Genomic DNA, 124,270 nt, shown 5'->3' on the forward strand with positions numbered 1-124,270 from the left:
AACAATTTTGAGCTCAACTCAAAGTTCAATATCTCCTGGATACACAATTAAATGAAATAAAAATACTCTCGCTGGAGTCGGGTTGACTTTTTCGCCGTTGCCCTTCCCCGCTCATATATGATAGAACGCGTTTTCAGTGCCGTGACCAGGTTTCTGACTCGTAGCAGAGACCGACTTGACAGTACGGGACGTGGAGGCTGAGGACGGGAGCGCTAGCACTTCATTCGTTGTCCAGGAGGGCGGTAGCTCAAAAAAGTTTGGGAAACACCGCATTATACAATGTTCTTTTTATACTAGTTGCTTACGATTAACCCGACGAGTGTCAGCCGAAAATATCAGGATTTCTTTCAATTTGAATATACTATGCAATTGTATATTGAAGTTCTGTACCTCCAAGAAGCTCTTGAAGTTCTGTACCGCCACTACCGCGGAGAAGCTTTTCAGTCTTCATATTATTAGCAGAGATGAGCATGGAAGTGGTACTTGTCATACATGAACTTAAATCTAACAAGGCAGTTGAATATGTTCTAATTCCAGCCTGGTTTTTAAAACTGATTAGCCTACACATCGGTCATCTCATCGCCCATTTTTTCAATTTCATGATAGAAAATGGTGTCTACCCGAATTATCTGAAAACTGCCAGAATTGTCCCGGTTTACAAAGCCGGAGATAGAACTAATGTCACCAACTACCGACCTATATCTGTCCTACCGTGTATTGGAATTGTTTTCGAAAAATTGCTCCTCTCCCGCCTGTCTTCGTTCCTCGCCAAGATGTCTATCATTTCTCCACAACAATTCGGCTTCCGCAGAAAACATCAAACCTCGCATGCCCTGCTAACAGTGGCTTAACAGTACTATGACATCTTGGAGAAACGAAGTGTTGGATGTAGCATTTTTCTTGATTTAAAAAAAGCATTTGACTGCGTCGATCACAGTATTCTTCTCTCAAAATTGGCGCGCTACGGGTTCCGGGGTCCACAACTAGAGCTCATGAAAAGCTACCTTACTGGGAGATATCAAATGGTTTCGATATCCAACACTTTGTCCTCCCCCCACCTTGTTACCTGTGGTGTTCCGCAAGGCCCTGTTCTTGGACCTGTCCTTTTTACTTTATATGTCAATGATCTTTGAAACCTCATCATTGAATACCACACTCTTCGCTGACGATACTCACCTCCTATCTCACGCACCTACTACCGCAAGCTTGAATGCCGTCACCAGTGATCAAATGCCCAAAGTGCATGACTGGACGTCCCATAATAGCCTTCGGGTTAATGCTGCGAAATCCCAATTATTGGTCGTGAACTCCTGCGATAACCTAACCGTTGACATCGCTGGCCAACCAATTTCCAACACTAAAAACGCCAAATACCTTGGTGTTTTACTGGATTCGGACATGTCCTGGAATAGTCACATACAATCACTTAAACCACGACTATCGAAGGTATGTGGTCTATTTCGCCGCCTTAGCTACATTCTGCCAGTCAGCGTGCTGTTGCTACTCTTCAACTCTCTATTCCTATCAAAGTTACAATACGGAATTCTTTGTTGGGGTGCTGCCTGCAAGAATACAATTGACCCACTGCAAAAACTTCAACATCGGATCATCCGTATCATTGCCAAAGCCCCACGGGGGCCTGGATGTGCAACTGATAAATCGCTTCTCAAAAGATTTGGTGTTCTAAACTTAGAAGATATGAGGAAGCTAGAAATTGCCAAGTTTATGTATCAGTTCCATTGCGGTCAATGTCCCTCAAATTTCAAGGACTACTTCATCTCGGAGACAAAAGCGAACAAGTACAGCACACGCGCGTCAACGAAGAACAACTACCATATGATCAGGACTGAATACAAGAAAACGCATTGCTCTATCAAGTATGCCGGACCCCAATTGTGGAACAGCATATCGCCGGCTATCCGTCAGTCGTCGAGCATGTCCGCATTCAAGTCGAAATACAAGCAATTTCTTCTAAATCAACACTAGCCAGTCTTCAGGATTACCGGACCACGACCTAACATCGACCTCGCCCTCCGCCACATGCCACCCCATTTTGTCGCTTGCGTCTTATATTTCTCTGCATTACTTTTCATTCAGTGTGCATGCCTCTTATTTACTTCGCCTAGGCTAAGGTGGGTGTCTGATCTTAATGGCTACTCCAAGTTGTTTCGACACCCTCCTATCTTTTCATTGTATCGCAGTCTTGTGATGTTTTGAAACGATGAAAATATTAATAAACCTGACTGACTGACTGACTGGATTAGGCTTAGGTTTTGAAAAAACAGGATTTGTGAAATTTTGTCGGATTTGGATTAGTGATTTTTTTCGGAACGGATTTGGATTGGATTTACCTATTTTCTGGCAGATTGAAATGTCGTGTGGCGAATGGCGACAAACTTTATTCAGATCAGTTGTTAATGTACCTATGGTTACTAAGTGATCTTGAATCAAGTGAATCGTTGGTTGTGAAAGAAAAGTTTCGAATCCCTCCATTGCATAAATTACTATTTTTTCTGAATTTCCAGTTGGAATCGGATTAGGATTGGACATGGACTTGAATATGAGAAAGTAATGGCTTAGGATTTGGATTTGGATTTGAAGGTTCGGATTTGGATTGGATTAGGACATAGAAATTTCAAATCCGCTCATCTCTGATTATTAGATCAAATTATTCCGCGTGGAAAGTTGGAGTAGTTTTCGGTCACGAAAACAGAAGATTTTGAAAGTCGCCGTGTGAACAGCAGATGCGAAGATAAAATTGCAATTGACATTACGATAATATCACCATTGCTGTGTCTTTGGGTTGAAGATATTTTGCAGTTTTGTACTGCGAGCATTTAATTCATGATTGCTTCTGACTGTGGAGCCACAAATAGATCTTCGATCATCACGCCACCTTATGAAATTGCAGTTCGTTTTTTAGACGTAGCAAACAAGTGTAAGATGAGGTTTGCGTCAATTCTCCGCAAGACTAGGAACTTGTTGAATGTCGCCGGCGATAAGCGTTCTTTTCACGTGTCATGCGTTTCGTCTCAATTGCTGGTCGAAGACCCGAAATACTCATGGCTGAAGGAACTCGGACTGGAATCAGACAACAAAGGAGTGTTTGATGGGACGTGGAAGGACGGGAATGGGACGGTCAGTCGTGGAGATGGTTAACAATTAATTTCTTCTATTTGCTGTGAATATAAACCTGCACAATCTCAAACTCGAACTCTTATCAAGCATTTATATTCTATTAATGATTGAGTTGAGTAGTGAGATGTTATGTTACCGTACTTTTTCGAGTAGGGTAGGTACTAAAATTATATGTGCCCCCGGGGCCTACGATATTCACGGCCTTATCTGGTACATTACACTTGCAAGAGCTAACAGGCCGACGCTCACAAAACAGATATTCGCGATTACTCTTTACGTAACAATCGGCAATTGTTTTGATTGGACGATTACCCTCGACGTGACAATCGGCGATTGTTTTGATTTCGCTTCTGATACCAGACTCATAGCATTTTGAAGCGAGTTCTCGAGTGTAAGGTTGGCAGAGATGTTTTAAGATGTCGTCTTTACCGTCTTGTACTATTATGCAGGCTACAGTAATGTGATTGAACTACTCTGTAGCAGACCCATCACATTTGAGATGAAGTTTTTGAGCTGGTCGCCGCGTTTGAAATGTTATAGAATGATGCCGTGGTTAGCTAATGCTAGCTGCTAGGGAGGGACTATGTTTTGACTGTCGTGTTGTTGCTGTTTGACTGTCGTTTTGACCGGCTTATAGCATGAGATAGCATACCGGTATGCAGTGGTTAAATAATTCTTTGTGATGCGTATTATGCAACCATAGCACTATCGGTTAATCATTCGTGGTGGTATTTCATGTGGCCCATGTTACAGTGAATTTTGACTGATTGTATGTATATATACTTGTTACTTGGTGACTCAGGTTTGGCTTAAGGGGAAATAGTCGTTAATGGTCAATAAATGCTCCGTTTATGGTTGTTAGTCTGGATATTTGACAACTAAACAAAAAGTTTCCTCGTGTCAATTTCTATTGGATGGTTTGGAGCTACAAAAATGGGTATATTTTGTGAATAGACGTGATTGGAAGCCAACGAAGAATTCTGTCCTGCTTCAAATCAAAGTACATCAAAGACTGTGGCTTGCGGGAAAAAACTGCCTTTAGGATAGAAAAGCAGTTACTTCCATATGATCCGAGCGGGAGCTGCAGCAGCCTTCATTGATCCCGACTGTGAGTCCTTGCAGAAAACCACCGAAGAGAAGAATATTTCAGAAAGATCTTCACAAAATCAGGGAATGTGATGATAAGCTGTATTCGAATTTACGTGAAGCGCCAAAATTGACATATACCTTATTGCTCAATAAGAAGCAAAATGTCAATTTTGCTCTGGCTCCAACCATAAGTCAACTATTGCAAGTTGCTAAAATTACTTGCCTCGCAAGGATGATATGGACCCTTCATTCTTGAGCCTTACCAATGCTTGGTGGACAATTGTCAATTGCTGACACAGATTTTCAACAACCCCTTGTCCAAAGCAGTGGTTCCACAAGATAGCAAAATCAATTTTCTTCGCTATTTCGCTAGTTGGCTTATAAAATGGAACGGATGTAACCCCCAGAATTATTCCCTGTCATTCTCTTGTTTGCAGAGGGGTGTATGTTATTCTAAGAAAATTCCAAAGTGACCCGATTGAACGAAAGTTCTCACGGTATAAGCAAATGAGTGGGGGGAGGTTTCTGGTGGTTTAACAGAAATTGCCAATTGTGAAAAAATAAAACTGTTCCGCTCCAGCCTAAAAATTGACATAAATTTCTGGGAGCATGATATTTGTGTTTCAAGTACAACTCATTTTTACCATTTCAAAGAAGTCATTGATGATGGGGCCATTTATATTACCGGATCAGTTCTATCTCCTGACAGTGAGGAGGTGTTGTATGTTGTTTCTGGGTACATTGGTAAGAAGGTCCTCAAAAATTGGCTTAGCAGATATGTTCAAAGTTATTTTTTGATCAGTCCGGTGTTGCAAGTTCATACTATTTCAACTCGCTCGTGGAGGACTGCTTGCTCCTTCAGAACCACTCACCAATTTTGGCATCCAGTTTTTCAATCCTAGATGGTTCTGATAAAATCATCTGATCTCACCCCCACGTTGCAGTGAGGGAAGCTGGTGAATATGTTTTGCATCATTTCGGTGGGCCTTTGCGTGTTATGATCATTGAGATCGAGCTTTGAAATTGGCGATCAAAATTATTGTGAATATATGTTACAATAAGAAGCAGATGCTGGTAAATGCTTCTGTGTGAAAAGGTGCTGTGAAGGACTTTGAAAAACAACAGTTGAGCAAGACGTAGCTTGCATACTTGAGTGATGCATTTAATTTGCAATACTTGTGGTCGAAGCTTGTATACTGCATGTTTGTTTTAGCAAGTAGTTTCTAATATGACATGTGTACCAATTCTTTTTCATATGCTTGAATTGATTTCAGCATGCAATAAAAGAGTTTCATGAGCAAGTCAGTGTTTTCTCAATACTTGGCCTACTTCTGCGATCGGTGGATAACTGCATCTGCGACGACGTCTCTTGTCACTTTCTCGCGGTAAGGTAATGATTTGGCTAGTTATACAATACAATCAGCTTATCTGAGGCGAGGCGTCTGGTAGCGAGAAGCAAAATCGTGCATAAATGTGAATTTCAGTTAGGCGGCCATCGGCCTGTTAGCTCTTGCAAGCGCAATGTACCAGATAAGGCCGTGAATATCGTAGGCCCCGGTGCCCCTTTCCAATAAGTGTTAATTTATCAACAAAAATTATAGTTTCCTTACTATTTTACCACCTGTGGAAGCCTGGAAACCTTGATTGGCCGTATCACATCCTACAAAACACGAATACTAAAGTACGTGTGTTAATGGAAATACCATGCCTGTGAAGTTACAGTGGCGCTTCTTCGTTTTACGATCGGAGAGAGCCAGTGTTCCCCCATGACACCAATTAATGTTTCACATGAACACGAACAAAAATTTTTAAACGTCAAAATAAATTGTTTTATTTGTGTCTTTGGAGAGACGGATATTAGGGTGGGGGGTATTAGGGTTGGGGAAAGTGGGATATTAGGGTTGGGAGAGAGGGGGATTGGAGGTGGGTTAGGGTCAAAGTTGGGGTTAGGGTATCCCAAGATTAGGGTTGGGGGATGTTACTATTAGGGTTAGGGGGGATATTAGGGTTGAGGAAAGGGGGATTGGAGGTGGGTTAGGGTCAAAGTTGGGGTTAGGGGAAAGGGGGATATTAGGGTTAGGGAAAAATTGAGGTTGTGGGAGGGGGGATATTAGGGTTGGGGTTAGCATATCCCAATATTCGGGTTGGGGTGAGGGACACGATATACAACTCTAATAGCCCCCTACCCTAACCCTAATCTTGAGATACCCAACCTTGACCCTAACCCGCATCCAATCCCCCTTTCCCCAACCCTAACCCATAACCCTAATATCCCCCCAACCCTAATCCTGGGATACCCTAATATCCCACTTTCCCAACCCTAATATCCGCCCTCCCACAACCCTAATATCCCCCAACCCTAATCTTGGGATACCCAACCTTGACCCTAACCCGCATCCAATCCCCCTTTCCCCAACCCTAACCTATAACCCTAATATCCCCCCAACCCTAATCTTGGGATACCCTAAGCCCAACACCCCCACCACACACAGAAAAAAAAACAATTTATTTTGACGTTTATAAATTTTTGTTTGTGTTCATGTGAAACATTTGTTGGTGTCATGGGGGAACACTGACTCTCTCCGATCGTAAAACGAAGAAGCGCCGTTACAGTCGACCCACAGCATTTTCACAAAGTGTAACAAAATAGGTATGGTCGAAAAAATACCAAATTAAATACCGTATGTACCTTATCTTTAATTACCATGTAGAACTGGGACTACTAATATCTTTGTGGTCGCGTGAAAGATATCTTTCATCTTTGCATATCATTCAAACTCTTATGATATCATAATGCGTGATAGCCAGGGCTTTGGAGCAGCCGTAAATTTAAACTGCTCCAGCTCCGGCTCCGGAGCTTTCTTCTATCATACATTAGCTCCGGCTCCAGCTCCGGAGCCGCATTATTACCACTGCTCCGGCTCCAGCTCCGGCTCCGGCTCTGAAATTATCGAATGGGCCTGTCTATATCAGGGGTGGCCAACCTGCGGGCCAAATGTGGCCCGCGAGATGGTTTTGCGTGGCCAGCGAGGTAATTTCCTATTATATTATCGAAAATGAATTGCTCAAATTGTGAACTTGCAATGCCAACCAAAAATTACAAGTCTGGCTGCGACACTTGGGATGTTGATGACTAAAATATCAGTTCCGAGGCATTGGCAGATCCAGGGTCCAGTCTCATTTTCAGTAAATCGTTGTACATTACAATAAACTAAAATAGTAGTGAAATTTTTCTTCACGCTTCGCGTTTATAATTGTCACACGATTTCTTGCTTGGTAGCCTACCCCAACTGAAAATGGAAAAAACGCCTAATTTACCCGATTGAGTTTAACTTATTTCGCAATTACGGGAGAAAGTCTTTTCGCGTTTGCGCTCGCATAAAGATCGTCGACGGTGAAATATAGGCACAAAATGATTGTCGCATATGATCGGAGACCTTCGATATCGATGTGACCAAACGCCGAATAGTCGTGTCCTTGCAAACTGAGCCTAGCGGGCGGTATACAGTAGACCCGCAATATACTCAAGTAATAAAATTATTGACCTAGTTTATTTATAAACTTTGAATATTTTCACCCGTTTGGCGCGGCTAGTGGACTGCGCACTCGTTCGTGAATCGCATGTGCCCCTTTAGCCGAAAAGGTTCGCCATTCTTAGTCCATATAGATTACTAATCTACCCCTAGGTTAGTTATCTATAGTAATCTAGAGTCTGTCAGCCGTCAGTAACATCCGATGTAGCAACAAAGACATAGGTGCCGCCGTGCTGGCTTGTGACGTCATACTTGTCAGTTGTCGATAACATCATAGTTGCACTAGAACGCACTTTAATCTATATGTCATTGCTGTGCACAGCATTAAAATTCAGGCCTGCTGTTCAATTACGATAAATCAGCAGATGTGGTTGTTCCATATATAATAGCATCTTATGAAATACGTCGGAGCCGGAGCTACTCCTCAAATAACTGGCTCCAGCTCCGGCTCCCGCTCCGGCTGAATTTTATTTAGAGCTCCGGCTCCGGCTCCAGCTCCGGCGAAAATGCTCTGCTCCGGGGCTCCGGCTCCGGCTCCAAAGCCCTGGTGATAGCCTACCTGAAAATTTGACTCAACTCAAAGTCTAAGACATGATTCAGAACAGAATCAATCAGGTCCTCTAAAGATACCATTATGCCCAGATATTTACCTTGTAATGCTGAGAGTAGTCAGCAACATACCAAACTTTTCTTGAAATTTTCTTGCATTTTTTCCACATTAGTCATAGTCATTATTAAAGCGATTTTTTTGACACGTAAAAAAAGTCAAAATTAGGTCAAAATTGTAGTGTTAGGTCAGAAAATGTCAAAATTGTTTACAAAGTTGAAACTTTTTTGCAGCCTGCATTTCATTTGTATCGTCGATTTTGTGCTGGCGGTGAACTTATCATTTGACATTTTACAGCTTGTAGCCTACTTATAGGCCTACCGTTGTAGACGGCCCATTATCTGCTCATTGTGAATCATAAACATTCAAATAGGTTGACATACCTCAATATCCCAACTGAAGCAAGTTTGTGTTGGCATTGCATGGTTCTTATATCAAGAAGCGCATGATGAAAAATTGTGATGTAGACGCCATTGCCAGAATGAAACAACACGATTTGTCACCAGCAGTGTTGCAGTGTTTTCAGCCAACAACTGCTGCTGTCAAACGTTCTTTCTCCATTTTTGGCAAGCTACTTGGTAAGGACAGACACTTTCTACCCGAGAATGTAGGAAAGTATCTTTCGTTGTACTTCCAAAATTTTTAATTGGTTCTACCATAATTCGTAATGTCATTACCGAATTCTTCATAGGGCCAGATTTCGTTGAAATAAAGTTTTTTTATGTTAAAATTTGTCAGGTTTTGAGGCAAAAAATTTCTTTTCGGGCCAAACTACTTTGTAAGGACATACAGTTCCAACCAGGTAGGTAGGTAAAAAAAATCACCCTAGTCATTATATTGGCAATATTGCCATAGCCTAAACCGCGCTTAAAGTAGATCCTAATATCACTCTACCGTATAATGACATTGACATAATATATATATCCATCCTTGTGCAGCTAGCTGTAGTAGGCTATTGATTGGTTCTTGCCTATAATACAATCATTTTCTGTTTCAGATCGTAGAGTCAGTTTGCCCTGCCAACAATGATCCAATTGCACGAATCTCTATGGTGAGTAGCCCTCTTGTCTTTTCCGTAATCATATGATTAGAATTCCATGTCATTAACTCTTGGATATCTTTATTAGCCAAACCATGCCTAGAATCTAACATAATTCAAACCCTACCATAGAGTGCCCTGAAAATCCCCATTAAATTTTATGAACTGCGTTATGGCTTGTGCTGACTATCAAGTAAGTGAAAAGTAAATATTGTAAGCCTAATTTTGGATAAGAAAGTGAAAACTGTGAAGTGGAAGTAATCTGAAATCGTTACCACATAAGGAATTAGTGCAAGTGGGCAAAAACTACAATTTGAGTGGACCTACTTTGAAAAGTAGATGTACATTGTTACTGTTGAATTTTACTTTGACTCGAGACTGAACAGTAGGGGTGTTCAAATATGGCTTTTTTTCTCAAATTGTACTGGCTACTTGATAAAATTGGTAGGTTACGGTACCTAATTTAAGCCTACACACCAAATTTGGTTCAATTCCAACCAGTGGAAGCGGAGTTGTTGCCATCGAAAAATTTGGATTTGAATCAAATAGTATTTACAGTGACCGCACCACACCTATGGTAAATAAATTAAAGAATTGGTCACCGTAAATACTAGTTTATTGATAATCCAAGTTTTTCGACGGCAATTACTCCGCTTCCACTGGTTGGAATTGAGTCAAATTTGGTGAAGATCGTTTCTATAGACACTTTCATGGGGTGAACAGAAAATTTTGAAATTTTTGTTTATTTATTTTTTTATAATAAAGAGAAACTTTCTACTCCTGCAGCAATGCGGCTACGGGTTGGAATTGAACCAAATTTGGTGTGTAGGCTTAAATTAGGTAACCTAACAATTTTATCAAGGAGCCAGTACCTATTGAGAAAAAATTCATTTTTGAACACCCCTACTGAACAGCCATAAACAGTATGATGTGGACTCGGCTCGAGTCTCAACACTATGATGTGGACTTGACTCGGTGGTGAATTGAAAATGACTCGACTCGACTTGAGTCAAAACTAGATGAATGTGCTTTTGATGTGATGCAGAATTATCTAGTCGTCTGATTAGACTAATTCGAGCGAAATGCTGGTAATGTAATTATAATTAACTTTCAAAATGTTTCTATGCTCGCATTTTAATTCAAATCTAATTTCTGGTCTTCCTGCTACAGAAGAAATGTGCAGTGCGAAACAAACCAACTTGCTGCACATGCATTTGCCATTATCATGCCCATGAGAACGAGCTCTGGTTTCATATGAACGGAATTTGATGCAATGTCAATGTCAAAAGTTTTCGCAAATTCAGTCATTGTAATGCTAATCTTATTTGGAAAACAACTAGCTATAACTCTAATTTTGATCTAATTTAAAAAAAAACTGTGTAGCTATCATTCTAATTCTATTCTAATTTGCAAAAGCTGAAAATTTTCTAGTCGCAAAGTCTGGTTTAGCACTCATTTCGATGCTTTGGTGAATATCAACTCTAACCCAAGCTTCGAATTTAGTCCTTTTCCATCATTATATATATATATTCTGGGCAACAAACATCAAGTGTGACTTCCAATGCTAATTCCATTTGTCCAGGGTAACGTTTCAGACTACAACACCGCGGTCCAGAATGCTAAGGAAGCTTGGAAGTTTTGGTGTGAAGTACCCGCACCGAATCGCGGAGAAATTGTACGGCAGATCGGTCACGCGCTGAGAGAAAAGAAGACATTACTTGGTAACCTGGAAGCTCTCGAGGTTTGTTTTTCAACGCGAGGTAGAAGCAGTGGGGAAATACATGGCTCCATTCCAACTTGTAGACGCGTAGCTATTACAATTACAGCAATCTAAATTGATTTAAAAAAATATCAAGATATCTTTTTAAAATTCTTCTGTCAACCCCATGAAGTTGCTAACTTGTTTAAAAATACGATGTAGGCCTACAACAAATTTGGCTCGATTCCAACCAGTAGAAGCGAAGTTATTGGCGTTGAAAATTTCGGATTTTGAAACACCCTATTTATGATGGGTAGTTCTAAAATTAATATTCAAAGAATTCCCCACTGTATATACAATTTTTTAAAAGTTTTGTACTCCAATGGAACCAAATTTGGTGTGCAGCAATTTTTTAGCCTATTTTGTCGAGTATCCAGTAACATTTGAAGAAAAAAGACATTTTTGAACATCCCTACTGTTTCCAGGTGGGCAAAATAGCAGTAGAGGGAGCTGGTGAAGTCCAGGAGTTTATCGACATTTGCGATTATGCAGTTGGTTTGTCAAGAATGCTGCCGGGACACGTTTTCCCTTCTGAAAGTAATCTTCTGTGCGATTCTGTGTAATATTCTGAGACTTTTGGTATGACTTGGACAACAGCATTATTTGATTAGAACAAAATGCCGATAATCTATTTCTAATCTTGTGAAATGTTTCTATTCTCTCATTTTAATTCTAGTCTAATTTCTGGATTTCCTGAAAATGCTACAGGAAAACTGTGTAGTGCAAAACGAGACTAGTTCTGTGCATAGACATTTGCTATTATGCTTGTGAGATTCGGCTATGATTTGATACCAACTGAACTTGATTTTTATTGTGTGTCTTTCTCGTTAGGATTTGAACTCAATTTCCAAGTTTTTGCAAAGTCAGTATTTCTGATCTAATTTGGAGAAAAACTATGGCTATCATTCTAATTCTAACGTAATTAGAAAAATAACTCTGTAGCTACAACTCTAATCTAATTTGAAAAAAAAAACTGGAACTCTAATTCTAAACTGATTCGGAAAAACTGTAGCTATCATTGTAATTCTAATCAAATTTGGAAAAATCTGTAGCTATCATTTTATTTCTAGTCTAAATTTGAAAAAAAAAACTGTTTAGCTGTCATTCTAATCTACTTTGATAAAGACAGCTTAACCATTATAGTAATTCTAATCTAATTTATAAAAAAAAAAACCGTTTAGCTATCATTTTAATCTACTTTGATAAAACAGCTTAGCTATCATTGTAATTCTAATCTAATTAGAAAAGAAAAACTGTTTAGCTATCATTTTAATCTACTTTGATAAAGACAGCTTAACCATTATAGTAATTCTAATCTAATTTATAAAAAAAAAAAAACCGTTTAGCTATCATTCTAATCTACTTTGATAAAAACAGCTTAACCATTATAGTAATTCTAATCTAATTTATAAAAAAAAACTGTTTAGCTATCATTTTAATCTACTTTGATAAAACAGCTTAGCTATCATTGTAATTCTAATCTAATTAGAAAAAAAAAACTGTTTAGCTATCATTCTAATCTATTTTGATAAAAACAGCTTAGCTATCATTGTAATTATAATCTAATTAGAAAAGAAAAACTGTTTAGCTATCATTCTAATCTACTTTGATAAAAACAGCTTAGCTATCATTGTAATTATAATCTAATTAGAAAAGAAAAACTGTTTAGCTATCATTCTAATCTATTTTGATAAAAACAGCTTAGCTATCATTGTAATTCTAATCTAATTAGAAAAGAAAAACTGTTAAGCTATCATTCTAATCTACTTTGATAAAAACAGCTTAATCATTATAGTAATTCTAATCTAATTTGTAAAAGAAAAACTGTTTAGCTATCATTTTAATCTACTTTGATAAAAACAGCTTAGCTATCATTGTAATTCTAATCTAATTAGAAAAAAAAACTGTAGCTATCATTTTATTTCTAGTCTAAATTTGAAAAAAAAACTGTTTAGCTATCATTTTAATCTACTTTGATAAAACAACTTAGCTATCATTGTAATTCTAATCTAATTAGAAAAAAAAAACGGTTTAGCTATCATTCTAATCTACTTTGATAAAAACAGCTTAGCTATCATTGTAATTATAATCTAATTAGAAAAAAAAAACGGTTTAGCTATCATTCTAATCTACTTTGATAAAAACAGCTTAGCTATCATTGTAATTATAATCTAATTAGAAAAGAAAAACTGTTTAGCTATCATTCTAATCTACTTTGATAAAAACAGCTTAGCTATCATTGTAATTATAATCTAATTAGAAAAAAAAAACTGTTTAGCTATCATTCTAATCTATTTTGATAAAAACAGCTTAGCTATCATTGTAATTATAATCTAATTAGAAAAGAAAAACTGTTAAGCTATCATTCTAATCTACTTTGATAAAAACAGCTTAGCTATCATTGTAATTATAATCTAATTAGAAAAGAAAAACTGTTTAGCTATCATTCTAATCTATTTTGATAAAAACAGCTTAGCTATCATTGTAATTCTAATCTAATTAGAAAAGAAAAACTGTTAAGCTATCATTCTAATCTACTTTGATAAAAACAGCTTAATCATTATAGTAATTCTAATCTAATTTGTAAAAGAAAAACTGTTTAGCTATCATTTTAATCTACTTTGATAAAAACAGCTTAGCTATCATTGTAATTCTAATCTAATTAGAAAAAAAAACTGTAGCTATCATTTTATTTCTAGTCTAAATTTGAAAAAAAAACTGTTTAGCTATCATTTTAATCTACTTTGATAAAACAACTTAGCTATCATTGTAATTCTAATCTAATTAGAAAAAAAAAACGGTTTAGCTATCATTCTAATCTACTTTGATAAAAACAGCTTAGCTATCATTGTAATTCTAATCTAATTAGAAAAAAAACTGTAGCTATCATTTTATTTCTAGTCTAAATTTGAAAAAAAACTGTTTAGCCATCATTCTAATCTACTTTGATAAAAACAGCTTAACCATTATCGTAATTCTAATCTAATTTGTAAAAAAAACTGTAGCTATCATTCATTTCTAATCTAATTTTGAAAATCTGCAAATTTCCTAATTATCCAACTTTCTAGGAGCCGGGCACGCTTTGCTGGAGACTTGGAACCCGGTAGGTTTGGTCGGAATCATTACGGCCTTCAACTTCCCAGTCGCGGTCTACGGTTGGAATGCTGCTATTGCTCTCGTGTGCGGGAACTCATTGCTATGGAAACCGGCTCCTACTGTGAATTTGAGCACGATCGCCGTTAATAAGTGAGTCGGCTTACTGTTGGAATTGCTCGAGTCGCAATTTTCTGTTGACTCGACTTAGACGAGTCGTTTTATTAAAAATGGAAAATGACTCAACACAAGTGAATTTGTGTATCGACTCGACTTGTAGTCAAGTCAATGCACATGACTCGACCAAGTTACATGATTTGATGCATTCTATATGACGTTGTCAAATGTCGTATTTCAGGACAGATATTTGAAAAATAGGCCCAGAAACAGTCTTTTTTCTGTTTGAAGAAGCATGTTTAGAGTGAGAAGAATGAGTATATTCTGAATAAGAGACCTTCGATTCCATCCAATAGTTACGAAAAGTAGATTTGAATAGGATTTTAGAAGCACACAACTCTAATATCGTGACAATGAATGTGTTCATATTTTTGAAATTGGAATATCATCTCATGAATCATATCTTAAAATTTCACTGGCTGTTCGATAAAATTGTTAGTTTGCTGAAAAAACGCTGCACACAAGATTTTGCTCAATTCCAACCTACGGAACGGAAGCTATTAGAGTTTAAAAAACTTCCATGTTATAAAAAATGAAGAATTTTTTGTTCAAATTTTACTGCCTAATTCCGTGGAATTGTTAATTTGTCTCAAAATATGAGTTATAACGAATTTGACTCAATTCCAACCCGTAGAAGCAAAGATATTGAAGCACCATTTTCGGATTTCTGGAATTGGAATTCTTTAACTACATTATCAATAAACTACATTATCCAATAACTTTGTTTTTGCTGGTTGACATTAAGCCAAATTTGCTATGCTCCCTTTTTTTAGACATCGTAACAATCCCACATCCTTGCCAGTAAAATTTGGAACAAAAATATTTTTTCTCAGTAAATTTAACTTTTTTAACTTCAATAGCTTCACTTCTACAGGTAGATGTGGCACGATTCTGGAAACACATCACTGGAGTAAGTTGTAGAAGTATGTCAAACCTATTTGAGGACTCTAAAAAATCAGGAGTTATTAGTTACTGTGTACTGCTATATATTGAATCGCGTTTTAGTTCTTGTTCAGTCTGATTGCTTTATATTTCATATTATTTTTATTTTATCTCAGAATCATGGTGGACGTGATGCAGGCGAACAACATTCCTCCAGAAGTCTGCTCCCTGGTCTGCGGGGGTTCTGATGTGGGCGAGGCGCTGGCAAACGATACCCGCATGGACCTTGTCTCTTTCACTGGCAGCACCCCGGTAGGGAGAAAAGTGGGGGCCACCGTTCAGAATCGATTCGGGAAACATATCTTGGAACTCGGGGGCAACAATGCTGTGATCGGTGGGTCGCAATTAGAGTCAGACTGATCATCCGATAGTAGGTATAGGCATGATAATTAGAGTACTCAAATCTATATTGAGTAATAATTCTAATAAATCGAGTCAATTAGTGAGAGATAATTTTTCCGAGTTCTGAAATTACACTCTCCTTGCCACCAAGCATTAATTTATTAACAAGAATTTTAGTTTCGATCCCATTGCGGCGTTGAGTAGCCGTCTCGCAACACCCGAAACATGTAGTACAGAGGTCTTAAACTCAAATGTGCTCGCTGGCCAATCTCCTAATTTTTGATGACGCCGCGGGCCGCAGCATCAATAATAGGGGTATTCAATGTATAATATCCAAGTAGGCCTTATCTGACGGCACCTTGGAGACAGGCATCGTGACAATGTAATTTACTATTGTACTATTCACGTTTGGCACGAAAAAATCAGTCTCAAATATTTTAAAATAAAATAGTTTTTGTGCCGGGCATAATTTGTTAAAATAATGAGTTATAGACATCATGTGAGAGGACGCCAGGGCTGTGGAGTCGGTAAATTTTACCACCGACTCCGACTCCACACATTTTCAATATACCGACTCCGACTCCCGACTCCGACTCCAGCATTATTACCAATTTACTTCGAAAATTATGTGCCACATTGTCGGTTGAATGACTATCATGCAACCATTAAACATATGCAAACATATGATTAACGGTGGCATGCTAAATTGTTTCATTGTGGCACAGCTCGAATCATCCTCTATGCAATTAACATGAAAGAAAGATTTGCTAATTTTCCCCACGACTCCGACTCCGACTCCAGCTATTATAGTTTTCACGACTCCGACTCCATCAAGCAAAAATTACCCACACTCCGACTCCGACTCCACCGACTCCGACTCCACAGCCCTGGAGGACGCATCATGACGACACGAAGGGACTACGGACCCCTGGTTAAGAGCCCCTGGAATAGAAATGACCAATCGCCGAAGAATCCATTGGTGTTACAGCTGTGGAGCGTACAGCTACCTTACCCGCCACCGATAATAACATGGATAAATAGAACAAAAACGGCCAGGTTGTAACCAAATATACGTCACGGGTGCCGCAGAATGCCAATAGTTTACATACAGACCTGATTAGATATCTATATACGGAAGCTACGGGCTTTTGATAAATTACTATTCCCCACTACAGTTTCATAGATTGTTGCTTCCGTAGGATTACCGAGTCACTATTCCGAGACGCAAGTCCTTCTCTGATTTTAACGTTTGACCCCACTCAACTCGAGTCATTTTTAATTTGTGACCCAGTCAACCCTAAATCGATTAATTTGACGACAATTTTCAGTCACGAATCATCAACGGGTCATGTTTTATCATCATGAACCTGAAATGTGACGTAATAGCCATCTTCCACCGCATGGTAGATTTTAGAAGTGATGTGATACTGAAGTTTTTTTTAGATTTCTGGTTTTTGTAGTAGTTTTAGAGTGAACTTTAAGTTGTTAAATCTAAAAAAGACATACCACACTTGAATTGTCGAATACTTGAAATTCCAAGGTGCGTTCGTGGGCCGCACAAAATGTTCTCGCGGCCCGCATGCGACCTTCGTCTTTGAGACCTCTGATGTAGTACATAGCTACGCACGTCACTGAAAATAACATATCTGTAATGTCGTGATCAACCCACAGCATTGTCACAAAGTGTGATGCCCAAAATAACCTTTGCATAAACACCTTGAAATCCCAATTGCTGACGGTAAATTAAAAAAATAACCTGACCGTTAAAATCGCTGGTCAGCCCGTTTCCAACACAGATAATGCCAAATATCTAGAAGTTTTATTGGACTCGGACATGTCTTGGAAGAGTCATATTTAGTCCCTAGACACTAAATTATCACCGAAGTGCGGCCTGTTCTACAGCCTTAGACGCTTCATGCCAGCCTGGCTTCTTCTGATACTCTTTACATCCCTAATCCAATCGAAGTTACAATATGGCATCCTCTGTTGGGGGGCTGCCAGTAAAACTGCAATGCAAAAACTACAACATAAGGTACTCCGTATCATAGCTAAGGCCCGACAGGGGCCTGGTTGTCCATCCAACAAGTCGCTGCTGAAGAGATACGGCGTCCTAAGCATAGAAGATATGCGGAAACTAGAAATCGTCAAGTTTATGTATCAGTTCCACTGCGGTCGTTGCCCCGAATATTTCAATGACTTTTTTACCTCGGAATCAAAAGCGCACAAGTACAAAACACGCGCGCCCACGTCGTGCAAATATCATATGATCGACCGAAAAGATCATCGCTCCATCAAATATGCCGGACCCGATGTGTGGAACAGTATCCCGCCGGCCATCCGACAGTCGACGAGCATGTCCACTTTAAAGTCGAAATACAAGCAATTACTACTAAAGGAATACTAGTCCATCCACAAGATTACCGGACCACGACTGACCTATCGATCTCGCCTTCCATGACATGCCACCCTATTTCTTGTCGCTTGCTTTTTTTCTATTCTATCTTCTTCTACTTTTCATTCAGTGTGCATGCCTCCTGTTTACATTGCCTAGGCCAAGGTGGGTGTCTGATTCCATAGACTACTCCAAGTCGCTTCGACACCTTCTTATCTTTTCATTGTATCGCATTTTGTGGTGTATTGAACTGATAAAATTGCTAATACACCAATGATAAAATAGACACGGTCCAAAAAATACAAAATCATCTCCACTGTGATGTGGAAATGGCATTATTTTCTTTGAGTCATGTAAAAGATACACATTTTAAATTGCCAGTCATTCATACTCTTATGAACGAGGGATACCTGACTCGACTCGAAGCCTAATACTCGATTATGGTGCCGTACCAGATTTTGCCCAACCCTACACTCTATATGCAGCCGATGTTCAAAAGAGCTTTAGCTAAAGGCGCATTTCCGAAACTTCAGAGCATTGATTTGAACAGCTTTACAGCCATTGCTAAGATTAGACTAGAGAGGCTGCATCTGGACGCCTGTAAGCTATAAAAAAAACAGATCAATATCCCTTCTCCGTTTCCCCTACTACTGTGCTGTGTCTCACAAAAATGTCCGATATTTTCTTACCTCACATGGCCGGTGCCAATATATCTTTCAAAGTTTGATATTATCGGTGAACCAATAATCGGTCGAGCTCCAGTCACTATAATCTGTTGTTGATTGTATGACTGATTTTCCATCTCTTTTTAGTGATGGACGACGCCAACCTTGACCTGGTTGTCATAGGAACTCTGTTTGGTAGCGCGGGTACACAGGGGCAACGTTGCACAACTTCCAGGCGACTTATCGTTCATGAGAAAGTGTACGATGAGGTTTTGGACAGGCTGAAAACGGCGTATGGACAAATTAGAATCGGTGATCCTCTTGATGGTGAGTATCTATGTCCCCCCTCCTGTCTAGAAAATTTTCAGGATTTCAAAATGAGATGGGAATGAATGAGAATGGGCGAGTTCATAAAAACTTTGAAATTGAATTTGATCCCGAATTAGAATGAGATGCAACAAATATCAATTTCTGTTGATGATTCTCATAAGCACGAGCATGGAAAATTTGTGTACAACGAGCTTGACTTGTTTCGCACTGTGATGACCTTTTTACACTGAGTAACCGAGCCTTTTATTTACTGGAACATGAACTATACACAATACAACTAGTCCTGCAACTAAGGTATTGAGAAACGACAAATTAGGAGCGACAGAATATATAGGGAAGATTGTTGATCAACTAATTGGTCAACTAGATATAAAGGACGAGACAATCGTTCACACCACCGCACCGTGCAGTTCTCCATTTGCATTTAAGAAAAATCGTAAATTAAATCAGAATTAAAATGAGAGCATTGAAACATTTAACAAATTTGATTAGAATTAGATCACCCCCATCTTCTTTTGATTAGTTCAATCAGGCGACTGAAATGATCTACTTGTCCAGGTATGCTCGAGTCAGGGATTCAATTTACCAACGATTCGATACATTTTCAATATAGCGTCTGCTGGCTCTCCAAGACTCCAACACTTTATTCAGAAAAAGATAGGGTTATTACATTTTAGTTATTATTTAAACCAAGTGAATATTTATTACTAGCACCAAATGAACCAACCTATTTTTTGGGTCACGCTTATGCGAATGGTCTCTGAATTGAAATGAACTGAACTTGATTTTTTTCTAATCAAGAATTGAATTCAATTTCCAAGCTTTTGCGAATTCAATCATTCTAATTGTAATCTAATTTGGAAAAAATACAGTGTAGCTTTCATTCTATTTCTAATATTATTTTACAGCTTGAAATTTTATAGCAATAGACAATAGCAACAGCAATATAGACAGCATCTGCATGTCCTGTCCACCCCTACTTTACAGAGACTACTTTATACGGCCCGATGCACTCCAAGGCCGGGGTTCACCTGTTCATGAAGACCATTGAAGAAGCCCGCGCGCTAGGCGGCACGATCGAAACCGGAGGTCAAGTATTGGAGAGCCCCGGCAATTACGTCGAGCCCACCATCGTGTCCGGACTGGCCCACGACTGCCCTCTTGTTTTGAGAGAGTCTTTCGTCCCTATTTTGTATGTTATCAAGTTGGAAGGGGGTCTGGATGAGGCGATTGCCATAAACAACGAAGTGGAACAAGGACTGTCTAGTTCGTTGTTTACGAGAGATTTGGGAAACGTGTTCAAATGGATGGGGTATGTTTCACTTTGTTATTTTTACGATTACTATTATTAGTAATAATTAGGGCGGTTTTTTTTTGACATGTCAAAATTTGTCAAAATTTTGTCAAAATTGTAGCGTTAGGTCAAAATTTGTCAAAATTTTTCATTAAATCAATAAATTTTTGACGGCTGCATTTTGTTTGTATCGTAGATTTAGCACTGTCGGTGAACATATAATTTGATATTTTACCACTTTTAGCCTATTTTATAGGCCTACCGTTGTAAACGACTGATCGTCTGCTCATTGTGAATCATAAACAGTAAAAAAAATAATAATAGGTAGACATGGTGTTATGGTCAACGTACCGCAATATCCTAACTGAAGAAAGACTTCTTGTGCATTGCATCATTGTTATATTAAGAAGCGCATGATGAAAAATTGTGATGTAGACAACATTGTCAGAATGAAGCAACCCGGTGTGTCACCAGCACCAGCATTGTACGCACAATTTGAGTGTTGTCGGCCAACAACTGCTGCTGTTGAAGGTCCTTGACAAGCTTCTTAGTAAGGACGCGCGCTTTCTACCCAAGAATGCAGGAAAGCATCTCTCGTTGTAATACAAAACATTTTAATTATTTCTACCATAATACATATTGTAACCACTGGAATTCTTCATAGGGCCAGATTTCGTTAAAATATTTTTTTATGTAAAAAGTTGCCTGTTGCAAAGCCAAAAACGTTTTTTCAGGCCAAACTACTTCGTTAGGACAGTCAGTTCAAACCAGAAATGAAGATAAGTGGTGCAATTTTAACATTATGTGGGAAAACACCTCATTTGCATACGCTAGGTCAAAATTTGGTCAAAATTCAGTTTTTTTAGGTCAAAAAAAGTCAAAATTTGGATTTTTTAGGTCAAAATTTTCTTTTTTTTAGGTAAAAAAAAAACCGCCCTAGTAATAATATATCGTGGAATCAAAGTAACTTGAGTCCTATTTTTAAATTTTGAGATCCATTTTTCAAATTGATATAAAATCACGTTTTTGTAACATTTTCATATTTTTTCACCATATCTTGGCCGCGGTTGAGTTCGTCGCATCGATTCAAATTTGAATTACATTTTTTGAAATCACGTTTTGGTGAATTTTTCATACTTTCAAGCAAGGTTGTAACCAAGTCACAAGGCTCCGAGTCGCGAGTCAATCTCAATTTTATAGTTTTGACTCGAGTCATTTTCAATTCACAACCGAGTCCAATTCAGCGAGCAGAGGGTCGAGTCCGAGTCGCGGTATTGTGACTCGAGTCCAAGTCATTGTGATGACTGCTCCGTTTCCAGTTAAAGTCTTGCTAAACCCCCTAATAATACTCTGTTTGGTGGTATCGAATGGTTCGCATTCATAATATACTAATTTTCCTCACTTTTAGCAGTTTCTGGCCGCATTTTCAAGTACCAGTACCAATAGACTAAATTCCAATAATTTGGTTACTTTACTATTCTTCGAAATTACAATGAAATGTCGGTCTTGGTCGCGAGTCATATGACTTGGTTCGAGTCATGCGCAATGACTCGAGTTCAAGTTGTGTCAATCCAAGTCATTTCCATATTTTCGAGGAAATGACTCGAGTCAAGTCGAGTCATCAGAATATCGTGACTTGAGACGAGTCATGAATCGAGTTGTTACAACCCTGCTTTCAAGCCATTAGGGTGTAGTGAAAAATGGAAAATTTTGAATTTCAAAACGGACACTTGATATGTGATGCCAAATTTCAAAAAAATAATTTCTATAATAATTTTGGGCTCTTGCACCCTCTAGTGGTCGTGCAATTTCACCGAACGTGCTAAAAATAGCCAATTTCGCTATATATGGATGACCGCTTACGCTAGAAAGCTGATTTTGGGCTTAAAAGATGCGGAAACAACAAGTTTCTATTCACCTCCATAGAACTTCGTCTTAAAAATGAACAGAAAAAAAGTTACAAGCAAATTATTGATTTTTAGACTGTTTTTCGGGAAAATTAGACACTGAAGCAGTGGATACGAGGTCAAAAGCGTGTAGTGATTGATCTTATGACCGTCAACTCCATATTGAAAGCACATAAATTGCTAATCCATATTGAAAACTTGAAAACATTAATTCTATATTGAATAAAAATAGATTTCGAAGATGGTTTCACTACCAGAGTATAGTCTGCACAAACTTTGAAATCTTGTTTCGAGTTAAAGGATTTCATCTGCCTTCGAGACTTCAGTTTTTGTCTGATTAAGCCATCTCTAGCTACGTTTAGGCCTATATCCCTACACATGAGCATATGCCTCGGTCAACGCTTTAATGGTGATGGCCTTAGATTTTCCAGCTTGAGATATGACAAGTATTTTATTGCTGGTGGCTGTTCCACATCTATTAGATTCAAGTTTGACAATTTGGTGGTATGATTTGGCCTTGATGTTTATGATTGGGATTTTAAACAATCTGATCCTAGTGTCAACGTTGTTTTTAGGTTTTGTTTGATTAACATATCCTCTTTCAATGTAGCCAATTGGAGTCTGGTATTCTGTTTGATCTGCTCATAGTTGTAATCTTGTTAACTGCAAGTCTTCTTAGGCCTTCATCATCATCAGCGAGCATTCCCAGAAAAAAAACATTTTCTGGATGTGCAAAATATGCCTTTCGTTGTACCAAAGATAGTGCAAGGTTACGAAATCATGTATCAGAAAGCTTTGTAACATGGGAAACTATGTTGTAGAAGTGTATAGCACCATCAACAATGGAAATGTGCATTTTTATTTCAAACCCTGACCGAAAATAAACCTCCATGCAGAATTTTGAGGTTCTATGTGCGACAGAGTCATCTATCAAGCAATCTGAAATATCTTGTTCAATTCTGCATGGAGGTTTATTTTCTGTCGTGGTTTGAAATGAAAATGCACAATTACGGATAACTTGGTCCCACATAGCACATGTCAAATTTTGAGGTTCTATGTGCGACAGAGTCATCCATGAAAAAAATATCTTGCTCAATTCTGCATGGTGGTTTATTTTTGGTCATGGCTTGAAATCAAAATGCACAATTCCATTGTTGATGGTTAAAGGCCTCAGAAGACTTGCAGTTAACAAGATTACAACTATGAGCAGATCAAACAGAATACCAGACTCTTATTGGCGACTTTGAAGGAGGATATGATAATAACCGAAACCTAAAAACAACGTTGGCACTAGAATCAGATTGTTTAAAGTCCCAATTATAAACATCAAGGCTGAATCATGCTACTAAATTGTCAACTTGAATCTAAAAGATGTGGAACAGCCACCAGCAATCCAAAACTTGAACTGGAAAATCTAAGGTGATCATTATTAAGGCTCAATCATCCTTGGCACAACCAGGCAGTGGAAAGAGACGTTAAAATGGTGACCAAAGCATCTGCCCATATGTCGGGATTTAAACGTAGAGATGACCTCATCAGACAAAAACTGAACTCTCGAAAGCAGATGAGATTCTTTAATATGATACAAGATTTTAAAGATTGTGCAGACTGATACTCTGGTAGTGAAACGATCTTCGAGATCTATCTTTTTTCAATATAGAATTGATGTTCTTGAGTTAGCAATATGGATTTGCAATTTATGTGCTTTCATTATGGAGTTGTCAGTCATAGGATCAATCACTACACACTTTTGGCATCGTATCCACTGCTTTAGTCCCTAATTTTACCAAAAAACAGCCAAAAATCAATAATTTGCTTAAAACTTTTTTTCTGTTCATTTTTAAGACAAAGTTCTGTGGAAGTGAGATAGAAACTTGTTGCTTCCGCATCTTTTAAGCCCAAAACCAGCTTTCTAGCATAAGCGATCATCCATATATAGCGAAATTAGCTATTTTTGGCTCGTTCGGTGAAATTGCACGACCACTAGAGGGTGCATGAGCCCAAAATTATTATAGAAATTATTTTTTTATATTTGGCACCACATATCAAGTGTCTGTTTTGAAATTCAAAATTTTCCATTTTTCACTCCACCCTATCAAGCCATATGTTGGCATGTTCATGTTTATCACATTGTTTCAAAGTTACCCAGGCCAAAATACGATTGGAAGAAAATGAAAACTTTACATGAAGTTGACTTTATCAAAATGTGTAACATGGACGTAATCTACTTAGATTGCACAGCGAGGATATTGCTATTATTACGATTATCTTTATCAATTAGTACTTATTACTTAGGCTGGGCGCTAGAGACAATTTTTTTCGAGTGCCGAAATCATACACCGAGTTCGTCAGTAAGGTAGCACGGCTATTTTTTGAAATACTTGAAGTAGGATTTTACTATTGGGATTACTTTCTCAAGTGGTTATGATGTTAAACTACTAGTACTTGACAGTTTTCATTTTTTTTTGGCAAAACCAGGCCTAGAATAGGCTACTTTTTTACTTAGAAATGGCTATTTATTCTTGTGCTTGTACTTGCACTAGTATGGTGATTTAATAAATGATACTCGAATCCTTGGACTCAGTTTTGAATCTAATCGCTCATTCAGCCTTTCCACAGCTGCAATGCGGCTGCTCATACTAACATTCTGTGTTCCAGGCCTAAAGGGTCTGACTGCGGGCTGGTCAACGTGAACATCGGAACAAGTGGCGCCGAGATTGGCGGAGCTTTCGGAGGAGAAAAAGCAACTGGCGGGGGCCGTGAATCCGGCTCCGAGGCCTGGAAGCAGTACATGCGTCGCTCTACTTGGTGAGTTGCGATTTGTATATAATATCGAGTCAATACCACCCTTTGAATCGGTCATTAAAGGAAAAATAATATTGGTCATTTCCGTGGTCATGGTAGTAGGGAGTCAGAGAACTAGAATATGCGAGTGCTACACTGGGAATATTCATCTGTTTCTTATAGATTACAGGGTCCAGATTAGGTCCAGGCATGACTTTTTTGTTCAATTCAAATAGGAATTTTTTTAAATATAAGTTATAGAACTATCCACCATGAATACTATTATTTGAAATACAACATTTTGAACCCGGGAAGTCTGCTTCTGCTGGTTTGAATTTAACAAAATTTGTAATTCATGTTTTTTTTTAGATAACTTGACAGTTTCATGTGATTGCCAGCGAAGTTTGAAAAAAATATAAATTTGTCAAATTACCAATTGGGTAACTTGAATATTATATTCGCTTCTACAATTTGGTGTCGAATAGCCAGTAAAACTTGAAGAAAAATGTTGTTTTTGAACAATCCTGGTCTAGATGCAGCCTTTCTAGCTTATTTCATGTCCAATCTGAGCAATGGCTGTAATGTTCAAATAAGTGCTCTGAAGTTTTGGAAATGGCGCATTAAGCTAGATGCCATATATTTTGATTATCGACTAAATATTTCGGTATCTGCTCATTCGGACTCTACTATTTTCTGTTTCAGTACGATCAACTACAGTACGAACCTTCCTCTTGCCCAAGGAATCAAGTTTGAGTAGATATCCCGGTTTTCCAATGCAAAGAAATGGGTAAACATGTTCCTACGTCAAAAAAGCCATCACAGGAACAAATTTCCAAATTTTTTTATACCAAGAGTGTCAAAGATATTGCTTTCTTCTTATTGCACTATAATGTTGATTAGCTGTGTGTTACCTTTCTTTTTCCATATCGTGTGAATGTTTTCAAATTAGCCGACGCTCATGCCGTGTTGCAGTGTGTGCCTTGTTATGGATACATTCCGGTCTATGTCACAAAATTGCCACTGCTTTGGAGTAAAGCTTGTTTCTGCCGTAGCACAGGAAAGAGAATGGCTTGAGCAAGTTCTTGTGGACTAGGCTTACCAGAAATTTGAGACTTGTAAACCGAAGTAGAATTCTCAAAAACCGGTGAATTTTTCCCACTTTGTGACCGGTTGACTAAAAAAAGGTCATATCTGGGCGCTCCGAGCCCAAAATACTGTTTTTTGCATTGCTAGGTGGATGACTAAAAAAAAAAGGGGCATCTTTCTGCTCGGAGCTCAATACCCTCTGGAGCGTCAGTTCTGCACTAATTTACGGCATATCGCTCGCGATTTGCGCTACATCTGACCAACATTTTCAAAAAAGAGGACCAAAGGCCGTCCTCCGAGGACACTTTCAAAAAAGTCAAAAAAGAGGACAAATCCTCTTAAAAGAGGACGTATGGTAAGCCTATTGTAGACTAGGGTTGCCATACGTCCGGAATTTCCCGGACATGTCCGGAATTTCACTGAAAAATTTGCGTCCGGGAGGAATTTCTAAAATCTGCCTAAATGTCCGGAATTTTGAAGGCTTGAAGCAGGCTCAAAAGTTTTTCGTAAATCAACATAAACAATATTATTTTCAAGCAGATTAATGCTATTCAAAATTGTTCTTCACGCCGCGCGCGAGTTTGCAACGTATAAGGATATTATTATGGGCTTCAGGCACCACCCTCGCAAAAAAATGCAATCAAAATAAATATAAATAACCATCATTTACTGAAATAAGTCTGATTGTAATCGCAATTATAAGCTAACGGTATATTCCTAGAGTTGGTTAAGGCTGATTGGATGCTTCAATCACATACAGTGGCTCCAAATCTTGGAGTCGTCCGCCTTTATCTGGAGATCGCGATGATGTTGAACGTAATCAGCTTCCTATGCCGTGTGCAAGTTCGGGCAAGCTGAATTTTTTTAGTAATCTGCTTATCAAGTTTTGAGCTTTGCCATGGAACATTTTCTAGTGGGAAATGAGGTCGCGAGCATAAAAGGTTGGAAATCACCGGATTTGCGACCTGCTAGTGCAGTGGTTCTCTACCTTTTTTTGACGCGCCCCCCTTTTTAATAGTGAAAAATTTCGCGCCCCCCTTATCGTCATAGCACAAAATCCAACTGGGATGCTAGCAACCCCAACAGATTGTTTGGTGGTATGGTCGGTTATGAATGTTGATGAGAGAATAAAAATATGAAATTGCGTCTATATAGAGAAAAACTTTTTCAGGTGACCGCTTCTTCGCGCCCCCAGGTTGAGAACCCCTGTGCTAGTGCATTTTATAGTAGGCTAAGATATCGAATAATCAATATTATTGACAGAATTCATACATAAAATATAACAGTCAAATGCATATAGTAAGTGCTCACCAAGGTACATCGACTACCCTATGGTGGGCCAAAGATCAGTGCTTTTTGGGCGGAAGGGGGGGGGGGGTGTCGAGAAAAAAATGTTGTTTCGGACCTGATTAAAACACATACACAGATAGCCGCACCGACCTAACTGTATAGCAGGGCTGTCAAACACAATCCTGACAGCCCAGACACGGCCCACCAGATGATTTCATCCGGCCCGTGGAGTCATCTATTGCTAACCCTAGTAAGTAGCAATCACCAGAGCTCACATTACATATGGCCCAATTCATGACCTATGTTCCACTTCATTCCTGTATAGTGTATACAGTCGATGGGCAATGCTTTGCTAGTGTGACGTCATATTAACGGCCAATGTGTTACACCTCATTTTAAAATCCGCTAGGGGGCGCTAAAAAGTGTCCGGAATTTGCTTCACAAAAATATGGCAACCCTATTGTAGACGCCAAGGTCATTAAGCTCGTGGCAACTGGATTTTGCCTAGATACGTTTTTTTAAGCAACAAAATAACGTTGGAAAAGACATGCACGCTGAATTACTCTTAGCCTGCACCGTAATCAAAATCCGGGCAGGTGATGAAGGCATGGTACGGGCAGGAAATCACGATACACACGCGAAGTACCAATTCAGCTAAGTTGCTTGTGTTCAGATGTGTAGGTGCTTCAACTCTAGTAAGCTCAGATATCAAGCGGAATACAGTTCAACTTCTACTTTAATTTGCCCTTGCTGTTTGCAATTTGGTGTCGAGAACTTGTGCCCGTTGGGTTCCGAAGTGAAGCGCTACAATCAGGGATGGTGGAAGGTTCTGTGCGAACGCGAACCTCATGACGTCATATTGCTGATTCCATCCCTACATTCCAGGGAAGTGATAATTAATGTGCACGACCTAGCAACGACTCGGGCCACATAGTGTCACAATGCTGAAGTACATTCTGACTTTTGAAGCGTCGCCAAATGTATCAACAGGAGCAATCAAATGATATAATAATCCTATAAAATCAATATCTTCCGTCGCTTTGCCAACAATTTCGACGAGGACTTTTAAGGAAATATGAACTTACGCCTTGTAACGGTCGAGGCCTGACCGGACAATGTATCTGGCGTCTGAGTGTTGCTATACTTTGATATTGAGCAGAGTGTAAAACGGGTTTTACCTGTTTTAACAAGTTATACAGCAGTAGCCAACATCCTATGGGTCAGTCGCACGGATTTGATTTTTATGATACAATTAACATATAAAATCGAGATGGACCCCGTGCGCTTGCTAAATTTTTTACGTCAGACAACGATATCAATTTCATTAATTGGTTGAATAAACATCATTCGCTGACTACCTATACATGTAGCGTATTTCGCTCTTGATGTTGTGTGATTGCGGGCCAAGCTCACAGCAGAGTGTCACTAAATATCAACCAACAGAAAGTTGGATATTTCGAGCAAACTTTTGTAACAAAGCAGGTAAAATTTTAGAGATTGTCAAGGTTCATGCTCGTTTAGTGTTGATTTTGTATGCTGCCAGCGCTATGCACAGAGTGCAATAAATTTGAACCAAAGACGTTAAATGTTATAATGACTTGAAAATTGTAATATATGAAAAACGTTCACAGTGCAGAACGACTGAGCTATATAAACAGAAACTACCAAGCAGAGTTGGATCAATTGTAATTTGTAATTGTAATTGAATGTAATTAATTACATTTTTCAATGTAATTGTAATGTAATTGTAATTGAAGCATTTTTATTTTGTGTAATTGTAATTTGAAAAAAATTTTGCTCAATTACAATTTCAATTACATTAAATTGCTATTGAGACCTGACAAGCACAACATAAAATAATTGACTTATAATGCATTCTCTTTAAATGTCGACAAGGAATTTGCTGGATCCATTTGCGGCAGTGATGAGCATCGGAGCGGAGTCGGAGTGGATTCGGAGCGGAGTTTTGCCGATTTTGTGACAGTCGGAGCGGAGTCGGAGTTTACTAAAGATCTATTTTCGGAGAATTTCGGAGTATTGTAACTTTTGTCTCCGAAATCTTTGGATGGCTCTGACCAGAATACACTATCGATTACGATTACAAACCAAAACACAGACAGTTGACAACTTGTGAAGTTGTAATATGTATTGCCAAGTGCATAAAAATCAGCCATCTGCACTGCAATTGGGGACTGGAGAGTAAACAATACTATGAGGCCAACCATAGTATCACATGTATCATGTTGTACCATGCGTACCATGTACCAATGTACCATGCTTGCCACTGTTTCGGATACTTGACGAGATTCATCGGAGTATCTCGGAGTCTGGGATTGAGCTCTTCGGAGTCGGAGGGAGTTTTCCTCAGACACTTAAGTTGTCGGAGGGATTCGGAGTCTCGAAAAGCACTATCCGCTCATCACTGATTTGCGGAAGCCCTTGACTGCGCCCTTGCGGGCGAAGTTTTTTTAAATTTTTACCGCTATGCTGGCCTCGGCTGCCATTGTATAGAATTATTAGCTTACTAACCAACGGATGGATTCTCAACACGTGACTCACGATTGAATACGCCGAGAAGCGAACTGCTGAGCCGGCTAAAAGCAGCAGAATTGATAGTCCCATAGCTGGCGATCCAAGCGTCGAAATTTGATATGTTTTTGTCCCAATCGGAAGCTAGTGTCGCACTGATTCCGCAATAAAAGTATATTTCCAGGCAATGGTACCATCCCAAAATAGTCGTGAAAGTCTGGGAATCGGCATTGTTCTGAACAATCGCTGGGCGTAATTGGTCATTGTTGTGGTCATGCTGCTGCGGCGCTCTCACTTTTCAGAACAGTCGTCCTTAAACGGCTATTTTGGAGCAGTTACATTGCCCTGACGAGATTTTAATTTGTATTTTCGGAATTAGTGCATAGATAGCGTACGACAAAGACCAGATGCATCAAATTTTGACGCTTGGATCGCCAGCTCTAGGACTACAAGGTTTGCTGCTTTTAGCCGGCTCTGCAGTACGTTTGTCGGTGCATTCATCCGTGACTCACATCTTGCGCATCTATCCGTGGGTTGGCAATCTACAATACGATTTCAGATCACCATGCTGCATCGTTACTTCGTCTGGCTAACTAACCAGATCACTGGATATTATATAACGTCTCATCTACCTGGGCCTGGCTGCCTGGGCCTGGCTGCCCATCCAATAAGTCGCTGCTGAAGAGATTCGGCGTCCTAAACATAGAAGATATGCGGAAACTAGAAATCGCCAAGTTTATGTATCAGTTTCACTGCGGTCGTTGCCCCGAATATTTCAATGACTTCTTTACCTCTGAATCAAAAGCGCACAAGTACAACACACGCGCGTCCACGTCGTCCAAATATCATATGATCGACCGAAAAGATCATCGCTCCATCAAATATGCCGGACCTGATGTGTGGAACAGTATCCCGCCGGCCATCCGACAGTCGACGAGCATGTCCACATTCAAGTCGAAATACAAGCAATTACTACTAAATAAATACAGTCCATCCTCAAGATTACCGGACCACGACTGACCTATCAATCTCGCTTCCCATGACATGCCGCGCGCCCTATTTCTTGTCGCATTCCTTTTCTACACTATCTTCTTTACCTTCATTCAGTGTGCATGCCTCCTCTTTACATCGCCTAGGCCAAGGTGGGTGTCAGATTCCATAGACTACTCCTTGTCGCTTCGACATCTTCCTGTCTTTTCATTGTATCGCATTTTTGTGGTGTATTGAACTGATAAAATTGCTAATAAACCAATGATGAATGATGATGAATGATTCTGGTCGCATTACTAAGTACCAGTACCAATAGACGAAATCCCAATAGGGTGGTTACTTCACTGTTCTTCGAAATTACAATGAAATGTCGGTGTTGGCCGTCTGAGTCCCGAGTCATATGACTTGGTTCGAGTCATGCGCAATATGACTCGAGTCCAAGTCGAGTCAATACACAGATTGACTCGAGTCGAGTCGAGTCATTTCCGTATTTTGAGAAAATGACTCGAGTCAAGTCGAGTCATCAGAAAATCGTGACTCGAGTCATTACAACCCTGACGTGAACCTCTAAATTTCCAAGGTTTACACACAGAACGCGAACGTGAACCTCACGTTCACACCATCTCTAGCTACAATGCTGCAGGACTTTGGTCAGGCCACATGGTTACCGGCCCTCGATCTGACGTATCAACCTCTTGTTGCATCGCCTGGGCCCAGGCAGGTGATTTCAAAGACTACAAGTCGTTTTAAAACTTTCCTGTCTTTTCATTTGATCACGGTGTTTCGAAATGATTGAAAACTGATTCTGATGCAATTGAACTTAAGCTTCCTTCTCTCTTTTATGTTCCAAACATCAAATCATTCTAGAAGCGAATGGTTGGTCACTTAACCTGTCCCTTGAGAAGCGTGAGCAACAATGCAGAATGACTATTCGGAGTTTGCTGCCAACCACATGTGAAACAGTCTCTATGATATGTGTTGTTTGAAAGCCAGCTCGTCAGCTGTCAATCAAGTATCGTACGATTATGGAGCAAGGTGCAGCGCGTTGTGTTATGTAATGTGTATGTCTAATTGCCAGGGTTGTAATGACTCGAGTCATGACTCGACTCGAGTCAGACTCGAGTCACGATTTTTTTACGACTCGACTTGACTCGAGTCATTTTCTTGAAATGGGAAAATGACTCGACTCGACTCGAGTCAATATTTGGATTGACTCGACTTGTACTCGAGTCATTACGCATGACTCGACCCAAGTCATTGACTCGGCTTATTATATATGACTTGAAGATGAAGAAATTTGCGAATCATAACGGCTAGATCAACGCATCCGACGAATTCTGCCGACATCGCTATTTGTCACCACTGCTTTCGTTGCACTTGTCGGATATCAGATATGCCGCCGTAAAAACAACAGAAAATGATACATAGTAGCAATGCATTGTACAAAATCGTCCAGTGATGAAGAGGTAATAGATCCTCCGCGAATAACGTACTCAAGACTTTTCAATTATACAAGCAAACAATTGAATCAAAGTTCAATTAGAGCCAATGAAATGACTCAGATGGTGAAGAGACTGATAAGCTCATGTGTAGATTTGAAAGCGATGATTCTTTGCATTTTGGGCGACTAGAAAGAATGAGTATTCAATGCTCTTCAGTGTGGTTCAAAAATGCTTGTCAATTCCTGCATCTAGTGCACTAGTGGAACGTGTATTCAGTAGATGTGGATTCATTCTACGGCCATGCCGCTTTAACATATTTGAGGATCTCCTTTCCACATTAGTATTTTTGAGGTGTAACTCATTGATTTGATCTGCTGTCTGTGAAAACACACAATGCCCCTCGTCCATTTGACGTTTTGTTAGGTATGTGCATTGTGCACGTGAGTAATAATGAATGGCTAATGTTGTTTGATGTTTGTACAATATGGCTGTTCTAAAATAACTTATTTTTTATTTTACTGGGTGGTTACTTGATAAAATTGTTATGTTGCATAAAAGGAACACTGAATCTGGCTTAATTTGAAAAAAGTGGAATCAATGATGTGAGAGGAGAATATTTTGGATTTGAAAATAAATGGTGTATTTTAGTGAGAAATTCTTTCATATAATATAATTACATAGTAGTAAGCCGACTATTTTTTCATATCCAAACCATTCTACTCTAATAACTTCACGTTTTCTAGTTGGAATTGAGTCAAATTTGCTATGAATCATATTTTACACAATGTAACAATATCATGAGATAGCCGGTAAAATTCGAAAATCTCTATTTGTAATTAGCCTAAAATTTTCTTTCATAGCATTGCTTTCTACTGGTTGGAATTGAGCCAAATTTGATTTTTTAGGCAATCTAGCAATTTTAAGAAGTAGCCGGAAAATTTGAAAAAATGTTTTTGAACAGCCCCATTGTACAATTATTTCTCCAATGCTGTAATTGCGATGTAGTCTGTGATGCAATTGGGAAAACCTTTCGTATAATCAAAAGGTATCTGTTCTGTTATCACTGCACTATGCACATAGTTGCATGCACGCTTTTACAGCATGCTGGCCTGTTGTAAATACCTCTACATAAACATGCATCTATTGATTCTCTATCAACTAATATCTTGACGTGAATTTGTTGGTTCTCTGTATGTAGACGTGAATTCGTTGGTTCTCTATCAGCTATTCGTGAGCTATCGTCGATGTGTTCATAATAAAAACTGAATGCTTGTATTGGTGATGTAGCAGACTGACAAGAGAGATATTTGCTTTTAAATTCTAAGATTAGTAAAGTTATCTTTAGCATCGGTAAATGAGGTCAGGACCTGTCCGTTATCTGCCTAAATAAACACGTGGCCAAGACTCTGATAGGGACAAAATGAGCATGTTTCGCAAACAGGGAATTCGATATCACCCAAGCAGGATTGAAAACATGAGTTGAACATGACTTCAATACTGTGACTTGGACTCGACTCGAGTCATAACACCATGACTCGGACTTGACCCTTTAAACGGTGACTTGGACTCGGACTCGAGTCTGTGATAAATTGAAAATGACTCGACTCGACTCGAGTCAAAACCACAAAAGTATGATTGACTCGTGACTCGGAACCATGTGACTTGGTTACAACCCTGCTAATTGCATTGTATAATTATATTGTATAGATAGCATTTTAAACTTAAATATTGCTATAAACAGCATGTCAATATAATAAATAAGTATCAATAATAAATAATAAATATAAACTATGTTAAAGTGCAGTGCAGAGTGAAGATCTTGCAAGCGTCTCGGCTCGGCAATTGGAGGGTACTACGGTGTGTAATTGGCCTTTGGCCAATACGTGTACCCTGTACGCAGGTTATGTCATAATGTGCCATGTGGCACATTTGGAGCCAAATTTTCGCTTTTTCGTGCAGGCTGGAACTGGAATCTTACCTTCGACACATTGGAATCACTTTTTCACTTTTGGCTTCCTTCAATAAATATATTAAAACTTATATTCTCATATTAACAGACTAAATGTGCAGCAAGTGTCGCAGTTCTGTTGTCGCATCTTGCCATCTGAGTTTAACTAATTGATAGTTTTCAGCTTTTACAAATTCGAAGTATATACCTACAAAGTTATTTCCACATGAAATTATAATTACAATAATTAGCCTGACTGAGCTCGCGAAAACTTTAAAATTAAGTTTAGTTCACATAAAATCATACGGTAGTTTATATTCTCGTACCATAAGTACGAGAATGGAAAATGTCTGTGCAGCAGGCTTGGCTCGTTTCGCATGATACAGTTATCATCCTGTCGCATTAACAAGAAAAATATAAATTAGGTTCTAAGAATTGAAATTAGAGCAGAGAAAGTTTTCACAAATTAGATTAGAATTAGAATACCGGCATTTCACTGTATTTAGTCTAATTAGACTACAATTAGGCTACCTAGTTGTCCAAGTCTGGTTTCCATCATATATTTTCACAGATATTAAAGAAATTCTGTATACACCTCCATGTGTGGCATGATATTCTTCATAAAAATTTTACTTCTCACGTCATTATTCGTGAGCGTTTTTTCCGTTCCTCTGCGGGTTATTTCCAAGCAAGCCGCTCTTCGACATGATGATTTCAGTCAGGATGATGAGACGATGGAGTATTCAAAAATCATGAGCAAAATTGCAGTAGTTGGATCTCATTCAGACGAGGCTCTATTCAAGGAGAATTCACTCCGCGGCATTGGTTTGAAATGCTCCGCTTGCAAAGTAGCGTTGGATTACGCCCTTTGGAAATTCCGGCAGCCCAACGGCAGTTATAACGGACTGCCAGAGTTCATAGACAGTCTTTGTAAACGTCTGGAGATTGAGAGCAATGTTGTCTGTGACGGGATCGTTTCAGCATACAAGCCCGTGGTAAGTTTCGTGGAAAAAGGAATACTTTTGCACGACGGACTTGTACAAACTATACCATTCTGGTTAGTTGAGGGTCAACTAACTAGTCTTTCTTGAGTAGTTCTAGTTACGGATTTTAAAAGTGAATAGTTCTAGTTCTAGTAATAGTTTTTAGTTCTAGTTCTAGTAATAGTTTTTTTAAAGTGACTAGTTCTAGTTCTAATTCTAGTTCTAGTTGCACAATTTGAAAAGTAAGTAGTTGTAGTTCTAGTTGCTATAGTTTCGAAATGTGACTTGTTCTATTTAAGCATTTTGAAAAGTGACTAGTTTAAGTTCTAGTTGCATATTTTGAAAAGTTAGTAGGTCTTGACTAGTACAGTTTGAAAATTTGTAGGCTATAGTTGTAGTTCAAGTTGCTAGTTTTGAGAGATGGCTAGTTTTGACAAGAGACTAGTTCTGGTTCTTGTTGCGGGTTTTGAAAATATGACTAGTTCTTGTTGTAGTTGTTTCTATTGAAAAGTGAGTAGTTCCTAGTTTTGAAACTGTGAATTGAATTCTAGTTCTAGTTGCGCATTTTGAAAACCCAGTTGTTAGTAGAAGGCTGCTGAGCAACCACTATTTGTTTTCTCAGGTGCTGACCCTTCTGCGAGATCTGCAACTCACCGGCGCTGAAGTTTGCGGCTTGATTCTTCCAACAACGTGTTATTCGCCCGATCTCTCTTGGAACAAAATGAAATGGAATGTGACCCTACCCCCAAAAATACAGACTAATTCATCAGTCCAAGTCCGCAGTAACCACGGGGTGACATCAACCTTGAAAGTGTTGCAGCTATCAGATATACATGTAGATGCAAAATATACTCCTGGTTCTACGATAGACTGTTCTGAACCACTGTGTTGTCGTGATAATAAAGCCACAACTACAAATCCGAATTCTGCAGGGTATTGGGGTAGTTTGGGAAGCTGCGACACTCCATACTGGACTCTTGAATTACTTTTGAAACACTTGTCCAAAAAGACATACGATTATATCATCTGGACTGGAGATTTACCGGCCCATAATGACTGGGGTCAGAGTAGGCAGGACCAGGTCACGGATCTGTACAACTTGACAACGTTACTTTTGCAATATTTCCCGGGAACTCAAATATTTCCATCACTGGGCAATCATGAAAGTTTTCCAGTCAATAACTTCCCGCCGCAGTACATCAACGGCAGTAATTCAGTGTCTTGGCTTTACGACGCTTTACAAAAAGCGTGGTCGCCATGGTTACCTAAGGATGCCCTCGAAACAGTGTCAAAATCCGGTTTCTACACGGTACTCGTCCGGCCCAAATTTCGGATTGTTTCCCTCAATATGAATTACTGCAACCAGCAGAACTGGTGGATGCTTATCAACCCCGTGGACCCCAATCGGGAATTGGAATGGCTTGTTGCGGTTCTGACGCAAGCGGAAAAGATGGGCGAAAAGGTTCATATCTTGGGACATATCCCACCAGGTTGGTGATTGTAACGGAGTAATTCTACTGAACTAAATATTGATATTTTGATTAGTTCTTACCTTGTTAGTTCATTTCCTCTTCATCGTCAGCAATTTCAGCGTGTAAAGTATTTTATTTGTGAATGATATCACCATTAGGGTGGAGTGAAAAAAAAGAAAAATTTGAATTTCAAAAAGTGCCTTTGATATTTGGTCCCAAATCTCGCATGGATTACTTCTATCATCAATTCAGGTTCCTGCACCCTCTAGTGGCCGTGCAATTTCACCGAACGAGCCGGAAATAGCTAATTTTGTCATATCTTGATAACCGCTCATGCTAGAAAGCTAGTTTTGGGCTTAAAAGCAGCGCAAGCAACATGTTTCTATTTCACTTCCATAGACCTTTGTCTTGAAAATGTGCAGAAAAAAAGTTACAAGCAAGTTATGGATTTTTAGACCTCCATTAAAATGTCGGTTGGTTTTACCAAGTTTGCGATGCCAATTTGCATGTTACCATTCATTGCATTGCTGCTGTAACAACAAAATCTTGTTTGGCGGACCTATGAGTTGATTTTTATATCAACCTAACATGATTTTGATTGGTAGAGAGAATGATTGAACTTCGTCATACTACATCATCACAAACCTTTATGATATGAAATTGGTGATAAGGATATCTTCCTGTTCAACTCTGCAACAAACGATAAGCTTAGATTGTTCAAAAAGTCTACTTCAATGGAGCTGGTTATTATTTAGCTAATCAGTGTCATCATTATCTTTTATTAATTAGTGATTTCTATCAAATTTGATGGGTAGCATGATATTAGGCAAGCTAATAATCTCATCATTGAAGACCAGTAATCAGGAATAAAAAGTAATACTTGAACAACCCTACTCATCACTGATCAGTGACAACCTCTGATTAAGATGACTCTGTGGAACAGTATCCCGCCGGCCATCCGACAGTCGACGAGCATGTCCACATTCAAGTCGAAATACAAGCAATTACTACTAAATAAATACAGTCCATCCTCAAGATTACCGGACCACGACTGACCTATCGATCTCGCTTCCCATGACATGCCGCCCTATTTTCTTGTCGCATTCTTTTTCTATACTATCTTCTTTACCTTCATTTAGTGTGCATGCCTCCTCTTTACATCGCCTAGGCCAAGGTGGGTGTCAGATTCCATAGACTACTCCTTGTCGCTTCGACATCTTCCTGTCATTTCATTGTATCGCATTTTTGTGGTGTATTGAACTGATAAAATTGCTAATAAACCCAATGATGAGCTAAAAAAAAAAAAAGTTGAGTAGCTAGCCAATGAAACAATGACATGGTTTTATTTGTCAGGTTCCAGTGACTGTCTTCCGGTGTGGAGCGGAAATTATTACAAAATCGTCAACCGATTCAAAGACACGATTACGGCCCAATTTTTCGGACACACGCATTTTGACGAAATGGAAATCTTTTATGACGAGAATGGAGTCGCCACCAACGTAGCTTATATCGCACCGAGCGTCACCACCTATGCTGACTTGCATCCCGGCTACAGGTTTGTTTTAGTAACTGAAGCTGTTGTTCTCGGGCATACGTGGTCAAAGTAGTCAATTGTTGGTACTGAAGTAGAAGTTACACCGTAAATTTCTACTCAATTACAAGTACAATTAGCGATGCGATGACACTACGAATAGGTGTAACAGGCAATTTCGGCCATTTGCTATGGTAATTTCACTGGAAAAAAGTGATGCAGCTTATCCCAACAACGACATTCTACTTTTAAAATTCTGAGTGGAAAAAGCAAGTAATTTTCCTTAAAAATGACTTCATTCATAAAAGTGTAACAACGTATCACAAAACAACTTTCTACTTTTAATATTTAAATTGTAAAAATCAAGTAATTTTTCTTACACTATTGAGTAGAAGTGGAAATATTCAAAGAATATAGGTCCTTAAGCAATGCTAGTAGGCAAATATACTTCAGTAAAAGTACTACTTTGTTGCTGACTGCCGTTGCTCTCTTGGCAAGTTTTTTGGCCAGTGGTTCCCAAACTCTTTAAGCATATGGCACACTTTGAAAATTATAAACACTTGCGACACACTTGCAAGAAAGTTACTTTTTGAAATTCATACCGACATATATACGACCGAATAAGACTACAAACTTTATCAGCATTTCGTTGTCCATTCCGAGCAGTCTCTCTCATGTACAGCTTTAAATTTGAGTCAGTACTAGGCACATCGTCATGGAGATGCACATGGCAATAAAATTATGATTGCTTTTGCACCCATGATGAAGGATTTGGAAGAAGACAGCCACAACATTTCCATTTTTTGGAAACAGCGTTTTTGTAAATTAATGAGTTGTTCTACAGAAATATTGCTTGATTCACCGCTTCGAAATGGAGTAACTGCCCAGCTAAATTTGTGGACAAAAAATTCTGAGAAGTAATATTGAATCGAGTAATAATTTTACTGATTCGACTCGAACAGTAAAAGACGAGTTTTTCGAGTACTGAAATTTTACGCTCCCGGCAACTGAAAGTTAATTTACCAACTAGGATTATAGTTTTGATACTGAGGAAGCCTTGAAACCTTGATTGGCCGTGTTGCAGCATACGAGACATAGACCAAAGCTACGAACTTTACTGGAAGTAATACATTTCCGAAGTCGTGATCATCCCACAACATTGTCAACAATTGCCATGAGATCGGTATGTTCGAAAAAATGCCAAAGTATCTTTAATGTAATGCATAACAGGTATCATGTTCTTTGTGGTGACATAAAAGGATCGAATCACTCAGGTACTCAATTTTGCCCAGCCCTAATTATGACATAAGAGATCAGGCGCGTATCCAGAGCGCGAAAAAGGGGGGGGGTTTGCGTTACGAAATTTCCTATTATGACGTCATCATTACAATTACTCGTCTCAGCGCCATGGCGAATATTTACGATATTGTATAGTTTAATAATAAAAAGAGATTTGCGGTGAGTGGGAGATGTACGAATACGATACAGACATTGCCTGAAAATCGCGTTTCTTTTACGGTATGATTGAAAGAAATTCGTAATTGCTCACATTTAGTCATGAGCCAGCAAACGCCGCCCGTCTCCAAGCGCCTAGTTCCGGCCAGAGATGCGCGATTTTGTTGGGTTTTGACGATATTATGCGCACGGTCGGTAGTATCGCAGCGGACGAACCAGCGCGGAATAAGGCGGTAGCATAAACGAGGGCGATCGCAATCGCCACAGAGAGGTGTGGTGTGAACAGTGTACGTCGTACACGAATGTGTGCTTTTCGATGGATTTACTAGCCTCACGGCTGAGCGTGTAGTACGCGCGAAGGTAATTAGACTTTAATTGCAAATACGCAAGTCAGTCAATTAATACGGAGCACACACTGGGATAATAACTTGATCGACAGAGAAACTTGTCAGCCGATATAATTAGGTTAACTTTACTACTAGGCCTACTCAATTCTCCCGTTCAGCGACAACACAGGCCTGTATTTGGACGCCAGCAAGCCACCTAACAATCGGGAACGTGGATTGCTAGGCTTGTAGCGGTTTTAGTCCCCTTAAATAACATTAACACGCCATATTCGCCTTCTCATACGTAAAAACGAATATGTTAAACTAATAAATTAGCAAATATTAGAGGCTATATTTTGCATCAATTTTTAGGATTTTGAAAAGGGGGGGTTCCGACCCCCTAAACCCCCCCCCTGGATACGCCACTGTAAGAGATACCAAAGTCGTCGCCAATGCCATGATTGGTTCCATTGTAATGGTCGTATGTGCTCACTGCTTAGTTATCAGCTATGAAGCAGTTAGAGCTCTTTCAAGTTGCATATGCTGGCATGCATGCCTCATTAATAAAAAATACAAAGCTTTTCTCTAACATTACAAAAAGATTCGTGGCACACCTGGGAACCAGTGGCGGCACACAGTTTGGGAATTACTGATATAGGCCTTTTAGGGGCACAAATTGGCAAAATATGCTTGAAAAGTCCGGAAAATGACTAGTACTTTTCTTGGCAACTGTTTTCGCGACTAGAAATAGTTAATAAATATGTTTTCTGTCATTTCAGAGAATACACAATGGACGGATTTGACACTGGAAGCGAATGGACGGTCCTGGACCACGACACGTTCATTCTTAACTTGACCGAAGCCAACAGTTTACCGAAAGATCAAAATCCTACTTGGAAATACCTTTATTCTGCAAAATCCGCATATAACCTCACTGATCTAACCCCGTCAAGTTGGGCGTCTCGTGTTGAATCCTGGTCATCGGATTATAGCAGCTATTTCCAGACATACTATTATCACTATTACAAAGGAAACCCTCCAGCAAAGACATGTGATGCAGCCTGTAAACAGAAATTGCTGTGCGACATCAAAACTGCCAAGTCTGGGGATTCAGATGAGCTATGCGCGAGTCTGTATACTTGAATACACTGTGGCAGAGATTCTACCTCCTTCACATAGCAAATGACACCCTTTCTCTTCTTTACCACTGTGGAATTGTGTGTAGTGTCTTTCTGTATTGATCAGTCTCATTTTATGCAGTTGTCCGTGAAGGCCTAAATTAGATTATCTCGGCTGGAGGCAAGGTCTTCTAATGAAGTGTGACTTGACCTATTTACGCTATTGCAAGTAACACTGAAGATTTATTCTAATAGATTGTCTATTTTCTTCTTTCTAATCAGTCAATGCATAGTGGCATACATCTGCGTTCGTCGTTCAAAGATTCAGTAATCTATTAATTCTGCATCTGTGGTAACGAACTGCAATAATGTCGATGACCCATAGTAAAACATTCCTGTATTGAAATTAGTCGGGCAAAACATAACTTTTAGCCTTCCCCAGCATTGTTTTTGGGGTCGGCTTTTGCTCAGATGAACAAATACAATCCATCCAACTTTGCAGCTGCGTGTTGTGGGGAGGACAGGAACGGTGCTTTCATAGATCCGCTGTCTCATCTCTCAAGTATTGTGAATTCCTGGAAGTGTTGAGATCACTGAGCTATATCAACAGAGATCAGTGGTGGCCTGGGCGAGACTTCCCGGGGCCTCCTGTAAGTATACTATGTAACATAACATGGTTGGGTTATATTTTTGATCTGAACAAGTCACACACAATGTACATGCGATAAGACACAATGCGATGTCATGAACAGATAGGAGGATGTAGAACGACACGCATCAGTAGCGATCCTTTACTCTAACATCCACCTCGGCCTAGAGTGCCCGATGTCACAGTTCTTTTTCGATGATGATCTCTTTGAAGCCGCGGCCCTTTCTACTAGTTCTTTTCCCTTCATTGTGAGTGCTTTCTTTCGTCGGGTCTTTTTCTGGGCTTTTTTTGTCGTCGTAAGAACGGCAACGGCAGGGGAAGAGGAGCCCAGAGAAACCTCCGACGGGAATCGAACGCGGTTCGCCTGCGTGCTGGGCGCTTATCGTAACCGCTACACTATCTCCCCTGCTAATCACAGCTTATGAGAGCTCAGCCCCCCGGACCTCCCTTTTGCATCTACTGTCACCATTTTAATACTAGTGCGCCATATGGAACGGCGGTACGTGATGCGTATATGACACTAAAACTCGGCTTTGGAGCAGGCCGGAATGTTGAATTGCTATAGCTCCTGAGCCTTATTTTATCATACATTTTCAAATTATAAACGAAGTGAACCAGTTAACTATAGCTCATGCCTTCGTGTTGAAGATGTATGGCATGTGGCGTGAAATAATAGACTAGGATTCAACTGCTGTGGGCTAAATAGACCCACACTACTCTGGAAAGCTATCGGCTGATATTAGCGATTAGCCAGCACACCACGTCAAGGTTTGAGCCAGGCGCTGGATTAGGTCATATCGACGATTGCACGGTTGAAAGGATAGACTACATCAAAACTAATTACCTCTACCGCATGCAAAGACTTGATGATTATCGGGATATGTGACTTTTCTAACAAATGCAGAGAGTTGATGATTGACCAAAGAGGGGGCCCGTCGACAACCCCAAAAGTCACCAGTGGTTGAGATACTGCTTCATTCGTAATATTTAAAATTTCATCAGATCATACCACCAAAAGATGGCGTGGGAGATAGTGTAGTGCAGGGGTCACCAACCTTTTTGCAACCAAGGGCTACTTTTGGGTACTGATTGCAGTGACGGGCTGCCATTTACTCCCACCGTTTACCCGTACCAGATTGAATTTCCGCTTTGATATTCATAACACTGGGCAGGAATCACATTGCGGTAAGAATCCTACGAGAGTCTTCTAAATCAAAACATCACATTTCAACCAGCTAAGCACTAAGACCTTTTAAGAAATCACGAATTACTTCGCACCGTGTCTATATACATAAATTATACAGCAACAGTCAAGTCAAATTTTAAAATAAATTATGTCACACTTTAGACTGGACACCATGTTATCTGTTTAGTCAGTGGCAGGCCTGACATTGCATGCAATCAACTAGTGCGCTGTACTGTATGTAACGAGTTTTGTATACCTCGGTATTGACGTCGCTGACTCTGGAAAAGCGCTCAAGGCGAGGCGAGCAAAGGCCTGGGGCGCGGCAAGACGGCTACATAGCCTCTTCCACTCAAGTGCCTCAACCCAGCTCAAGACCCGCATCTTCCGTGCCACTGTCGAGCAGGTTCTTCTCTACGGAATAGAAGCACTCACGCTGACAGAAAAGCTGGCTAAGACACTCAACGCCAACTACGATGCACTCCTCCGCTACGCACTCGGCATCCACCACCCGGAGCACATATATCCACCAATGCTCTGCGCAAACTCACAAAAACAGTCCCATGCCGTTTGCTGGCTGCTGAACGACGCTTACGCTTAATCGGTCATCTAGTGCGGCATCAAGACGATCAACCAGCCGCCGCCATCATCAACCACATTCCGACGGAGCCATGGCGCAGAGGTGGCTGGAATAGAACCACATGGCGCTCAACAATAGAGACCGAGCTAGCGCAACGCGGGCTATCGCTCGAAGACGCCCACGACCGCCCACGATGGAGGCGCTTAATAAGGGCCGAAAACTCATTATCTTGATGTTCGTTTGTTTCCTGTTTTCTTTTGCCCTTTTATTTAATTGAAAGACGATATATATATATACTGTAGGAGGATGTAACTTGACACTTCAACTCTGAGTGAGTGTTCCCGATGTGCATTAGTGAGTTCTGTTCTGTATTTGTTTTTGATTAAGTTCATGTCCGCAAAGGCTGATTCACAGCGATAAGTTGAACCAAGCACGCTTGCAACCGTCATAGCTGCTGCGCATACACCACTGTACGTTTCCAAGTCAACAAGGAACCAAAAGTTTGCTGCAGCCTTGTGGGCTTTGAGGTGGAGGTCATTTTGCAGTGTTACAATTTCAATTTTAAACTGTTCAGCATCCAGACATAACAGATTTCAATATACCTGTCAGCAGCATCGATTACGAAAAGTTAGAAATATGGTACTAAACTGCGTTGAGTGTAAGAGAAATGAGCCGTGTCAAAAGATGCAATACGAAATGGACATACACATATTGAAAATCTGCTAGTACTTCACCGCTATCTGCTACCGAATAGTAATGTTGTTTACTACTTTGGGATTGTCCTGGACGTCGAGCTACCATAACGGAACCCCCCGCCATTTCAAGAAGACCGTGGATGGCATTCCGTCATGTCGATTGTATAGGCAGTGCGCCGTATCCTACGTCTTCGATATCTTGTGGTTCTATTACATGTTGGTATATTACTAATTGTAATTGATGAAAATTTGATATCATCATTTTGAGTGTATTGACATTTGTAAGCTACAATGTGATTTAAACAAGAATAACTAAATCTCAATCTATATATTTAAAAGCTCGCTGGTAATAATCTGACGAACATTGGTAAATGCTGCTATTCGATCTATTTTTAAAACAGTCTCGCGGGCTACTCATCTGTTCCTCGCGGGCTACCTGGTGCCCGCGGGCACCACGTTGGTGACCCCTGGTGTAGTAGTTACGATAAGCGCCCACCAATCTGACGGATCGGATTCGATTCCCGTCGTTGGTTTATCTGGGCTCCTCTTCCGCGCGCGGGTCGTCAGCTATGGGCTTAGCAATTTATGTTGCGTTCAGATTGCTGAGCAGTAATTACCTCCGGGCAAGCAAGCGTGACGTCGGGTGTTGCATATCTATCCGTAGGTTAGTTATCTATACCTAGACACAGGTGGGCGTCTGATTTCAAAGACTACTGCAAGTCGTTTCGACACCTTGTCTCGTAATGTTGTCATCGGATATTCTGAACTAAAACGGAAGTGAAATTGATATTGAAGGTTTCGCAAGTACGATGGAATAATCAAAAATGGTGGATCAATACGCGACGGTGTCGTCGGAAACTCGGTACGAAAGTATATTGCATAATCCATGTACGTTTAAAATATGGCTCAAAAGGTAGTCCAATAGAATGCTTTGTTGTCATTTTTGTCACTAGATGGAAGATACGTCAAAACCCCGGATGAAACTGGAAACATGGTTGTAATTTTTCTGCACTGTTGTAAATTGTTCAAATATTGCTATTGTCAGATGTTCCTTATTGCAAACACATAAGTACGAGTAATTCAAGTATGATTCGATCAAGCGAGGCCGTCATCGCAGAGTAAGGCTGGGGTTTCGCCGTTTCTTTACGCTATAGGTAGGCAATTTTTTGTTATCAAGTTTTTGAGATTCACGTCGAATTCCGATGGGCTTGGTGTCGTACGCCGTGGCTCGCATATTGACAATAAGTCGCGTAGCATGCAATTTTCGTTACTTACTTCGGCCGTACATGTAAAATTCCTGTAGAACAGCACTACTGTATAGTGAGTACTGAGAAATATTATAGTTACTAAATTTACCAGCAGAGCAGGTCATGTACCATTTGCAAACCAGCTACAATGTTCAATGAAGGCCTCCAATTCTATTTATTTGCTCAATATATATTATCCATGAGGGAATCGCGATCGCTCGCCCTCGCTGCTGCATGGCAAATGAAATCTCTTTTGTATTTGTGAAACCATTCTTTTCAGTCCGATGAAAATATAGTTTGGGTGGTCTATTCATCGCTGCTCACCTGATACATCAGGCAAAACGTACGGTACCAAATTTCCAGTAGGGGTCTAGGATAGCAATAAATGCCATCAGAAAACCCTGCTTGCACTGAACTAACTGTGAATGTAGATTTTTAATCTGGCTCTTTGTTTTCCAGTATAGACCGTTGTAGTATTGGTACGATTTTGAAATTAGTGAGTAAAACTCGTCATATCTTTCGGTTACTTGAGCGTCACTCTGGCGGAACAACGCCCCACCCACTACACAAGATCTGTCTTCGCGTCCGCTGGACTTTTAAAGCCTCCTGGCCAAGGTAAGCAGTCTGTCAATAACAGATTATCCAAACCAACTATATTCTGTGTTACCCACTCGTATTCATGCTAGTATAGTTTGCAGTTAAGTTATTGCAGTATACATCGAAGAGTTTTCCATTGCGGCATGAAATAGTATCCTTGCATCGATGGTGTCGATAAAACAGTAATCAGTAACTTGTTAGACCAGTGGTTCTCAACCTTTTTGACCTCGCGGACCTCTCAAACCAAATGTTACAGATTGATAAACCTTCAAAAATCTAAATTCACCCCAACTGAAATGTAAATCTAATGATGTCTTTTCTAAGTTTGTAGGCCTACAAGGCGAAGCTTGCAAAATCCTGTTAAAGACCGGCAACTTGATTGTAATTTTTGTGTTTCCGCTGAACGAAATGGGACTTGCTATACCTATATATAGTGTCATTAAATCTTAATTTAATGAAGTTTGTTTGAAGTCTCGCTAGCTTCAAGATATAATTTGTCCGAGTTGTAGGCTGCGGTACTTTTAGACAGTTTCGTCCTAACACTTGCACCATTGTGACACATGATCAAAGTCGACCATGAACTCTCTATGATGTCACTATGCACAAAAATATAATCCAAACTTCTAATTCAATTTACAATTTCATAGACTAACGTCCAACTTTTTGCATTCTTGAATTGTGACATAAATTTTGACATATTTGGTGGACTCGCAGGAAACTTGATTCGTTCGAGAACCACTGGTTTAGGCCACTTTTTATTGAGTTTTATCCCACGAATATATATTTTATCTTGCTGCAAATTTGATTCTGACTGGTGTTTCGCTTTCTGCATGTTGTCAGCAACTGACTGAAATTTCGTTTAGATATGGACCAAAATGGATTGAAGGAAAATATGAAGAATTCACCCCCGACCCGGCCCCGTACGACTCCGTCTGGAAATTCCGTCGCATCCGGGATGGCATTGAAAATCCCCAAGCAACCATTGAAAAGTGCTGGCCCTGTGAAAAAAGCTCGCCAGCCCAAAATTCGAAGAGACGGGGCGCCAGATACTCCTAACCAACCACGTCCCTCTCGGGAGACTCGCAGGTATACAACTAGGCAACTTTATATATTCCAAAATAGATTGCTTAGAGTATCTACACAGTCTTTATCAAAGTAGTTTCGAAGTAGAATTATAGCTACACACTATACAGTTTTTATCCGAATTAGATAAGAACACAATTACTGAATTCACAAAAAGTTGGAAATTGAATGAAATTTGAAATTAAAAATGCATCAAAAATCAAGTTCAGTTCATATCAAATCAGAATTGTCATAAGCACGAGGATAGCAAATGTTTGTACTGCATGATCGGCGCGTTTCACATGGTATAGTTCTGTAGCATTTTCAGGAAAAGCAGAATTTAGATTAGAATTAAAATCAGATTATAGAAACATTTCACAAACGCGATTCAAATTAGACAACCAACATTTCACTCTTACGAGTCTCAGAATCATCGAGTTGTCCAAGTCTACAGTTTCAGGCAGTTCTTTGTCATAAAAGTCTTGCATCGTCACAGAAATGAGGAAGAACCTGAAGAACATAGGAAAGCAGATGAACCACGACACTGTTCCTCTTCACCAACACGCCGAAAAGACAATGGAGATGCGTCCGAAGATATGTGAGTCCACGTATTCTCTCTTATGCTCTCTGCAGTCTACGTGTCTCGCTATTTCTAGTAGCAAGCCAAACGATATTCAGCCGGAAGAGCTTGTGGATGTAGAGTCGACTTCTCAAAGTCTGAAGCAACTTCTTTCCATTGGAGAGGAAAGCTCTTCCAGGATTGTTTACAGTCGGGTTGGTAGTTTTGTAGCAAGTCGAATATCTTTTTATACGATTGAATGATATCTTGATATTGACAATGACAAAAACCCGAATATTTTCGGCTTGCTGACAGGGGTAATCGGCAGCAACTAGTAGAGTATATCGACAATCCTATCACCAAATATGATATCGCCGGACGCCGGCGTGAAATTTCGAATAATTGATGATAGTTGATATGCAAAGTCCTTTTTAGAATCTCTACTTACTGTGGACGATTACCTTTGTCCAGAATCGGACAACTTGAAAATGCTCAGCTTTCGAATGATAGCTACACGGTTTTTCCAAGCTAGATTAGAAATACAGGATTCGCGAAAACTTGTAAATTGGACTCAGGTTCCGTTCATACCAGATCAGAGTTGATTCTAACAAGCACGAGAACAGCAAACGTCTTTACAACAAGTTTGGCTCGTTTCGCATGATACAGCTCTCCTGTCGCATTTTCAGGAAAACTAGAAATTAGGTTGAATTCAAATGAGAGCATAGAAACAATTCAAATATTAGATCACTGGCATTTCGTTGTAACTATTCTACTTGGACAACTAGAATTAACTCGTTGACAAGTTTGCCCCAGACGAGTGTCAGCCGAAAACATTCAGGTTTATTTCAATATGAATTTATTATTCAATTGTATATTGAATATCTCTCCATCCAATAGCATCTACGAATGTGTATATGTCTATCTTTCTGTCCAGATTCAACTGCTCAACATTGCCGAAAATCCATCCTGCAAGAGCCGGCCCGAGTGCTTGGGAGACGACTTCAATGCGTGAGTAGGGAATTCCAATATACAATTGAATAGTTGCCTTGGAGTCGACTTTTATCAAAATACACCAACCAAAACTCTGTCAACAAAAGGAGTTCGTGTACCACCTAAAAATAGTCCATTGAACGCTCTCTCATTCGAAATTTCATGCTGGTGACGTCATATTTTGTGATACGATTGTTGATATACAATGTTCTTTCCATTTCTCTACTAGTTGCTGACGATTACCCCTGACGAGTGTCAGCCGAAAATATTCGGGTCATTTCAATATGAATATACTATTCAATTGTATATTGAAGTTCTGTACCTCCAAGAAGCTCTTCGAGTAGGGAATTGTGTTATTGTACGTCAGAGTGTTGATTTGTTTTTTTGGGTTCAGTACCAATGGACGATGGGACCCGGAAACTTGGCATCGATCCCTCGAACCCCCGAATGAGAGGAAACCACCCACAATCGGTGAGTCAGTGGCAGGCTACTTCTACTTTTGCAAAGTGCTCAAGTACGTTGTGCCTACTTACAGTACCTACTCAAGTGGTTGTGTTTTTACACTGCATCTACTTGATCATTTTTAGGCATAACTGGGCGTAGAATACTTACTTTTTTGCTTGGAAATTGCTACTCTAGTTGAGTTGGTATTTACGACGTTACTTCTACTTTAGTACCAGCTTTGTTTGACCGTCTCTCTGTAGAAAACTGGGACCACTATAAAATTTTCAGCTTTTTCTAATAAGTTTAGAATTAGAATCACAGCTACTAATTGTTTATCATATTTGAGTAGAATTAGAATTAGAATTATAGAAATACTCTTATTCCAAATTAGATTAAAATTAGAATGACTACGCATTTTTTCGACAACAAATTACGATTAGAAATACTGACTTCGCGAAAAACTTGGATATTAATCAAGTTCCGGTAATATCAAATCAGGTTTCATTTTTATGAACATGAAAATGAGAATCGCAAATGTCTGTACAGCAAACTGTGCGGAGTAGTTCTAGTTGCAAGTTTTATAAAGTGAGTAGTTTGAGTTCTAGTTGCGTATTTTGAGAATGCAGTTGTTTGTGCAAGCCTTTGGTCGATTACTTTTCGTTCATTCATTTCTACTTGGTCTCAGTAAGTAATTTTGATGTGTCGCAATTCTCCGCTTCTACTTGCAATTGAGTACCGGTACGGCATTACTTCTACTTCTACTTGAGTAACAATGCTGCGTGCTTTAGTCACCTTGGATAGAGAACAGTTCATCTCGAAAAATACGAGAGAATGATTCAGTGAAATGGCTCGTTGCAGACAACAAAGATTCTTTCGCCGATGACGCTTCGACCAACGGAATCATTCTTGGTCCGCAACGTAGAAGCTTCCAAGACGGCTGTCACGTCACAAACTCCTCGACCAGTCGCCTGTCCAAGCATCACCTGACCAGCCCCACTGAATCGTCCAGACTTCCCGGCAGTGCGTACTTCTTTATCCGTGTTTGATAACCATGTTATTATCTCTGCTAGAGCTGAGCAAAAATGAGTAGCTGAGTATTAGTCTTTGTGTTGAGTATCAATCATGATGATGTAAGAAGAGTATGGATGATGTGGAAAGTTTAGATATATAGCTTTTGTACGACCATAAAGTAAATAATGCCAGTTCTATACATCTCATTAAAGATGATTTGGTGTTGTTTTTACCATACCTATTTCACTGCACTTTGTGGAATGCTGTGAGTTGATCACGACTTAACATATCTCATTTCCATTAACGATCTTAGTTTTGTAATGCATGCTTTGTATGCTGCGACACCACTAGTCGAGGTTTCAAGGCTCCCACTGTGGCAAATAGTAGTGAAACTATGATTTTCTTGATAAATTAACTCTCTCACTGTCTCGTTTCAGTGCTTGAAAGAAGCGTATTTCGCTACCTCGCACAAATCATTCGAATTAATGCTCAATGCTGATTCGAGAACTCAAATCACTGTGCCCTACACTACAGATGCTGATTATCTTTAACATGTTTAATAACTCTGAGTAAACAGAGTTTGATTATGACTAGTAGCTTAATACAACGAAATACATAAATCGCGGTCAAATTGACCCGAAACGCCTTTTGCAGCTCGACCGCGGCTAGTAATTCGTCAGCGGTCCGAGGTTGCGGACTATGAGGGACCGGCACCAGGGCGCGAACGTCAGATCGAGTCTGCCAGCGCTCTCAGGACAGAAGACTTTGACTGGGAACGGCCGAAAGGGTAGGCCCGACTTTTTCTTCTTGCTCCTAAATTTCTATTCCAATGGATGTAACGATTTCTGAGTATGTTTACAAAGGAGCATGCTCTGGCTGGTTTTACCTAAAACACTGAACTCTTGGATAGAAGTGTAAGTAATCAAAAATCATGACCGCTTCGGTATCGCAAGTCGGCAAACCTAGTCGAGTACAGTGGAAAAGGGCAAGTACTCTTTGTTACTTCAGTCGGTTCGAACGTGACCTGAGTGACCTTCGACCCGAGCCTCGGAGTCGCGGACCTCGAGAACTACCCAAGAGTCTGCACGAGTTACGTACCGAGTACGCCAGAGAAAGGTGAGCGATGCTCGAGTACTTTGCGACGTCAGACTGAAATATCTGCTTTTCAGGGAAAGCGACCCCAGAGATCGGAAATACTCGCAGGTGAGTCACGATTTGGGGCCGGGTACAATGAAATCGAGTGCTACGATTTCAGTTGGTTATTCATTGTAATGATTGAGTCGAGCAAGGAGAGGTGACTTTTCGAATGAGTGATGCTCGATTCTGATTCGAAGAACTTCGATACTCGATCAAGCCCGTTCCTGATAGTGTCGTATCTTGGAATTTGGATTGCAAACGAGTTCTGTTTTAGTCTCGTGATTTCGGGGCCCGCTACCCCCCGCAGCAGAGACGCGATCGCAGATTCTCAAACAACGAGCCCGAACCTGAATGGTTCACGGACGGACCGACCAGCAGAACGGACACCATAGACCTGACAGGTGATAGACTTGTGCAAACTACTGCATTTTTAAAATGTGCAACTACAATAGAACTAGGACCTAGTAAATCTGCAACTAGATCTTTTTTAAACACGGTAGCTACCAGAAGAACGACTCACTTTTCAAAGCTGGCAACTACAACTAGGGCTGGTCGCTTTTCAAAACTATAACTGGGATTGCTCACACTTCAATACTCGCAACTAGAACCAAAACTACTCGCATTTCAACTCGTGCAACTAGAACTAGAACAACCGGAACCTCTTTTTCATAACAGTCTGCCCCAATAAGCATGTTGTTGACCTGGCAGGTTTCACCGAGGACACTCCAGTCGCCGCGGCCGATTTCAGCTCCTGGGGAGGGGAAATACCCATGGACGATCTGGACCTGCCCGATAAAGGAAAGGGGAAAGAGAACGAAGAGACAAAGGAGGAGACAGAGGAAGAAAAGAGTGAGAGTGGTAAGATGACGGGCTTGGTCGTTGTTTCTTTTTCCTGTGAATTTTTTATTTTCATCTTTAGTAGAGAAGACAGAAGAGGTTGAGAAAGTTGAGGTTGCTGAGGAGGCGAACCGTTCGGAAACCCCCGATATTTCGGCGGTAAGATGGAATCACAGTTGGACCGCTACAAAATTTTCAGCATTTCCCAATTAAACTAGAAGTAGAAATATAGCTATACAATTATACATGTTGTGCAACCTAGATTGGGATTAGAATTACTGGATTTGTGAAAGCTTGTAAATTGAATCAAATTCAGTTCATATCAGGTCAGAGTTGATTCTAATAAGGATGAGGATGGCAAATGTCTGGCAAATGGCTCATTTCACGCATTACAGTTTCTATGGAGCATTTTCAGGAAAACCAGAAATTAGATTTGAATTGAAATTGGAACGTAGAAACATTTCTCGAAAAAGATCAGAATTTCGCTCTAATTATCTAATCCGACTAATTGCAACTTCAGTCGACCCTGCTAAACTACAATAATGTTTGTTGAATTATTACAATATCATACAGAGCATAATTTTTGATTTGTTCTTAATGACAAATTAGTCGATTAGTTGTATCAAGTAGATCAGTGGTTCTTAACCTTTTTTCCTCCAGCGCCCCCTTTCAAAATTTATCGTGCTCTAGCGCCGCCCCCACCTCATATTGTAAGGACTGTAATAAAGACATCGGGTGAGAGGGCGGGCCGTTACAGCACTTCGCCAGTCCCCCTAAAAAAACGATTGTCTTGGGCACTCATAGCGTGACAAACCAAACTTCTTGGGGCTTCGCCCCCAAGAACCCCGTCGCGTGATTTTGACAGTCAGCAAAGTTTGTGTGGCCTGTTCTCCCTAGCTGCCAAATTTTTATAATGCATGAAGGAATAGGTGGTAATTGCATATGTATGTCGCTATAAACCTTTTGTCGTCTCGGCCCACGTAATCAGATTTGCCAGTAGCGCTGAGTGAGCTCTTGGAAATTGAAGGCCATGTAATTTATACTTGAACATATTCAGGCGTGCCCGGTGGCACAAATTACGTCATTACATGTTTTTATTTTGTTACCTCTTGTCCGCTATATAGTCATAAGATATTGAAACGCATGAACGTATTAAACTAAAGTAAGCACACGGTTCAAAATTGGTATTTCTTCACTGGCAAATAATTTTTATCTGATGGATGTTATTTGTCCTGTAGGTGCAGATTGCGATGACATGATAATTCGGACCTATGGGCAATTAGACTTATATACATCGAAGTTCACGGTCAACATAAACGCAATCTTCTTCAACTAAGGTTTTATCGCTGACGATCTTTTTGGCACATTTCTCATAGTCCCATATTGGCCGGAACTTCATATGTCTTCTTGCATCGTGACGTGGCAATGGCCGACACCGAAATGGCTATTTCTATTTTCTATAATTATGTGTATTTTTTCGTCGTTAAAACATGTGTAATTTATGTTCATTTACCGACATAATTTAGGGCACCCTTCGAGCTCACCCCCCCCCCCCCTCGATTGGGGGTTTGGGTTGCAACAGTTTCGGTCCTGGTAAGAGGTCAAAGTTCAGTCGGTCTTTTCGGGACTTTGATATTGGAAATATTTCGCGATTTAGTCGCGCTCGAGGACCACTCTACTATAATAAACCACATAATTGTATGTGGTATATTCAGGGTCAAATCAAGGTTGTTATAACAACAATCGGGTACGGTCTCATACCCTGTGGTTCGAACCAGTTGTACACATCCCGAATTCACATCTGCGTTCGGCAATACGGAGAAATTAATGGTGTTGGATTTTGCTTTAGTGCCTTGTGTGACTAAATAAGTCAACTGCAAATGGGATGCATATATCGTCGCAGTGGAATCAAAGTGACTTATGTCCAGTTTTCAAATTTTGAAGGTCCATTTTTAAAACTTGAAAAAAATCAAATTTTGAGAAATTTTCAATTTTTTTCGGCCATATCTTGGTCATGGTTATGTCTGTTTCATTAACTCAAAGTTAATCAGGGCCAATATATGGCTGAAAGAAGATGAAAGCTTCAAGTAATGTCAATTTTCTCAAAATGTGTAAAATGACCATAAGTCACTTTGATTCCACTGTGATGATATCTGCTCACAATGAATTAAGTACTGAACCCAGTTATTAATTTCGACATGAATGTATTCCGAACAAAGCAACTCATATTATATAACGTTCATGTGAGGTTGTGGACCACAACACTAGTTGGTGTCATCCTTTGTGATGCGAAGAAGAAATATTCTGACGATTTAATTTTGTAGCTCTCAAATACAAATATATTTAGTTATTCCTTTCGTGCACAAAGCACATTTTATGTGCAAGGGGAATAATACCTAGTTCGAAACATTTTGTTGAAAATAACCCGCAAGTGTGACGGTAGTGTTTTAATGGAAAATTGGCGATCTAAAAGTACGCGCAATTCATTTTACATGAATTTTATTAACCCACTACATTTATGAAAACATGTGTAGCAAACGTCGCCGCGTAGCGCGACTAAAAATTTCGAGATTTGATATGTTTCGTGGAATGTTAATTTGAACTGAATATTTATTAAGGATATGTCCTACTACTACATCATCTACTGCGAAGCCATTATTCTTCAGCGCCCCCCATATCGATCCTGAACCCAGCGCCCCGCATATCGCCCCCTGAGCGTTTCCGCCCCCTTCAAAATCGCCAGTGCTCCTTGCGGGGCGCTGGAGGAAAGGTTAAGAACCCCTGAAGTACATAGTTATATCCTGTGCTTTTCAGGCGATGGACGAAATCTTGAGAGAGTCTGAAAATGCGGAGGAGGTGTCAAGCCGATTCAGCCGTTGGTTCAAGAAGGACAACGAAGGTATATTTCCAGGTTGTCATGGTTACGATACGATGCGTTATGAATATGATTTGATTTTCAGGTTTGAACTCTCCCGATGAACTCGAGAACGTCGCAGAGCACGCTGCTGAACGAGGACTTGCCTCTCCTACTGATGTAGCGGGGAAAACACAGGTGCGAGTGATTTTTTAATAGCTATGATCGTGGGTTTGTATTTAGAACAGACCCGGGCATGATATGCCCCGTAGAAAGTAGCTTGGAATTTGGAAAGTGCAGTTGGCTGTGCTTAATTCACACAATTTTGTTCCGAATTAAGCGGAAAATCAATTGTTCGTTTCATGGTTGTGCGTAAAGGCTGAGAACGCATTGAAAATACCGTGCCTGTTCTGTAATCAATGTATTGCAGCTTTGCAATACCGCAGTAATTGGCACTGTTCACATAAAACGCACAAGCTTGGTTGTATCGTGCTTAGAATCCTGTTTATTTGTGTGTCCTGTTTTTGTAGCCTACGTATGGTTGTTCAAAAATAACTTTATTTTCCGGAGTCCGGGTATTCACTGATTACGTTGTTGCCTAAAAATCGCTGCTCACCAAATTTGACTCTTCAAATTTTACTGTCAATACGGTGAAATTGTAAAGCTGTCTAAAGAACGGTGCTTACCCATTATTGGTCACTTCCAACCAGTAGATGCGAAGTTATTGCAGTTGAAAATTTTGGATTCGCAAAAATAGCCTGGGCGGTGGGTAATCCCAGAGTTGCTAAAAATGGAAAACTCGAATAACTTTGTTGTACAGGTTGGAATTGCGTCAAATTTGTTTTCCATCGTTTTTGTAGATAACTGAACAAATTCATGGGGCTGACAGTAAAATTTGTAAACAACTTGGAAATTCAATTCAATTCCGAAACAAAAAGGAACTCCCGTTCATATCAAATCAAAGTTTGATTCTCAAAAGCACGAAAATGGCAAATGTCTGTGCAATAAGCTTGGCTCGTTTCGTATGATGCAGCTCTGTAGCATTTTTAGGAAACGCAGAAATCAGGTTAGAGTTGAATTAAGAGCGGAGAAACATTTAGGAAATCAGATTAGAATTAGTCTACCGGCATTTTGCTGTAATTACTCTATGTAAACAATTACAATTATCTGGTTGTCCAAGTCAGCTAGCAGCCTGCGTAAACAATGTGATTCGCTGCTTTTAATGTAGAAATAAAATGAAGATTCCTAATAATATAGTGTACACTTTAGCTCCTGCAATGTTTTCTGTCTCTCATTCGGTAAAAATGCTTGCTGTGATTCAGACGGACGTTCTGCGATTCCTGACTCAGATGAAGGAAGAAGAATCTGCGGTTTTGAAAGCGGAACAGCGAGAGATTTTGAAGCAGCAAAGTAAGTCGATGAGTTGTTGACAGACTTTTGCAATCTGCTGGATTTTCAAAATGCGCAACTAGAACTAGAACTACTCAATTGTTCAAAAGGTAGAACTAGAACTAGACCTCGCTTTTCACAATCCGCAACTAGAACTAGTTACTTCTTGAAACTCTGAACTAGAATTAGAACTAGAACTATTCATTTTTCAAAATGTGCAACTAGAACTACCGACTTTTCAAAACCTCTTGACTAGAACTACTGTCTAGTTGTGGCAAGTTTCGTTTCCCTCAATCCTTGTCCTCTTGCAGTGGAGCTAGGATCTGTGATGAGTGTCGCGGACATCGAAGCCAACGTCGGTGCCAGACAGCCGTACAGAGGAGGCGTCGACGTTCAGAACACGGACGCCTTCAACAAGCTAGTCTCGTCTCTTCGAGAAAAAGATAAAATGCGGCACCAGGTGAGTTTTTTTCAACTCCACAGGTAACCTTGACTGCTTTAACCTGATCTGATTCTTTGCAGCTCATGGCGCAGCAGGCGATCCTTCAGGGTAAAGCCAACTCAGGTAACATAGTTTCTGTTTGAGTCCAGTTCCAGTGACTCATTTCAAATATTTAGGTACCGAAAGTGGCCAAAACCCGTTCCAACAACAACAAGTTCTCATCAAGAAACAACTTGATCGTCAGAAGGAGGCTTACAAGGAGAAAGTCAGGTTGGTGACGTCTAGTGAAAAGATCGGACTCTGCCAGTAGGCTGTTCAGATACGAGAGTCGATGTAGCAGTAACGCCGTAAATCTCTTCCACATCTTAAAATTGTCCCAAGGGAGGATAGAAAATGAATATCCGATACCTCGAGACTTCATATACTTTTAGCTGGTTATCGTACGAGCTCAAGAATCTGATAAAAATCCGGGGTCCACAAATCACAGTGCGAATAGGTGCAGTTCTTGAAAAGTCCTTCACTTCCTGTAATACAGGGTCTATTCTAGACTTGGACAGATGGATAATTCCGGTTGTGTAATTAGTGAAATGTTTCTTTGCTCTAATTTTCATTCTAATCTAATGTCTGTTTTACCTGAAAAAGCTGCAGGAGAATTGCATGGTGCGAAACGAGACAATCTTGGTGTACAGACATTTGTCAATCTCGTGCTTATCAGAATGACTGTGATCTGATATAAATTGGACTTGATTTTTGTTGTTTTCTTTCTGTGTCGAAATGGTATTTAATTTCCAAGTTTTTGCGAATTCCTATCTAATTTGAAGAAGGTGGAAATTTTCCTTGTTTTCCAACTAGTCCAATTTCACTGCGAAACGCGATGAATACAATTACACATCAGCAAACAAATTCCGAAATGTATATAGTTCGCAGTTTTCGCTAAATACTGTTCGGCAGTGTTGATGGTAGTCTAAAAACTACTTGTGCAGCGTGAGAAAATACTAGTGCTTCGTCTCGCAGGATGATGGAACAGCAACGTCACGAAGAAAAGCTTCGAGAAGTTCTGCGTTCCGTCGACGCCAAACTGTTGGAGAGCAAACAGACAAACAAAGTAAGACCGGTGTGAGCGTCTGTTTCGTGCTCCCTGCTCATGTCGTGTTCACTGCAGAGTCTCGCGTTCATGCCGACGTCTGTGATGCGCAACATGCAGGAATCCCGAGAGGAAAAGAGAGAGGAAATGATGGGAGAGTCTGACGGTGAGTCGAACTTCGAATTTGTTTTGGCAAAAGTCGTGTTTAAATTAAGATTTGTCCTTAATTGTTGATGCTACAGTGAAAGTTGAAGTAAGGTAAAAATAGTGCAACAGGCCACACGTATACCATCTTGCTTCATTTTTAGCCACTGCTCTCGTCAACTCTGACCATGTAAACCTCATTTAAGAGGTTTTATTCAGAAAAATAGCTTGCTTATTTATGACAAAGGACATTTTGGATTAGTTAATTCTAATCTTTGCTCCATAAACCCAGAAAAACACAGGAAGCAAAATTGTGAAAAATTGTCCAAGGTAAGCCGGCTTCACTGTACTTGAATGACGACCTCTGTTTAGATCTGGCGAGCGCTACTGCGTCATTTTCTGCCCGGCTGGCGAACAGCGGCAAAAAAAGCCCACACGACCAGAACAACGAACTGCTGGCCCGCATCTACCAGAGCGCATCCCAGGCCAAACGACACGACGCGGGCGGCCTTCGCAGGAACGCGAGCTACCCCGAGGTGCTGATGGACGCAAACAAGATCGGTGGCGCGTTTCAACCCTTGTCCCGGCAGCACGTGGGCACCAGTAATCTGGATTTGAGCCAGTTGCACGGTGATATGGACTTGGCCAGGTTACGGCTGCTAGAACTGCAGAACAGGCAGCAGGCGATGTCCGGAGGTGGTCGGATGCAGAAAAGCGGCTCGAAGTCGGAAAGATTCCACGAATCTGAGACGGAGCTGAAAAACCAACACGAGGTCAGGTTTTTTTTACTTAGCACTTGTTGTGACTTGTGAAATTCATACTATTAGCGGAGGGTCGAGTCCGAGTCATTGTGTTGGCTGTTCAGTTTCCAGTTAAAGTCTTGCTAAACCCACTTTTTATAACTCTGTTTGGTGATATCGAATGGTTCACATTTATAATACACAAATTTTCCTCACTTTCACACTGAATACTTTGAGAATTGAGACGTCGTGCAGTATTTAGATTTTCGGAATCGTTACAGTACAGTTACATTCGATTAGTATCAGTTTTAATAAAGCCATTTACGATGAATTACGTTATCAACGGCGAGGCACAGTTTCTGGTCCCCTTTCAAGTACCAATACCGATAGACGAAATCCCAATAATGTGGTTACTTTACTGATCTTTGAAATTACAATGAAATGTCGGTCTTGGCTGTCTGAATCTCGAGTCAGATGACTTGGTTCGAGTCATGCAAAATGACTCGAGTCCAAGTCGATTCAATACACAGTTTGAGTCGAGTCGAGTCATTTCCGTATATTGGGAAAATGACTTTCAGAGAGTCATCAGAAAATCGTGACCCAAGTCGGGCTCCTGATATAAATATACCATTCAATTGAACGAAAACTGTAGTTACCGTTCTAATTCTAATCTAATTTATAAGAAAATGTGCAGCTATCATTCTAATTCTAATCTAATTAGGAAAAGCCGAAAATTTTCTAGCTATTCAACGGCAGACTTATCAAACTATCCATGTACAGGTGGCAGTATTGACGCAGTCCGTCCTGAAACAGATCGGAATCACGGAAGAACAACTGAGCCGACTGAACTCGCAACAACAGCAGGCCGTCGTCAGGATCGTGCAAAACCAATTCTACGAGTTGCAGGCCCGGAAACAGCAGGCCGACAAAAAAGCGCAGATGATGCAAAACGAGCAGCAAATGTCCGAACGCCTTCAAAAACAAGCCGGCGCGCTCGCGCCAAATTCCATCGGGGTCAAATTCGCTCCGAATGCGGGCTTTCCGGGGGTGACGGCGCCAGGACCCATTCCCGGGCTTCTGCCTTCCAGCAACCCGCAGCTTCACCCCTATCAATTACGTGTGGCCCCGCCTCTGTCTTTCATATCGCCCATGGCACGAGCCCCCGTCGTCCCCGCCACGTTTTTACCCCATCAGCCCCACCTTCCCGGAAGGATCTTACCCCCAAACGTGCCTCTGGCCAACCAAGCGGCGGCTTTCATGCAGATGCAGCTGCTGCAGCAACAGCAACAACAAAGGTTGTATGCGGCCGCGTTTCAACAGCAACAACAACTGCAGGCGCAATTGCAGGCTGCGGCCAGGCAGCAAAATGCGAGTAAGTGAACCGTTTCCAGCTTTTGCTGTGAGTTTTCTACTTTTTTAGCATGTAGCTCAATTACTTGAACTAGATTTAACTTTTGCGTAGAAATAGCAGTAGTCAAAAGGCAAGCAATCTTTCCTATGCGGTGTGCCAAAATATCAAGAAATAGCACCAACTGGCGTGCCAACCATTTTGAATTTTGTCATATTTAGCCTTTCAAGCAAAGGAATTTCACCAACCACCTATCTGTAGCCGGCAACGGCACCGATTACGTCAGCGATTCTTACAGTATTGGTCGCGAAGAGTAGAAATTTTGGTCGCCTCCGCATTAGACCTATCTCCTAATGTACGTACCGTAATACGCGTCATGATCGATCTGCTGTGGTTGCCTTGCCCAAGTCTACTGTGTTCGGTACCATAGCCAATAAGTGACAGGCCCAAGATGTTACGATGAGACGGCCTGATGATAAAAAATGTGCCAACCCTTGTATTATACAAGTAGGTTTGATGTCACAATTCGGTTGGTCTGACACTAGATTTGTGTTCAAAGCTCTAGAGATTGCGGTATAGAGGTATAGGTTTTAGTTTCCAGATATACTGGAATCGCTTACACGTATCAGACAAAACTAAAACAATATATCCTTTCTTGAGACGAACACAATTCCAAATTGGCATTTCGAAATGGGACTCATTGTTTCCACTGTGGGTGGTCTCATTTAAGACGTAGCCTAATGCTCAATCTGTGGGCACTGGACTATTCGCCCTGGTCATTTCGGTGCTTGGACTGTGGACATATCAATGTCGAACGTTCTCGTCCACATGCGGCGGTTATAGATTTCAAAGTTTTATCGCCGCGAATCATTTTGGCAGCGCACGGAGTAACATGTTGTTTGAAACGTGTGTCTTGTAGCGTGAAAATGCCCAGCGCCAAAATGCTGGTTCATATGAAATAGTCGGGCTCCCACAGGATACACAGTGCACACTCCTAGACTAAAGCATCCAAACGGTTTCATATGGTATATTAGGTTGCCGTGTGTCCTGTATATACACTTTTGTGGGTGTCCCAAAACCAAGAAATTAGGCCACGGTAAATCAATACTAATGTTACATGTTTGCAACAAATAGGTTTTATAATATGTCGTGTTTTTCAAATCATTTGGCGTGCCATGAAAAATCATCTCGCGTGCTACAAATGGCACACGTTCCAGGGGTTGCCGACCTCTGCAGTAGTCTAAAGCAATTTTGGGCGACTGGAGTCATGGCTTGACTCAAGTCAGACTCGAGTGAACATTTTCAGATGACTTGACATGACTCGAGTCACCTTGCAAAGATGTGTCACTTGAAGGTCTTGATCCCAACACTGGTCTAAAGCCTGACTACTTGAGTAACAACCTAGTAAGCACGGAATTTTTTGTTAGGTAGCGCAAGTTGAAGTAGTTTGCTAACCTCGTAGTTACTTGAACTACGGTTGGCACTTGGCATTGATAAAATGGAAGAGTAGGTATTCTAGGCCTGGTTTTGCCTACAGACTGAAAAGTAGGCAAGTATCCTAAAACGATTAGCACAGTAATGCATGTAGAAAAAACAGGGTTGTTACCAAGTCACAAGGTTCCGAGTCACGAGTCAATTTCACTTTCTTAGTTTTGACTCGCGTCATTTTCAATTCACCGCCAAGTCGAGTCTAAGTCTGGGAGCAGGCGGTCGAGTCCGAGTCATAGTGTTGAGACGTGAGTCTTAGTCTGAGTCAGGCTCAAAACACTTTTTTAATCTGTGTTTTGGTGATGCCGATGCCTCGCGTTCATATTATACCCGTTCCCTTCACTCTCAACAGTTTCTGAACCCCAATTTCAAGGATCAGGACTGATAGGCAAAATACCAATCATGTGGTGACTTTACTATTCTTCCTAGTTACAACGAAATGTCGGTCATGGATGCCCAAGCCGTGTGCAATGACTCGAGTACAAGTCGGGTCGAATCACAATTGACTATTGGAATATGGCGAATGACTCGAGTTCTTGCTCCTCACCATTGTGTTCTTTATTCTGTCACAGAAGACGGCCGGGAATTCAGCAATCCACTGGAACGTTGGTTCGGCCGCGACGTCCTCAGCCAGTCCCAACTGCCCCCGCATAAGCCCCCGATGAGCGACCCAAACAAGGAGGGGTGAATCCAGTGATCATGTCCGATTCTTCTACTTGATGTCAATCAAACGGGGGTAGAGTCAATCATCGGCGACAATACTTGCAAGTATTTTGGCCTCGGACACTGCCCGCACTGTACATTGAATGTAAATAGTTTGTACATAATTCGTCTCAACTGTGAGTCACTGAAAATCTTGTAAACTTTGTAGAAAGGTTCATTTTCACTTTGGTTCGTTAAGTTTCATATTTTTTCCTTCCCGAAATCGCGCAGACACCTTCTTGGATCAACACAGCGTTAATTTTGGTGTAACTTGGTCGGATATCAGTTTCAAGCTCCATGCTTTCAGATCAAGTTTGAGATTTGGTGTTTGAAAATAATACGTTCGTTACCTGTAAATTGCATGATATTTGTATGAAAATATTGTATTTGGGCGTTTTAATACATTTTTAGTTTTCACTGTGAATTTCTCTTTACGTTTCTTTCATTCATTTTGTAAATAGGATTCTCTCACCGTACCTTCTGCTCGTGTGACAAAAAAAACGGTCTCAAAAACGGAAAAAAATGTGTTTCATGCTTTATTCGCATAAATCTTTTGTAAATATTGTACATATGTGTGTGATGCATCAATTGTATAGCTCGCCAATCTATTTGCGGTCGCATGAAATACGGAGCGGTGACTTGACATTATGAAGACGATATTGTAAATATGTTACGCAATTATGACTGAAGGCTGTGACCGGACTTTGCATGTTAACGATATGCTCCATTGTTACGTAAGTCGTTGTGGTTGAATATGGTTCTATGACGCCTTGAAATAAAAATTTATTCGTAAAAGGCTTACTTTCAACGCTGAAGTGACTCGGTTTACCATCATCGCTTCATGGGTCTCTAAAAGAGGTTGGGGCGAGCCCCTGTGACAGACAGGCAATTCAGCGTGCTTCATGGCTGCAGTTTCTTGGAAATGAATGCAACCGTGTTATGAATCGAATACACCTCTTTGCTTTACACCCCTGATTCGAGAGAGTTTTATACTAGAGGCAAATTACAAAAGGGCGTCCTCCGAGGACGAGGAGTTGGCTTAAAAGTGTTGTTTCGGTACTGGCCACAACACACAGTCACATTCTCACATATATGCACCGACCTAACAGTATAGCAAGCAGGGCTGTCAAACAGAAGACCGGTGGGTCAAAAATTTTCATACGTGACCCGTGAAGAAGTCTGTTGCAGACCAACGAGAAATGAATACCGACCGTAGCAATCACCAGAGCTCAAATTCGAGATGACCACATATTAGTCTACTCTAGTTAATTCAAAGACCTATATGTTAAATGAAACCACTCCTGAGAAGGAGAGGGATATGATATTCCGTTTTTTTTCTCTCCTCCATGCTATTCGTGATTGCTGAGCGCCTAGCTGGATAGCTGCGGATACCAATCGGATCTTTGGTATGACCCGGCCGGGGATCGAACCCACGACCTACCGATCGAGAAGCCTGACGCATATTACAATCGATACGCAAAGCATTGCGATTGCGACGTCATATGTATTCATATCTAATCTTAAAACCCGCGAGGGGCGTTAAAGAGTGTCCGGGATTTAAGTCACGAAAATATGATAACCCTACCGTCACCTATTATGCTACGACGATATCTAAAATGCAAAGCCAAGCTTGGGATAAAATCTTATATCACACGGCGTCTCAAGCTTGAAAGCACTGGTTCATTTTCGAGTTCGTGTGACGACGTCGGTCGCAGGATTATTTGCTGCACGTTGGATCATCGTAGATGTGCGTTGTTCCAGCATGGCAACAGCCGCTGTGTGTGGCGAAAAGAGTTAATATTGCAGCTTTACTTGACGTAAAAAGAAAACCTGAGAGACTAGTAGGCTAAATAGGCTATAGTGATGTCGTAGGATAAATCTGTTTCATATATTGCGCAAACCTATAACCTCAAATGTCTAACCTGCTGCTCATATGAGCGTAATGGTGAGCAACGGCACTATTTACGCATCAAGCGGCCCAGGTTCAAGTCCCGCCGTCAAGGGGTTATTCTGGGCTCCTATAATCTCCCGTGTCGCTGTTGTTACGGTGACAAAAAGCCCAGTAAAACATCCGATGAAGAAAGAAATAAGTACTGAAATAGCGACGAAGAAAAGATAAAACATCGAAGGAGACTCGTGACATCGGACACTATAAGCCAAGGTGGATGCCAGAATAAGAGACCGCAACTGCCGACTGCTGGTCATTTCGGTATCCACCTAGTTCCTATCTGTTCATTGCGTCGCACTGTGTGTCTTGGTTACCATACGCGTCCTCCGAGGACGCTTAAATGTCCTCATTTAAGCTTTTAGAGAGAGAGAGAGAGAGATATGGTATTCTTTTTCGCCTGCACCATCGAGATGCGGTGACGACGGAGATGCGATACGGCCTTTATAGTATGGTCATCTAGTTTTTTTTCTCCTACATGCTATCCGTGATTGCTGAGCGCATAGCAGGATAGTTGCGGATACCAGTTTTCGAGTCTTTGGTCTGACCCGGCCGGGGATCGAACCCACGACCTACCGATCGAAAAGCCGGACGCACAACCATCATACTACCTCGCTCGGTTTAGAGCTAAGATAGTGGATATAGATTCGAGGGAAATGGGCATAAATGACGCTAAATAGGAAATTCGTGGCTCGAACGAAAGTGACTATATATGTTTTTAGTCAACCAACCTCAATGTTGTGGAAAATTTACTATTTCTTCCGGATTTTACTCCAGTCTGAAAATTTTGAAAAAGTGTCCTCCTTTCCCGAATCCAAAATATGGTAATCCTAGAGCAGTGGTTCTCAACCTTTTTGTCTTCGAGCACCCCTTTTGGACCGTCACGGACCCCCGCGGACCCCTGAAGTATTAGTTCAAATTTAGCTAAATAATCGTGCAATCGTCATCTGTCCTGTGCAAATGATAACTGCAGCCTAGTGATATAAACAGCAATAAAATGACATTTTCTTATCGTACTATTTATGCAGAAATTGGGTTGTTAACCCTTATTATTTCAAAGCGAATTCTGCAACTGCATTTCTTGAAATACGTTGTCGTGTCTTGAAAATCCGCGCCTTCGATATGATATGCCGAGTGCCGAAAATCCATTTCCACAAATATAGGTGGTGGCGAATGTAATTGTAACGCTTCTGACGACACATTTGGGTATGATCGCAACAAATACGGCGCCAAAATTGACAAACAATTTTTTTTATGAACATAACGTCAAACATGGTCAATATGGTCATTATCTAGTAGCTCATCTTCAAGTTATTATGGATAAAAGGTTATGTATATCACAGTAGAAACTGGATCTTAATTTGTAAACATTTCGAAGTCACCATGATTGACCTTTGCTAATCGAACTATTTATTTTTTCCACAATCTCCAACAAAACATCTCTAAACATCATTTTTTGTGGTGTATTGAACTGATAAAATTGCTAATAGGGATGGTGTGAACCTCTGAAAGGTTCAGGTTCGTGTGAACGCGAACCTTTTTGAAGGGTTCTGTGTGAACGCGAACGTGAACCTCATGACGTCACGTGACGTCATATTGCTAATTCCAACCCTACATTTTAGTGAAGTGATAGCCTGTATTAATGTATACAGTTGTACACGATACCTAGCGACGACTCGGGTCACATAATGCCGCAATGCTGAATTAGATACTGACGTTCTAAACGTCACCGAATGTATCAACTGAGGCAATCAAATGATAATAATCCCATAAAATCAATATCTTCCGTCTCTTTGCCAACGATTTCAGCGAGGACTTACAATGGTATATAAGCTTACGCCTTAACTGTCTAGGCCAGATATTGATATTGGGCAGAGTGTAAAACGGGTTTCTATACTTGCTACCGATATTACCCCATTAACAAAAGTTATACAGCAGTAGCCAAACCCCAATCGCATGGATTTTGTTTCCATGATACAATAAACATATAAACTCAAGATTGACCCCGTACACCTGCTAGATTTTTTACATCAGACAAGGATGCCAATTCCATTGATTGTTGAATATGTGTCATTCGCTGAATACATGTAGTGTATTTTGCTCTTGATGTTGTTTCATTGCGGGTCAAGCTCACAGCAGAGAGTCACAAATATCCACAAACGGAAAGCTGGATATTTCGAGCAATTTTTTGCTTCTATACTTCGCTTCTATAAGTCGGAATTGACTCAAATTTCCTTTGCATCGTCTTTGAAGACAGCTCAACAATTTCATGGGGTTGACAGAAAAATTTGAGAATTTTTACTTTTTTATTTTTATTAATAATTTAAAAATTTCAATTCAAGATTGCACGGCCGTTACTGGTTGGAATTGAGTCAAATTTGGTGTGCATCGTTTTCTTGGACAACCTGACGATTTAGTCATTAGGCGAGTGAGATTTGGAAAAAAAAGTTTTTTTTGAACAACCCCACTGCACATGCTCGTTTAGTGTTGAATTGTTTATGCTGCAAGCACCATGCATAGAGTGGCCCGCAGTTGAAATGCAATAAATTTCAACCAAAGATGTTATAACGAAGTAAAAATTGTAATGTATGAAAAAGGTTCACAGTGTAGAACCTGCCAAGGTTCGTTTGTGAACGTGAACCTCTAAATTTCTGAGGTTCACACACAGAACGCGAACGTGAACCTCACGTTCACACCATCCCTAATTGCTAATAAACCAATGATGATGATGATGATGATGATAAACAGCAAAATATCTGTATCAGTAGGCTATTGGTCATTTAGCAATATTTAATCTCAGACGGCCATTCTGTTGATGTGAGTTCTACAGTTTTACTAGTAACCTAATGAAGTGAAACTGCCTCGCGATTTTCCCAATTAAAAAAATCACGTTATCAACTATGTTGTAAATTTAGGCTTCGCGGACCCCCGGTTGAGAACCACTGCCCTAGTGTCTTGTATATCGCATTGTCCATTGTGTGTGTGTCTTGGGCAGTTGAAATATAGTCTGACGATCATTGGTGTAGGCCTAATAGTGATGATAGATCTGCAAGGATGGTGGAACTAACAGCACTACGAGGTCAGTTCAGTGTTTCCTAATTTGTCGGTTTCCCAGAGCCGCGACAATATCGGCGTATCGAAGTGCTACCAGTTGGTCTCGAGGTTAACATCTTTGTCAACACTTCTAACTAAATTAATCCATTGGTTCGATCAACATTCTATGCTCGCCCACACAGACTTACACAGGTCGAAAACCTTCAGTGCAGACCAGAGTTGGATCAATTACAATATTTTAATTCAATTACAATTACAATTACAATTAGGCTACTCAATGCTAAAAATATCAAATTACAATTACAATTACAATTACTGTTAAACATGTAATTATTTACAATTACAATTACTTTCAAACAGGTAATTAATTCAGTAAAGAGGTGTTCTTTGACAACCATAGCGACGTAATTAGCAACAATCTCAAGCTATTCATGTTTCATTCCTGATGTGTAGAATACCCTTTAAAAAAACTCGAACGTATTCGAACTATTCCTAATCGTGGGTACTGAAAACTGCAAGCACAGAGAAATGTTTCAAGCGACTCTTTAGAACCAAAGGTTTGAGCGACTAACAGCGAATAGGCTACACGACAGTCAATGAAATGTAATCATAGGATTAGGCTACTCGATCAGAACTGAGGCAGGATAATGAAATGTAATTGGTAAGGCGTAAGTTATAAGGATGGCACCGATAAGGTGCGTAAAATTCAGGGATATATAGAACTCCGGGATGGCTGACTGCGTCAAATGCGTCATCGCGGTATTACCTAAGTGCGTCCAGATTCGCGCATTCAGTTTTGATGCACGGTCCGTTCAGCCGCTTCATCTGTGTGTAATTTTAAGTTTTTGAGCGCGGTAGAGGCATATAATATTCATGTTTATGTTATTATATAAAGCTAGAGGTTAACTAGGTTATGAGATGTTCAGGTAGTCTGAAACTTTGCGGTATTAGCCCTATTCCTTCAGCAGCAATTTACCGGTATACCGGTACGGTCATTTACTCGCCTTCGGAATATCTCTGCTTCTGTAGTATCTTATGTAACATGTTTTGCTGCGCTGATAATCGTGAGAAGATAACAAAATGTAGAATAATTTCCAACGTTAACATTGATATCCGCAGTATGATTTTGATTACGCCTTGCGGTATATTTTTCATTTACCGGTATGTTATGCGAATGTATGTCACCATCCAAGGCTGTACATTGTACGAGTACAAGTGTACATTTACACTGTGCCGTGTCAACTATGAAGGCGACCGTTAGGAGGGACTTCGTCAGTTAAGATCTTGTACTATAGATTAATGTGTGAATATGCAGGTAGTGCTGGTATTGCAGGCTTACCGAGGAGGGTTGGTGCGATGACATGCAAAATAAGGTCAAAAACATGCAAAATAAGGTCAGTCGCGACATGCAAAATAAGGTCAGTCACATGCAAAATAAGGTCAGTCACATGCAAAATAAGGTCAGTCACATGCAAAATAAGGTCAGTCGCGACATGCAAAATAAGGTCAGTCACATGCAAAATAAGGTCAGTCACATGCAAAATAAGGTCAGTCACATGCAAAATAAGGTCAGTCACATTCAAAATAAGGTCAGTCACATGCAGAATAAGGTCAGTCACATGCAAAATAAGGTCAGTCACATGCAAAATAAGGTCAGTCACATGCAAAATAAGGTCAGTCGCGACATGCAAAATAAGGTCAGTCACATGCAAAATAAGGTCAGTCACATGCAAAATAAGGTCAGTCACATGCAAAATAAGGTCAGTCGCGACATGCAAAATAAGGTCAGTCACATGCAAAATAAGGTCAGTCACATGCAAAATAAGGTCAGTCGCGACATGCAAAATAAGGTCAGTCACATGCAAAATAAGGTCAGTCACATGCAAAATAAGGTCAGTCTCATGCAAAATAAGGTCAGTGGCATGCGAAATAGGGTCAGCCGCGACATGCAGATTGCAGAATAAGGTCAGTGGCATAAGAAAAAAGTAGGATTTGAAGTAAATATTTGGATTTATACGCGGATTGTTAATATTCTACATGCGACTCACCCCGTAATCGTAAGAATCGTCTGATTACATTTTGTTGAAACATCTTCAGATTTAGGATATAGATGGGGAATGTCAATCATGAAATTACTATATAGGAAAGATATTTTGAATTTATTTTTCATAAAAAAAAATGGATTTGTAATTTAAGTGTGGATTTGGATTTATGCGCGGACTGATAATAATATTCTACATGCGACTGACTTCGTAATCAAGATAATCATGATTATCTTTTGATTGAAACATCTCAGGATTTAGGATGTAGATAAGGAATTTCAATGTTGAAAGTAGGCTGCTATACAGGAAAGATATTTTGAATTTATTTTTCATAAAAAAAAAATGGATTTGTAATTGAAGTATAGATTTGGATTTAAGCGCGGACTGACCTTATTTTGCATGTCGCGACTGACCTTATTTTGCATGTGACTGACCTTATTTTGCATGTCGCTACTGACCTTATTTTGCATGTTTTTGACCTTATTTTGCATGTCATCGCACCAACCCTGTAGGGCTTACCAGTATTCCAGATCATTGCTGGATTATTCCTAGTAAGAATTGGAGCCACTGAGTACACCACCGGTGTGCAAGATTCAAGAGGCATTTCAATTAAGGATAACCAAACATTTGAATCTAATACAAACACAACACGTCAAGGTCGTTGCAGTTGTAAGTGTTCATATTAACTGTTGAATCCAATCTCTTGTTACAGATACTATTCATCAGTTACATGTCTGGTAGAACAAGGCAGGCATATGTTTGTTAATGAACGGCACCTCAATGCTACAGTACTGGAATTATACTTCAACAGAAGTGCACTGTTGTGAACTGACAATGGCTGACTCCCAGTATATGGCCACAGCATTTGTTGACCATTTGCTCTTACTGAAACCATGAAGATGCCCACTCCCTTGAATGGATAAGCCAACACAATCGTCAGGACACGATACGACCCTGAGATAAGGCAAGGTAAGTTTGGCTGATTCTAGTGATACGCTATTAAATGAGCGATTTACATTAATCCCGATGTGGTTAAAGTAGTCTGCATTGCTACTCAAGTAACAGTTGTATTCCCGGGCGTACTGGTATTTAAACTTCCTCAAGTAGCTGTAGAAAGTGAAATGCCTGCAAGGTACTTAAGTTTGGAGATGGCTGCTTCAAAATTACAAGATTTATCTTCGAAAATAGGCAACACCTACTTGAGTACTGCAATGAAGTAGAAGTTCTTCATTACTGACCAACTCTGCATATGTATTCTTAATGTTACTTTGTGTCTCTAAATACATCATTTGTTCATTTTTGTTGCAGATTCCGGAAAAACAAACGCAATGTTCCAGCATTTGCATCACGTCAACAGTGGATATCCTGATATATTATACGGGACACATTCCATTGAAATCTTGGCAAAGATGGCCACGATCTGAATATTTGAATCTCGTGCCTCCTCACCGAGATGATTTTTTGACATGGAATCATCTATCGCTCTATCGCAAAATCTGCAAGACAATGATACTGAATATTTCTTAACTGATAAATGGCATGAAATGCTTCAGAAGGCCCATTCGTGATGTACCGTTAAGCCAGGGTGGTAATTTCTTCACTGCGGTCATGAAACTATTTCTCGGTGAACAAAATATCAGCTGAATTGAACAACTGGGTCTGCCGAATGCTTCTTAAATTGATAATGATATGTACCAAACTGCTACCCTGGCTACATTTGAACCTGAAGAGAAGTATCAATGGTGTGTTGATTTCTTGATCAACTTTCATTAGAGTGACATAGAAGCTGACAATGCTGCTATCACAATTTCGAGTCCTTACAGGCCGTGCTATCTTTTCGTTATTGGAAATGCTCAATGGTAGGGGTGCATTTAAAACAAACGGTGTTTGAAACACCATGTTTAAAACATGCTGTAAACAGTGTTTTAAACAAAGGCCTTTTGAAAAAAATTCTTTCTAAGTTGTAAAATTATGCCATAATTGTGTAAATACTTTCCAAAATACGTGTTGTATGAGCCTACGGACGATTACCACCCGGTATAGCCGACTAATATCGATATGGGATGGCTGGAACCCTCAAAATAGTCGGTTCAACAGCAATAGCACAGATATTTTGTCAAAGGAGCTATATTTACACTATATTTTCAATTGTCAATGTCAATCCAATATGACGTCACTATTGAATATTCTTGACGTCATGGCTTGAAAAAGTATGTTTTATACAAGGGCCTGGTTTTAAATGCAACCCTATACTCCATGGTAATTGTCGATTAACGCTAATTGAAATGGTTAATTTAATCAATCCTATTACCCCCCCCCCCTTCCCAGCTGCAAGGTTTCCGACAATGGCTTGTAAATAGGTAGAAGACGCTGATATTATTCGTTATTCACCCTGTTATTTATGGCCTGATGTAAATTATATGATGTGTAGAAATTAAACGCATTCATGATTTACTGAAATTCAGAGTTGTCATAGTTTACTTGGTTGGCTATACAGCAGTGTCATACTTTACTAGGTTGGCTTAACAGAAGTAAGGTTGTGATAAGGGAAGAATGTCTAGCTTACTCACTAACTATTCCGCAAAAGGTTGAGGATCGTTATTCTAGAAACAGCTGTATCGCTAGCTTGCAGAAAAGTGGATATTTCGAGGCAGATTGCAGGTAACTTTCTGGACCTACTTAGGTAAAGGCCAAAATGAAGTCAGCCATCCCGGAGTTCTATATATCCCTGGTAAAATTGAAATAAATGCAAAGGGAAAGAACCCCCTGATAACTAAGAATTTACAATATTTTGGTTCGCATTTACATTTTCACTTGCTCGGAAAATGTTAGATTGCATTTGATGAACATAAGGGTGCGAAAAGTTTCTGGCCCCAGTAAATTTGGCCAAGATTGGAGGTAAGATTGGGATAACATCTCTACAAATGCGTGATCAAGTTTGATGAAGCCTTATAGTTGGAAACTTGAATTTTTTTGCTATTGTTGCAACAAGTCTCGGTACTGGTCAGAGATTCAAAAAAAACTTTGACCGTAGTGTAGGAAATGGTTCAGCACAGGTTTCAGAAGAGTTTGTTTGCTGTTCATCCATTTTCGAAATATTAAGATTTAGTTTAGCCCACTGGTTCTCTAACTTTTTTAGACACGCCCCCTTTATGACAGTGAATATTTCGTACCCCCCCCCCCTTATCGTCATAGCACACAATGAAACCAGAAAGTTAGCAATCCTTACATATAGTTTGATGGTATGGAAGGTTGAAACGGAGGTGAATTGGGCCAAGCGCGGAAAAAATTTCAGTTCACTGGAGCGTCGCGCCCCGTTCAGGTGCTTTCACGCCGCCAAAGGGGGCGCGCCCCCAGTTTGAGAACCACTGGTTTAGCCTATATTGTGATTCACAAGGTTTTCTGTTGCTACTGAAGTATGGGAAATAGTTTAGCGTGACTGAATTATCTAGTTATAACGCAGCACGCATAGAACACCGATGTAAATAGCCTATTATTATTACATGTGATGACTGTTTACATAAGGCCTTAGGTCCCTCGTCGTCATCCTGGTTCTTACCGGATTTTCACTGGTGCGACGAATAAATGATTATTTTATGTTGTGATTGTCAGGTTTCCATGAAAATGTAATTGAGATTGTAATTGAGCAAAATTTTGATCAAATTACAATTACAAAAAATAGAAATGCTACAATTACAATTACATGAAAAAATGTAATTAATTACATTCAGTTCAATTACAAATTAAAATTGATTCAACTCTGGTGCAGACTCAGATGAGTAGATAATTATCGTTTCCTAAATAAAGTGAAATGCCGGTAATCTAATTGCTGGTTTTCCTGAGAGAGAGATATGGTATTCTTTTTCGTCTGCACCATCGAGATGCGATACGGCCTTTATAGCTAGGCGCAGCGGATACCAGTTTTCGAGTCTTTGGTCTGACCCGGCCGGGGATCGAACCCACGACCTACCGATACAAGAAGCCGGACGCATCATTATTACACTATCTCGATCCTAATCACTGCACAAGTGCACACAGTAGGAAACGAGCCAGGTTCCGTGCAGACATTTCCTAGTCTCGTGCTTATGAGACCAAATAGACGATTTGATAAAAACAGAACTTCAATTTTTGTTTCAAACGTAACTGTGAAATTGACTTGCTACAACTTGATTCTCCTCTAATAGGAAAATTCTAGTCGTCCGGCTCTGGCCCTGCAAGAACTACCACTCCCCCATAGCTACAACTTCACCCTGATCCAATTTAAAAGCCTGAAATCTTGGAGTCGTCAACTCTGGCTCAGTGCCTATAAAAACTAAAACACTACTGCAGCCATCCCAAACTACTGATGTTTCAAGATCATTTTGGAAGTGGTTCATATTTATTATAGTGTTCAAGACAGGAATTCCAGCCAATACTTCAATTGTTCAGCAGATCACTGCAGCAGAAACACCGCAGGGTTCGGAGTTTTAGATGGTAGTCACTATTTCACTCATACAACAAATTTTAAATAAAAAATCGTGTCGCTAATAATTCTTTGCAGTTTTTATCCATGGACAGAAGTGCCGAAAAACAACTTCTTCAGCTCGTCGTACAATACAAGCACGAGAGCGCCTCCAGTGCCTCTCAGCACATTTGAGAAAGCTCCCTTGAAAAAGGCGTTGCCTCCTTCGTTCTGGTAGATCTTTTTCCAGCAGTCCATGGTGCCCTTGTACATGCGGTCTTCCTTGGAACGGCCAGACTGCATCATCATACGACGTCTGACAGTGTCGAAGGGGTACGAAATGATACCAGCGCCGGTGGTCACGGTCTGTCAAGTAGATGGTCAATTAAAATGTCTTGAAAAAGAGAAGCGAAATATCTACCAACCTGAGCGATGAGCCAACTGACAAGAATTGGAGTGTTCTTTGGGTCCGGAAGCATACCTTTAACGGTGTCGTAGGTTCCAAAATAAGATGCGCGATACACGATGATACCCTGGAAGTCAATGAAGTTAACGAGCACAAAGTGATCAAAATTCATTACAACAGAAAGACCGACAACTATAAATAACCTTTTGTAGGCACTGAGCTTGAATATACAATTAAATAATTCATATTGTTATAATCCAGCATATCATCAGCTGACACTAGTCCGGCGTAATCGTCAGCAACTAGTAGAGAATTGGAAAGAACAATACATATGACCAATGGTTCTTCTTATTTACTCTAGTTGCTGAGCATCACGCATGACAATTCAGGTAAAAATGTTAGCGTTTATTTCAGTATGAAAAATTATTCAATTTAAAGTAATGAGCTGGATGGCTATAACCAGAGGCGGACAGTAACAAAGTACTTTGACTCGAGTAGATTTCGCCTACTTGAACTATTCAAGTGGTGCTTCTTCTTGACAGTTTACTAGCGAAAAGTAGAATAAACATATACTTAATTTTTACTAGGGAATCGTTACTTCTACTCGACAGTTCTGTTTTTTAGGCAAAACTAGACCTAGTATACACAATTTTTATACTTACTCCAAAATTGCTTTCTACTTGAGTAGAAAGTACTTTTTACTCGACTACTTGGACCAGCTCTGCCTATAACATACCTGGATTGACACAAAGAATCCCTGGTACAAGCCTCTCACACCATCCTGTTTTGCGATAGTAGAGATGCAATTTCCGAGACCGGTAAATTGACGAGCTTGGCCGCTACCAACGTCAGCAGCCAGTCGGGTACGGGCAAAATCTAAGGGATATACGAAACACAGACCAGTGGCACCAGCAGCACCACCAGAAGCGAGGTTTCCGAGGAAGTAGCGACCGAACTGGGTGCGTTTGTCAACCCCAGCAAGGAAGAAGGTTTTGTAAGTGTCCTTGAAGGCAAAATTTAAAGCCTGGGTTGGGAAATATCTGATGACGTTTGCGAGATTGCCTCTCCAGAAAGAAATGAATCCTTGTTCTTTAGGGATTCGGACAAATGCGTCGACAATACCCTTGTATCGCTGGTCGGCGGCAATCTGTGTTGACGCATGTTGAACCTAGAAACAATGACAAATTTAAAGTACACTCTAATTAAGATGTCCTTGCATTAAATCATTGCTGTACATATCGTTGCGGTGGAGTCCAAGTATATAGCATATTTCCATATTAGAAAATCCAAGTTTTCTGATCTTCATTATTTATTCAGCTAAATCTATTCCAAGTTCATGTCGGTCAAACCATGGTCAAGACATGACCGAAACAATATGAAAACTTCATATTTAGTTTACGTTTTCCAAGAATGGAAAATGGACATACGCTACTTCGATTCGACAGCGACGACAATGTATGTGCCGTCTCGCACTAAGGCCAAACTCTAGTCAAGAGGTATAAGTGGTAAAGCACGGTAGGACTAACATTATTAACAAATCAATATAAAAGGGCATGCAAACAAACACTAACGGTATATCAAAGGTTGTTACAGCTTGGGAGTACATGCATGGTTATATTGTCAAGTCTTTATCAATACACTACAATCAATACAATTGTCATACAATGAGATAGGTGTTCAAACGACCTTGAGTATTCTTCGAAATCAGACACCTACCTTATACGCCTATAGTGAAAGAAGATGCATGTGCAATGAAATGAAAGTAGTAACGGTACATAATAAGTCTTGATCTTGAAAATGTACACTTTCTATATAATAGTACTGCAGCTGTTAGCAAAAGGCTGTGCTTTTTAATCACTATACTTTGCCACACACTTATTCAAGTTCCTTGCAATCTCAATACAGGTTGAGCAATACCCCTTCTCAATTTCAATTGATACTACTGCAACCGCGCAACATAGTAACGCAAGCAATTACTGAATGAACAGAAACAGTTCATGTTATAGAATAATTACATAACCGGAACACCAATAACCATTCAAAATACCTGGAGCAGGAGTTTCACTCTTTCAATCGGAGCGACAAGAGTTTTGGAAATGGCGGCGGCCGTTCCACCGATGGCCAAATCTTTAGCGAAGTCACTTGCACTCCACGGCATGTTTGCTTGCTTGTCGAATTGCGAATAAACCAAATTAACGAAGAATTTGAAACTATATAGTCCAAACGAAACGGATGACCTTCACAATTTAATACCGCTTCCAAGACAACGCTCGTAGAGTGTGAAAGGACTCGCAAAGGACGTGGAGAGAGAAATAGCCGGCGAATACGTCAATTCCGGTGGCTACAGCGAAATTACTCGCAAAATCTGTAATGCTATGTATAAAAAACAGCGGAATTAGCTAATAAACTACACGTAATGAGTGTGATAAAAAATGTACATATTTTTTCTGATGAAATCATTTCATAAATGCACCGGGATATTGTCAAAATTGTGTTGCGTCTTATTTATGACGTCACTGAGATATTTCGCGGACGATGTTGCGAAATCTGAACTCGGAACTTTGAAGGGCGTGCGGGTTGTCAAATATGGTGGCGCTGTTTTTACGGGTGTTTAATATTATAACTGTGAAAGGTCGAATTCGGTCAACTGGATGCGTATTGTGCATGCAACCTCGTTCATATACATATAAGTCGCGGGTGATAAGAATGGGGATCGCGATCTGCCGGTAGATATGGGACAACCTTCCGACAGATCGCGCAGTAGGCCTAATACCTATACCATGTTACAATCATTCATAACTAGGGCTGGGCAAAATCGAGTAGCTGAGTGATTTGATTCTGAATCACGTATTATGCTTCGAGTCGAGTCGAGTATTCGAGTATCACTCATTATGACGCCACAACAAAATGTAATACGTCAAAGTTCAAATAGTACCGTTTATGTATAGAGACTGTAGGATGGAGTGACGACTACAATCTCTATAGTTTATGCCACCACAAAGAATATAATGCCAGTTATCCATCTCATAAAATATACTTGCGTATATCTTCGACCATACCGATTTCATTCCACTTGGTGACAATGTTCTGGGATAACTATGACTTCGGAAATGTGCTACGGCCAGTAACCTCCGTAGCTTTGTACTATCATTATGTTTCGTATGCTACGATGCCGCATATCAAGATTTCAAGGCTTCAACAGTGAAAATTAGTACCGAAACTATAATTCTCGTTGAAAAGTTAACTTTCAGTGGTGAAAAGCGTACATTTTCAGTACTCGAAAAAATCGTCTTTTGCTACTCGACTCGAATCATTAAAATTAATACTCGATTCAGATTCGAGTACTCGAATCATTGTGCCCAGCCCTATTCCATATGTCTATAACGCAGGACCATAACTTCAGGATTGAACTTTGTCTATAATCTTGGTTATGGATATGTTGCTATAAATTTTGAATTCTCTCAGTTCACGTGATCAGATTTACTGGTAAAGCAGAGGGAGTTGGGGACTTCAGATAGCCAGCGCAGGACTATTCCACGCCAATGGACATTGGACAATCGGCAGTATAGGCCAGTGATTCTCAACCTTTTTGACCTCGCGGTACCCTCTGAAAATGAAAAATATAGTTCCCGGCACCCTAGCACATAGTGCAGGGGTCGGCAAACCCCGGCACGCATGCCATTTGTGGCACGCGAGATGATTTTTCATGGCACGTCAAATGATTTGACACAAACTATTATAACCTTGTTTTGCAAAAACAATGAAACAGAAGTTTTAAAAATGTACAAAGCTGGTAATAAGGCAATCCAAAATTATTTCGTAAATCAACATAAAATAGAGTCGTTTAGGGCAGATTTTAGTTATCTTGAAATTATTTTGCGCTCTTGGCGCGATTGATTGGACCTAATGTCTTGATTATAAAGTGGGAACCTCCAATAAATAAACAGAGTAGTATTATTTACAATTAAACGTGCCGCTACGACAATCGGCGTGTGGGTCGACTGGGTCGTACATCACGTCGTTCGCAACAAAGAATTGACCAACATGTGCCCAAGCAGATTAGAAAACGAGACGCCAATGCTATTTCAGATAGCCAATCGCAATCACAGACAAGCAACCCTTTCTTGCGAGGCTATGACCAGACCATAGCATGTATCTGCAATAGGCCACACCTTCTTACTCGTCCCGAGTGTGCAAATCGTAGATTATACGATAACAGATTTTCAATTATTGCTCGAGGACGTTCTATGTCCCATTTGCAGGTTCTCGAATCGACCATAATAAAACTCGAGCAACCGATACTTTGTGGCCAAAAGGACCGGCTTTATTCTCTCCGTGTATTTCATTAAGTGTTGAGTTTCTGCCTGTATATTATAGCCATTTCGTGTTGCGCTAATTGCATATTTGCTTAACGCTCTCGTTTTGTGAATTCTCTCATTCTTGTTTGTATACGATTCTTACGTCACACTATCCATGTCATATATTTCGACTTGCAATCTCCGTAGTTACTGACGGCCGCCCCCGATGAGTGTCAGTTGGAAAGCTTAGAGTGAATGAATTGCGAATATGAATGTGTTGTTCGTTGCAATAAATAAATATATACGTATAATAAACAATGTTTTTGAAAGCTATGCATAATGTACAGAAATGAGTCAACCGTATTAGCAATTATGAAAGAACGTCAACGAATATCGTATGAAACCATTTGGATGCTTTAGTCTAGGTGTGTTCACTGTGCAGCCTACGCGAGCGCAACTTATGAACCGGCATTCCGGCGCTGGGTATTTTCACGTTATAGAAGACACGACCTAGACATAAAGTTTGCGACAACATGCGACCATGCGACTCCTGTGCGGTGTATGCGTTGCCAAAATGATTGGCGGCGATAAGACCCGAAAACAAAATAACCGCGGCATGCTGGCCAAAACGTTCGACATTGATATGTCCACTGTCCAGGCTCCGAAAGGACCAGCGCCAAATAGTTCAGTGCCCGCAGCTTGAGAGGCATGTATCAAATGAGACCTGCCGAGGAAAACAATGAGCCCCGTTTCGAAATGGGAATTTGGAATCGTGTTCGTCTCTCCGAAGGATATATTCTTTTAGTTTCGACTGGTGGCAAGCGATTCCAATATATCTGGAGCAACAAAAATCTTTACCTATTTTACCATATTTTGGGAATCTGAAATGAGGACACTTTTCAAAAATTTCTACAACGGAGTAAAATCCGGAAAAATTGGTAAATTTGTTGCGACTTTGCAATTGGTTGACTAAAAAAGTCAACTTTCTGGTTCAACTCCCGAAAGTCCCGCCGGACCGTCATTTGAGTACTGATTCCTATATATCTCAGTTGAATTTTAACATACATACAACCAAAATTTAAAAAAAGAAGACAGAAAAATGGTTGGTGGTATTCCTTGTTTGAAACGATAAATATTAATAAATTGAATGTTTGGTACGCAAGCTGGTAAAAATTTGACTTTTTTGAAATTTTGGCACGCTGCACACAAGAGGTTGCCGGCCCCTGACATAGGACTCTCAACTTTTATTGTATGTTTGTGGTTCCTTCTTGATTACAACAAGCAGGGCGTAGGCTATTCAGACGAAAGTAAAGGGCGTGACTTTGATTTACTAACGATTTACGAAGTCACAGAAACTTCAGGCTGCGCTTAGTTACTGTCTATAAAAGTTGTTTACCAATAAACTCTGCCCACTACCACATCGAAAAAATCAAGCACGATCGCCACTAACGAATACAGAGGCGTAGAGGCGTATACAATACATGGATGCCAAACGCATTTCCATGCAGATCGTGTTGCACGCGCGAAGATAGCCATACCTCTATAGTTCTACTGACAGCCACCCACAGTTCAATTTATTGCAACAAACCATAAGATAATAACCTCAGCGGCGGGGAAATTTGTTAACTGATATATTTCGAACCACTTTACTTCTCAATTCTCAAATTTGTCGCCGGTAACATAATGTCGCGCTCCAAGCCTACATTTTACCGGCAGTGCCGGCACGCTAACAATCGCAATGTGGATGGCTATTATGTTTGTGATTCGAATTTGTCAACGTGAACATCACTTCCAAAGTAGTTCATTTCACTGGTGATTAGGAAAACGAAGAGGATTTGAAAACTGCATTGTCACATAGGCGACGGCATCTCTGCTCTTCTCATCAACGTATTGTGATAAACTGAAATTTCCCTTCAAGGCCCGCGATATGTCGGGCAAAGCAAATTCGCGGGGGATATTGGTTTAGGGCAGAGGTCTCAAACTCAAATGTGCTCGCGGGCCAGTTTTCCAGTTTTGACGACGCCGCGGGCCGCAGCATTTATAGGGGTATTCTATGTCTTTCCAATAGGCCTTATTTGGCGGGAAAGAATTGTACTATTGAAAGTGAGCCGATCCAGCAGACTGACAGTAAACACACATCGTCAAAATGTATCAATTTAGGCCTGACACGAAAAGAATCATCACATTTATAACTATTTGAATAGAATTGTTGTTGTACTCAACTCAACTGTTAAACATAATATATATTAATTATAAGAATAGACACCATATGGACGGACAAACGTATGATGCCATCATAAAAGCTACCGAGTTATAATTTTGCAGCTACTGTGAATATTTTGAATTTAACAGATTGATAATAGAGACTGATCTGATATCAAAACATTTTTAGGTTGATCATTGTAATTCCAATCCAGGATTCGGGTATACTTCTGATAAGTAGGCTATTAATCTCATGGCCAAATATCTTCAATAATAGGAGCAGAAAAAATATAAATATAATATAAATATATTGCTGAATGTGTCCTAGTGATTGAAATGTCGGAAGGCCGAACGGCCCATTGTTATTACATCGTTGGAGCGTACCACTACGGTACTCGGAACCTTTGAGTAACCATAATAACATGGTTTAGCGACCAAAGATGTAACTAACAGATTGCCAATGGTTGCCAAAACTACTTGCTTAGTTAGCGAAATACCATAAGCCGTGACCTTCTGATCTATTACTATCCCCCTTGTACGCGACTAGTTTGTTGCGTCCATGGTTCTAACAAATTCACGGTGTTTCGAGTCCACTCGAGTCATTTTCATTTTGCCATCGAGTTAGCCCGAATCTGAGTAATTCTAAAAAAGGTCGCGTCCAAGTCCAACTCACAAATTTCAGTCACGAATCGTCTAAGGGTCAGGTTTTGTCATCATGAATTGGAAATGTGGCGAAATAGTGAATCTTCTTCCACTGCGGCAACGTTTGCAATTGATGTGATACTGATGTTTGATGAATAGTTTCAGGCTTTCGGGGCAATTTAAGAGGGAATATTCACTTTATAACCTGAAAAGATATACGTGACACTTAGATATTGTCAAATTAATAAAAATCTAAAATGTCGTCGCGGGCCGCACTAAATGCTCTGGCGGGCCGCGTGCTTGAGACCTCTGGTTTAGGGCATGACAGCAATTTTGATTTGTCAAAGCTAAAATAATCCACGTCGAGCCCGATTTAGATTACACTGGTCAACAGAATGAAATTTTTTTTTTGGCAGAACATCTGAGAGCCGTTTCAGGGGTTTTCGAGGTTGCTGATTACGAATATAACATTAGTTTTGCCAGATCGGCTCTAGAAAATAAGATATTTCTACCCCTAAAATGCTTGAAATCACTGTGTTTATCCTTGAATATTTCATTTGGCAGGAAGTAAATCTAAGATTTTTCTACTTTTATGCTGTGCATAAATAGATAATTGACTATGATGAACCAGGGATTTCTAAAACTTTCTAGAACAATTTCTAGAAGTTCTAGAAATCCCTGTGATGAACACTCATGTCGTTCTATCTCATTTATTCCAACAATATTAACATGACCTGATGCGAGAACTTTGTTTGTTAAAAATGCAGTTTTTCAAGCCTAAAACCTGTAATTTTGCATAATGAAAATACATTTTCTCCTGTACCAATTGGTCATTCTACCAGTGTTGTGATGACTCGAGTCATGACTTGAGTCGAGTCAGACTCGAGTCACCTTTTTCGTATGACTTGACTTGACTCGAGTCACTTTGCTAAAATGACTTGACTTGGACTTGACTCGGCGTATCAGAAATGTGGATTGACTCGTGACTCGGAGCAAAATTCACGAGTCAATTTCAAGTCAACAAGTAATCGGTGTCGACAAAAATCACTGTATCTTGCAAATGTTCGGATAGTTCGCGAAACGCTGGTGTAACCCGTGAAAGCGACCAATCAATCAATGATCGTGCGTATTAGTGAGCTTCCATTGTTCTCTCACAAATAAATTGACCGCAAACGAAGTGCTCGAAGCTTACAGCTTACGCTGTCGTAAACTGGTAGTAAAGTAATTTAGTAGCAAAATGTCTCTTTCTGTTCCCTGTTATTACCTTAACCAAACCTCTTGTTTTATCGAAATTGAAGTCCTCAACCATTGGCGCAGGGTCGAATTGTATCATATCAATTTGTAGATTGGTAATGTATTGCATCTTATCAATTCGTTTCTCTATTCTATATTTTGGCTGGTAACTATAAATTCAGGCTATGCAATCACTTGTGTAGTTTCTCGGGGCCTTCTTGCGTGTGTTGAACTCTATATTCGTTCATCGCTTCGGAATCAATGGCTACGCAATCTGTATTTCATTCAGTTCACAAAATGCAACGACATAATCATGCCTCACACTTCGAAAAAGCAACTTGACTTGAATTGTGACTTGACTCGTGACTTGACTTGACTTGACTCGACTTGACTCGAGTCCCCTTCAAAAATCGAGTGACTTGACTTGACTCGAGTCACCTTCGAAAATCGATTGACTTGACTTGACTCGAGTCAAAATGTGCAATGACTCGAAATGACTCGTGACTCGAAGGTAGTGATTTGATCCCAACACTGCATTCTACCAAGATGAAAGAGGAGTATAAAGCTATCAAGTTTATCCCTGGAAAGCTTAACTAAAATACTCATATGTCTCTCATCTCTTTTCACTTGTAAATGGATAATTTTCCGTAAAGCCAGCAAAGGGGGTATACCTAGTATCCATATCAAACGAGAAACTTGCATCTGGAATCTTTGATGGATCTCAGATTCGAATACGGACTAAGGATTACAATTTCATGTTAAGAAAGGCCCTCACAACATTTTTGAATTTTTTAGTACGACTAAGCCGATTTTTTAACCAGCCCATACAGCGAAAAGATGAGATTTTACTCAAAATAGCCCCATGGATCATCTCCAAAAATAGAGCCAATTTGAAAAAAACAAGATCATATTCGGAATCGGTGCCCTTCAGAACCCCCAAAACCACTCTTACTTTGTCAGTCTAAAAATATGTGTTGACCAGTGTTATTGATCGTTTGTTTTAGAATAGAATTAGTTTGCGTATGATTTCAAAATTTCGAAGAAACCTCTCGCGACACTCTTGCGCTAAGTAAATGGCACACCGGTTGAGAACCACTGATACAGGCTATATATATATTGATGGTTTAGGTCAACATGCGGTGGGCATTTTCGGCCAAGATTTTATTTGGTAACGCACATGCGCAGTCGCATGTGGACCGAAACTTTATAAATTTTGGTGTGTCATAGAGCGTGATAATGCGTCTTTTTTCATGGGGCGCTGATATACCCATATTTTAAGCAGACATTTAATTGCAGAAAATTTTGAAATTGTAGGAAATTTTCCAAAAAATACTCTATAATTTGTTGATTTGCGAAATAATTTTTGGCCCCTCCGAGCTCGCCCTCAATTTGGGAGTTTGGGGTACGGCCGTTATAAGGCGCTGGTCAAGTCAAATCATTTGACAAACGCTCCGCGATTCGTGTTGTCGAATAAATACTATAAAAGGCATATATTATATTGTACATATGTCTTAATGAATGACTAATCTTCAGCATTTTTACAGTCACAAAGACCGTGCATATTATCCCGCCTTAAGAGCGAGGTGCCACTGACCAGACGTGGACATTTGGACAACTATAGATAATTCCAGTTCTATAATTAAGCTAATTAGAGAGCCATGCCGGTAATCTAATTTGCGAAATGTGTCTGTGCTCTAATTCTAATCTATGTCATGAAATGTTTCTATTATATGGTCTAACTTTATTCTAATTTATGTTTTACCTTCAAACGCCGCAGGAGAACTGCGAAACGAGTCAAGCTTGCTGTACAGAGCAGGCTTAAAAACATTCGTCATTCTCTTGCTTTGAGAATCAACTTCTTTACCTCGGTATCAAAACTGCATAAGTAGCCTACGACACACGCGTTTCCACGTCGTCCAACAATCATATGGTTGGACTAAAAGATCATCGCTCTATCAAATATGCCGGCCCTGAAGTGTGGAACAGTATTTCGCCGGCTATCCGACAGTCGTCAAGCATGTCCTGTCCACATTCAAGTCAAAATGCAAGCAATTTCTGCTGAACAGATAGGCCTACTAGTCTAGGGTTACCATATCTCTGTGACCCAATTTCGGACACTCTTTAGCGCCAACTAGTGGATTTCAAAATGAGTTATGACGTCACGCTAGCAAATCTTTGCTCATAGACCAGAGGCGGTTCAGGAGTATGTGGCATTGTGGCTGAGTGTTGTGTAACCGGGGCCGGGAGGATGATGACTTCGAAAATACAGGGAGCGTAATTGTACAATGTACATCGTTAAGTCGTGTTCATGTCCCATCGATAAGATTGTTTATCAGCCTCATGCCGGCGCGCACCACGGAGCTTTATGAACACCCCATATCCAGTGGTTTCCAACTTTTTATGGTCGCGACTCCATATCCAATTTGAAAATGTTCTGTGACCCACTTCAAAATTTGACGAGCTGATTACTAAAAGAAGTCAGCACCTTTGCCCAGTCTTACTCACGGGCTATTTTGGACGCTGATTACGTTCAACATAATCGCGAACCCCAGAATAAAGGCAAACGACCCCCACGTTTGGAACCATCATCTTTGAACAATGCATTTAAACGGCCTTAACGATCTCTAGGGAAATATCGTTCTCCTATAATTGCGATTACGCTAGGCTTATTCCAGTGAATGAAGTTTGTTTTTATTTGTATTTTATTGCAGTTTTTGCGAGGGGGGGCGGTAGTCAACTTGATAAAATCAATAAATGTGATAGCAAATCGCGCGCAGCGCGAAGAAAAATATCATGCATCAGCCTAAATATTGCCAAAAATAATGTCTTTATGTTGATTTACGAAAAAATTATGAGCCTACGTCAGGTCTTCAGAATTCCGGACATTTGGCCTATTTTAGAAATTCCTCCCGGACGCCAGTTTGAACAGTGAAATTCCGGACATGTCCGGGAAATTCCGGACGTATGGCAACCCTATACTAGTCAGCCCTGACCATATACCGGACCACGACCTGACATATCGATCTCGCCTTGCGTCCTGCCACCTGATTTTATTGCTTGCCCCTTTATATTATCTTCTTTTACCTTCATTCAGTGTGCATTCCTCCACTTTACATCGCCTATAGGCCCGCAGGTGGGTGTCTGATCTTAAGACTACTCCTATAGTCGTTTCGGCATTTTCCTATCACTCACTGTGTTCCAGTCTTGTGATGTTTTGAAGCGATGAAATTTTATGAATAAACTTGAACTTGAACTTGATACGAACTGAAATTGACTCGCAATTTCCAAGTTTTCGCAAATTCAGTAATTCTACTCATAATCTAATTTGCAAAACCTGAAAATTTCCCAATTATCCAACTCGGTTCCTGACCAGTGACCACTTATATTCTTGACTAGGCTAGAGTGTGAAGGTGCCACAGCGACACCTTAAGGTCATACATCGGCTACCTATCAGCTTTAAACAGATATTGAAAAGCATCAAATTACTTCTCGATTCACTCGTGCGGTGATGCGCACCAGTTAGGTATGATCTAATAAACGGAGAGCCCGGCAACAAAATTGCAGATTGAACATATTTTTCATGCTCATGACTGTGCGTTGACAGTCAACCCGGACTCTCATTCTCTGATGCCACTCCTGGTGGAATTGTTTGCGTGACGAATTTGAAATTCGTGCGCCATATTATGCTTGGAATATGCCCATTAATGCAGCTCAGTCTGGCGAGTATGTGCTATACACACCTGTTAGTGATTTTATCACACTATTTTCTGCAGCTCAAGAGCAGTAGGCTATATAAATTTCGAGCATGCCACGTCGTGTACAAGAGAGAGAGAGATATGGCATTCTTTTTCGCCTGCACCATCGAGATGCTTTGACGACTTTATAGTAAGGTCTGCACCCCCGTTTTTCTCCTCCTCCATGCTATCCGTGATTTCTGAGCGCCTAGTAGGATAGCCGCGGATACCAGTTTTCGAGTCTTCGGTCTGACCCGGCCGGGGATCGAACGCACGACCTACCGATCGAGAAGCCGGACGCACAACCATTACACTCTCTCGCTCGGTACAATGCACATGTTTGCAAATGAATTGAATTTCTAGTTTAGATCAGTGGACACTTATGCTAATCTACGCAAGCCCAAAATTTCACTGAGTCCGCAAAACGAAAATCAACCAGAACACATCTAACTACACATCTAGTGCACAAAATCACATAGGCTATGCATCCACAGAGTGTTAAAAATATAGCCATAAAAATAGAATTTCCATACAAAACGAAAACACTTAAATGAATGTTTTTTGCAAATCACTGTTACTCCAGCTGTTCCCTTTCATAGTCGGATATACCAGTTCAGAAATGCGATGCTCCACCCTGGAAATTGTAATCGTAATGTTCTGTCAAACAACAGCGTGACAGCATGCAATTGCTTCATTACAAATGAGCTTATAAACATTGCGGATAGAATTGTCATTTCAGAAGGATGGGTTTTCGATTTCAACCACCGCTCCCCCGCGTACGCCACTGCACACGACAGTGACAATTCGCTTGCTGGTCGGACCTGATTACCTGCGAGCAAATCATGATAGCCGACACCGGCGTATCATCACAAAACATATGTATGAGATGCGTGTGTCTCTTGTTGAACTGACTCGTGGAGCCCCTAGTATTCCGTGGAACACCGGTTAAGAACCACTGTGGTGGACGATATTTTACATAGTCCCAGGCTAAAAATATATGCATGCTTAAGCAGCTGTGTTTTAAATGCAAAATCCTATATGTCCCCGACGTGAACGTGAAAAGGCCGTCAAGATTTCTCCGGCACAGGCACGGAACTACTAGTTTCCTTTTACGGTTAAAAAATCATACGTTATCATTGTTTAGCTTGGTGCATAGAAACACAGTCACTGCTTCTCATGAATCGGCAGCATTAAGACACATCACGGAAACGCGATAACGGGTTAAAATTTCAGACAATGCCATATGAATAATGGTTCGCAACAGACTGGTTAAAGATCATCATTTCCTGTTTCGAGCGTGAGACTCCCATAAATGGAGTCCACGTGATTCGACTAGTCCGTTGACTAACATTGTTTTGAGTGACAGAGTTGGACCATTGCTCATGGCGCGCTTGTAAAGCATCAATGGGAAGCTTGCAAATTTTCTACTGACGTTTGAGACTCAAGGTACCGGTGATTTTGTTCACTGATTCAGAACATACGTGTCCCTGACCAGTCCATCTGCGTGTCTGTCGTTTCTGTTTTGTTTGACACGATTACATCTGTGCAATAATCACTCAGTACACATGCAGGAGGTGCGTATTATGAATAGATGGGCACAATGACTACTCAAATCCGAACGAATATTAATTGCCATGTTGGTTTAGTATTGAGAGCCGATTCTTTCGGTACTGCAATGATATGCTCGCTTACCATTAACAGTTGTATTATCAACTATAGATTTTTAGTTTCTATACTTTTTCCTATCCTGGAAACCTTGAAATCTCGATTATAATCATATAACAGCATTAAAAAAAATGCAATACGCCGCGCATGCAAATGACTTTTCTGTTAAGTCGTGGTCAATCCACAGCATTGTCACAATTCCATTGAAATAGGCATGGTCGATAAAACAATTTATCTTCGATGTGGTTGAGAACCGGCATTATAGTCTTTGTGGTCGTACAAAAGGTACTTTCCAAAAATTATTCAGGAACGCGATTTTTATCAGCCCTGAATAAATGCCTGTCCAGCTGATTCGCAATCACACCAAATCAGCACGCGCATGCGCAGCCTCCGTTGGCGACTGTCAGCATCGTGAGCTGAAATGCGTTCTTCCATATAAGGTAACGAGCATCGATATCGACCAATGAGAAGCCGCTGAGCGCGAGGCAGGAAACGTTTTGTCACGGATGTGACGTCACGATGCGGGCGGCGCCAGACATGGCAGCTTGCATTATTACTGCAAAGGATTTCGAACAGTGTTTTGCAAGCAATGGGGCGTAAATAGATGAAAGATAGAACTCAGTTTTCTCGTCATTGCTAGGAAAGACAGATTTACTGTGGCCTAGCTTTCAGGGCTCCATTACACTGTACCAGTTCTATAACTGTACCTAAAAAGTATAGCTGTACCTTTAAAAATGCTATTCAATTCTATGTTGAAATTCTGTACTTACAAAAATTTCATTATTCGCATTCGCCCTCAAACTTTTAGAACTCCACTATTGAGACTATCTATATCATTGTACCAATACAAAATCGTAGCAGGGGCCAGTGTACTAGCAGACTGTATCTTTGAATAATATATTCATATTAAAATAAACATCGAAATATTCAATTGTATATTGAGGTTCTGTAACTCTAAGAGTCTATTCAAATAACTGTAAGTCATAGTATAGGGCTTTGATTACTATTTTCGCGTGAACTCTGTTTCAGTCAAATGCAGACGAAGTCTGCCTGGATATTTAGTCCAACATATAGTCCCAATCGCGTCCCTCTTGTCACGATATAGCTTACTGCCAAAGAGCAACCCATTGGGCTGCGCGTTTTTTAGGTGCGATTTTGTAGTTTGTCAAATCGACATATATGCCAGCAAATGTTGAGTTTCAATCAAGAATTTCGAGTCAAATGGATAAAAGAATGAATGAACACTATGAAACAGGGCTTGGTCACATGAATTGAAATGATAACAACTGGCGCTACTTTGTAGTAAGACATACTTCCAAGCACACACGCTGAGCAACTGGTAAATTGAACGCGTTATAGTTAATGTAAAATTTATGAAGGAACATATCTGGAATTGTTTTCGAACAATCGCTCATTCTCAATAATTCATGCGTGACCGCTACTTGGGCGAGTGATATTTTCTAATAAAGGAGTCTGAGATGACAAATCGAACTTGATTTTTCGTTTCCGGTCACGTCTCTCAAATTGGGACTAGTTTTTCCCTCATTTGTCGCCGCTACCGAACTGCAAACGGTATTTCGACTTTCGAAAGTTATCCGAATACAGGTCGCATGCATTACCGGCTTTTGCTTTATTTGCTGATGTCGTGGAGTGCTATAGTCGAGTTGTATAAGACAGAGTCATGTATACTCTGTAAAATATTACTTTCCTCCGCTTTATTTGTATTATCATATGTACGTAACTAAACCTAGCTCACTTGAATTGAATTAGACCTATATCGTTTCGGTCAGGAAGTTTCTTGTTACAACGGAGAAAAGATCTAGCATCACACCATTGGAATTATTGCCCAACGAAAATGCTTTACTATATCATAACTAGTTGATTAGAAGTATTCCTAATAGACCACTACCCTAACAGGCGCAGTCTGTCTTCTGTCTTGCTGCACTGTAAACGAATATTGTGTATTTCGCCGATTTTTACCCTGGCTTAAGGTAAAAACCAGGTAAACCGCTCATTCAGGTACGAAATTGTGTTTTCACACCTTTTAAAAGGGTGCAAATGATTGGAATACACCTCTCATTTTGGAGATATATGTAATGGGTGTATTTAACGTGTACCTGCCAAAGAAATCCCACAAAATGTGGGTGCGCGTAAATAAAACCCAATACACCCTTGGAATATATCTACCTAAGGTGAATTTGACTCATTTCACCCGTTGGAATCAATGTGAAAGCACATTTTGTGCTTCAAAATGCAGATCAGCCGTGATTTACACCCCACGCTATGATGGAAGCCTGATGAATACATCTAATGTCCCGTATGGATTTACAGTGTGTTGGCACTCAAGTCTTAGCGAAAAAACTGTGTATTCACGCCTGAAAGGTTGTGGAAGCAATATTTGGAATAAAATGTTGTATTTGATTCACACCATGGTGTAGGTCTGAGGGATACCTATAGGTCGGGTTTCGTGTACCACGGGTGCATATTCACACCCGAGTGGTACACGAGTGTGAATACATACCTTTTTCGTCAAGAGAGTAGTTTCATGCTATATTGACCTTCTACGGGGTTCAGTTTTTTGGTTCGCTTACTCACGCATGGTATTACCAAGCAGTGAAAGCTCGCTCAAGAGTGACGACCGTACTCAGTTGCCCGCGGGCGTACAGAGTTTCGTCGTCATCTCCACGATAGCGGAGTGTACTTGCAGCTCAAGGACGCGTTCGAATCACGGTTAAAATTATTTTTTCCGCGCGGAAATACTTTGATTTTTGGAGATTGATCATGCTCGGCGCCTTAATTGGAATGATTCTCGCGAGACGTGAGAAAATTAGCGATTGTCTGCGATGCTGTGGGCGGGGCAATCGCTGAAGCGTCTTACCGGCATTCCATGTATGGTCGCTCGAATGAAGATGATAATTCGCGGCTACGCGATGAAATAGAGCGTCTCAAAACTGCTGCGATACAAATTAGGTTAGACTCCTACGCGAGATACTTCCGAAAAGGAGACGCTGTGAAATAATAACAGCTATTGTTGCGGTATAAAGGCTCGTAGGTGAAACGGCGGTTTAGATAAGAAAACAAGAGCTTAGCGAGAAGGCTGGATAGTCTGCAGGTGTTGCTTATGTAGAACCGTGAATATGATATTGCAGAGATTATATTATTCAATTGTAGATTGAAGTTCTGTACCTCCAAGAAGCTACTCAGAGAAGGATTTCGGTGGTGATCAACTCTTTCGCTACAATCTAGGCTGGTGGAGATGATTTATGACCCATTTTGTAGGCGTCTCGCTGAATGGAGCTATAAATTGGTGGTAAAATCGCTATGGCAACGTTAAGTGCCAGTACATTGGGCGGGGCAGATACTAGAATTATGATAGTCTCACGTGGTATCAATGTGCAACGCCTCGGGGCAAACTCGGTTTAAAATCAGAATTGTGCTCGCAGATGCCCATTTTTGTTCATAACGTTTTACGGATCTATTAATCAATTGTACACCAAAGTTCTGTGCCCCCAAGAGTCGCTTCAAAGTTTTTAATCGCGAAATTGGTGTGCCGGTTCTGAGCGCGATGAGGATTCGCAGATCCACACAAATTATGTTCATTGCGCACAGACAATATGCTGAAAATCTATTCATATTGAAATAAACATGAATGTTTTCGGCTGACGATAGCTCTTTCAAATTCTCTACTAGCTGCTGACGATCAAACCTGACGGAGTGTCAGCCAATTGGAATTGTGTACCTCGAAGAATTCTATTTGGAACAGATATTGGCTTAATTGCAAAACAGCCACGTAAAATGCTGGAGTTTGACAGGAACCTTCAGAAATCAGACTGAAAAATCCCCGATTAATACAAAATCTCGTTGTGACGTCTCGCATTCCGCAAAACAACGCATTTTTGCGTCATTCTGAGCCATCGAGACCGTTTCTCTCGCGCGGGTGTGGTCCGAATCTGGAACCGTCAGATGGCGACGGAGAACACCGCAAAAACAAATCATTTCCGAAAACCGGCCTTCAAAGCCTTTTATGGAAGAGAGGAAGCAGGCGTGGTTTTTCGAGGCTCTACGCTGCGTGCACTCGACTTCATTCAGCCTTAGGCCGTGGCGAGGTGCGCAGGGCGTTTTAGAAATGCGATTCTAGGAAGGACTTCGCTGATACTTAGCTACTACTACTGATCTCTGACAAGTCTATCGATAGTATCCGACCTCAGACATAGTCGAGCGATGTTATTGGTATCGGGAAAGATTGATTTCGAATTGAGTTGAGTTGATTTTCTGCGAATTGAAGAGTTCTTCAAACTAGCACGAGGACGCTTCTCAAAGCACTCGGCTCGACTTCGCTTGTTAGTCGATTCTTCGTTGAACACTCTGAAATCCAACTTCAGGACCCGTTCCTAATCAATAATTGATTAGAATTGATTGCTTGCAACAGTTGCTTCCCAAGATGGTCGCATGGCTTGCCAAATGGCGGTCGTGTCGATTCGCGGCTTCTCGAACGACTATGGTAATTAGGGAGTAGTCTACTAAAGTATACTTCTGGGAAACGATAAGACTGCCTCGAGTCGGACAATAATTGAGCCGCTATTCGCATTTTCATTATATCATAATCTCGTGGAGTGTATTGTTGAGTTGGGTTTGTTGCTAACAATTTTATCGCTGAAAATACACCAAGATTACCATACAATGAAAAGACAGGACTGCGTTTGAAACTATATCGAAGCGATTGAGAATATTTGGAGTAGGCTTTGAATCAAAATCTTGATCGGACGTGAATTTCGTGGTCTAGTGAAATCCACGAAAGGCCTTTCGCGCGCGTTCATTCGTGCGCGACTGTGACGAAACAGTCACTCGGTTGTTTTTTTGCCAAAATCGGCGAAAAGCGTGCCTCGTAATCACTCGAGCAGCGTTTTCTGTCTGGTGGGCGCGGCGATCAATCAAGACTCGGTTTCGCGTAACGCGACTAATTTATTCGCCGGCCCGTTCCTTATATGGATGACACGCGTTGTTGATCTCGCCTTGCAGCAGCAAAATTGAGTGACTTTGCGCAGTTTCGGAGACTCCTGGTCTAAACTCTTGGGATAGTATACGGCCTTGGAACTCACCCAAGTCGATTCAACTTTCCGCAATGATTGTACGCCTTTATTTGATGATGATTGTAGCAAGGTAGGTGACACCTACTGTCGCAGATAGTAGGGCATAGATAGTCGGGCTGGGCAAATTCTCAGTGGAAAGAACTTCAATAGTCTACTCGAATCATTGGAATCAATACTTGATTCAGATTCGAGCACTGTAGAGCCATTGCGCCCGGTCCTGCACGAGACGCATCATCGAAGTAACCGTATTTCCACTGAACCGTTACTTCGAACTAATTCATTGCCTCTGTTGCCTTTCCTCGACCATATATAATACGATACGTATGGACGCACCGTTGCCGATGTACTGACGATCACTGAATGACGCGGTGCGTTTTCCTCTCCAGATTAACTCGCGTTACGTAGTTAAGTTTGTGTGTCATTATGGAAGACGAAAGCTCCGCATTGGTTGTTGATAATGGATCCGGTATGTGCAAAGCCGGATTTGCCGGAGACGACGCTCCCCGTGCCGTTTTTCCATCCATTGTTGGGCGCCCAAGACATCAGGTAACGAATCTATCTGTCTGTAATTTCACACCAGGGTTTTCGTGACTTCTCAAATCGATGATTATTCAGCATTTACCCAATTATTTCAGGGTGTCATGGTCGGTATGGGACAAAAAGACTCGTACGTCGGAGACGAGGCCCAGAGCAAAAGAGGAATCCTTACTTTGAAATACCCCATCGAACACGGAATCGTCACGAACTGGGACGACATGGAGAAGATCTGGCATCACACTTTCTACAATGAACTGCGAGTCGCTCCAGAAGAACACCCGTGTCTGTTGACGGAAGCTCCACTCAACCCCAAGGTGAGTCGCTGCACCCGTGACACGAATGAGAATGGCTCAACCAGGATCATTTTTCATTTCTCCAGGCTAATCGTGAAAAAATGACCCAAATCATGTTCGAAACCTTCAACTCTCCCGCTATGTACGTCGCAATTCAGGCTGTTCTGTCGCTTTACGCGTCCGGACGTACCACCGGTAAGTTCAAGTAGCTAGGGGTGTGATAGTATCCAATTATAACATTTCTGTTTCGAATTTAGGTATCGTATTCGACAGTGGTGATGGCGTGTCGCACACCGTCCCAATCTACGAAGGGTACGCTCTCCCTCACGCCATTTTGCGTCTGGACTTGGCCGGGCGAGACTTGACCGATTACTTGATGAAGATCCTGACCGAAAGAGGATATTCTTTCACCACCACAGGTACTGAGTCAATGAAATCAGCACCAGCGGTTCTCGAACCAATACCGTCATATTCAGCTGAGCGAGAAATTGTCCGTGACATCAAGGAAAAGCTCTGCTACGTCGCGCTCGACTTCGAACAAGAAATGCAAACCGCTGCCTCAAGCAGCACTCTAGAGAAGTCCTACGAACTTCCCGATGGACAGGTCAGTGTTTCCGATATTGTGGATTGCCGGACTCGTTGTTTTTATCGCCCGCACACCTTGTTCTTCAAGTCCGTAGGTAGCACCCTAATATGTTATGTCACAGGTGATCACTGTCGGGAACGAGCGATTCCGATGCCCTGAAGCACTTTTCCAACCTTCCTTCCTCGGAATGGAATCCGCGGGAATTCACGAGACCACCTACAACTCGATCATGAAGTGTGACGTCGATATTCGTAAAGATTTGTACGCCAATACCGTTCTTTCCGGAGGATCGACTATGTATCCAGGTAAAACGCAAGATATCTCTGGGCTTAGAGCTCCTCTCATTCGAATCGTTCTTCTAGGAATCGCCGACAGGATGCAGAAGGAAATTTCCGTCCTTGCCCCGCCCACCATGAAGATCAAGATCATCGCGCCCCCGGAAAGGAAATATTCCGTCTGGATCGGTGGCTCAATCCTCGCTTCTCTGTCCACTTTCCAACAGATGTGGATCTCCAAACAAGAATACGACGAGTCCGGCCCCTCCATCGTGCACAGGAAGTGCTTCTAATTCCAACTCGAGCAAATGTGTACCCGTCATTTATCAAGTTAATTCAAGTTTCAGTATATAGTCCGATGCATACATATCTACAGTGTTTATAGAATAGCCATGCGTATTACTTCACACAGTGACTCACCATATCCTTTCTTATTTTCGTCTTACTCTTGCCTATTTGATCCCAACTCTATGTGACATTTCTCGCAAGCTCGTGTCTGTGTTCGGTACCAAACTCGAGGCAATGTCTAGTAACGTCCTAATATCGCCAAGTGTCATCACTTCGTCTACTGGTGATTTGTAATGGTACATTGATATTAGCAGTTAACGTGTAGCGGGATGTAATTTGGTATCGTAGCAAGTTATATATAGTACATTTGTAGTTTCAATGCCAATGATTTCTTCATGTTAATTGTGCTTCTATGACTTACCGAATGGTGTAAAACTAGTGAAACGTTGCTACGTTTATACAAGCACATTTTGTGTTGTGAGTTTGCAATAATTGATGATTCATGTTAAAGTTTGTTGTTATTGAGAGACCGTCGATTAATTTCTTTATCGACGAGCACACTTCAGCAATACTTCTCTTACCTGTATACAGTCAATCATGTCGAAAACGTCTTTCTCATTCCAGAACTGTAGCTATATTTGTAACTAATTTGATAACTCAAACATCAAGATGTGTGACGACGAATCCGCTGCTCTGGTTGTTGATAATGGATCCGGTATGTGTAAAGCCGGATTTGCCGGAGACGACGCTCCCCGTGCCGTTTTCCCGTCCATTGTCGGACGCCCAAGACATCAGGTAACCAATCATATTTCTTTCGTAATTTTACAAGAGGCTTTTTTCGTGACTTCTCGATAGATTTGGCTTCTTCAGCATTCACTCAATTATTTTCATACAGGGTGTCATGGTCGGTATGGGACAAAAAGACTCGTACGTCGGAGACGAAGCCCAGAGCAAGAGAGGAATCCTGACTTTGAAATACCCCATCGAACACGGAATCGTCACAAACTGGGACGACATGGAGAAGATCTGGCATCACACTTTCTACAACGAACTCCGAGTCGCCCCAGAAGAACACCCGGTCCTCCTCACAGAAGCTCCACTCAACCCGAAGGTGAGTCTGTGTTCTCGGTCTAGACTTGGATTAGAAATCGTGTGAGATTTGCCAACGATTGCGAGTCGAGATTGGCCTCAGTTTGATCGTATACTCAAATATCTCATATTTCCAGGCTAACCGTGAAAAGATGACCCAAATCATGTTCGAAACCTTCAACACCCCCGCCATGTACGTCGCGATCCAGGCCGTTCTGTCGCTGTACGCGTCCGGACGTACCACCGGTAAGTACTAAGTTGGGGATGCGATAATATACAGGTGTTCAAATCAATCTGTAGTCGCATGAAAAGGATCGAGGGATCGTCCAATTCGTAACAAATCTGTTTCTGATTTCTTCAGGTATCGTATTCGACAGCGGTGATGGCGTATCTCACACCGTCCCTATCTACGAAGGATACGCGCTTCCTCACGCCATCTTGCGTCTGGATTTGGCCGGACGAGACTTGACCGATTACTTGATGAAGATCTTGACGGAACGAGGATATTCCTTCACCACCACAGGTAAGGAGTTTAATGTCATCAAACCGTGCGGTTCTTGGTTGCTCAAGTGCATCATATTCGTTCAGCCGAGAGGGAAATTGTCCGTGACATCAAGGAAAAGCTCTGCTACGTCGCCCTCGACTTCGAACAAGAAATGCAAACCGCTGCCTCAAGCAGCACTCTAGAGAAGTCCTACGAACTTCCTGATGGACAGGTCAGTGTTTTTCGGTGTCGTTTCCTGTCGACTGAGTCATTTCTATCAGACGCGCATACCCTATGCCTCAAGTCGGGAGGTATGACAGTAAATGACACGCTAATAATATTGTTATTCAACAGGTGATCACTGTCGGAAACGAACGATTCCGATGCCCTGAAGCACTTTTCCAACCTTCTTTCCTCGGAATGGAATCTGCCGGAATTCACGAGACTACCTACAACTCGATCATGAAGTGTGACGTCGATATTCGTAAAGATTTGTACGCCAATACCGTTCTGTCCGGAGGATCGACTATGTATCCAGGTAAGACGCAAGATATCACCCGCATATAGCTCTTCTCATTCGAATCATTCTTCTAGGAATCGCCGACAGAATGCAGAAGGAAATCTCCAACCTTGCCCCGCCCACCATGAAGATCAAGATCATTGCGCCCCCAGAGAGGAAATATTCCGTCTGGATCGGTGGCTCCATCCTCGCTTCTCTGTCTACTTTCCAACAGATGTGGATCTCTAAACAAGAGTACGACGAGTCCGGCCCATCCATTGTGCACAGAAAGTGCTTCTAAATATACTCCTAACACTGGAATTCAATTATAGACCTGAACCTGTAAACTGCGCGCGAAAATGTGCGACTCTTCTGTTGGATTTGTATTTGCTGAGTTACTGCTTATGAACATGAGAATGTTAGTCACTAAATTTTGTGTTACCCACTGCGTATGTATCTTGTAGGAAACGTATCGACATCACTGTATTGTCAATATCCTGGAAAATTAAGCAGCTGTTGTTCCAATTGCGAAAATGAAGATTTCGTTCTCTTTTGCGTGCTGACGTCCATGTTCATTTGTGTGTCTTTATATTCGATGACCATTATGCTTTCTTCGTGTTTGGATATTGGTCGAAGATCTTTGAATGTGATATCAACAGCTTCACCGATAGAAGAGTTACGTGCATTGTTTACTTGAAGAGTTATTGTGCTCAGTGCGCAAAATTTTCTAGCGTGAATTCCTGCAGCTCTTAATGTCGCCTATTTTCATAACAGAACCCTAATCTTACGATATCGTATTCTAACTAGTCCGTTAACTTAACATCAAAATGTGTGACGACGAATCCGCTGCTCTGGTTGTTGATAATGGATCCGGTATGTGCAAAGCCGGATTTGCCGGAGACGACGCTCCCCGTGCCGTTTTCCCGTCCATTGTCGGACGCCCAAGACATCAGGTAACCAATCATATTTGTTTGAGGGCTATTTCGTGACTTCTCAATAGATTTGACTTCTTCAGCATTCACTCTATTATTTTCATACAGGGTGTCATGGTCGGTATGGGACAAAAAGACTCGTACGTCGGAGACGAAGCCCAGAGCAAGAGAGGAATCCTGACTTTGAAATACCCCATCGAACACGGAATCGTCACAAACTGGGACGACATGGAGAAGATCTGGCATCACACTTTCTACAACGAACTCCGAGTCGCCCCAGAAGAACACCCGGTCCTCCTCACAGAAGCTCCACTCAACCCCAAGGTGATTTGGTGTTGTCGGTCCATCTGTAGAGTTGGATTGGAAGTGGCGTGTGATATGCTACCGAATCCGAGTTGCAGCTTTTCATTGATCGTCTACTTGATATTTCTATGTTTTCATTCAGGCCAATCGCGAAAAGATGACCCAAATCATGTTCGAAACCTTCAACACCCCCGCCATGTACGTCGCGATCCAGGCCGTTCTGTCGCTGTACGCGTCCGGACGTACGACTGGTATGTATTGAAACAGTTGGGATGCGATAATATCCAATTCTAACATCTCTGATTCGGTTTTATTCAGGTATCGTATTCGACAGCGGTGATGGCGTATCCCACACTGTCCCAATCTACGAAGGATACGCGCTTCCTCACGCTATCTTGCGTCTGGATTTGGCCGGACGAGACTTGACCGATTACTTAATGAAGATCTTGACGGAACGAGGATATTCCTTCACCACCACAGGTACCGAGTTCAATGACATCAGACTGTGCGGTTCTCTGTTGCTCAAGTGCATCATATTCGTTCAGCCGAGAGGGAAATTGTCCGTGACATCAAGGAAAAGCTCTGCTACGTCGCCCTCGACTTCGAACAAGAAATGCAAACCGCTGCCTCAAGCAGCAGCATTGAGAAATCCTACGAACTTCCCGACGGACAGGTCAGTGTTTCCGATATCGTTTCTCGTCGACGAGTTATTTCTATCACCCGAGCACCTTACGATTCAAGTCGGTAGGTAGCACGCTAAGAATGTTATTTAACAGGTGATCACTGTTGGAAACGAACGATTCCGATGCCCAGAAGCACTTTTCCAACCTTCCTTCCTCGGAATGGAATCTGCCGGAATTCACGAGACCACCTACAACTCGATCATGAAGTGTGACGTCGATATTCGTAAAGATTTGTACGCCAATACTGTTCTGTCCGGAGGATCGACTATGTATCCTGGTATGACGTTAGATATGATCTGCTTGTGGCTCTTCTCATTCGAATCATTCTTCTAGGAATCGCTGACAGAATGCAGAAGGAAATCGCCGCCCTTGCCCCACCCACGATGAAGATCAAGATCATCGCGCCCCCAGAAAGGAAATATTCCGTTTGGATCGGTGGTTCTATCCTCGCTTCTTTGTCTACTTTCCAACAGATGTGGATCTCTAAACAAGAGTACGACGAGTCCGGCCCATCCATTGTACACAGAAAGTGCTTCTAAAATGACACCCTCAACACTGAAACCAACTGTACACCAGAAGTATGTAAATGACGTGAACCGCGTCACGAAATGAGTTACGCGAATTGTTCTAGATCAGAATCACGTTCCGGTCGAATTTGTATTATTAACTACTAAATCCGGTGAAAAAATAACAACTGTATCTTATTATCTATTGCGATGTGCTAGCTAGTTTCTTATGCAATATGAGAAGTAATTATTGAGAATAAAAGAGGAAGATTATTGTATCTGGAGAATGCACTACGACGTGGCACTTACGACATTGTTGTTGGCCGTTTGAGAAACGTGTCTTCTGCTATTCGGTCTTGTAATTTACCTTGTTCATTTTAACTGGATATCGAATTGGTATAAGGAAATAAATCAACTTAGATCGGGGGCGAGTGATGAGCCAACGGAACGTGAGGTCCGTACGAAGGTGTTTCAGCAAATGATAGATAGACCAGTTCTTCAAAATCAGTGCGGCACATCCCAGAATGTACAACGCTGATGGGGTGTACCGGATACCACACCACAATATACGAGACCGATGATTAGGTATCACAAAAACAGCGATGGTTCACGCTTTACACCAGGTTGACTGGAAATGACGGATTAACATGAGCGTATTGATATCCGATTACGCCCGACAGCTGAAGTCTCGAGCAACTAGCCGTCCGAATCCGAACAATCTCAACCAAAAACCCGAGTGAATCCGAATAATGTCGTCCGAAATCCGAATCGAATAACTACATTCCGGAGAATCCTAATTGCGAATCTGAGCAATCTTTTCAAAGGTTAGGGTTAGCTGGTATAGATTTTCTAGGACCTTTGACAAAACAACTTTAGAGTGCTATCAGAACGTTAATGTACGTATTTAGCGGTCGGAAAGACGATTATCTCGTTTGGAGTCAGAACTATCGAAAATATCGAAGAAAAAGTTACAGCTACCCGAAAATATCTGAAACGAAATCTGCAATAAAATCTTAATCCGACCCGACTGTACCAAAATTGTCCAACAGTCTCCGAGTCCGTCCGATACTCATCATTTGAAAGTAAGGCATCTCTAACACACCTACCATAAGAGGCAGTATAGAGCAGTGGTTCTCAACCGCCGGTCCGCGACAACTTTCCAGCCGGTCTGCGAGGTATTTTGCAATTTTATAACACAATTTCAAGATGTTGATAGAATAAAACAAATATCAAATTTTAATCTCATTCATAATGTCGTGAAGTAACATTTTAGATCTGAGAGCATGTTCGATTTGACTTGAAGCTCAACCCGTGTCATTTGACGAAATATGAGCGGCAAGAACTAATACGAGCTGACTCACTAATCCGCGCAGTTTGCGCGATCATTCGTTTTCGATTCATTCCTTTTGTGAAGGAACGCACCATCGCATAATGAAGTTCAGGCTAACATAGGAATCCGTATAGTGTGCGATAAACTCGCCGGTGGGATAACCTTGACCGAAAAAGACTGCCCTTTATTGACCGATAAGTTGGAGATATATATGTATAATTGTCCATAGGCCCCCATAGGCCCCATAATGGCTGGCACCTAATCACTGCCCTGGCAATCTGAGCCCCACAGCACAAATGAAAAATGCCAGAGTAAAATTATTTGCCGGTTTGTTTGTTTGTTTTGGGGTATTCATGGTGTTTGTCGACTGCTATGGTCATTTACACCAGGCCGCTGACCGCTGACGCTGATGAGGTGGCGAGGAGGAGCCTAGGTAAACCTCAACACTTAGGTATCGGAATTCGGAAGTCGACCTCGGTCGGACTCGAAATTATTTGCCGGTGAAGAAATACCAATTGGGAATCGTGTGGGCCTACGTTCTTTAGTTTAGTACGCTTGGGCGATTTCAATATCTAGTCACAATATAACAGACAGTATAGGTGACGAAATATTGACATGTAATGAAGTAGTAGTCCAACAGGCCCACCCGAATATGTTTAATTATTATCTATTACTTGCCCTAGATTTTCCAACACGACACCTCAATCAACTCTACCGGAAAATTTGATAATTCTTATGGTGTACAAATTTGCAGCAATATATATGCAATTAACAATTTTATTGACCGATTCAGTCATGAATTACCTATAGAAAACTATCTGCCTATATACTCAGTAGATTGAATGTGTTCGCAAGTCCTGGCGAAAACAACCAACTGTGGGGTCGGGGGTGATGCCCTCTAGCTAAAAGTTTGGTGTATCGCTTTGTGGAGCCCAAGACTACCGTTTTTGGGCAATTAGGCTTACGATTGGCCTGATTTCGTGGATGGCCACTGGCCAGGTATAGCTGTAGTCAGGTGTTTTCGTGCGGCGCATTGTATTCATAGTAGGGATCGTATGAACTTCTAATAGGTTCAGGCTCGTGTGAACGCGAATCTCTTTGATAAGTTCTGTGTGAACGCGATCGTGTACGTATGACGTTACGTGACGTCAAATTGCAAATTCCGACCTAACATATTTCAGTGAACTGATATATTAATGTACAGCGACGACTAAGGCCACAATGCTGAAGTACGGGCTGACTTTTTAAAAGTCATCAAATGTATCATCTGGAACAATCAAGTGATATATATAAATCCCATAAAATCAATATCTTCCGTCACTTTGCCAACAATTTCGAAGAGTCTTGCAAGGGAATACAAGCTTACACCTTAACGATCTGTGCCAGACCGGACAATGTCTGACACGTCTGACTATAGATAAGATATACTTATATTGAGCTAAGTGTAAAACGGGATTGTATACTTGCTTCCGATATTACTCCATTAACACGTTATACAGTATAGCCAACACCCCGATCGCACGGATAGAAGGATATTAGAAGGATGATTCGCTGACTACCTACATGTAGCGTATTTCCATCTTGATGATGTGTGACTGAGGGTCATGCTCGAAGTAGAGATGAGTCACTAAGTATTCACAAATGGAAAGCTGGATATTTCGAGCAAACTATTGTATCAAAGCCAGTGAAATATTTGAAATTGACAAGGTGCATGCTCGATTATTGTTGATTTTTTACATTGCCATGCAGCGTCATGCATTGTGGCCCGAAGTTGAAAACCACAGAATTTTAACCAATGATGTTATGTGAAAAATTGTAATATATTAAAAAGGTTCACAGCCCAGAACCTACGAAGTTTCGTTTGTTAACGTCACCCTCTAAATTTCCGAGGTACACACACGGAACGTGAACCTCACGTTCTCATCATTCCTAATTTATAGTATAGCCAGAGTAACCTACGACTGCTGGTTGTGGGCGATGAGCAAGGTAGCACGACAAGGTGCTTTGGTTCGACTCCGAAGCGCTTGTTCTCTCGATATATTGTCGAAGAGAATATCAATTTTCGAGTTAACGTGGTCGGTTAAATCCATGATCTTCGGCGCGAAAGACTGTGAACGACTCTCGGCGCTAGCACGTTTATTTTGGCAGGGCAATTTTACCTCGACTCAGCAGACCTACTAATCAGATGGATACCATCATGAACATCTTTATATACGATCAAACCCCTCAAATGTCATTCTCTAGCATCATATACTTGCATAAAACAGTACATACCTGTTTTGAGTTGATTTCGATTTTTGAAAGTTCACCGGTCCGCCGAATATTTTTTGAAATTTTACCGGTCCGCGAAGTGGAAAAGGTTGAGAGCCACTAGAGCACGGTTTCTACGGTACCAGTATAGAGGATGTAGGGTCCTACAGTCTCTATAGTACCAGCATAGTGTCCTATATGGTGTGGACTCAAGTATATCTCACGAAAATGGTAAACGTCATACTTTCCATCAGGGCTTTGGAGCCGGAGCCGGAGCCCGGAGCCGGAGCCCCAGAGCCGTGCATTTTTACCGGAGCTGGAGACGGAGCCGGAGCACTATATAAAATCCAGCCGGAGCTGGAGCCAGATATTTGAGGGGTAGCTCCGGCTCCGACGTTTTTCATAAGATGCTATTATATATGCAACAACCATATCTGCTGAGTACACCGAATTCAACAGCAGGCCTTCGCGAAATTAAGAATCTTTTTCTCTTTGGCGCTACATTTTTCGACTAACCATGTTCCTGGGGGTTTAACAGCAGAGCAGTCGTATGTTCAATGTTCAATTTTCATACATGAGTGCTGAACCTCGGTATGCGACATATGCCCGTGAATATTGTGGGTATTCGGCATACCCGCAATTTCATCATCAGCACAACCTTGTTGGCCAATTGTATACGGTTCGAAAATAATGATCACTATACATTACGCGAAATGGGAGAGATGATAAAAACGTGATTTCGTTGCACATGTCGATATGACGAGCACGAGCCGAGAAATTCCGTCTCATCATTGCTATGAATCGGATAAGCAAATACTCGTTTTTTTGTGATAGTTCTTTAGTCGGGCCACGAAAGTGGACAGTGTTATTGCGAGTATGCAATTATGCCTGCTAATTGCAATTCATTACTGCGCGTCATTGTCATTCACTCTGACAGTAAGGATTTTCGAGCTTAAATAGGGGATGGCAGAAGATTAGGCCAAAACCCCATAGTATTTTATGTTGGAGACAAACTACTGATTTAATACGCGATTTCCAATTTGTAATAATCTGTTTCGTAAACTTGTAAATGTGCAATGTGCATATACTGCATAGTTTAATTCGTTATGGGCATGGCGCAATGTGCATGGCACAGTGTTTATTTCGATTATTCGATTCATTTCAACGGGAAAATATTATTCCGATAAACTTGATCGACACCGGATGGACTGGTAACGAGTGCACCAATATCGAACGTCAAACCATTGGCTATTTGGTACAAATCGAATTTTTATTGATCACGTCGTTATATCCGCCCATTCTGCCCTTACTACAGTTACAGTTGAATAATAACATAACATAACATGGTTCGGTTATATTTTTGATCTGAACAAGTCACACACAATGTACAATGCGATAAGACACAATGCGATGTCATGAACAGATAGGAGGATGTAGAACGACACGCAGCAGTAGCGATCCTTTACTCTAACATCCACCTCGGCCTATAGAGTGGCCGATGTCACAGTTCTTTTTCGATGTTGATGTCTTTGAAGCCGCGGCCCTTTCTACTAGTTCTATTCCATTCATTGTGAGTGCTTTCTTTCGTCGGGTCTTTTTCTGGGCTTTATTGTCGCCGTAAGAACGGCAACGGCAGGGGAAGAGGAGCCCATATCAACCTCCGACGGGAATCGAATGCGGTTCGCCTGCGTGCTGGGCGCTTATCTTAACCACTACACTATCGCACATTTAAAGATTGAATTGAGCTGTATGGTCTAATGCTAATGAGTACAGTGCCAGTGTTAAAACGCCGCATCAGAATTTTAATGCTGTGGCACGGAGTAAAGTGCTTTTTTAGTTTATTGTAATATACGACGATTTACTAAAAATGTGACTGGACCCTGTATCTGCCAATGCGTCGAAACTGATATTTTAGTCCAGTCATCAGCATCCCAAGTGCCGCGGACAGACTAATCATATTTTTGGTTGGCCTAGCGAGTTCACAATCTGAGCAATTCAATTTCGATAATATAACAGAATTTCGATAATATAATGTGAAATTAGCTCGCGGGCTACTCAAAGCCTTCTCGCGGGCCACATATGGCTCGCAGGCCGCGGGTTGCTCACCCCTGATACAGACAGACACCTTCGATAGTTTTCAGAGCCGGAGCCGGAGCTGGAGCCGGAGCAGTGGTAATAATGCTGTTCCGGAGGTGGAGCCGGAGCTGATGTATGATAGAAGAAAGCTCCGGAGCCGGAGCTGGAGCAATGCAAATTTACGGCTGTTCCGAAGCCCTGCTTTCCATCTGACTGAAGGCATTTTGACGGTAATTTTTGACCGGCTTACCATAAAACTGGTATCAATCGAAAGCTGCCACTGTACTGATTACGAAAATATAAATTTTATTTCGTTCATAGCCAGGAGCCCTCACAATTTTTCCTTGTTATGGGGAGTAGCATAGTGACGCAACAATGCCGTCTGGAAAAACGATAGCGTAGCTCACGAGCAAATGAGTGGCCGCGGCGAGAGTGAGTGATGAGCCGGGTCGCGGTAATGAACAATGAGCTCGCGTTGCGAAATGCAATCGCGTCGCAGTGTAGATAACATAGTCGCAGATAGATGAAGCGAGCACACAAATTAACATCCTTTCCTTGACTTGCAAGCAATGTTCCCTCTAAGCTGCGCACGTGCGCAAATGCGCAGTGCTGAAACGGTCTCTGCGCACAGAAAATCTAAGCTGCGCACAAAAAATCCGAAGTGATGTTTTTTTTAGTCGTTGCGCACTGTTGTCCAAGGGACCAAGCAGGCGCTCAGACTCGTGAAAAAATTAGAGGGAACATTGCCAGGGGCAAATAGTGTTATCACTGAACTATGAAACCGAGGTACAAGTGCGGCCCGATAAGGTAAATATTACGCTCCGCGAAGAAATGAGAATATGTGATCACGTGCGCCCCATGAAAGAGATTTTTCTTTTAGTATGGTCTCGTACGCATGAGCGATACTGACTGATATCGTTTCAATAGCGCATTATTTTCTGGGAATGGCGAAATAACATGGTTTAACAAAGTTATAAATAACAACGGGCTAAAGCTCGAAGTTAATCTGCGAAGAACTAACGAATATTATTCCCCGCTTGGTATAAACCAGTGGTTCTCAAGCTTTTTCACTGTGGGAGCCATTTTATGAACCTCAACTCTGTCGGGAGCCGCATGATGGCACGAATAACGTAATTTATTGAGAATAGAAAAATATCATCAAAAATGGTATCAACGAAATGGTGTACGGCTAAAATAGCGACGGCCTTAATAGCGACGGCCAAAACACCGACTGGCCACAACAGCGACGGCCATAACAGCGACGGCCAAAACCGCGATTGGCTCAAACAGCGACGGCCAAAACAAATACGACAATTTCCCCAGACGACACTGTGACAGCGGGCACTCCCCATACGGACAACTTCCGAAACGACGTTACCCAGCCACGTCCCTTCACCGATGGTATACCGAGGTATACCCTTCACCGTTGAAGCCGATTGCGGATGATTTACAATTTACATTCTTCCAGATAGTAAATAGATAGTGATCACCACAGATTTAGCGTCACAACATGTTTATTGAGACTCAATCCACAATCTTTCTGAGTTCCGAGAGCATGTGAATTGAGTTTGGATGAACAAGGCGTGACGCTAAATCTGTGGTGATCACTATCTATTTTGCAACTTAGTGCGAAACTTGAAATTGAATTTGATTTTTCACAAGTTTGTCATAACGAGGTTTCATCGTGGAGGAAGCTGTGCACAAGAGCTGTTTCAGATGACGATCAGTCAATCGGTTGCGATATTTGCTTTTGATCCTCACTAATTTGCTGAAAAGGGCTTCACATACATAGGTTGAACCGAACATGCAGGCATTCTTCGATGCGTTAGCTATCAGGTTGGGGTATTTTTCTTCAGGAACAGCACCCCAAAATTCAAGGAGTCCATTGCTTTGAAACAACAGTCGCAATTCTATATCGGACTGCAAGTCCAGCAGTTCCATCTGAAAAATATCAGGGGCAGTGGCGGCATCTACTGCCATTGGGTTTGAAAATATATTCATCAGGGGTACGGAATGATGCATTCCCTCTATTCGACGTTTAAACCCGTCAATCAAGGTACTAATAACCTGGTCATATGTTTTGAATGATCCATTCTGTCGGTGGTTTGAAAGCGTTACAAAATGTGTCGTAACACCCTCCTCTAGGTGCTTTCTCCAAAGACACAATTTCTCAATGAAACCAGACACTGTCCCGTACCAGGCGTGACAGAGCTTGTTATTTCCTTGTAAGTTCCGATTTAGTGACGACAGGTGTGAGGTAATATCCACCATGAACGCCAAGTCAGCAACCCAGTGTTCGTTTCCCAACTGAGGGATGTCTTTCTTTCCTTCGACAAATATTTTAATCTCAGGAAGTAGCGCGTAAAATCTTTTGAGGCATGCAGCTCGGCTTAGCCATCGTACAGCGGTGAACATGATCAAGTCTCCATGGTCAGCATCAATATCGGTGAGAAAAGCCTTGAATTTTCGATGGTTAAGTGCGTTTGCTCGAATCCAATTTACGGTCGATATTACTATATCTGTCACATTGGACATCTTTAATGATTTAGCAACAAGACTTTCCTGGTGTATAATGCAGTGTTGCCAAGTCACAGCGTCAAGATTCTGTTCAGCACGCCATTTGTTGACGAGTCCTTGAAGACCTAGATTTTTGCCGAGCATTGCTGGGCAGCCATCTGTCGCCAATGAATATAATTTCGATGGGTCTAAATGCGCTTCTTGAAGAGTAGCATGAAATTCACGAAACATGTCGGTTCCCTTCGTTGTGCCATGAATAGATCGCAAAGTAAGAAACTCCTCGCAAATCTTGAAATCTGGCATGACTCCCCGGATGAATACAGCTAATTGCTCTATGTCGGTAATGTCGTTAGTACTGTCAAGAGCAAGCGAGTAGTAAGAAAAATCTTGCGACTTGTGAATAAGTTGCTCATGCAGATCTTGGGATATGCAATCGACACGACGCGTTACTGTATCATTGCTAAGCTGCAATTTTTTAGCTTTCTGCTGAATGGCAGGAGAACAATTGTCTTCGGTAAACAAAACAATAGCCTGCTTCGTAATTTCGCCATCAGAATATGGCTTCATATTGCTGGCCAATAGATGACTGATCTTATATGATGTTATTGTTACCTCTTCGGGTTCTTTTTTTTTTAAAAACATTTTTCCTTGTTTGCTACGCTCTGCTTTCAGACATTCTAACTTCCGTTTCCTTGATTCACCTTGATAGACGTCGTATTTTCCCGCATGTGTTTTATAATGCCTCTTAACGTTGAAAGATTTTACACCGTTTATTATTATAGGGCACAGAAGGCATTTCGCTTTGCCGTTTTCCTCAATTTGAAAATACGCCTCTTCCCATTCACTTTGAAAGGCCCGATTTTCTTGCACAAGGGTGCGAGATTTCTTTGCAGGTTGATCTGAACCTGACATTATCATTGAACCAAAGTCTCCGATATTTTCTAACGCTATCAAGATCAAAGCAAAGAGTAAGAAAATAAAGTACCTGCAGTTACCCCAAACGTTGATTGTCTTATTGACCGAGTCTCTTGTCACCCGTATTCTAATATGAGCTGCCGTCTCGAGCGAAATAAACTTCGCCCGTCTCATTACAGACACCTGATTAGGCTTAGGTCAGACGGTCAGAGCCTTCAGTAAAGCAGTAAAGGTTCGGATTTAAAGCCTACCGAAATTACTATCGGTAATGTTACGTCACAACCCGTACAACTTGTATTACGTAGGATTCTATTGTGATCAGGGAATGACCTTCGCGTCAGTAAACGTGAACATAAACGTACATTTGTTGTGTTGAAGGCGCGATTTATTTATGATCATGAATAATTAGAATTTCCGTAGAAGCATCAATGATTTCACATCGTTAGTGAGAGCCGCACGGAGAGCAGTCGAGAGCCGCATGCGGCTCGGAGAGCCGCGGTTGAGAATCACTGGTATAAACACTTCGTAAACCCCAAACCCCCAAATAGGGTCCATCAAACCACTAGGTGTCGCCAGACTTTCGGTGGTAACCGCCGTTGTTACGTACGCGGTTGCCGTTATCAGAAACCTGTAGGTTACTTTCTCGATTGTGTAAGGGTATTTTATATGGAAATACTGCCTACAACATATTCTACGTGGACCGTGAGCTCGCTATAATATGAACTAAAACTTCGAAAACTTCGGGTGCTGAGCATTGATATATACACAATGATTGGAAACTGCCACGCCCCTTAACGCTACAAGATAGGTTACCGGCGAAATCAGTCCGTCGCGGGATATGCTTGAGCAGAGGTACGGGATTGCGTATGTCTATAGAAATTAAACATGGAACGGCAACGACCGATTTTGCAGCTTCGTTCCGCTTCGCAGAGGCTGGAGAGGAGAATTGTTTTGCGTAAGCGACTGTAGGATTTCTGGCAATCCAAAAGCTATCTTCCCGAGCCCAGAAATTATTCAATCTGGTCTTGATCGAAAGCCACTGTTGCACCGATTCCGAAAATATAAATTTAAATAATGATCAGGCACTGATCCACCTAGAATCTGTCCTCCAAGTCTGAAATATCGGCATTGTTCAGAACAATGGGGTAACCGCAACACAATGACCATAACAATGACCCGTTGCGACTCTCCGATTGTTCGAACAATGCCGATATTTCGACTTGGAGGACGGATTCTAGGTGGATCAGTGCCTGATCATTATTTTAATTTATATTTTCGGAATCGGTGCAACAGTGGCTTTCGATCAAGACCATATTCAATAATTTCTGTGCTCGGGAAGATAGCTTTTGGATTGCCAGAAATCCTACAGTCGCTTACGCAAAACCACTCTCCTCTCCAGCCTCGGCGGAGCGGAACGAAGCTGCAAAATCGGTCGTTGCCGTTCCATGTTTAATTTCTATAGTATGTCGACTGTGGTGAAGTGCTGCAATCGACCTTGCTGGCGTTCTAATTCACTGATTTTCCCCAATCGGTTTAGTTTTTGTTGGTTTCTTGAGCATAGTGAGGCAGTGCTGCATATTAAGATGTAATATAACTTTTAACAATGCACATTTATCAAAGTACCGACTAGCTGCGAGGCATTTTAGCATCGGTTGCAACCATGCATGTACGACACAGCCTAAAAAATTAATAGATACTGTGGGTGAGCGTCAATATAGATGTGCAGAACTTGCTAAAAGAGGATTTGAAAATTATCTGGCAGCATTTACGTCACCTGATTTTTTAAAAGAGAATGGTTGATTACGATATTTGTGTGAGCAACTAAGTTGCTTTAAATAGTACTGTATATATTGTAATATTGTGGGGCCGAATTCACCAAGGGCCGAGTTCACTGGCAACCATAGTATCAATATATTGATTGTACCTTCATAATATAAAACCGGAACTAACCGAAAACTATCATTGTACTGATTGCTAAAATGCTAGCATATATAACTTTTTACCGGGTCAGGCCGTTAAATCCACATCAATGATGAGAATCGGCATTGTACCAAACAATATTCAATCGGCAAAACAATGCACTGATAATCAATCCATAGTTCATATTGTTGACCGCGACCTGGCGTGATCTGTCGTACTTCTCTCAATAGTCGAATCTTTCACACCGGGGTGTCCGAAAACGTCTACCAATCCCCATTTATTCAAAATATACCTGGTAAACGTTTTGGCATTTCTTCGATATAAACTACACGTTGTGAAGTGTTCCCCATGAATTGCCTGTAAACCTTGAAAATTAACAAGGAGTACCGTACTCGTTAAGATTGATAGCTGTAAGGATTGTACAAAATAGATGATTTATGCATTTGCGAGCAACATTCTATGGCGTCATATTCATTGAAAGGTTAGGAAATGATTTTGTAACCTTCGTCATTGTATAGTGTGTACGTCTATGGTATTTTATGTAAAACCTTCATAACTTTTCGCTATTTGCATCACGCTTTATGACCTGAGCATGAGCATCAACTTGTATTTGTGTGTACTGCTGCCTGAAATACCCAGGTTATTTTTTCAGCAATATAACTCCACAATCCTCCAATGCAAAATCTCTCTCTTGAATATGCTCATTGCTCATATATATTGCATATGCGGTAATACGGCTTGAATATTTACCTTGATTTCAATTGTAGTTGACTGACAAAACTGTGACATAACAAATTCCCATTCTGTAAATGTCTAATGCATAAATTTTTTACAGGACCGTCATTAACATTTTGTATAAATTACAGTCCATTCTAACTTTCAAGAAAAGCTTGTTCGTGTATTGCAACAGCCGCAAAGTAACCCACAACCGCGAGGAAATTGAAAAGAATTTATGGATCTCAATAAAAGAGCAGATCATTATCTTATGGGATTCTGACACGCCGGGCAGTCCGTGAGAAGCAACCATGTCATGTTCCACTCTGCTTCAGACATTGAGATATTTCCAAAGATTGTAGTCAAAATGAATAATACTTTGACGATTGATGCCGCATTGGATTGATACTCATTGTATCGATTGATACAGAGAAAAATAGTCTTGCTGAAAGACTATGCATATTATTCGAGTGCGAGAGGTGAGGAGATGGACACTACAATGCAATCTGTGTATAATTTCGTGTGCCTTGTGAATATGACAACCAAGTTCAGCTACAACTGCCATTTAAAGCCATATTGCATTACAGATAATGTTGCTTCACTTGTACTAGCTGGAAAAAGATATGCCGCTACTGCTAAACTGGAGATATTCTTATGCCGCAGAAACAGCAACGAAATTCGTGAGCAGGGAAGCTTATCAAAAAGACAAGAAAACAACAATGATAAATTTGATATGGACATTTTTGCCAATCCATCGAGCAGACTACCTCATTATCACCAAGAGATTGAGTCTTGATCCGTTATTGGAATCATTTTTAGCCTGATCAGGAAATCTGGCCACACCTGCGATATGGCAATTTTCAAAGAATAATTGATTTCCAAAGAGGCTTGAAACATCCTCGTGTTCAGATGCCATGGTACTTGATGCTTCAATGCCCTCCGATGCTCAACGTCATGTAAAATCGCTGTTCTACCATCCATCTGCAGTCCTGTTATTGTCATTGTCATTGTCTATACCAGGGGTTCTCAACTTCCCTCGTATAACGGGCCGCATTGTAACAACAAAAGACGCCGCGGGCCGCATAACATTATCGCAATGTATTTGTGGGCTACTATTAAATTTAGGCTACTGTAGCCTATTTACCAGTCTTATACGGAAATTTAGTTCATTTTAATGCATTCTAAAGCGATAATGGACAGCGTTCGTAAGTTTGCAGTTGCTGTTTTTTTGTGACAATATCTATCTTTCAGCCGCGCCAGTAAATCCCTTCATGGCGCGTGCATAGCATTCGTTGCAAGTCGGTATATGCACCTTCAAACCTTTCCAACATAGAATCAAACTCTCTGTTTCAATTCGTGAGCGAGCAAGTATAAAATTACGTTCGGATTACGTTATTCGTTACAGAGGCCATTATCACTTTGAGCTCTCAGTGATACGAGAAGAAGTCTGGTGTGCGGGGTCATTTCTGAGCAAACCAATCAACTCATCTCATGTTTTTCCATGACTGGAGCCCTACACCAATAGTTACAGAAGTCAGCTTTGTCAAGCGGATGTTTTTCACTGGTCCCCTTCGCACGTTTGTCCCGTCAGCATTTCCTCTGGAAATATGTCCATGTCCAATCTGATGAAACGCACCTGGATAATTAGCTATGCAATGTGTGTGAAGTCGGTGAATTCGTCCAACGCTAGACGTTGAAGTAGTATACGTGGCAACGTGTTGCAGAACACGCGATAAAACATCGACTGAGACTGCGCTGTTACTCTTCTGGTGACGGTTGAATCAGAAAACTGTAGCTTCGAAATTTGTCAGGTGATGTTGTGTTGGCCTTGCTGCTAAGTTGCAGAAACAGCGAATATTCGCACAGTACGTTGACGTTTTATTGCTTTCACACCTTCTCTGGCAGATTCTTGGGTTCAGCGATATTCTAAGAATTTTGAACAATGCGTCGGTAACGTGGTCGGCAATTTTAACAATGCCTCGAAATGTGGATTGCTGGGCTTGACACCTAGCTAGCAACGTTTTACCTAAGATCAGGCGATATGTATAACTCCAGAAGAAACTATCGTGGTATCATTTTAAGCTTCTACACTCCATTACAACAACTGTTCTTCGACAAATATGACACATCGGTCTTCCATAACAATACTGTGCCAGTAGCTAATTGCGTTCATAATGGAAGATGTCGCGGGCCGCAAAATAATCGTCTGCGGGCCGCATGCGGCCCGCGGGCCGCGGGTTGAGAACCCCTGGTCTATACCATGTGTATTATCAATGTTCATGGACCGAATAAATTCTCTCTCTCTCTCTCTCTTAAGAGAGAATAAGAAAGCTCCAAAAAATAACATTTGAGAATATATATTTTTGTTACGTGACAAGAAACATTGACGTTATCAACTATTAGGCACAGTTATTCGATTGTTCATAATAGCACAGCACAGTTTCATAACTTACAACAAAAATAGATGCACACAGTACATTTATCGAATGGCTTGAACATAGGTATAACTGATATTGTAATTTGCATAAACATGAAAATCCCTTTTTGCTACATATTGACTTGACTTAAATGCTTTCCGTTGACTAGGATTTTGGTTCTTGTTATTCTGAATTTAGATGACAACTAGTCTGACATAATAACAAAAGTTGTTTATGCAGTTTTCAAGTGTTATAGTAAATGAAATGTCCATAAATTCAATTAAAATTCAATTAAAATTCTTAATGATATTATGGTGTTGGTATCCTCATTGAAATTTAGTCACGACTAGTATCAGCGCATTTAGGAGTCCATGGAAGAGGTGAGGTATTTAAGCTGTTCAAAATCCTGCTTCTGTAATACCCATCCGATGACACATTGTTACGACGCTCGGATTCGATCAACTTCTTCCATGATCACCTCGACCGTTGAGGGAATAGATGGTGATGTGTAAGTCCGGAAATTTGTTGAGTGAAGGGGATTGTTGGACAGTCTCTATTCCGTCCCATTCTTCAAAGTCACCATCTTGCAAGTCAACTATGATTGTAAGAGTTGACAAACTGGACATGGACAATATTACAATTAAATGACTATACAAAGTTTATGCTGTGAACAATCATTTATGTATCATTGGCTGTGCACAAGTCTATCAAACCTGAAATGGACAGTGGCAGAAACTTTATACCTATTGTGAGTCGCTCTTGCGCACACATACACTAATAAGATATACCATCATATCATGGGAAATTGTACTGATGAAGTAGTTTGCAAAAGTAGGTTAGGACCAGATTTTGCAGACGTTTGTTAGTCAATTGGATATTGAAATCGACTTGTTGAAGCAGAAAATGAACGTTCTGAAAAGTACTCGAGTACTATGAAGAAATGAGTTAGACCAGTGGTTCCCAACCGGGGGGAATTTCCCCCTTGGGGGGAATTTTGAAATTTTTAGTGGGGAATTTGGCTTAAATTTTTTAGGGGGAATCTGGCTTTGCCATTGTATCGGAAGATACACTGGGTTTACAAGGTTTTTAGATTTTTGTGGTATATAACTGTTAGGTAGAAATTAGTTCTTAAGAATTATATGTTTTTTGGCGGATTTCAAGCTAGGTGTATGTTTAAATGCCTTCCGTTGATATTACACCCCCTGATAAAGTGAGGCTCACGAGACGATTTCGTTGCGCCCGCGACAGCCTCTCGACTAAATTAATACTAAGCAGGAAAACGTCAAGCCGACTTCAGCAAGAAGGCCGATAGTGATGAAATTGTTTAAATTTTTAAGCCAACATATGAGCTAACGTGAAAAACATACCAAATTCATCGATTCAACTCAAGTCCTTAGCAAGCGGACTTGTTGATTTATTTTTTGTCAGCGTAAACATGACCGGTCAAATTTAACTGTACTTTACCAAAGTTTAGTGCGGTCCGCATTCGACATAGTTCGAACATATCCGAATATGTTTGGTCATTAATTGCTCGGTCAACAAATGGTTGCGCGTTAAAAAGAACATTATTTTTAGTCACTGGCAACTTTTTCATAGGGGGGAATTTTAGCTCAAATATCGGCCAAAGGGGGCACGAGACGAAACAGGTTGGGAACCACTGAGTTAGACTATACATTGTATACATCCGTTAGTCAATTGTATACTGTATCCACAAGCTGCTGACGATTACTTGCAAGCATATTTTCTGTACCACCATCACTGCCGTGTGTTATGTATTTTGGTTGGATGAAAATAAAGACTCTCTACTCCTGATAAGTATCAAACAAAAATATTTATATTTATTCAATTGTATATAGTAGCATTCGAATCACAAGATGAATCTCCGTAACAAAGCAATAATGACTATTATTACTTCAAAAACGTGATGCTTTTTGCGATATCCTCAAATAGGTTTTGCCTACTTTCACAACTTCAGAAGGCCTGACTTCAGAGTCAGTTTTAGAACCTGCTTGAATTGACTTGAAAAATCTAGAAATGACTTCGTGACTTGATTAAAAATTTGCAATGACTTGAAGATAGTGACCTGATCCCAACTCTACCTCGTACTATAAAGTATCCACCGTTATTTGATACTGCGAGACCACCTCCGATCACAATGTTCATCCCGTAGGCACACTGGTACATCAGTTTCGTCTGAATATTAAGCCATGCTACTGGTATTGGCCAAAACCTGTACAGTATGAACACATTTCACCTGCAACAGAGGTCTCGATGAAAAAAACTTTTCACTACGCTAACGCCAGTTCCTGAAGAAAGATTGCTGGCGAACCGTTTGTTTACATCGATTCCATACCCCTGGCGAAGCATGACACGCGACGCGCTCAAACGCAGAGTTCACTGGAGTTTCCAATCATTGTATAAGCATAGCAATTTACAACGTAGCTGGCATGGAGACTCGATCTGGTAACTTGTGGTTTGCAGGTCCCCCTAGTGCAGTGGTTTTCAACCTTTTTGAGCCGCGGACTATTCTCAAGCTCGCCTATATATCCGCGGACTCAAGCTTAGCAAATATCTGAAAGACTATGCTCCATCGACTGCACATTTGGCCAAAATTGAGTCAAGGAAGATTTTGTAAACATGTCTTTCCTCATCTATCGGCTTGTAATTCAAGCAACTGTTCAGTAATGCAGTCCATATCTCGAGTTCTACTTATAATAGACAACGGTAGATTGTTACTGTGATTAGCACATGTCCCTACGATTTATCAATATCCAAATAACGTCTGTAAGGGAACAAGTCGCAATAATCAATCAACAATACTCAGCGTATATCGTGCCGGAAACGTATTCAAGGTGCCTACGTGCAGGACCGTAACACCACAACGTCAGCCCCCCGAAAAAAACGTTGGTCTTGGGCCCCCAAAGGGCTATAAATCTAACTTATGGGGTGCTTCGCCCCCAAACCCCCCTCTTCCGAAACCTTTCTACCGCTACTTCTCAGCGAAATCTTTGTACTGTTTAGTTAGGCGGCTTGTTTTGAATGAACCGCGCGAATCGCGAAAATATTCTCTATATCATGATTGAATCGGTCAATATGATCAGGAATTGCATATATATTGATGTAAACTTTTTATCGTGTCTCTGCTCGTGTAATCAGATTTACCGGTAGAGCTGAGTGAGGCGTTTCTGAAAGTGATATTACTCATGCGTCTTTTTTCTTAGGGGAAGGATACCCAATAATCAAGAAAGTCGACACCAATAAATCGCGCGTGACGCGAATTTTTATAAAAAAGTTGCATAAATTTCCCAAAAAATACTCTGCAATTTATGTTAGTTTTGGCCCCCCTTCGAGCTCGCCCACCCCCAATTATGGGGGTTTGGGGCGCGGCAGTTACGGTCCTGCATACGTGTGTATGAAGAGCTGTTCTGGGGATTTATACCTGGCATATGCGATATGTGAATAGTGAATACTCAGCATTAAATGCCGAGTCCATTCGTACTAAATTCAAGTCAATCCGACCAAAATTGTAGAGTTTATGACCATCATAGAGTTGCTTATGACAACGTTAACAATAGGCTACTTCGGACATAAATGTAGGGCATTTTGAAAAATTCCAGTTGGCGATAATAGGGGTTTATACCTGGCATGTTTGGTATCAAACCAGGAAGATGCTACAGATGTGCGAAGCACAGGCTCCCCGTTTTGCCTGTGATACTTGCAACCAACTGGTTTGCCCAAGACAAAGAAAATCTCAGAAGAACGAATATTGCTTGCAATGCTGATCAATTTGTTGTAGTGCTGTTTCGTTGTTCTTGCGTTTGAAATATACGTGGCGAAACATCGCTTATTGAGGTATCTCTAATATTGCTTTCAAAACTATAGTCACTGCAGTATAATATATTAACTTGAAGGCATTTGGTATGCCCCTTATCAACAAGAGTTAACGGCACAATAAGAAGCATATAGAAAAAGATTCAAACGAAATCCAAATTGGCAAAATTTGACGTAACAATGCAATAATTAAAAGGAACGGTATCTGGCCAAAGTCAGCTGTACCGGTACTCCGGAAGTCATAGTAAAGGGGTGAGAGAGAATCAAATTATACGATACACAGAAGACGTTACACAGGCAATTAGCGGTATATATTATTGGAATATTTAATGATTGTATACAAACTCTTTCTCCTTCTTATGGCGCCGTTAATTCTTGTCAAGGGAAACCCGAAAAGCCACCGAGGTAATAAATTCTACTGCAATGAATGTAGTTCTGAAAGCACTATTCAAGTTGAGTACCGCCAGTCACATATTTGAGATATCTATGCATTTTTATGACAGCTATTAGGGTTACTAACATTTCAAAGTAGGTATTTTGCGAATCACGCAGCCTAGTTATAAATTCGGAATTTGACGAAACCGGACCAGGACGGGGCTCATTCACTTTCGGACCAAAAAGCTATTTTCTCCGTAAGGCTGCAATGACTTTGGTCCGAAAGTGAACGAGCCCCGTAGGTCTGTCAATTACATGTTCCGAAATCGTATCGGAAGTGGAAGAAAAAGTGTGCCGAGCCGATTAAGTTACTGAAAATTCCTGTGTTCGCGGACTCACCAAGGACCTTCCGCGGACTCAAATGAGTCCGCGGACTCAAATGAGTCCGCGGACTCGGGGTTGGGAAACACTGCGGCCTAGTGGGTAGGTAACCAAATATGACGATGCCGTTGCTGTAGTGCGGATAGTGCTGGTTTTTGCTGTAAATTGAACTCATTTGGAGTTCGGATAATTATTGGATATGGTATTCAATGAAGAGTAATTGCTAAGAATTTTAGACAACGGTAGTATCTCCCTCACGGAAAGTATTTTCTATCGCTTCGTAGAACGTCTATGCAGTGATATTGGGATATTTCCAGCAGACATTTCAAGTAAAGTTTGACATCCAGTTCTCTGCGGTGAATTTAGTCTGATACGAATATTACGCTTAGAAACTCTTGGCATGGATTTATATATTCCTGGATTGATGATAAACTCACTGCACATCAAGAGCCTGCTGTTATGAAAGTTTCCAGGGGGAAAAAACAGCGTTCACAGTGCAGGGCTGTGGGATAGGCCTATGGTTTTGGTGTCCCGGAGACACTAAAATTTCAGAAATCAAGAACATTTCGGCGACCAGCCTTATCTACCTGTGCTTATCAATAGTGAATTGCTTCCAGGAGGAAATACTACAAGACTTCAATTAATTTTTTATGGGCTAAAATTGGAAATGTCGCGATGATAATACTGAATGCCCGCTAATCATATTGTGGAACCACCTTCCTCCAACTACGTATGAAAAAATCAAAAGATTAATTCCTTCAAGATCCTCCAGTGGAGGTATTTTTATTACCAATGATGACGAAAGATTCTAATGTAGCCTACATGACTGGTTCACTATTAACATGCGGATCGCAGAATAGTACGACTATATATCCCTTTTGAAATCTGGTCATTTTTCGCGAAACTGACCATCACTTTTCAAATTCATACCGTGACCTCAGCAAGACTTCAATCTGGGCTGTTTCATTTTAGAAGTGGGCGGACTATATCCCTCTACCGTTTCCGTCTTCGATCGACACCCCAAGACATGTCTAGGTTTTTTTATAAGACTAAATAAACAAACTTTTTCTCTAAAAAATCTCTTTCTCTTTCTCATTTTTCAAGACTGACCCCCAAGATAGCGTCAGAGAGTCAAAAATGATGCATCAGTGCGTAGCCACCGTTGCCTAGTTTCGAACAAGCCGTCAACCATGGCCGTAAACCGCGCGGCTCGTCAGATATCGAAAAATCAAAAATACATGAAAAATTTACATATGGGCGTGGTCAGTGAGTGGTCATAATGGTCAAGTTCAATATCAATACCGAATAGGAGCCCTACCGCCCAGTTAATGGCATGAAACAACGTGGTATACTTTCTCTTGTCGTATCCAACCATTTGCAGGCATAGTAAACCAGTTTATGGACTCATATTCGGTCACGAACTAAACTATGTTCTTGAAAATCACCGAAGCGTGACCACAATTACTAAACCCCTTCAGAATACTCCCAAGAACTAGTTTTGATGTTTGAAACGGTGAAAAATTACACAGAACGCCGTACAAGTCGACTTCTGAAGTTCTGGCAGAATGTCTGACTAGATTTTCCACTCGGAAAATACCTGGAAATTTTTGATGATAACCACTTTTTTCTGCAGGGGTATTTTCGACCAAACTCCTTATGTTAGATCGTCGGTGCTCGAAAATTGTCATGCCTTATACCTTCGAATTAGGTATCATATAACTCAGAAGATTGCTAGCTTTCCCTACAAACACAAATGAAGCCTATAGGACGCAGAAAAATCAAGATAGGGCCAGATGAAGTTGACCGATTCCGTATACGGAATCAGATTTTAAAAGGGATATGTAAATTGAATTCAATCGGACATATCCTCCAATAGATCTTCACGAATCCTCAAGAATAGACAGAAGATATTTGCTTTCGCCCAAAGAGTCGTTCTTCTGGCTGATGGTTGGGACAGAATCCCTGCTTCGAGGACCTATGACTTCCAAATCTGTCAACAAACAGCAAATTATCAATGTACTATATTGACAGTTGAAACTCACCATGCAATTACTGAACATCCATTTCATTCGTGCATGATTACATATGCACTCAAGGACAGCAGAAATTCCAAATCGCAAATCTGCTGTCCTACACAAATCAAAGTCTGATTTACGATTTGCACAAGTCATTATTGTTGCTCTGGTGATATTTATTTAATATAAATGATGCAATTTCTCAGCAATAAAAATGGCAAATTATGTGTATGTTCCTTCCTTTTCAATTTTCGTTGAAGGTTATCAATGCATTCCACATGCAAGGCCATACAGGAAGTATAAATACTTGTTTCGCATTACAAATCTACGTAACAATTTTCACTGGAGAATATGTAAATATTACACTGTTAGTGATGACTAGGGCGAATATTTTTTGACATGTCAAAATAGTCAAAAATTTTATCAAAATTGTTGCGTTGACCTTTTGTCAAATATTTGTTACCAGTGTGAAAAGTTTTTTGCAAACTGCATTTCGTTGGTGTCGTATAGGAGCTGCTCTATGGCAAGCACATTTCTCGTAGTTGAAGAGAGGGAAAACTACTTCTATATACTCATTGGCGACATCTCTGTGCATGAAAAGACGTATAGTCCTACATCTTGGACACCAGACCAGCATAGTGGAGACAGTGATCCAGCACGTAGATTGACGACGCACTGAAGAAGCTGGAAATTGAAATAATTTCGTTTTAATGCTTACCAATTCACCCAGTTACATGAGCGAGGCTTCTTCACAAAACAAACAGATCCAACTATAGATATGTAGAAAATGTCACGTTATACGCGAAGATGCAAAATTGTGCAATGTGGAATTTCGTATGGCCATCTGCATCATTGTATCCAAATTTCAGACAACTCTGAGAGTCATTTAAAAAAAAAGCAGAATCCTTAAACTGTCTGGAGCAGTGTTTCTCAACCTTTTTGTCTTCGTGAGCCACTTTTAGACCGTCCCGCCACCAGTTCAAATTAAGCTCCGTCATCGTCATCTATAATTATTAACTGTAGGCTAGTGATAAACGGCGAGAAAATGACTTTTATTGAAAATAACGGCGCTTCTTTGATAGTGGCCACACATCGAACAATGATCACCATAATCAACAATAAATGATTCCCTTAAACATGTCAAAATTTATAAACATCAAAATAAATTATTTTTCGCGTCTGGTTAGGTTGGAGGCGGGTTAGGGAATCGTAAGATTGGGGTTGTAGGTGCGTTAGGGAGAGGGCTGTGGTTAGGGTAACGTAAGATTAGCGTTTGGGGAGAAGGTTATATGGGCAAGTTTTTGATGCACTAAAAACCTGAGAAAGTTGCATTTATTTTTTTAATTTTAAAAAAAGTTGCAGAAGTTGCATTTATACAATTTTTTGAAGTCATGAGGGTATGAGATACTCGAAAGGTTCCAGCAGTTTAAAATTTGCATGGTGTCTGCTTGTTCCGTTTCTACCTTCCCTATTCAATCGATCATGGTTACATTTTTATTTACATAGGGTTCGCACAATTTACCAGTTACTTCAGGGAGTTTCATGACTAACGGAATAGTGGGTATGCCACATACCCGAAAAAATTGCTAGGTAAACAGGGCATACCAAGTATACCTGCGTCCGGCGCGTATGGTGGGCCGCATTGTCACTTGAAATCCATTAATTTAGTCTTTATTCTAGTTTTATAGCATATTTTGCGCAATGCTTGATAAAAGTTGCATTAACAATATAGACAAAAGTTGGAACATAAAACTCCTCCAAACAGATTAAAACACCATACTTCATACATTATGAGTATTTACGAAGCTTCCAGATGCTGTAAAAAAAGTTGCAAAAACTTGCCCTTTTGAAGGTGGGAAGGGTACCGTAATATTAGGGTTAGGGTGAGCCCGTAATGTTAGGATACGGTACCCTAGGGTTAGCGGTTAGGGTGAATGTACTAATAATGTAGTGGTGAATGTAGTAATAACGCGAAACACTTCCAACAACACCTTTGGGTATGATCACAGCATATATAATACCGGTACCAAAATTAGTTATTGAGCCCACCGTCGTGTCGGAAATTAATTATTATTATCTGTAGATGAAATACAACAGTGATAGCATAGCAACAGTTGATTATAGCAACGGTACCTTCCTACGACCATAACTAATCTTCACTACGTCACTCAGCACATAGGCCTACAAAACATTCTATTAAAATATTTCCGCGACCAATGTTTAGTCAGCATCCCTAAAAGGCTAAAACCATTCTTGTTATGCTTGCAGTTGGGACGGAATCTTGTATAAACCTGTCATTACCTGCACTATAGCAGTTGCAAAATTAAAGTCAGCACCATATCTACCATTTCTGCCTCTCTTGCGCTAAATGAACAGAGATGCGCCGCGTTCTTGCGTTTCAATAATATTTTTCAACTCAGAAATGGTCTACCAACCCCTATACTTACCAGCTACCACCTTATGACGACCAACACATATATGGCATTATAATAATAGAGGTGAAGAGGCCGCTGGTTACCCGAGTATATGAACATGCCATTTGGGGCACATAACTTCAGAATAACGCGAAACAATAACTTCATATTGTTGATTTATTCGCTAAAACCTGGTGATAGCCTACCTGAGTGAGTACTGACTAGTGAGTTGAGTAATGAGTATGTTACCTATCCGCTAGTAGTGCTGTCGGTCACAACATCGCTAGTTCTCAAAGCGGAGTCTCCATGCCAGTATAGAGTATGACTGGAGTGACGACTCGATTGTTCTCCCATTGTTAGCCGGCAGAATGGTCACGGTCAGATGGATCCACCCAAAACAGGATCGCTCAGTGCTTGTTTCAATGGCGTTCAAGGCGATTCGTCGCGTATTTCTTGAAGTTGCGTCGGAATTAGTTCGACAGTTCAACATTTAGGTAGCGGTGGCGAGTCGTTATGACTAGTGAATAATACTGTGCAGCCTATGTTACATTTCTCACGAGATTGATGTGATATTGTGGCTTTGATCCTTTGTAGAGTTTGCTACGTATATGAATATAATGGCAGAAGGTATAGATTCTATATAGAATAGCTGGTTCGTGTGCATTGGCTATTGTGAGATGAATTCATGGAAAGAAAGACTGAAGAATACTACAAAGTGAACAAGTGGAAAGATCTTGAACTATACCGATATGCAATTCACGATATCGTTGATTGAAAATATGTCCTATATCAACTGCAGAAACTCGAGCATGAATATAACAAATAATATTGCAACTGTCTTGTAGTCTTATATAATGCCTGTCCGATAACCGCAGAAACTGAGTATGACTACCAGGACCGTAACTGCCGCACCCCAAACCCGCCAATTGGGGGGGGGGGGGTGGCGCGAGCTCGAAGGCGGCCCAAAATTATTTCGCGAATTAGCATAAATTATTGAGTATTTTTCAAAAATTTATGCAACTTTTTCAAAAAAATTTCGCGCTTCGTGTGATTTCAAGTTGCCAACTTTCTTAGTTATTTGGTAGCCTACTCTTCCCCAAGACAAAATACGCAAGATTTATCGAAATGGACATATCGGCGAGACATTTAAAGTTTTAGAACATGTAACATGCGACTCCAAGAAGTGTGCCAGAACGATTGGCAGCGAGAAAACCTGGGCCAAAAAGGACTGCCCGCTTACGCTGACCGAAAACTTCGTTATATATGCAAAAGGCATATAAGTTTAATTTTCCATAGGCGCCTAAATGACTGGCGTCGAATGTTCCTGTCTTGGCAATCTGAACCTCAGAAGACAAATACCATAATCCGCAGGGAAAAATTGTATGCCCATTGCCCATAAAGAAATACCAATTTGAAATCACGTGCGTCGTTAGTCTAGTACATTT

General features: G+C 40.8%; 7 protein-coding genes and 2 long non-coding RNA genes across 11 annotated transcripts; 7 read left to right on the forward strand and 2 right to left on the reverse strand.

Annotated features, from left to right (window-relative positions):
* Positions 1 to 2,886: 2,886 nt before the first annotated feature.
* On the forward strand, positions 2,887 to 26,105 carry LOC145437793 (putative aldehyde dehydrogenase family 7 member A1 homolog). Its single transcript, XM_080315090.1, has 10 exons — positions 2,887 to 3,138; positions 9,365 to 9,418; positions 10,989 to 11,147; positions 11,591 to 11,702; positions 14,234 to 14,411; positions 15,494 to 15,711; positions 18,924 to 19,103; positions 20,094 to 20,418; positions 24,966 to 25,115; positions 25,794 to 26,105. Exons 1-10 carry the CDS (start codon positions 2,944 to 2,946, stop codon positions 25,846 to 25,848), a joined length of 1,626 nt encoding a protein of 541 aa, XP_080171216.1. The 5' UTR covers positions 2,887 to 2,943; the 3' UTR covers positions 25,849 to 26,105.
* Positions 26,106 to 34,919: 8,814 nt separating this feature from the next.
* Positions 34,920 to 41,760, forward strand: LOC145437798 (sphingomyelin phosphodiesterase-like). Its single transcript, XM_080315100.1, has 4 exons — positions 34,920 to 35,371; positions 35,982 to 36,849; positions 38,185 to 38,386; positions 40,923 to 41,760. The coding sequence occupies exons 1-4, from the start codon at positions 34,976 to 34,978 to the stop codon at positions 41,284 to 41,286; spliced, it is 1,830 nt and encodes a 609-aa protein (XP_080171226.1). The 5' UTR covers positions 34,920 to 34,975; the 3' UTR covers positions 41,287 to 41,760.
* Positions 41,761 to 45,794: 4,034 nt separating this feature from the next.
* On the forward strand, positions 45,795 to 63,238 carry LOC145437820 (uncharacterized). 3 transcript variants are annotated; one of them, XM_080315121.1, is made up of 24 exons: positions 45,795 to 46,230; positions 47,076 to 47,298; positions 47,771 to 47,872; positions 47,931 to 48,048; positions 48,768 to 48,841; positions 49,218 to 49,294; positions 50,126 to 50,287; positions 50,933 to 51,065; positions 51,287 to 51,394; positions 51,448 to 51,481; positions 51,690 to 51,816; positions 52,124 to 52,273; positions 52,338 to 52,411; positions 55,067 to 55,151; positions 55,213 to 55,304; positions 56,429 to 56,516; positions 56,807 to 56,955; positions 57,018 to 57,060; positions 57,114 to 57,207; positions 57,952 to 58,042; positions 58,100 to 58,187; positions 58,538 to 58,938; positions 59,686 to 60,277; positions 62,314 to 63,238. In XM_080315121.1, exons 2-24 carry the CDS (start codon positions 47,078 to 47,080, stop codon positions 62,427 to 62,429), a joined length of 3,219 nt encoding a protein of 1,072 aa, XP_080171247.1. In that variant the 5' UTR covers positions 45,795 to 46,230; positions 47,076 to 47,077; the 3' UTR covers positions 62,430 to 63,238. The 3 variants fall into 3 exon arrangements, with proteins under 3 accessions (XP_080171247.1, XP_080171245.1, XP_080171246.1); XM_080315119.1 differs by having other exon boundaries at positions 45,798 to 46,230; positions 52,335 to 52,411; XM_080315120.1 differs by having other exon boundaries at positions 45,799 to 46,230; positions 47,934 to 48,048; positions 52,335 to 52,411.
* A 10,605-nt stretch (positions 63,239 to 73,843) lies between these two features.
* LOC145437804 (ADP/ATP translocase 3-like) lies at positions 73,844 to 76,626 on the reverse strand. The gene is made up of 4 exons (XM_080315105.1): positions 76,379 to 76,626; positions 75,068 to 75,499; positions 74,351 to 74,458; positions 73,844 to 74,291 (listed from the first exon to the last, which is right to left on the reverse strand). Exons 1-4 carry the CDS (start codon positions 76,487 to 76,489, stop codon positions 74,028 to 74,030), a joined length of 915 nt encoding a protein of 304 aa, XP_080171231.1. The 5' UTR covers positions 76,490 to 76,626; the 3' UTR covers positions 73,844 to 74,027.
* Positions 76,627 to 93,545: 16,919 nt separating this feature from the next.
* On the forward strand, positions 93,546 to 95,800 carry LOC145437807 (actin, cytoplasmic-like). The gene is made up of 7 exons (XM_080315109.1): positions 93,546 to 93,741; positions 93,831 to 94,046; positions 94,112 to 94,220; positions 94,283 to 94,444; positions 94,502 to 94,629; positions 94,733 to 94,916; positions 94,974 to 95,800. The coding sequence occupies exons 1-7, from the start codon at positions 93,619 to 93,621 to the stop codon at positions 95,177 to 95,179; spliced, it is 1,128 nt and encodes a 375-aa protein (XP_080171235.1). The 5' UTR covers positions 93,546 to 93,618; the 3' UTR covers positions 95,180 to 95,800.
* On the forward strand, positions 95,769 to 98,022 carry LOC145437806 (actin, cytoplasmic-like). The gene is made up of 7 exons (XM_080315107.1): positions 95,769 to 95,969; positions 96,070 to 96,285; positions 96,401 to 96,509; positions 96,625 to 96,786; positions 96,852 to 96,979; positions 97,102 to 97,285; positions 97,342 to 98,022. Exons 1-7 carry the CDS (start codon positions 95,844 to 95,846, stop codon positions 97,545 to 97,547), a joined length of 1,131 nt encoding a protein of 376 aa, XP_080171233.1. The 5' UTR covers positions 95,769 to 95,843; the 3' UTR covers positions 97,548 to 98,022.
* On the reverse strand, positions 95,798 to 98,352 carry LOC145437808 (uncharacterized). Its single transcript, XR_013914741.1, has 2 exons — positions 98,237 to 98,352; positions 95,798 to 96,018 (listed from the first exon to the last, which is right to left on the reverse strand). It is a non-coding gene; the product is annotated as an uncharacterized LOC145437808 (long non-coding RNA).
* On the forward strand, positions 98,022 to 100,094 carry LOC145437805 (actin, cytoplasmic). The gene is made up of 7 exons (XM_080315106.1): positions 98,022 to 98,199; positions 98,287 to 98,502; positions 98,624 to 98,732; positions 98,800 to 98,961; positions 99,027 to 99,154; positions 99,258 to 99,441; positions 99,498 to 100,094. The coding sequence occupies exons 1-7, from the start codon at positions 98,074 to 98,076 to the stop codon at positions 99,701 to 99,703; spliced, it is 1,131 nt and encodes a 376-aa protein (XP_080171232.1). The 5' UTR covers positions 98,022 to 98,073; the 3' UTR covers positions 99,704 to 100,094.
* An 18,422-nt stretch (positions 100,095 to 118,516) lies between these two features.
* Positions 118,517 to 118,870, forward strand: LOC145437809 (uncharacterized). The gene is made up of 2 exons (XR_013914742.1): positions 118,517 to 118,725; positions 118,786 to 118,870. It is a non-coding gene; the product is annotated as an uncharacterized LOC145437809 (long non-coding RNA).
* The last annotated feature ends 5,400 nt before the right edge of the window (positions 118,871 to 124,270 follow it).

Source organism: Botryllus schlosseri, chromosome 4 (genome assembly GCF_051294905.1).
Source record: "Botryllus schlosseri isolate E-star chromosome 4, Bs_hap1, whole genome shotgun sequence".
NCBI classification, from domain to species: Eukaryota; Metazoa; Chordata; class Ascidiacea; order Stolidobranchia; family Styelidae; genus Botryllus; species Botryllus schlosseri.

Bases quoted from the DNA above. Each gene is read 5' to 3' on its own strand.
- LOC145437805 (XM_080315106.1), top strand. From the start codon at position 98,074: ATGTGTGACGACGAATCCGCTGCTCTGGTTGTTGATAATGGATCCGGT. The intron at 98,733-98,799 runs GTATGTATTGAA...GGTTTTATTCAG, and splicing joins CGCGTCCGGACGTACGACTG to GTATCGTATTCGACAGCGGT. The intron at 99,442-99,497 runs GTATGACGTTAG...TCATTCTTCTAG, and splicing joins AGGATCGACTATGTATCCTG to GAATCGCTGACAGAATGCAG.
- LOC145437807 (XM_080315109.1), top strand. From the start codon at position 93,619: ATGGAAGACGAAAGCTCCGCATTGGTTGTTGATAATGGATCCGGTATG. The intron at 94,047-94,111 runs GTGAGTCGCTGC...TCATTTCTCCAG, and splicing joins AAGCTCCACTCAACCCCAAG to GCTAATCGTGAAAAAATGAC. The intron at 94,221-94,282 runs GTAAGTTCAAGT...TTTCGAATTTAG, and splicing joins CGCGTCCGGACGTACCACCG to GTATCGTATTCGACAGTGGT.
- LOC145437804 (XM_080315105.1), bottom strand. From the start codon at position 76,489: ATGCCGTGGAGTGCAAGTGACTTCGCTAAAGATTTGGCCATCGGTGGA. The intron at 75,500-76,378 runs GTATTTTGAATG...CATTGTTTCTAG, and splicing joins GAGTGAAACTCCTGCTCCAG to GTTCAACATGCGTCAACACA. The intron at 74,292-74,350 runs GTTGGTAGATAT...TCTACTTGACAG, and splicing joins TCAGTTGGCTCATCGCTCAG to ACCGTGACCACCGGCGCTGG.
- LOC145437806 (XM_080315107.1), top strand. From the start codon at position 95,844: ATGTGTGACGACGAATCCGCTGCTCTGGTTGTTGATAATGGATCCGGT. The intron at 95,970-96,069 runs GTAACCAATCAT...ATTTTCATACAG, and splicing joins TCGGACGCCCAAGACATCAG to GGTGTCATGGTCGGTATGGG. The intron at 96,980-97,101 runs GTCAGTGTTTTT...GTTATTCAACAG, and splicing joins ACGAACTTCCTGATGGACAG to GTGATCACTGTCGGAAACGA.
- LOC145437793 (XM_080315090.1), top strand. From the start codon at position 2,944: ATGAGGTTTGCGTCAATTCTCCGCAAGACTAGGAACTTGTTGAATGTC. The intron at 3,139-9,364 runs GTCAGTCGTGGA...TTTCTGTTTCAG, and splicing joins GGAAGGACGGGAATGGGACG to ATCGTAGAGTCAGTTTGCCC. The intron at 15,712-18,923 runs GTGGGTCGCAAT...ATCTCTTTTTAG, and splicing joins GGGCAACAATGCTGTGATCG to TGATGGACGACGCCAACCTT.
- LOC145437798 (XM_080315100.1), top strand. From the start codon at position 34,976: ATGTGTGGCATGATATTCTTCATAAAAATTTTACTTCTCACGTCATTA. The intron at 35,372-35,981 runs GTAAGTTTCGTG...TTGTTTTCTCAG, and splicing joins TTTCAGCATACAAGCCCGTG to GTGCTGACCCTTCTGCGAGA. The intron at 38,387-40,922 runs GTTTGTTTTAGT...CTGTCATTTCAG, and splicing joins GACTTGCATCCCGGCTACAG to AGAATACACAATGGACGGAT.
- LOC145437820 (XM_080315119.1), top strand. From the start codon at position 47,078: ATGGACCAAAATGGATTGAAGGAAAATATGAAGAATTCACCCCCGACC. The intron at 47,299-47,770 runs GTATACAACTAG...GCATCGTCACAG, and splicing joins CCCTCTCGGGAGACTCGCAG to AAATGAGGAAGAACCTGAAG. The intron at 52,412-55,066 runs GTAAGATGGAAT...TGTGCTTTTCAG, and splicing joins AAACCCCCGATATTTCGGCG to GCGATGGACGAAATCTTGAG.